This window comes from Platalea leucorodia (assembly GCF_965183815.1).
Source record: "Platalea leucorodia genome assembly, chromosome: 10".
In the NCBI taxonomy this organism is placed as follows: domain Eukaryota; kingdom Metazoa; phylum Chordata; class Aves; order Pelecaniformes; family Threskiornithidae; genus Platalea; species Platalea leucorodia.
Genome location: NC_138832.1, coordinates 20,229,014 through 20,350,909, shown reverse-complemented (window position 1 = coordinate 20,350,909; position 121,896 = coordinate 20,229,014). Strand labels below are relative to the sequence as shown.

At 41.2% G+C, this 121,896-nt stretch overlaps 1 protein-coding gene across 14 annotated transcripts; it reads left to right on the top strand.

Annotated features, from left to right (window-relative positions):
* Positions 1 to 871: 871 nt before the first annotated feature.
* On the top strand, positions 872 to 70,320 carry SMARCA1 (SNF2 related chromatin remodeling ATPase 1). Of its 14 annotated transcripts, XR_014229350.1 has the most exons (32): positions 1,227 to 2,307; positions 5,452 to 5,538; positions 9,224 to 9,390; positions 10,330 to 10,430; positions 10,552 to 10,652; positions 10,940 to 11,119; positions 13,349 to 13,504; positions 13,760 to 13,891; positions 14,660 to 14,728; positions 15,499 to 15,608; positions 16,297 to 16,523; positions 17,078 to 17,199; positions 17,597 to 17,749; positions 19,218 to 19,350; positions 20,330 to 20,478; positions 21,102 to 21,221; positions 22,438 to 22,548; positions 22,757 to 22,870; positions 25,351 to 25,473; positions 27,048 to 27,180; positions 28,162 to 28,280; positions 28,479 to 28,691; positions 33,959 to 34,069; positions 34,774 to 34,867; positions 43,827 to 44,014; positions 52,495 to 52,637; positions 53,998 to 54,303; positions 59,773 to 59,899; positions 62,643 to 62,791; positions 67,086 to 67,221; positions 68,109 to 68,312; positions 69,915 to 70,320. XR_014229350.1 is itself a non-coding variant. In XM_082323262.1 (26 exons), the coding sequence occupies exons 1-26, from the start codon at positions 4,028 to 4,030 to the stop codon at positions 34,843 to 34,845; spliced, it is 3,180 nt and encodes a 1,059-aa protein (XP_082179388.1). In that variant the 5' UTR covers positions 2,338 to 4,027; the 3' UTR covers positions 34,846 to 38,897. The 14 variants fall into 14 exon arrangements, 10 of the variants coding, with proteins under 10 accessions (XP_082179390.1, XP_082179389.1, XP_082179387.1 ...); XR_014229351.1 differs by lacking the exons at positions 43,827 to 44,014; positions 52,495 to 52,637 and having other exon boundaries at positions 69,915 to 70,317; XM_082323262.1 differs by lacking the exons at positions 1,227 to 2,307; positions 43,827 to 44,014; positions 52,495 to 52,637; ... (4 more) ...; positions 68,109 to 68,312; positions 69,915 to 70,320 and adding exons at positions 2,338 to 4,042; positions 4,175 to 4,230; positions 8,653 to 8,758 and having other exon boundaries at positions 34,774 to 38,897.
* The last annotated feature ends 51,576 nt before the right edge of the window (positions 70,321 to 121,896 follow it).

Genomic DNA, 121,896 nt, shown 5'->3' with positions numbered 1-121,896 from the left:
TGGCTTCATTACTGCAATTTTCAATATGCAATACACAAACACTGCTGAATTTGAAATGGCTTAAGGAAAAAAAAAAATTTTCCCATAAGCTACTCTTGCTTTGGGAGCTCCACTGATACCTCTTAGCCCTGCAGATGTTAAGAGACAATTTCCTCTCTCGAGTACAGCCTGGGGCATTTAGGAAAACACACTTGCTATTTGCAACAGGGTCTGGAACCAAGGAAAATGAACTGCAAGTTGAAAGTTTTCTGCCCCATACCATTCTGTTTTACTGTTTGGCTCCTGCAGCGCCTCATCCTTTTGTCAGCTCCCTGTCAGCAGCCACCCTTCCTTCTTCTACAACAGGTCTAGAGTCCATACGCTCTACGTGCCCATGCCGTGGCCGCAGGGACTCCTGTCTGGGCAGGCAGGGGAAGGAGAGCGCGTCCTGCCCCTTGCAGACGAGGCACAGGCTGGCCGCTCGCTGGAGATCACGAAGGCGGCCGGTGGGACACGGAACGAACCTCAGCAATGGCTGCACCAGTTCAGGCCCCTCCAAGCCAACGTTGCCTCCGCAATACAGCGGGTGCCTGGGAGGCCCTGAGAGAGCGCAGTACATCGTAACGCTGCCCTTGGGCACATCCAGAGCGATCGCTTATGTGTGTAGCGGCCCTGACCGCCTTCTCTTCTGTGAGGACTCTTGAGAGGACGGGAGGCAGCGAGGCCTCTGCCGGGCTCCCCAGAGGCCCCGCTGACCCCGCAAGGGGAGGCCGCGCACCCTCGCCCCGCCACCAACGCCCGTCGGCGCTCGGCGGGAAACGGGCGCGCCCGGCCCCGCCTCTCGCCCAAGTATCGCGAGATCGGGGCGGGGCGGGCCGGCGGCAGGGGCGGGGCCGCGCGGTGTTTGGGGCGGTGGGGCCGCCCCCCCCCCGGTGGCTCAGGCACCCGCCGCGCACAAAATGGACACCGGCCCCGGCCCCACCGGTACCGGCCCCGCCCGCGCGGATGCCGAGCTGCCTTCCACCTCCGCCGCGGCCGCCTCTGCGCAGGAGCCCGGCGCTGAGGAGGTACCGCTCCGGGGGCGGGCGGGGGGGGGGCTCCGGGGACAAGGGCGCCTGGTCCCGCCGCCCCCTCCTACAGCGGCCCTGAGGCGGCCGCCCGGCCCTGAGGCGGCCCGGGCCGCTGGCAGCACGCCGGCCCCTCTGCCGCGCTCCGTGAGGGCCCGGCCTGCGCGGCGGCCCTGCAGGCCGGCCCCCGCCCGGACGCCTCCCCCCCGCCGCGGCCCCGCCGTGCAGGCCGACCCCCGGGTCTGTCCTTCAGCATCGCCCTGGCCGCTGCCGCCATCCGTGCGGTCCGGCCGCCCCCGTGGCGCCTCCTTCCCAGCCGCGCAGCCCGGTGCTGGCCGTTCAGCCCCTGCTCCCGTGCTCTGCCCCGCATCGCCCCCCCGCAGCTTCCGCGCTCCTGCGGGGCCCCCGCCTCTGGCGCCCGCCGCCCTGGTGTTTCCCCTCCCCTGACCCCGGGTGAAGCGGTCCCGGGCGGGTGGGGGCAGCGGGCGTGGGGCTCGGGGGGCGCCGGGGGGGTCCGCAGGGCCGAGGGCCCGGGCCCGGGGTGGCGGCTCGGGGAGTGCGCTGCCGAAGCGGGCTGTCCCGGCCCCCGGGGCGTCAGCCTTCCCTCGGCCCAGCTACGGTGCAACCATGGTGTGGAGTAAACCCCTCAAAAGAGCACGTACGGCTGCCTGCCTCCTCCCTTCAGTTTTTTGGAAAAAAGACTGCAGGCTAAGACACAAGGAATGTAAAAAGTGACGTATTCGGGTATCCTTGGAAACTGAACAAGATTTAACCTGAAGAATGAATCTTATGAAAACTTAGCAGGAACGATGACCGTGTGTCATATTTTTATGGTATCGGAGAAAATGGAAGAAATATTGATATTAGTGCAACCAGAATTTTAATTCCAATTGATGAAAGTCCATTATTGCCTGAAAAGAACGCTTGATTATTTCATTACTTACATGTACAAACAGCTATGAGATATAGTACGGTGTAACTCTGAACATTACCTGATTGCTCAGGGGAGAAAGTTTCTGTATTGGATACAACTTACTCTGCAAAATTATATGCATGTCAACTGATAAAAAGTTGGCACTAAATGTTTAGAGAACGCCTGGAGAAATCATTTGAAAGCAGTGAATGGTTTCGAATGTTATCAGCATTGTGCTACTGTGCCAGACTGGTCAATATGTTTCTTAAAGGAAAAAAAAAAAAAGAAAGATTTTGCTCTTTGAGTTTTTATTCAGGCTGTGGAATTTCACTTCACGTCGGGCCACAGGTCTGTTACACAGCTATACAGTTAATTGCATGAACTGCATAATAATGGCATATAATACAACCTGTTGTGTTCTGGTCCCCTCTCACTGTTTTACTTCACTTGTAGCAGTACAAAACCAGTGTCTTAATGGCTATTTGGAATGTATTTCCACTTTGTATATGTGAGTTAAACACAAAAGGCCTCCTTCTAATTAATGCATCTGTTTAAAGTTCTCAATAGCACAGGTTACGAGAGTAAAGTCAACTAAAGCAGCAGCAGTCCTTATTTCCAGTCATTTATTTAGGTGTTTATGTGACCTACCCAATTTAGGACTAACTATGGCACTTAATAGATAGAAATCTCTCTCTCAGCTTGAAGTTATTTGCTCTCTTTAGGCTAGTTAGTAGAGTTTTCAAGGGGAAGTATTTTGGATCCTTGGAATACTCAGGGTCTCTTATTTTCGAAACTAGCTGCATGGTCATGTTTCTTGTAAAGTGTTTAAACGACACCAGTTTTCAGGGGACTCTCTTATGTAGGGTTTAATCTTTCATGGAAAACTTTTCTAGGTTAGAGGCAGATTGTTACCAGCTAGGTCCCGGAGTTAAAAATGAAAGTGGTTTTTTTTTTTTTTTTTACTGCTTAATCAGTTGTTTGCACTGAGGCTTCTGCTGGTCCTCCTGTTTTCTGTTAAGTCAGCTAAGTGATGAAGATGCATTGTGTAAAGTTTCTAGGGTAAAACTCTCACAGACGTGATGAGATACTTTGTGGTTCTGTGTCGTATTAGGTACATCATCCAGTTGGTAGTAAGAGAGAAGTATTCTTAGTCATATAAAAATTTAATAATTGACAAGGTCTAGATTTTTGTAACTCAGAACATTATGCAGAAGCAAGTTTGGATATGACGCTTGTCTCTACTACCCATCTAGCTCCAGCAGCACAGAATAGTATTTTTGTGAAACTACAGCATGTTCTTTTCCCTTGTAAGTTGTGCAGAAGAGAAAGGGTATTGGGATGCATGTGTCATGTTGTTTGTCTTTTGACAGTCTCCTGTTCATTATTTCTAATATTTTGGGGCTGTCAATGTTCGACAGAAACACTGCAGTGAGGAGTGGGGGGGAAACTGTGTTTTGTCTTGAAAGGTGGGGTGTAGGACGTGATTCTATGTGGCTGCAGTAATTTCACTTGTCCGTTTATTTACTTCTTTAACTCACAGTGTGTTATTCACAAATACTTATTTCTGAATAAGTTTGATTTGTATGCCGCCATAAGTTTTCTTCTTCTGGGGAGATCTGAGTAACAACAGAACTGGCATTAGAGCCATCTGCCTTGGGGCTTCGAAAGATAATATTGCATTACGGTTACTTGGAAAACTTGCAGTTAAAAGGGATTTCTATAATATTGAGTTGTTCTGCTTTGTCCAGGAGAAACTTCATACTTACCTGAGGTAGACAGACAACTTTTTTCCATATGCACATATGTATGTAATTTATTTCTAGGCGAAGTGAGGGAGACATCTGAAATGGCCTACTGTCAATTTTGTTTTCCTCTAAGCAGCATTTTGTCACTTTAATAACAAGGATTGGGCTTGATATTAGCACTGGCAGTCTCTCTTACTGGAGCGTATGTTATACAGTAACATAATGGAGGTGTGAATGTACACACATATATGACCTGCTCTTTGGCATGTTGGTGTTAACAGTCCTCTCCTAACATTGCTTTCTGAGATGACCGGAGTACCTATATGATTGAAGGAGCTGTAAGTAACATTTCTAATGCTACATATTTGCAACATAATGAGTTGGCCTTGCAAAGCCAAACTCATGCATTTATAAAATCATTAAATCGTCAAACAACTTCATGATACACTTAGTACTGTTCACCTTTGCAGAAAATTATGCCTTTGGACCAAAACTTGAGAAGGTCATCTCTGTGTTTAAAGTTAGAGTAAGTTGGCATATATATTTATCAGTAACAGTTCTGAAATTTAAGTGTAGTGTTGCGTGACAGACTTCTACATATTTAGTCCCATTTTGGTCCGATTTTGCTACTTGATCTTGAATAGTTTAGAGTAATTATTAATTCATTTTAATGTATTTATAGTAGGCTGATACTTAAAGCACTTGTCAGATTAAGACTCTGCTCTGTTACATTTTATACAGACATGCACTTTGGCGGTTCATTTCAGATTATTCAGTGCTTTTCAAAAACATTTTTATAATTTAATGCATCTCAAGAAATATTTAATATTTTTTTATTTGCAGGAGGTGTGTAAAAAGGCATACTTCAAAGACAGAATTAGGAAAAAAAAATCCACCAAACATTTGTCCCGCAATTCTCTTTTTAAAAAAGATATTTTGCCAATATCATGGTTTTTGCCAGCCTTTTTTGTCTTTTTTTTTAAATATGCCAATGTAGCAGTTGAAGTTGTAGAAACCTGCTTGAGCTTCCCAATTGACGTCACAAATGAATCTCATAAACTACAAAAGTCAGCCATTTTTGTTACAGTTTCTTAAATTTCTTCCATTTATAGTAAATAAGGTAGTTCTTTGTTAACTGTCTAAGAACATACCCTGCAGTGGTTGCTGCATGGACTGATTTAGTTGTTTAATTAAACAATTAAATGTGTCTCTTCCTAGGCATATGGCTAAGTGTAGTTAAACCTGTATTTCCAAATGAACTCTGGCTATTCATCTAGAAGTGAAAACAAACAAACAAAATCCAACCAAGATGCAAGTGCCAGAAATTTACAGTTAGGAACTTTACATTTAGAAATCACATTTAATATTTTAAAATATCTTTTAAAGATATTAAATTTAATTATGCATTTAAAGCAAGATCTCTGTGAAAGATTAAACTTTGTCCTCTTTCAGTACTTTCTTTCAATGCTTTCAGCTTGGATCCTATTTGTAGAGATAAACATGAGAATGAGACAAATCTTCAACTTACATTTTATCTGGTTATATCTGCTCTTTAGTTTCATCATGGATATCAGGTTCTGCTTTGGGTGAAATAATGTGATGTATGCAGTCACTTAATTTTGAAATAATTATTTTTAAAAAGTATTATGCTTATCTTGTAGTGTGTAGGTTTGTTCAGTTTGATATCTTTTTGCTTTAGTAAATAAGGAAGCTGATATTTATAAAGTGTTTAAAATTTGAATTCCAGAAAAATGATCCCCCGTTTCAACTCAGACTTCCTCCAAAGGCAGCTAGACCTGAAAAAGAAGTTGACCCAGAATATGAAGAGAAGATGGTAAGTGTTTTCATGACAAAACATACTGCTGCTTTTTATGACATTTGTTTGTTTGCTTGAACTAGATCAACAGAGTTACAAGGAGTTATTGCAGACTGGATGTGTCAGAAAAACAAATCATGATTCATTTAAATGTCTAGTCCAGTGTGGTGTTTCTCAGGGTGGCTAACAGTAGGTATTTAGTGAAGAATGTGAGAACAGAGGAAGCACATAGTGATAGTTCTGTTAAATACTGTCCCACTCTTCCAAGTGTTGTTGTCTGCATGATTTCTGGAGTTGGAGGTTGTGTTTATTATACTCAGTGGTGGTCAGTGGATTTTTGGGGTTCTTTTCCCCATGGATTTGTCTGCTTGCTTTTTTTCTCCTCTTGTAGGTTTAGTTATCCCCACCCTCCTGTGGTAAGGAGTTTCCATTCAGTTGCATTTTATATTTAAACTCTCCCCTTTTGGTTTTGAATCTGTCTCTGCTAGTTTTATTTGATGACCCCTTGAGTCATGTCAGGGGCATCCTTAAGTTGCTTCTTAAATGAGAGGAATACTGAAACTGCCAGTTTCTCATCATATAAAAACATAAAGGTTTTACATGTTGATATGCCCCATAATATATGTGCCATAACAACGCAAAAGAGGATCTGTCCATGACACAAATGAAGGGAGCTTGTAGTGCTAGAGAGGAGAGATAACAAGGTAACTTTTGTATTACAAAGAGGCAGAAACCAGGAGGACATCACAAGACTTGTTCTTGAATGATACATGTAGTAAGTTCTTGGTTGAAGCTGGTGTCTGTGTCTTGCCACATTTTTCTTAAAAGCTTTAATGTTAAATGATGCCTAATAATTACAGTAGAGTCTGAAAGGATTGGGTACCATAGAAGCCAGGGAAGAGTATCACTGTTAGACACAGAAAAATTGATACCTGCTTGTATGAGTACTTAGTTTTTAACCAAAGAGAAGACACACAAGTAAATCTGTTTGAGAATGAGTTGAGTAAATTACTAAACTTGGTTTCACAGTAATACATGGTGAATTTACATCTTTCCTAACTTAGAATGTTAGTTCATTTGTTCTAAGAGGCAAAGGGAATAGGTCTCAAATCTACCTTTCATCAGTTGTGCAGTTGTGAGCTAGACCTTTCCTCATGCTGCTTACACCCAGCCAATAATTTTGCAGGAAAAAAGTATATTGTGGCATTCAGTATGGAGCCTTACCAGTTGTGGTTAGCTTGCCAAAATCATCATGTATTATTAGTTTAATATAAATCCTCTGAATGGATTTGTTATCCTGTATGAACATAAACATCTATGTCTTTACTCCCCTTTTAGAATTTTTTTTTTCCTAAAAGTTTTACTCGATATTTACAGTTTATTCGGTTTTCAAGTTATTTACACAAATGGCCCAATAATGAATACAATGGAAAAATAATAGTAATTTTTTTCTGGGAGATGTTTATTTGCTGGTAAGGGGTGCACTATTAAAAGAAGTGTGTTGCCCTCATGTGGCAAGATCATGCATTGCATGTCAGGTTCATTTTTATTGCCTTTTTCTTTGGTTTGTGTTATTGCTGTTAGAGCACTTTTACTTGCATATAAGTTACCTGCAGAAAAGATTTGTTGTTTGTATATTTCTTAGAAAAGTTATGGTACAGAACTACAATTTCACTTTTGTAGTTTATATCGGGATATATAAAGGAGCTCACATGAAAATTGCTTTCAGTGGTACAGTGTTACACGATGCTTAGAAATGGCATAGAGAAACTGGTAACAACTGCATTCTGTCAGATAGCACTTGCATTTTATCATATTTTTCTTAAATTATGTAATGTTGTCTTTTAAATACAAAGAAGGACGTATGTTTTGCTGTGTTTATATAGTGAATGCATATGCCTTATTGATATGGCAAAACTGAAATGATTGAAATCGGACAGCGAAATTCACAAACTTCAGTGAAAGCAGTATTGAGCTGGTGCATGCATTACTTTAGTCGTACTTCTAAAAGCAGAGCTACCACATTGTTGTCTTGGATCAAATCCTGATAGCCTTGAAGCTGATGAAAGTTTTGCCACTGACTTGAGCAAAGTTAGGATTTCATCCCTTACTATATGTCAGAACCTTAGTTCTTTCTTTATCTTTTGTAGGCAGTCCTTTAAAGCATCCCTTCACCGTTGCTGGTGTGCCATGCAGACTTAAGCAATCTATACAAGTAAACTGTTTTGGGGTTGTTTCACTAATCTTTGAGTTTTGAATGGGGATGAGTTGCTGGGATGAGGTTATCAAGTCCTGCCATGTCTTCCAGATTGCTGTGGTACTCATGAAGGATCATTTGAGCTACCACACGTTATGATTGGGCGCTCTAGAGCAGTTCATGCTTAGCTGTAAGCTGAAGCAGCTCAAGAGGTATTTCATGATGCTTGTGGCCCTCCGAGTTGGCTAACAGTAGGCAGAGGGTCTTGTCAGTCTTTCCTAATCTAAGTTGTTATCAAGAGTGTCTGAATTCTGTTTCTTAATTGTGGTGGGTTGACCCTGGCTGGATGCCAAGTGCCCACCAAAGCTGCTCTATCACTCCCCCTCCTCAACTTGACAGAGGAAAGAAAATATAATGAAAGGCTCACGGGTAGAGATAAGGACAGGGAGAGATCACTCACCAATTACAGTCATGGGCAAAACAGACTCGACTTGAGGAAATTAGCTTAATTTATTACCAATCAAATCAGAGTAGGGTAATGAGAAATAAAACCAAATCTTAAAACACCTTCCCCCTGCCCCTGCCTTCTTCCTGGGCTCAACTTCACTCCCGATTTCTCTACCTCCTACCACCCCAAGCGGGACAGGGGGACGGGGAATGGGGATTGTGGTCAGTTCATCACACATTGTCTCTGCCGCTCCCTCCTCACACTCTTCTCCTGCTCCAGCATGGGATCCCTCCCAAGGCAGACAGTCTCCCACAAACTTCTCCAATGTGGGCCTTTCCCACAGGCTGCAGTTCTGCACAAACTGCTCCAGCGTGGGTCCCTTCCATGGGTGCAGTCCTTCAGGAGCAGACTGCTCCAACGTGGGTCCCCCACGGGGTCACAAGCCCTGCCAGCAAACCTGCTCCAGCCTGGGCTCCTCTCTCCACAGGGCCACAGGTCCTGCCAGGAGCCTGCTCCAGCACGGGCTTCCCATGGGGTCACAGCCTCCTTCAGGCATCCCCCTGCTCCGGCGTGGGGCCCTCCACGGGCTGCAGGTGGATCTCTGCTCCACCATGGACCTCCACGGGCTGCAGGGGCACAGCCTGCTTCCCCAGGGGCTGTAGGGGAATCTCTGCTCCAGCACCTGGAGCACTTCCTCCCCTCCTTCACTGACCTGGGTATCTGCAGGGCTGTTCCTCTCACATATTCTCACTCTTCTCTTCCTCTGCAATTGCGCAGGTTCCCCCCCCCCCCCGTAAATACGCTATCCCAGAGGCGCTACCACTGTTGCTGATGGGCTTGGGCTTGGGAAGCGGCGGGTCCGTCTTGGAGCTGGCTGGCGCTGGCTCCATCGGACGTAGGGGAAGCTTCTAGCAGCTTCTCACAGAAGCCACCCCTGTAGCCCCCCAGCTACCAAAATGTTGCCACGCAAACCCAATACGTTAACAAAAATATATTTTTTATGAAGAAAAGTTACTGATTTTTCTTTTTTTTAATTCTCTTCCCACTTTGGAAACTAGAAAGCAGATCGAGCAAAACGGTTTGAATTCCTCCTGAAGCAGACAGAACTTTTTGCGCATTTTATTCAGCCTGCAGCACAAAAATCACCAACATCTCCATTGAAAGTCAAGCTGGGACGGCCACGGATGAAGAAAGATGAAAAACAGAGTTTGATTTCTGCTGGGGAGTATGTTTTATTTCCAACCTCTTATGCTTTCAAAAAATTATATGTTTTAACATATCTAGTTAGTTAGTAGCATACAGATTGTGCCTTGAGTAAGTCCAGAACTTTTCCTATTAGTGGTGTATCATAATTTCTTTAAAAGCTGGTTGGTGTATGTGTGCCGATCCATCAATGTTGTGTGGCCTTAGATCAGGAATGCACTTTTAAAGTAAATTCCCTTATTCTTGCCACTTACCATGCTTTGGTCCATATTGTGGAGTGATTTTTGGAGCACATGAATTGAATTTCTTTTGCATAATGCTGAACTAGAAGATGCGCTCCAGAAACGCACCTGATGTGCTCCAGCTGCTAGTGGACATGTCAGTGAGACCAGAGTGGAGCCAGGCCAGGTTAAAACAAGACAACGTGCATGTCGTGTGGATGTTGGATCCTTAGAACCAATTGCCTCACCCCACCAGTCTGTCTATATTAGTCAGTAATGCAGGTATAGCCTGCATGTAGTATTTCTGAGGGGTCTTGTAGTAGCAAGTAACTAGTTCTTGGAACGTTTACAAAATGGCATTTTGTATTTTATAAATTTTTAATTTTTTTTAATCGAATATGTGAGTCTTCTGAACGGTATGGTTATCAAGTAATTGATTCTAAGGCCACCACTGGTGTGTCTTGTATTTCTGTGTTGCTCGTTAAAAAGTACCTTAGAGAACTCATGATACTTGTTGTCAGAGTATAGTTATGGCTCTGGAGGAGAGGGCTCATATCAGCCTTTCTAATTAAAGCTGGAATGAACCATAAGGAATAACTTATTAACAAGGTATGATTTTGGTCAGGGTACCAGAACACACACATTGGATCAATGATTTTCTGTTATCATTTGTCTCTCTTGATTTTATAGTCAGTGTTTTGAAATTTCATATAAACATGAATCTTGGATTCTTTCTTTAGTTATCGTCACAGGCGCACAGAACAAGAAGAAGATGAAGAGCTGTTGTCGGAGAGTCGAAAAACGTCTAATGTGTGTATTCGATTTGAGGAGTCTCCTTCATGTAAGTATTGTATTGACAGTTTTCTGATTGCTTTGATGTCATTAAAATCTGAGCAGATCGCAATTAAAATTTTCCACTTAGAATTAGTATTTTTCTACTTAGAGGAATCTTACATTTACAGATGTGAAAGGAGGAACACTAAGAGATTATCAGGTTAGAGGTTTGAACTGGATGATCTCATTGTATGAAAATGGTGTTAATGGCATTCTGGCAGATGAAATGGTAAGCAGTAATCTTTTGGAATTTTTGTGGTAATTATTGAGCAAAATTCAACATTAAAGTGCCTGTAGTATTTAATTTATATGCAGTAGTTTGCATCATTCTACAACAGATTTTTCACAACTGGAATTGTAATGCAATGAAAGAAATCGTATTGCAAACATTTGCCGTGTAGTTTGCTTTAAACAACTTAAGTGGCAGAATTATATAGTAGGCAAATTGTTTGAAACAATTCCTGTATGGTATTTCATTTCAGCAGGTTTCTTTCCCCCCTCTCTTTGTCAATGCAGGGTCTTGGTAAGACTCTGCAAACAATAGCATTATTAGGCTATCTGAAGCATTACCGAAACATTCCTGGGCCACACATGGTCCTGGTTCCAAAATCAACTTTGCACAATTGGATGAATGAATTCAAACGCTGGGTTCCATCGTTACGTGCTGTTTGCCTTATTGGAGATAAAGATGCCAGAGTAAGTGCTCTATGTTTCAAAGATGTATGCATTATTTGTCAAAAACTAGCATTTGGGTATGTGGAATTCTCCCTAAGCTACTTCTGTAATTACAGTATTTTTTAGTAATCTTTGACTATACTAGCATTGAAAATGCAAAATGCTTGTAACTGAGGAAAAAATACAAATCAATAGGTGAAATAATAGACTGGGATCAAAGTACAGCTGTCTGACTTACCTCTTTTTCTGTTGTCTTCCTCTTTGTTTTTTGCACCTATTTTTTTGATCTCTTCTGTGTTTGCATCGTGACAGTGTTTATTCATTTTCCTTTATTGCCCTTGCTTTGTTATCTCTTTCTTCACCTTTTTTTAGGTGACTTCTCCCACTCTTGTGTCTTATGTCCATGCCTTACCTTGTAACTGGGATTTTGTTGTAGAGCTTTTCATCTTTCATAGTGAAGGTCTTAAAATAGATATAGGGTGGTTTTCTAACTTGAAGACCAATGAGCTGGATATTCCTGTGATTTCTGTGGCTCCTCATATGGATTGCATGGCTGCCTGTTACTGCTTGAGGGTAGGAAGGCTCTACAGAGGGATCTGGCCAGGCTGGATCGATGGACTGAGGCCAACTGTATGAGGTTCAACAACGCTCAGTGCCGGGTCCTGCACTTCGGTTACAACAACCCCATGCAACGCTGCAGGCTTGGGGAAGAGTGGCTGGAGAGCTGCCTGGTGGAAAAGGACCTGGGGGTGTTGGTTGACAACTGGCTGAATATGAGCCATCAGTGTGCCCAGGTGGCCGAGAAGGCCAATGGCATCCTGGCTTGTACCAGGAATAGCGTGGCCAGCAGGACTAGGGCAGTGATCGTCACCCTGTACTTGGCACTGGTGAGGCCACACGATGAATCCTGTGTTCAGTTTTGGGCCCATCACTACAAGAAGGACATTGAGGTGCTGGAGTGTGTCCAGAGAAGGGCATCTTAGCTGGTGAAGGGTCTAGAGCACAAGTCTTATGAGGAGCGGCTGAGGGAACTGGGGTTTTCACAAGTAACAAGAGGAAATGGGCTCAAGTCATGCCAAGGGAGGTTTAGATTGGGTATGAGGAAAAACTTCTTCACCAAAAGGGCAGTCGGGCACTGGCACAGGCTGCCTAGGGAAGTGGTTGAGTCCCCATCCCTGGAGGTATTTAAAAGCCAGGTAGATGTGGTGCTTAGGGACATGGTTTAGTGGTGGACTTGGTAGTGTTGGGTTAACGGTTGGACTTGATGCTCTTAAGGGTCTTTTCCAACCTAAACGATTCTATGATTCTGTGAGAGGAACTACTGGTTTTGCCAGTGATTTGGAAAGTTCTTCCAATGCTATAGTCTTGGATTTGACTGTACCACTCTTTGTAGATTGTTTTAATTTGAAGTCTGATAATATTTGAACGACAGTGTGTTTGTTGCTAATTCCGTAGAATGAAATTGTGTTGAAGGGAGGCATGCGCCTTCACTTTATACTTTCTTTGCTTCAGAGTCTTACGTTTGTATTGTCATAACTTTTCATTTCCTTGTTTTCTACTTAATCTCTCTGGTCTGTGGTGGAAAGGCAGCTCTGAGCTTACATTTGCATTTGTAAGTCAGCGCGTGGTATTGCACAGAACACTTCTTTATTGGGTAGCTCTTCAAGGCTGTGGACTTGAACAGTTCTGTCAGTCCTACTAACTGGGGTGGTCAGCGTACCCTACTAAGCAAGTTCTTGGAGACCTGCATGTGTGGCTTTTCCATAGGGTGATATCCTTTCGTATGAAAGGATTTATATGCCTAGATATGCATCCCCATACAAAATAGAGATGGGACAGAGGAGGGAGATCTTTAGGAAAGAGAGAAGATGGGAGTGGGCTACATGAGTTGTTCTGAAACACTCTGTGGATTGTGTCTTTGGACTAGTTAGTTCGGAGAGTTTTTTCCCTACTGGTAGTACGTACTGTATCTAAATTACAGCAAAATTATGCTGAAGAGTAAATATTTAATTTTGAATAGGAGAAAATTGGTGTTTTGCTTAACCCCAGCTGATAATCTGTCTGTGCCTAAAGCACAAAAGATTGAAGGCTTTTGTTAGAGTAACTTTGAGTTACTGGAAAGATGTTTCAGAGTCGTCTTTTGTGTGCTCGCTTAGAGCATCAGTAATGTTGGTGGAGATAGGTTTCACCGAATTCCATATAAATTGTTCATATTCATAAATGTTTATTAATTTAATTATTCTGCTTTAGGCTGCTTTTATCCGCGATGTTATGATGCCTGGTGAATGGGATGTTTGTGTTACATCATATGAAATGGTAATTAAAGAGAAATCAGTCTTCAAAAAATTTAACTGGAGGTACCTGGTAATTGATGAAGCCCACAGAATAAAGAATGAGAAGTCTAAGGTAAACTCAAAATTATTTGATACTTTGAAGATAATTTAACACAAAAGATTCCATCTGATTTTTAGCAGATTTTAAGTGTTAGGTGTAGTGTTTTTTTTTAAAATACAAGCTGTAAGATATTGGGTGGTAAATATGAATTTCATAGGTAGCTCACTGTCTTTAAATTTAATTGACATTGTTTAAATTTCAGAAACTGATGAAAATTAATTATGCTTAAATGTACATGATGATGATAACTATTTGTTATATTTCTAGCTGTCAGAAATTGTACGTGAGTTCAAGACAACAAATCGATTGCTGCTTACGGGAACTCCTTTACAGAATAACCTCCACGAGCTGTGGGCTTTACTCAATTTTCTTTTACCTGATGTCTTCAATTCTGCAGATGTAAGTTGAGGTTTGGAAGTACAGTCTTGTTCTTTTTATTTTGATTCCCAGGCTGTTTTCTGTAGAAGAGAAGAACAACCAGCCTATTAAGAGATGTATGATATGGAAGACCAGAATTCAGTAGAAGCTCTGTGGCTTACCTAACTGTAGACTACTTTTTTTGCTCTACCTAGTTAAAACAGTGGATTCTGTTAGTGCAGATAAGGCCTCAGGCCAGTAATAGCAAATGTAATACTTTAAATGTTCAAGAATTATGCAAAGTGGAACAAAGTTTGGGAAAGCAATGCAGAATGAGGAATATAAAGCATCCAAATAGGCGTAAGCCTGTTTTTCATTTAGAATTTGAGTCATCTTTCTCCTCTTTTACTGTTAATGTTTCCTTGTACTTGTATTGCTTGCTTCCATTCTTTTTGCTCTGTTGTCCATCTCATTTACCTAAGGATTCTGGTTTCTTTTCATACCTTCTTGCCCTATCATTACGCAAGCACTAAGTGGAAGAACTTGGACACTGCAGTGATGAGTGTGGAAGGCTATTGCAAATTAAGCAGAGTAATAGTATTTTGTCTGTGGAGTTACTCAGTTGCCCTGAATGTTATAACATGCTGGGGAGCTGGCACAGAATTGCAGGCTGATTTTGGTTTCACTCATAGAAGTCACTTGTCTCAAGATTTATGCCACACTCAGCTGGAGTGAGAGAGAGTCAATATGTGTCTGTTAAAACTACAGATGATAAACTGTTCGTACCAATTGTGCTGTTTCTCACTGCAGGATTTTGACTCGTGGTTCGACACTAAAAATTGTCTTGGTGATCAGAAACTTGTAGAAAGACTTCATGCTGTAAGTAATTAAAGCTGTAATCATGTCATCGTTGGCATGCACAGTGTAAAAAAGAAAAACAGATTATTTGCCCCTTCATCTCAAAGTTGAGAAGATGAATGTGAAGGTATTTAGTTACAGAAATGCCCAGCAGAATTTTCATGAATTAAATATTGGAACTTACTATTATAGATACTGCTTTTTGTAACATTACTGTTTGAAGCAGACAAAATCTGTAAGTAAAATGTGAAAATAAAGAATTTTGAGATCTTTTTGAAACCATTTATTGTTGTGAATAGTACACTGATACACGTCGTGCTAGTCTGAATAAAGGCATGCCTTTACCTTTGTGTTACTGTGCATGAGGTAAAAGACATTTTTCATCATACAGTAACAAAAAAAAAAATCAGAAGGAAGTACAACATACATCGCTCATCTTTGAAATGTTGGTGTATTTTGTATACGCTGCTAGTGGAAATGAAACAGAGCTTATGTTAAAAGGTAATAAATAGATTTTATAAGCTTATGGGTTTGGCCCTTGCTTAGGATAACAACTGGTATGAATATGGCAATCTTTATGTAGCGTTACATATTTATGTGTGAACTTAGCCTATTAGTGGACAAAACTTCATGTTTCAGACTTTAGCAGAATTTTTCTGAAGGAGTCACCATGACAGCAATAGGTTTTGATTAGTTCTGAATAAATATCAGGTAATTGAATCTGTTAATTTTGTATTTGAGGCAATCAATTTTATAAATTTATCTGTGGAAAAACTCTTTAATTTGTGTAGGTTTTGAAGCCATTTTTATTACGTCGCATAAAAGCTGAAGTAGAAAAGAGTTTGCCTCCAAAGAAGGAAGTAAAAATCTATCTCGGGCTCAGCAAAATGCAGAGGGAATGGTGAGTTACTTACATCAAAGTAAGATTCTTTTCTGATAAGAACACTACAGCTCTTCACAGTGATTTTTTTTTTTTATTTTCCTTGTAGTTGCATATTAAGACAGTCAGGTGGAGAAGCCTATTTATAGCTGTCTTTGGGGCTTTATTTAAAGATGCATATGTTACAAAAAGCTCAGGAAGGGTAATGAAAAGGTTGGGAGGAAGAAAGCAGAAACTTCTTTTGCTTTCTTAATTTTATTTGAAAGAACATATGCCTACTAAGTTTCCTCCTTTGATGCAAGTATGTATGCACCAGTAAAAGTCTGAGCTGAAACTAAAATAAAACCTTGAGGAGCCACATACCCAGAAGAGATGTGAGCAAAGGAGCTAGGTCAGTTTAGCAGCTTCAGTCAAATAAATGATATCTTTAATCCACTTCGTAGTCCTAAAATGGAAGTGTGAGATAACCCAGTAAATGACAGATCATTGTAACTCACAGGCAAATTGCCTTTCATGTTTAGGTATGGATTTATAAATCCTTATTATCAGTCAGATGTTTTTGCCAAGTTTCATAATAATATAGCTCATTATTATGCAGACAAAGCAAATGCCCACATCCAGAAATAAGTGGGATATTGCAGGGTTTCATTCATGTTTTAAATATCAAATAAAAACTGAGAGTTGTTCAAAATTGCCTGTAAAACTTCAGGTATACAAGGATCCTGATGAAAGATATTGATATCCTGAATTCAGCTGGGAAAATGGATAAGATGCGTCTGCTGAATATTCTGATGCAGCTGCGGAAATGCTGTAACCATCCTTACCTATTTGATGGTGCTGAGCCGGGCCCTCCTTACACCACTGACACACATCTCATCACTAACAGTGGTAAAATGTTAGTTCTGGATAAACTGCTAGCAAAACTCAGAGAGCAAGGTGAGTACCATTTATGAACAGTAGCGATCTGAGTGCTCGTTGTAAGTTAAACTACCTTTCAAAAATTGCATAGATTCCTTCTGGTCTTTCCTCCAGTGAACGCATTCATTACTTTCGGTGAGGTTTTTGTTGAAAATAATTTTTCTGTAGATCTTAAAACATGGAGGGAAGGAAGTCTTACAGGAATGATAAGGAAGGCTAATAATATGGAGAAGCAGAAGGAAAGGGAAAGCAGATCTATTCTGTTGTCTTTAAGAAAATTTCTGATCAAAGGATTAGTTTGTGTGCATCAGTCATCAACTACTTATCTTACCATGGTTCCAGGTATTCTGTTTCTTTAGCTGTGTATTTCTTCTGTATGAATTATCAAATAACTTGTCTCAAGGAGAAGTTAAATCAATACCAGAAAAGTAACTTCAGAAGAAAGACTTACTCAAATAAGTTAGGCATATTACAGAATATTTCACATAAATTCTTACTCATGCCAGGTTCTGTGATAAGATTAACGTGAAAGCATGAAACCAATGACAAAACCATCTGTGGTGTTCTGTCAGGTTCCAGAGTTCTACTTTTTAGTCAGATGACTCGCTTACTGGATATTTTGGAAGACTATTGCATGTGGCGTGGATATGAGTACTGCCGACTTGATGGACAGACACCACATGAAGAAAGAGAGGTGAGAAAGTTGTATGTAAACAAGAAATGTCTTTGTTTTACATATTAGATTATTATGAAGTTGTTATTTACATATACATATATGCAAGTAGCTACATCATTGTTTAAAGGAAAAATACTACAGTTTAAAAAGGCTGCTAAGGGTGTATGTTTTTCCTAACCAAAGTCCACAGTAAAGTAGTTTTCCTTTGTTCCTCAACTAAATGAAAAATGTAATATTTTGTGGAACTCAGAATGGATTTTTCCATCTCTGCAAACCTACAGTTTCTTACTTCTATTAAAAACTGGTTTTGATATGAAAATTCTGTACATTTCAAAGAAACTTCATTGAAAAGCCACCAACGTATTGGAAGCTTGTTTGAAAACTCTGATACTTTAACGACACTTTTTTTCTTTAGGAAGCAATAGACACATTTAATGCTCCCAACAGCAGTAAATTCATTTTCATGCTAAGTACCAGAGCTGGAGGTCTTGGAATTAATTTGGCAACTGCTGATGTGGTTATTCTCTACGATTCAGACTGGAACCCTCAAGTAGATCTGCAAGCTATGGTGAGTTAACTCCCTAATGCACATTCATTTGTTAAAGTTGTCATTGTTCTATTTTGTATAAGTGTTTCCAGAACTTGCATTTTTGTTATTTTTCTTTCCTTTTTGTATTTAATACCAAGGAACTAAGGAATTGAATAAAGAGGGCATGACCAGAATTGTGGAAGAAACTAGATTTTTCTCTGTAAATATGTCTTAATTATTTTCATAATTGAATAAGATTACCTCTGTCAAAATACTGTATCAATATTATTTATCCATACAATTATTTTAATTCTGTCTTTCCAGAAGACAACAATAAATGAATAACAGAGGACTGTTTCCAAAATAATAGCAAAGTAGTAAAAACATGCAGCTTTATATTCCTCCCTTTTGGGAAGCTTACGCTTTTGCAACCTGCCCTGTTTCTGCATAAGTGTAAAATCATTCAGTGGTGATGCCAGGGGAATAAAACGCTTATCTTTGGGTTAAACATACTAAAATCTTCTCTTTGAGTGCTGAATATAAAAATAAAAAAATCAAGTCTATAATTTGTTTCATGTGGAATAGAAATCACATGATCCTTCTTGCATGATTGGAGGGGTGGGGTATTTGTTCTGTGGCTTGTGAGTTTGTTTTTTGTTTTTGTTTGTTTGTTTTTGTAATGCCCTTAAACACATCAAATATTGACTGTGAATAACTCATCCTTTGGATATGCATGCTGACTACAATAGTAGCCTGACTTCCTGGAAACTGATGAGTGTGATTTGTGAGCTTTAGTAGGATTTCCAGGAAGAAATGAATATTATGCAGTAGAGTAAAAGATTTAATGACTTACATTTAAAGGACAGTCAGAAAATCCTGGTACCAACAGCTTGAAGGCCAGTTGTTTAACTTTTTTTATTTAAGAGGACAAAATAATATTTTTATTCATGCTTTCCAGAGAGAATAAACACAAGTTTTGTTACAAATAGGTATAGTATGTGAGTCATACAACCTTATTTGCTGTGTATTGTACCTGTACTATGGGAGCTGCATGTTGATGCTTTAATGTCGCTAGCCTGGGACAACTACAGTATTGAAGCTGTGGCTGCATGGACTTTGCCCATGGAATTAATATGCTCAAGCCAGGGATGCCAAAGTTTCAATACCTGTGTCAAGTGAGAGAATTAGTTTGAAAGCAGTGCAGATGTGTGTATGTATATACTGCTGTATCTCCACTTCCCGATTGCAGTCTAGACAGACACTTGGTTTTCATTTACAAGGAGCTAGATGCATTTATTACCATAGAATGACCCAAACTTAAAAGGTGTAATAACCAGATATAAGTAAATATTGCCATACTGGTTTTATGTTTTTGTGTACTCTTGAATAAGCAAGGAACCAAGAAATATATGCTACTTTCAGTCTGCTGTTTCTGCTATTTAGCAAGCTAACTGTCTATTGCTTGTGAGTTTTTGTTGCTGAACACTTATTGATTTATGTTTGTTAGGATCGTGCGCATCGTATTGGTCAAAAGAAACCAGTACGGGTGTTTCGACTAATCACTGATAATACTGTTGAAGAGAGGATTGTAGAAAGAGCTGAAATAAAACTGAGACTGGACTCTATAGTTATACAACAAGGTATCAACTGCTATATATGTTTGTCTGCAACAGAATTGTTCAGTCCCTTAAAGTATGGGTTAAATAACTGTACAAATGTACAGTATGAGAGAAAGCAGGCCTTGTGTATAATAGCAGTATACTAAATCAACCTAAGAAACTGTAATGTATAAGTTATTCACTTGTTCGGCTGAAATTTTTGAAAAACATTTGTTTTCCTAAATAATGTGGGCATAGACTTAGACTCTAAATGAGGAAAGCAAACTACAGCTGAATAGAGGTTACTTGTTTTTTGTGATATGTTAAGGAAAAAAAAAGAAAAAAAAGATATGTGCCATGACAGATAAAAATAATTATATAGATGTGCTTCTTGCCACATATGAATTTACTGAACATGAAAACTGCTTTGTGTGTCTTTGTTTAGAAGCTCTTGGAAGAATAGTTTGTCAAAAACTAAGGTTCTTAAGCTAAGTTTTGAAGGTTGGTTGTATTTCCAAAAGGGTGGGCTACTGAAAGGATGCTGGTCAAAATTTTGATGGTCTGTGAAGAGATGAGATAGGATAAGTGAAGTTTTGGGACAGAAATTAGAATTTTGGGAAAAATATTCAGAGATTTGGGTTGAAATCAATGAAGTGAGTGTTAAGAATCTTAAGTACTTCTTAATGGTTATTGCAGAATACGTTGTCATTTTTCATCTTGAAATAGGATTTTGATCTTAAGTGCAGCTAACTTTGTAAGAATAAGATATTAAACATAAAATTTGGATTATCTGAATGTGAAACATTCTTTGTTACGGCTTGATCCAAAGTTGATATTTTTTTTATTTTCCCTGAAGTTCCCGATTTCTGTTTGCTTTCAGCTCAAGTGAAATGTAGTTTTTTTCTGTATGGCTCTTTTGTTTTTCCTTTCTTGTTTTGCCAGTGAACTAAAATCCACTGTTTGCATGGTCCTACTAGAACTTTTGTATTATAACATTCAACACGGTTTCTTCTAATTTTAGGAAGGCTCATAGACCAACAGTCTAACAAACTGGCAAAAGATGAAATGCTGCAGATGATCCGGCATGGAGCCACACATGTTTTTGCTTCCAAAGATAGTGAGCTGACAGAAGAAGATATAACCACTATTTTAGAAAGAGGTGAAAAGAAGGTTAGAGAACAGTTTCGTACAGAATTCAAAATGTGTCAAACATTAAATATATATGCACAAAATATACGTTAAATCTGATTATGTAAATCTATTTTGATGTCCAACTATTAGTTTACTATTTGTAAATATTTTAAAGCTTATGAAGGTTTTGAGGGAGTAGAATTAGTGAGTTACAATTATTTTCAAAGTCCAGACTGTGTGCACCGTATCTTAAGCACTGTTTATTTTGTGGGCTTTTAGAAAGATGTAAAGTTTATGCTAACAATTCTAATAGACACAAAATCTTTATGGAACTTTATTAGGGAACACGTAGCTCTGTGGAAAAATGGACTACCATTTCAGCTCTAAAGAGTTGGGTATAAATTTCATTTAAATTTAAAAGTGAAATCATACAGTTGTAGGGCTATATCCCAGCATAATAAATTTAGTTTAATGGAAAGTCTTGGAGTCAGATTGTTCAAAATTGGAAAGCGCTATGGGCATCTTTCCTTACAAGAAAAACGTAAGTAAAAGTTTAAAGCAGAAAAAGACATTGAGAATGTTTCAATAATGATGAAAGCTGTTTTTTTCAGAAAAGATAAAACAGCTTGAGTGAGCCTAAAAGTTTCTTTGTATATTTTTAGACAGCTGAAATGAATGAACGATTGCAGAAAATGGGGGAGAGCTCCTTACGAAATTTCACTATGGACACAGAGATGAGCTTATACAACTTTGAAGGTGAAGATTATAGAGAAAAACAAAAGGTAATTTTTCTTGTAGCCTTTTAAGAGTTTAGAGGTACAAGGATAAAGGCTAGAAATGTTACGGCTATAAAGGTTATTCTAGAGAAGTAAGAAGCTACTGAAAAATTCACTTAGCTCTGTAGAAGCATCACTATTCTGAATTTTTGTTAAATTAGCTTTCAGCTCCACTGTTTTTCTTCATGGTGAAATCTGATAATATTGCTCAAATTTTATCCTTTCTGCAGCAAAAATACTATGTTGCATCCTACTATACTGCTGCAGTCAGTGTTATTGTACTGCCACATAACTGAGAGGAAAAACTAAGCCTGATAATGGTTTTATATATGGAACTAGGACTTAAGTCTTTTTTGCAATGAAGGTTTTAGTCACAGCATTAATGCGGACTGTTTGTACAACAGTTCACCTAATTATAGAAGGATCATCCAAACAGAGAGGTCTTATTTGGGGTCCCACAATGTTACCTCTGCATCTCTGTTTTGTACAGAATGTACAGTCAAGATATCCTTAAGGTCTTACCTGGAATCAGATATGTGAACTCTTATTTGTTAACTACAGGATGCCCTTCTAACCCGGGTTTCTTATCAATTTTGAAGAAACATTTAGAAGAATAAAATATTTAATGAGAATAGAGTGGAGTGTGTGTGTATATACATAAGATTCTTTTTTCATGTTGATAATTTCATTACAAGAAGCCAGCTAAATACAGCATAGTCTTGAAATACGCTTTAGTAAGTTTAATTCAAGTAATGTAGTTAAAATTAATTTGCTGCTAATGGATTTTTTATTTTGCCAATGTTGTAGCCTCTGTAGAGGTTATTCATTGTGATATTTAGAGGAGAAGCAATTAATTCATATCACAAGATATTATAGAATTCAGAGCCCAAGTCCTCAGTCCTTCCATTGTGTTTTGGTAGATGGAATCATAACCTTACTCAGGTGTCTGAAGTAAGTAGAATACTGTAAAGGGATATGTCCATGCCACTGCACTGCCTCACTTGTGTATTATCTTTTATGTTTTTAAATACCTGTTATAATCGGCTATGATTTCTAGCTTATTTTTGAGCTCTGTTGCAGTATCCATATTGTTGAGCACAACCATTAGATTTGCCATGCAAAAATACGTTCCTGTTTTGCGGTGCCACGTTAGTCATTATTTTTCTGACTTTAGGAAAGCATACAGTTACTTTAATATCTTTTTATTCTATTCTGCATGTAGCTGAGCATGATGGAATGGATAGAGCCTCCAAAACGAGAACGCAAAGCTAATTACGCAGTTGATGCTTATTTCAGAGAAGCCCTACGTGTTAGCGAACCAAAAGTCCCAAAGGTAAGAAGTTGGAAAGTATGGAGGTGTTTTTGTGTTGTTCTTTTGCTCTTCTTCTCTCCCACGTTGCTTCCCCTGCTCTCACCCTATACTGGTAATAAAATGAACGTATTTGTAAAGTGATAGGTTGCCACTGCTGCTGAATTACAGCAGTCTTATTGCACAGAAATCAAGCTCACGTAATGTTAATGTACCCGTGTATTTTTTGAAGGCTCCACGACCTCCAAAACAACCAAATATTCAGGATTTCCAGTTTTTCCCACCACGGTTATTCGAACTTCTGGAAAAAGAAATTCTGTATTATCGTAAGACTATAGGATATAAGGTAATGCTTTTTTTTTAATCTTCAAATTAGTGAAATGTATTTGTATTCCTCTTTGCAGATTTACTGCAACCTTGACAATAGCTAAATGAATTAAATGAGACTGCAACTAAAAATATATCATTCTGGTCTTATTTTTTGCAAAGTGCTTCTCATTGTGAAGGAAATGGCTTAAAATCTCTATTCCCCTGTTACTATTCCACTACTGAAAACAAAAAGTAATCTGTAATTCCTTCCTTCATGAAAAATTTCATATCTGTGTAGCTTTGTGTTTTGTGGTGGGTTCCTAACAATAAAATAGAGTAGAAAAAAGAAAGAGTTCTGATGATTCATATACTTCTCCTCAAAAAAAAAAAAAGTGTGATATGTGGTCTAAGGTGAGAAAATTGTGGCTAATATAAGATCACCTTCCAGGGTATGATTTTTTTTTTTTTCAGTATAGCTTTTGTATATCTTGTGCAGAAAGTAACTTAAGGTAATGCTGAAGTTGACTTTGTGTTGAAATGAAGGTAAGTAAAGTGACATCAGTTTTCCCTCCATTTTGCTGGGATATAAAGTGTTTAAAGGTGTGGAGAAGTCTGAATGTACTACTACTACAAAAAGAAAACTAGAGAACAGACTTATCTTCCTTCCGCCCCACCCTCCACCCCCCACTATGCCTTAGCTGAATTTCTCCCTCTTCCCTGCTGACATTACTGGACAAGCAGTGAACACTGATTCTGTTTTGATGTTAATTTTCATTACTTGTGCCAGTATTGGCTGAGTAAATCAAATGGATCCCCTACTTCCAGACGTGTCACTTACTTTAAAAAGCCCCATGTTTCATGGCAGGTTGCAGCAAGAAGAAATCACATATAAAATGTGTTGCAGAACGTAAACTTGTCATACAAAGCAATGGATAGGCAATCGGTGTTGCAATAGAGTAGAATTAATATTAGCAAAATCTATTTTTAAGAAGAAGCAAAAGGTGTCTTAGAATCTAGTTTGAAGCAAAACGAATTTTATGTGGATGGCAGGATAGCATTAAGGTAAGAATTAAAGGAAGTGTAATTAGTTTAGGGAAATAAATTATTCAATTAATGCTCCAACAAATAAAGATGAAAGCATTGCTGATGTTGTCAACATGCATGTAAAAAGAGAGGTGTTTCTGGCCTGTTAATGAAATCTGTCAGATGGGATAGGTTGAACGTGTTATCTTAAAAACTCAGTATGACTGTTTACTTAGTATGACTGTGGTGAAAGTGGCAAATATGATTAGGTTCATTCTGTTTTGAAATGGAAGTATACCTTTCTATTTGAAGAGAGTTTATTATTAAAACTGAAAACTGCTATAAACAATGCCAAAAGGTATCAAATAGGTAGAAACCAAGCTTTATGTGTCAGTCTTAACTTAAACCACCAAAGCCAGGTAAATTTCTTAGCCAGATGTTAAGAACAGCTCTTAACTTCCTTTGCCTTTTGCTGCAGAAATATATAAGGTCTACAAAATCTGTACTGGATACTGGTTTCTGACTTGTTTGCTGTTGTGTGATATGGAATTGCAATACACAGTTCAAAGGTCTCTGATATTAAATGGGTGTCGATGCGGAGAGGGACAGATAAAATGTTGGTAGGCCTTGTTTACATAATGTTGTCTGTCTGGTCCTTACTTTGGCAGTGTGCACAGCTGTATAGTAAACCTGGCAGAACTTAGTATTTCGCTGTAGTAATAAAACATTATAAACCATTGGATGTAAGAGAGCAGATCCTTAGCTAATGAAAAGGACCACTGAAATCAGTCAGCTGTGACAGCTCACGCTAGGTGAGGCTCTGCCTCTCACAATACCCCTAAGTCATTGCGTGTAGAAGTGGTGGGTACAGGGCATAACAAAATGATAACATACATTTGACAAAATCTTGTCCTATTTTTGGGAGGCATGGTTTAGGCAATGAGATTTGAATCTAGGTAAAACGTGTGGTAACTGTTGTACAGATCAGTGCTTTAATATTTAATAGTTGGAAAAAATGTATTTTACCATTTACATGTATTCTACCATGTTTTTCACTGAAGTTTCTTGAAGAAAACTTGAATAGGACCCTTTCGTTACTATTAGGTGAAGATAAACTTTAAATTAAGAGCTTGTGAGACAAGGAACAAGCATAGATAAAAAACAGTATTTGATACATCACTTTGTCTTGGATAATATTTTCATTTTTGCAACAGTTCTGTAGATACTGATGAAAATACTCTGGTAGTTACTTTAAAATGTTTTTATTGTGGTTTGGTTTCTTCAGGGTAGCTAAGATGGGGAGTGGTGGGGTTTTTTTTGTTGTTTGGGTTTGGGTGTTTGTTCTGTGACAACAAATGCTTAGTGGGTATGGACTATATCAGTTCTGTGAGATCTAGCATGTGCTTATAAATTGTAAAGCAAGGTTGACAGAAAAGTGTACAGTCTCTTTAATAACATTGCTGCACTACTGCTTATTGATGCCCCTGATCTTAGGTCCCCAGGAATCCTGACCTCCCAAATGCAGCTCAGGCACAAAAAGAGGAACAAAAGAAGATAGATGAGTCTATGCCTCTGAATACTGAGGAAACTGAAGAGAAAGAAAAGCTGCTAACACAGGTAAGATAAAACACGCTGAAGTATTTAATCATATATTATTTTTTTACTAGTATGGAATATAAATACTAATAATGATAAATATGCACAGGAAGGCTACACTGATGGTACAGAAAGAAGAAAGCACACAACACATAATGATTTTTTGCTTGGTTTTGCTTTGAGGGACCTTTTCTGTCCTTGAACAAGTTCATTTCTTAGTCACCTACTATTTCCTTGAATGCCTGCAATGTTTCTGAGGCAAGGACTTGTATATACATGCACTACCCAGCAATACATGCAGACATCCAATCAGTGGGTTTCTCGTATATACATCTACAATGTTTTTTTATGAAAAAGAGTTTGAATCAGAGAGGACAAGCCTCTGTCAACACGTACAATATTTACACAGATGTATAAGACATGTCACATCCATTAATTTTGTCCCAGTTGGGTGGTTAGGCATGTTCCTTTTATACTGGGACTGAATCCCTGGCACTGGCTAGTTTTTTGGACTTTTTGGACTGTTATCCCACTGAGTAGGCTTATTAAAAGCTAATTGTTAAGCAGAAAGGTGTGTCTCAAAAAGCAACAGTTTTCTTTGATTCAGAAAATTTTCTGTGAAAGACTTGGCTGTAGTGTACCTTGAGAAGAAATTTGCAAGGTCACAATTTGGCTATTAATTTCACCTGTTTATAGCAGAGGAAATATTTAAGCTGGTGCTGATATGCATGTCAGTACCGTTGTTAATGATTAAAAAGAAATATTTGTATTTCGTATATTAGACTTCTTGTAAAGGTGCTAGCTAATTGTGGAGTGAGCTTATTCAGCTGGAGGACTGACGGAGTTCCTTATAAATGTATTTCTGTGATGAAAGAAACTCAATGCACTACAAATTGCTGTTCAGGCATGTGATTTTCTTGTTTGTTTGTTCTTCATGTTTTCTCCTTTCTCTGTCTTTAAATTGTAATGTCTCATTCTTGGATGATGTTTTTGTACATTGCATCTTAACTGTTGTTCAGTTTTGGATTAATTTCTTCGGTATATAACAAATTTTCTGTTTCACAGTGCTATAGAGTTTCCATTTGATTGCATCTGACTAGAGATCATTTCTTGACATACTTATGCTTGCATCCAACTGTTTGGTTCACGGTTTGTAAATGTCTGAAATAGGAGCTCTTGCTTTAGGTACTTCCACTACTCGAAGAACTTGTAATGACACTTGCATTGGTGCACCCTATACTCCCAAGACATTTGTTGCTTGTATCTGCTGAAGGGTGACTTAAAATTACAGTAACCTGTCATTGAGCTTGTTTCTTTGGAGAAATGCCACATAAAAAGTTTAAAAAGAAAGAAGAGTAAAAAGCTCTTACTAATGCATGTAGAGTCATGCACAAAAATAACTCTTTAGACTTTTAATGATTCAGTAATAAATTCTGGATAATGCAAGTTTATGGAAATCCTGAAAGACCATTAACCACTGTAATTAAGTGACATTGCAGAAGCATTGCCAATTGGAGCAAATGATACATAAGACAAAATTTTGCAAAATGTGTCCCTTCTACCTAGTAATGCCTTCTTTGTCTTGCTGCTTACAGGGTTTTACAAACTGGAATAAAAGAGATTTTAACCAGTTTATTAAAGCTAATGAGAAATATGGTCGTGACGATATAGACAATATTGCCCGTGAGGTGGAGGGAAAGTCACCTGAGGAGGTCATCGAATATTCAGGTTTGTGATATTTTGAAATGTGTTTCTTTATCATGCAGGATCACCATCACTTTTGCTACGTGTTCTTTTAAAATTACAAGATGTAGAATTTGGATGTGTGTAAGAATAATTTTTTTTAAAAGTACATGATGGTTCTTTTCAGAAGATGTAATTCTGTTAAAAAGGTTGAATTTGCAGCATATAAATATGCCTTCAGCTGCCTTTATCCCTCCTTAGTCAAAATTTAGAACTTGGCATAGTTAATTCACATTGACAACATGGTCTTGTGGAGTCATGAAGTTGCCTTATAGTGGCAACACGATTCTTTATGCTATGAGTATATATGCTATTTTAGCTCGTACGCTCTATCTTTGTCTTTTGTATTTACATAATGCTTTTTAATTTGTACAGAATTCTTCCTCTTTCATGCTTGGATTTAATTTTACTAAACTCCTTCATAAAAAATTAACTTTGCAATGTTCTTCCTATAGCTTAAGAAGGAAGAGCTCCACAAGAGTTCCCATCAAAGTGTTGAATTTATTTTGGATTGGCTAAAAGATGTCACTGGAGAAGCCACAAATTAATAGCTTTTGTAACAGATAGACTAAGTAGTCTATGAACTTCGAGATAGCTAATGAAAACGGAAATATGAATGTTTCACTAGCAGCTCTAACCTATTTCACCATTGTTACAAAGAGCTATTCTTAACAGTAATTTTTTTCAGAGTTTTACATGACTACAATTAATTATATTGAATGTAAACTTTGTTACAGTTGTTACTAAACCTTTGCTTATAGTTAACTTTTAAAGACACTGAATAAAGGATCTGTGCAAGTTTATTTCTTGGCTAGCACAGTAAAAGGGAGAGTATTATCAAATCTTTTAAGATTTGATGGAACCACAGACTGCATTCCTTTTTTTTTGCTGGAGTGCCTCAACTGAGTAAAATAGTAAGAGTAGAGGAAGAGATTTTAATTTACAAATTATGTTTTGCATTTCTAGCTGTTTTCTGGGAACGTTGCAATGAACTACAGGACATTGAGAGGATTATGGCTCAAATTGAACGAGGAGAGGCAAGAATTCAACGGAGGATCAGTATCAAGAAAGCCCTCGATGCCAAAGTAATCGTTACAGGTTTTTTGTTTCCTGCAGCTGACTTCTTCCAAGTCCCTTCGGAAGAGGAATAGTTGGGGATTGGAATTCTGTCTTTTTATATAGCATATATAGTATACAATGTATCAGTAATCTACACAAATATGCAATAAATCTTTGATGTAATATTGTATGTTTAATAGTCCTTATTTTTGTTTTGCATTCAGATTGCAAGGTATAAAGCACCTTTTCATCAGTTGCGTATTCAGTATGGAACAAACAAAGGGAAAAACTACACAGAAGAGGAAGACAGATTTTTGATATGTATGTTACACAAGATGGGCTTTGATAAAGAAAACGTGTACGAGGAACTAAGGCAGTGTGTGCGCAATGCTCCTCAGTTCAGATTTGACTGGTTTATCAAATCTAGAACTGCAATGGTAGGTATCAGGTACAGGGAACAAGTCATTATATGAAGTATCTTGTTCCTTTTTTTTAAGCATCATCACATAAAATTTGGATTTGTGCCAGAATACTGGAGTCTAGGAAACAAGTGCTGAAAGAATAACTTTGGTTTTTATTATAATTTCTAGTTTTTACTGAAATAACCTTTTCCCTTAGTACAGCAAACAACACAATACAGCTGAAACAAACAAATTAGACAACCTGTCAAGCTGAAGTACCATGTTACGCAAGGGGATTAATGCAGAGGTAGACTATCCTTACAAATATCCTTGTTACTCTTATTGCAAACTAAGTTTTACCAAACAATGTCTCTTAAAATATGACTGCTTTTCAGAATTATTGGACAATATTAAAGACTGAAAACATCTGAATTATATACTGAGAGAAAAGGACAGCTTCTCTAATATTGGTACTTAATTTCTAAAAGCATGAGGAAATTTAGTGATTCATGTAGGAATTAATCGTTGAAGCAATTGGTTTAAAATGCACTTTGTAATTGTGAATAAGGATTACCACATGCAAGTGCTTAAATTTTTTTAGTTATACTTTTCTGAAGATTTTGTTCATGCTTAGAGAATACAAGTTTGATAGCAAGTAGACTAGTATTCTGAATTTTAGCTACGTTTTTTTTTTCCTTTGTCTGTCTGAAGAGCAGAGCCATTCTTTAATTTAGTCATTAAGTGGGAAGTGATAACACTAACAGAAGCTTTGGTGAGTGCAAATAAGCAGCTATGTAGGTACCAGCCTCAGAGTATGGGACTCTTTTAATGATAAAAAGCTGTTAGCTCTGCCCTGGAATTTTTGCACAGATCTTCCCTGATTCAGTTCCTTTTTCTAACAAGTAAAAGTCATGAGTCTGTGTACCTTATGTAAGAAACACACGCATGCATTTTCATGTGAACGTATTTATATGGGAAAAATGTCCTTCCAAATTTTTTTTTATAATACCAGAAATAACTTCATCTTACTCACTTGTGGTGAGTGAGAGCTGGAACTTTTTTTTTGTCTGCTTGAATACAAAACCATATTGGTCATGGCTGATACAAAAGAGTGGAGCACATTGTCCCTTATACAGCTGTTATAAATTCTCCCCAGTGTCTTATAAGCAAATTTCTAATTAAATGCTATGCTGCAGTCATGTAAGTTAAATGTTGTTTTGTATACAAATCTGGATTTTTTAGTAGTTTAGTCTAGCAATTGCAGAACCACTGTGCACTATTGTTTACTGTCTTCATTTCCTGGCCTCAGGATTTGTTTTTAAAATGTCCTTTCAGAGTTCTTGGTACTGTACTAAGAATAAATAAAACATAAGAGAAAATATTTAAAATGTGTATTTGAACAGGTGGGAATATATGCTTTTCCCAGTGCTACTTATAATTATGCAATACAATTGCTACTCGATATTTCAGCAATTAAAGTGTTTCTGGATAGTGCAGCACTTAGCCCTTAATTAAAAAGAATTACAAGCTTTACTTGCTAAAATGCCTGTTTGAAGAACTACTGGATTTTAAAATTATGTCCATAAAGAGAAACCTCCAGTATTTAGTCTATTATGAAGTTTCTTTTAAGTTGTCTATGGAGGAATCCATTTAAGTAAATCATAGAAAGGGGTACTAAAAATTAAAAATGTAGCTCAACATTTAATATTAGTTGATGTATAGTAAAGTCAGGGGTAGAGTTAAATATTCGATTTAAATCTCTTGCAGATCCTTATGTTCAGTATAATTTTCTTTTTAAAGGGGATAGGAATCATTTACTAAAGAAATATGTTCTGTGGTGTCTAATGCTGAAATTGAGGCACTGAGAATATAGTGAATCTTCTGACGTATGTTTTCTCTTAAAATTCTGTCCATTAACAGTAATATTTTTAGTTTTTCTGCTATTATGCAGTTGAAAAAGAATAGTATGAAAATATAAAGCTGAAGTAATCTTTCACTTTCAACGTGCATTTAATTTTCTTAAATGTTTTAAATTGTCATGGTATGTATGATTTAGTAGTTTGTAACTGCCAATCACTGATACATTTTACGTATTCAAATATCCTGACATTTGTGGAAGTATTGATTTCTATGGGTCCATTTTGCACTAGTTTGGTGGCTTTTATGAAGAAATGTGCTGGAAAATCACTTGATGCCAAGAATAATGAACCAAGTATAAATACAAATCTTTATAAAGGGGTAAATAGTAAGTTCAGTGGAAGTGGATAAAACTTCTTAGAATACTGAAATTCACATGTGATCTCAAAATTACCCTGTATTACATTCAAACTGATATGAAACAAGATGGAAAGGGCAGCATAATTCTGAAAAGGACTTACCAGGCTCTTCGAGAAAACTGTGTTCTACTAACCACTAGATGTCTCTTGAATTCCATATAAATAGCTAATTTATCTTCCATCTTCTTCTTTCTGTTTCTTCTTCTGAAGATTTCTCTTTGGAAAACAAAAATTCTGCTTCATTTATTTATTCGAAAACCAGATGGTTTACCCAAAATGTAAGCTTTCAAAGAGATTGAGAGTGCCTAAAATTGTAATATTTTTTTTTTTAAACTGAGCACAGAGGTTTAAATTTTTAAGTTTAGTTGTTATTGTTGTTTTATTTCTGTCCATGCAGGAAGAATGCAAAATATCATGGCAGTAGTGAATCATGTATCTGTTTTGTGAAGTCATAAATTATGCATATTCTCTTTCACCTTTCTGCAAACCCTACCCAGTATAAGACAAATGACTCCTTTGTAAATACAGGAATATACGGGCCTGTTGACAGAGCGTAGGACTACTTTCACTCCCAAGTCAGCATCTCTGCCTTCAGTCATGCAGAAGGTGATGGTTCAGTGCTCCCATCTTATTTATTGCAATACTAGTCTTTATAGCTATGAAGGGGTGAGCAAAGTACATCTTATCTCTTTCCATCCTAAAGAGAAAAGTATCAGGGCACACTGAATAAAATCTCATCTCTAAAGGTACAAGGCATTTTAAAGTCTAAGTGTATTTTTATAGTAATAAAATGGAATGGATCAGTCCATATGGAAATTTCAGTAGCTCAATGCAGGATTTATCATGCAGATTCTTTCTGATGGTAGGTGTAGAAGAAACCTGTGTGCATGTCACATCTTACTGTCAACCGCTTCTGTGATTCTCCAGAGAAAATTGTTTTTGAGTCCATCCTCTGTCCACAGCATGTTGTTCTGGAGTAGTAGACCATCTGGAAAGTCTAACCATGAATGTGTACACTTCAATAAATGTATGTATTTATGCAAGCATTTTTCTCCAGGAAAGAGGAGGATTTTTCTTAATGCCTTAGGCAAATGGATCAAGGTTATTTCTTAGTCCTTTCTGATTAATTGCTTGTCTTGTATTTAACACAAACTGGTTTCTCATATACTAGAAAAGATCTAGCTGATTGTTATTATGGAGCAGCTTGTCATCAGTCTTTACCAACAGCTCCTAAGTCTTTTGAGTGCAATGTACACAAATTTAAATTATGTAAAATGCTTCTGACATATTGACAATCATCTTTCTACTTCCGTCTTTTACTTTTTATCATCTCTATTCATCTATAGAGTGTAGGTTTTTGGGACAGAGGTTCTCTTTTGTTCTATGTTTGGAGATGCAATGTATGTTAGGATGGCTTGCACTCAAGTTTTGTCAGACTCGTTGCCTTTTTATCTAAAAAAATGTTATGTGGGTGGAATTTGAGGGGTTTTATTAGTTGAAGTGAGAGTATTTTAGCTCCAACAGGACTGTCACATTCCAGGGCACAAGCATGGTGCCCTAATTTATGGTTGAACCTGTACTGGGGTTGTGGGGTTACTTGTACATGGATGTGGTAGAAATGACTCGTTATAATACTGTTTGCAGAACTACATGCATGAGACTGAATGTTTCCAGTAGGGAGTTGTAAAGAAAAATGTCCTGAAGAATTTTTTTTTTTTTGTGGTAGAAAAAATTCATGTGGTGGCAGGATTCTGTGTGTCTGTTCTGAATTACCCAGCTTTCACCCAAGGCCATGGAGCACCCTTCGTAGAGGAATCTGTGGAAACTATAGAAATTAAGGAATGTGGTTAAGCTTGAGGGTATTAACGTCTCACAGATGAGTCATATGCTGGACTGTTTCAGAACGTTCAGGATCAAGAAAGCGTGCAGGCTGCATCGTTTTCCATCATGTAACGTGATGGCTGTGGCAATATACAGGTTACAGAGGCTGCGAAGATAGAGACTAATTCCTGGGCAAAAAGGTCACCTGTTCACTTCATTGCAAATAGACCACTTGTAGGTTAAGATTTATGTTACTAGGTAATTCTAGAATAGCTTGTGGTTCAAAAATTGCTTCATTGAATTGAATAGAGATAAGACATATTTTTCCAGCTTTTTTTCCTCAAAATAAAGCTTTCTGCTTTGAGTTCAAAAGAAAAGCCCATGGAATCACTGTTCTCAATGTACATAGAACATACTGAATAATTATAATAAAAACAAGTACTATTATGTGTTTGGTAAGAGACTTTTTTTTGAGATGGGATACAAGAAACTGTCCCAGTCAAATGAGTTCTGTTAACCAAGTCAATTGTTACTAACTGCAATCCAGATACTTTTAGAGTTGTATTGGAAATATTTTTTTAATGTTGTATAAATGACCTTACGGCATTTAATCTTGATCACTTTCAGATAGCTTGGAAGTCTTGATGCTAAAAGCATTTAGGGCCTGCTACCTTTTGGGTGCTGTTTGACTAAAAATACAACAGTGGCCTCATGATTTAAGATTGGATAGATTTTTGCCAGTTTGGAGCTCTACAGTGTCTTATCACGAAAAACTAGTCTGTGTGCCACAGAAAAATATTGCTTAAGATAGCTTTGATTCCTTTTCTCTCTGCTTTAAAAGATATATTTGAAGACCTCTTTTCCTAGAATCTGACATAGGATGCTGGCAAGCTATAATTTGCTTCATCTAAACAAGGTGAAAGATCAGATCAGTCTTTTGGGGTGTCAGTTTGGAAGATACAGATAATCCTGAAAACTCCTTGTCAGGAAGTCGACTGTTTCAGTGAATTTCCCTGTGTTTATAAAGAAGGTTACACTAAGGTAAAGACAGATGAACAATAACTGAGCTAGTCTTATTAGTACATGAATATTGAATGTTTTTGGAAAAGTTAAGTATTTTGGAATTGAAGAATTTTGAACATATTTCTGTAAATGAGAGAATTTATATGATTTATTTAGAGAACTTCATGTTTTCTGTTTCCTTAGGAGTTTCAGAGACGCTGCAATACTCTCATATCATTAATAGAAAAAGAAAATATGGAAATTGAGGAAAAAGAGCGAGCTGAAAAGAAGAAAAGAGGAGCAAAAGTTACAGCAGTATGTTTAGCAGCACTTTACTTCTAGTGGGGCAGAATTCAATTCTATTTTGTTAGAAAATGAAAAAGATAATTGTGGCCACTGATTGTTTTAGTATAAACAAAAATAGTTGAGAGATTAAACTGAAATATTTGTCTATTCACAGCTCTCCTAGATTTTACATAGGTATTCCCAATTCATAGTATTTTGGGGCTTTTTTTTTTTTTTGAGAAGTCTTTTGTTTAAATAGCAGAGGAAGACTCTTTAAGAAAATGTATCGCTACCCTCTTTCTACCTATATGTTTACATCATATGTTTGCTTTAATTTAATCTCAGATTGTTATTCCTCCCCTGCATAATAGCTCCTGGAAGAAGAAATGATAAGAAGCGCTTCTTTTATTTTGAAGAGTTGTCATCTTTAGAATAGAATTGTGTATAAGTCAAGGTCCTGATCTCATCATCCAATTCATGATATGTGTAGTACCTGTACCACTGAGACCATGTAATGATTTCAAGAAGATAAAAAGGGTAGCAGAATTAAGTGTCTAAATCTGGGATTTTTTTGCCCTTCCATTATATCCTACAAAGCCAAATTGAAATATATAACCCATTAGGGTAATTTATCTTCTTTTTGAACGGTTAGTCATATACTTCAAATTTTTTTTTTTCATAGTGCCACCATTTTGTTGAATTTATAAATTTATTTTTTTTTTTTCCCTTTTTAGTCACAGAAGAGAAAAGCAGATTTGGCTACTGAGAACTCTGGAAAAAAAGATGCTAAGAAAGTGAAGTCGTGAACCTGAAAACTGAATGCTAAATGTAAAACTACCACTTTCTTCTCTCCATCTACAAGTATTAATTGCCAACTTCTTTGTATTCATAGTACTCTCCCCCAAATCCCATGGGTTAATTTTGCAAATTTTGTATACTTTACAATGTCTTTCTTTACCTAAAATGTGTAGCTTTATCTTATGCATTCCAGTATTTTTGTGTACTGTATTTTGTGAGTTTCATGTCTTCAGCAAAATTCACTCAGTCCTTGTTTTTTTGAAGCTTGTGCTGAGGTTTTAGCTTTTATATGTTTTATATGCTGCTGCTTTGAAAGAAAACCTAGATTCTATAGCTGTATTATTGTTGTTTCATATTTTAAATTTATATGGCTGTTGGAAAATAAACTGACTTAATTATTTGAAGAGAAATATACTTCACCTTTGTTTTCCCTACCCTCTCTCCCTTTTTTGCATAGCTACATTTAGAGTGAATGTTAAGGTTTGTATAATTGTGCCTTCATCATTGATCAGATTTTTTTCAGAGGAGTACTTAGATAGGATCAGGAGCATGACAGAACAAAAAAATCTAATTAGACTGACATCCTTGTTTGCTGTCAGCTTTAAATTGACATTTTTCTCTGAAATGTTTGGAAGGAAAGCCAGCAAATACTTACACATTTTTTTTTCTTCTTTATCACTGGTTTCTGCCGGGCTTCATACATGCTTAAACACAGGGTGAGGTGCTGCTCAGAATGACCTCTAGATGAAAACTTTTCTATGCCTAATAAACTGAAGTAGTCAACTAACAGTTTCTTTTTTAAGTAACAAACAAAATAATTAATCTTCTGGTTGGTAGGCTGCTCAGCTATGCTGCCTTGTGCTAAAAGGTCTTTGTTGCTCTAATTATCTCTGCTAACTTTCTGCTTTTACCTTTGATTCAACATGTCAGTCAGAAGCAATGGGGATATGTTATGGAGTGCTCCTTTTTAGTATTTCTATTTTAATGAAGGGATGAAAGTGTTGGATGTATGATTTTTTGACTTTGCAAGAATGGCCTTTATTAAGCAGCTTCATAGTTTCTGCTCACCTTGGAGTCTCTGCCTTTCCCGGATCAGTAGAACAGTGACTGTGACATCTAATGTTTTACTTTAATCTTCTGTCTCTGATCTGGTGTTTAGTATGGACCTTGCTACAGCGAGACATGCCCTCATAATGTCAAGTCTAGATTAATGCAGTGTGCTTTACATGGTACTTCCCTTGAAGACTACTTGTAAATTTTTTCTAGTGCAGTTTGCTTCCTTCTGTGGTTTGAGGTGTTTTGAGATGAAAAAACTCTTTAAACTCTGTGTTTCATGCTTTGCATTGGCTACCTTCTTCTGTATTTGGAAAATCCAGGACTTTATAAAAAGTTCTTGAGTCTTAGGACAGAGTTCTGCCCATATTCTTTTGTGTCATTTAAAATATATTGGAATGTCTTTGACGTTTTCTGGGATTAATCTCTGTAAGCTTGATGAGTAATTTCCAGCCTTTCTTGATAATCTGTGCTTTAGGTTTGGGGCAACATGGGTGTGATGACTTGGTTGAGCATTTTGAAAGATTAATAATTTGATTTTGTATTTTGGAATGGAGCTTTTGTTTGGGGGACCAAATTTTTAATCATTTCACTGGGCTTTTATTTGTAAGACTTGTAGTGTAAAAAAGGGCATGTTGAGATTCGTCTGATGAGTCGAGAGCTACATCTAATCATGATGGGGCACAACTTTCGGACAGAAGGCTAGTGGTGGCTGTCACTGCATGCTTTTAAAGGAGTATGCAACCTGGATGGGATAGGGCTGCTCGGAAAAGAAGGTTGTCTTTTCAAATAATATTTTTGGTATTGGAGTAGTTGACATCCTGCTTTATCCTTGGGAGAAGGACATCCCGTATAATTATGGGCTGGAAAAAGGCTGTGCAGCTACATGTACATATATAATCACAAATCCCTGGAGCATTGCTATTAATAGAGAGAGGAAGATGCCTTATTTACATTTGCTTTTGGCTCCTGTGTCACTCTGTAAGTTTATGGCCTGAAATTATAAAAATAAGTAAAAAGAGGAGGGAAATAAAGGCTGGAAGAGCCAACTGATTTTTTTATTGAATTACATGGCTAGGTCTAGACCTTATTCCATTGCTCCTATTTAGCATCGGGTGAATATTTTAATGTTTTAAGTCTTGAAATAAGTGTATTCTGGTTTTGTTTATTGTAGATCAGCTTTGTTTGACTTGCATGTTTTTGTATATCCAGTTTCTCTGTGTTGCAAAGTGTATGGAAAGTCTTAAAACGGTAAGATCTCAACTTGTTCTTTTATGCAGATTTCTTGGTTTGAGTTACCACTTGAGTTAATGTTCACTTTTCTCCTCCTTCAATGACGTGATATACTAGCTATATAGCAAAAGATCATGCAATCGTTCTTCCAGATATTATCCTCGTCATCAGACAGCTTCTCTGAAGAATGATAGATGCTCCCAGGAACTATCTGTTATCTCTTACAGTCTGTAGTTCCTAGTTAAACTGAATGTGCTGTTGAACAACAGTCCTTGAGAGCACTTGTACACTGTATACTAGTTCCTCAGCGTATTGAGTCTTCCCATCCATCACGTCCCACAGTGATAACTAAAGGAAATTGCTAACAGCTGCTGGTCAGGATTAAAGTAAAATGGATCTTTCTTTTCCTTTTTCTTTCTTCTAGTTGCAGATATACGCACAGTATGTGCTTAGCAGTATCTAAATGATATGCTGCTGTGACTCAAAATTAGATGGACTGAAATAAAGGAATCTTCCTACTTTTAACTATTTTCTTCGGTGAGGAATACTGCTTGTAAGAAATTTGTAAGCACTGAATGTAGTGTGATAAACTTCTGAAAAGTCGTGGGCCTTCAGGCAATTTGATAGTTGTCAAAAAAAAATTACATGATAGAAAATTTTGAAAAGAATTTTTTTTTTTCCTTTTGAGTAGACAACTAAAATTTGATCGTGTTAGCATTAGACTTGAAGAAAGAAAAAGTAGTCATCTAGCACCTTTCACACATCAGGTAGCGCACGTAACATCCTGGGAGAAGTCACAACAGTTGTTGTGTTCTTTTTCTTTTCATATATTCATCGCTTTCAAATTATCAGTCCTTTTATTTTTGAGTTATGTTAGTGATGACGGTAAAGTCACACAGCTGCCCATCTTCATTGTATTTGATTTCAATTTGTTATAATGACATAGGGAAGGAATGAAGCTTTCTCCCTGCTGGTAATATTAGACCATTTTTAGATACTGTTAGCACAAGTAGCATTACTATACTAAGATACTGAGTAAGAATTTTTTCTTGTACATGAGCATTACTTGTTTGATTTACTGCTAATCCTGGTTATGGTTTAAAAAAGATCCAGCTTTCACTCTTTGAGATCATAAGCAAGGGGTACAGTATATGGAAATGAATCAGAATCTTTCTAAAATGCCTGATGGAAGTCACTTCTGTTACGCAGCTCGTGCGGCGCCTGCTGCGCACTGCTGTAACACAGGCGCTCTCCGTGCGTGCCTCTTCCCCAGGTTCAGTGGAGGGATTAAGTACTTTCAGTGATCACAAATTAATGCCAAAGGTAAAAAATGTGGGCCTTACTGGTTGAAAAAGCATAGTGAATTTTGCAGTCAGCAGCGGTTTATGTGAATGTAAAATGACATGGTTGGTGCAGACATTGGCACTTGTGATGTTGGAAGGGATTGATCACTGACTGTAGTTCTGATCTGGCTAAGACAGCTTGACAGTTGTTACATTTTACTTACGTTTAACTGGTCCGTGTACTTAGCTTCAAGCATGTATGTAAATGCTTTGGTGGGTCACAGTTATAATGTTTGATATGTTCTTTTTCTGAAAGAGTTTAAGTTGAACTTGGTTTGCATATTTTTGAAATGTAATGCAGTCTTTAATTGCATTTGCATGGTATCCATCCTTTCATAAGAGCCTTAATAGGAGGAATATTTGCTGCCTCAAAGGTATGTCTACATTGTGTTGTTGAAAGATAACTTCTGAACTTTTTCAAATTGAGGTTTGTTTCTTAAGTTGTACATATATGAAAATAAAAATTAATACAAACCTGATGTCTTCTGGTAATTATATTTCTGGTACAGATGGGCCCATGTACTTGGATACTATTCAAAATAGTTTGATTTGTTTTCGTCGCTCTTGTACCTCTCATAACCTTCAGGCTATGGTAGCTGAATGTAAGGGAGGAGTGTGTGGCTGTTCCACATCTGCTTTCAAACTTTCTAATTTCCTGTAATCTAAAATAAAATACTAGTAGTGCCTGTATTTTTGTGACAGCCTTGCCTGTGTTGTCTCTTAGTACGGTATGATACAATGTATGTTGATCCTCTATTAAAGTATATTACTTTTTTTTCTGTTATGCCATACCTCTGATGTGTTACTAAAATAAAATACTTTGGAGCTAAGTCTAGGAGACATAGAATGATAGGGATCAGGAATTTTGTCATTGCAGCTGTTGATTACTATAAACATGCTAGATATTCTGCTTGGAGCAGTGCATGCTGTAAATGAATGCTCAGTTTTCCACTTTTTTTCTCAGGACGATTCCCTAGAAAAAAAGGAGAGACAGTAAGGAGCTCCGGAAGACCAGTTTATCCTGGCATTGGCTGGTAGCAATTCTGTCTGCTTCACAGTGACTTTTGATAGACCTCAGTCTTTTTCAGGTGAGGCACCTAGACCAGGAAGACGGAGCTGGGAATAGAGATGTGGATCACCTTAGCTTGTCCTCAGTAGCAGGCCAAAACAATTGTTGGGTTTGCTACAAGAACTATAGTTCTTCCAGATAGCTTTGCTTAGCACCAGGCTAAGCGTGATCCCATAGCTAGTTTCTGCTTCTTACGTACACTCTGTGGTGGTCTACCAGCACTAAAGTCTACTGTTTTCAAAGTTTTCTTGGAAGCAGTACCTGCTAACTCTTCTGGAGAAGATGCTCTGTTCAAACATCAGAACTTTTAATGGGAACAGTGATCCTGTCTGCAGAGCTACTCAGCTGTGGAGTTTGCAGTGGAGTTTGGTATTGCCACGTGGTGATCGTTCTCACTATATGCGTTTGGTGTTTTGGGAAGGTGAGGCTATAGACACCTTTTTCAGGGAGCAGACTTTTTTATTTCTACATGGCAGTTTCTTGCCATAAGAAAACAGGCTGAAAAGTCATCTTCATTTATCTTCTCATTTGTTAATTAGGTGGACACTGCTGAAGGCCACAAAATCTTAAATTCTACTCAGCAGTTTGGTAAATGGCATTCATTATGTGTCTTCTTTCTCTAGCTTAACAGGTGGATATTCCTCAGGAGACCACAATGAGAGTTTAGAGTCCAGTAAGGCTTTTGTTGTTTCTCTTTCCTTAAAGCTGTTGCTTTCACATTTTCTTAAGATGGCCGCCTGAATTTATAGATACCTTGATTCTCATGTCTTTATTCCTTCAGGTTTGTTGTGGGTTTTGGTTTGGGTTCTTTTGTTTGTTTTTTTGCATTTTTATTTTGCCATTTCTGCTTAGGAGAAGAAAAAAAAGTGTATTGACTACTGAGTATTTCAGATTATTAAAATAGTCCTAAGGGTGATAGTCCTTAGACTCATAAAACTGTAGTTGAGATTTTGTGAAGATAGTGCAAACTGTGTTGCACACTGGTGGTTTCTGAATTTTGTGGAACTTTTACTAAATTCCAAGGATATATCCATGCTGTCAGCAGTCAGTCCTCACTTCTAAATAAATAAAAGACAGCATTTTGTTCAAGTAGTAATTCATTGCAGTTTAGGGTTCTTGATGAAGTTGGCTGTTATAAATTTTTAATCGTCATTCACCTTGGGGAACTACCTATAAAATATTACTATCTTAGAGTAAAGTCAGCAATATATAGATAGCCATATTGGTAAACCATAAACTTTCTTTTCATATTTATCTGTGTCAGTAATTGTTTCCTTTATGTACATATGGATAAAATGTTGACAACTTTGCTAATTACTATATTTTTTTTTTTTTTTTCCTTTCTGGAATACATTTTCATTGACTAATGCTTTGTTAAATGAACTCATATTCCATGGTAGTAGGCATGATAACAGCATAGAAAAATAGAAGTTAATTTTCAGCTCTTCACTGATATTGAGTCTTAGCTTTGATTTAGTCAAAATATCTGAATAGATACTGAGTGAAATGCTCTAGTCCTCTTCTGAAAAGAATAGCTACTCATTAGAGATTTTGAGACACCTTTTGTAGACAAACACTTTCCTAGTTGAGTACTTTAGTATCAGCTAATTGAGGGCCTAACTCAACGCATTGGTAAATGTATTAATATCTTTGATTCAGCAGTATCAAACTAGAGCACTGCTTACCTGATTTAAGTGATGCCACTGAGCAGTTAGGTATTCCCAGCTACGTTTTCTGGGTGTTTGTGTTTGACTTAGAAGGCTGTTTCAGCTGGGTGTGGCGTAACCTGGGTGAAGGTGCTGGACGATGGCTACTTCAAGAGCCCCGATGCTGCAGGGACCTTTTAGCCTGGCTGTTGGTATGAGCACGCATGTGTTCCCCTGCCTACTCTGCACCATTTCCCCTCTCTTTCAGTCAACTCCTCTCAAAAAAAACTCAACCTGACATGCCTTGTGCCTGTCTAGTTTCTTCTCCGGGTGGCAGGAGAAGCCTTCTGGGCCAGTGGCTGCCCCCTCTGTCTTGAGGTGACACTTGTGCTTGGTCCTGGAGCTGAACAGGGCTCTTCATGGACTTGGAAACCTTGAGCGTCCCATAGGATTTTAAATATTAGTATTTTCATTCAGTACCCTGGCACAAAGGAGGCCGTTGCTTGTCTGGTCTTCCCTTCTGCCCTACAGCCCGTGTGAGGCCGCCATCGGTTGCGCACGTCTCTGGCTGGGGGTTACGAACCCTCGGAGGCACCCGTCGCTCTCCCCTCTGGGCTCTGCGTGACCTCCCTGGACACCGAGTCGGGCCAGTCCTGGAGCCTGACACCAAGCTGTGCCGCTGCATGCTGAACTGTGCTTACAAGGTGGAAAATGGAGAAGAGACAAGAAGTTGCAAGTTATTACTGTAACCTGCTTTAAATATTGGTTGGTATTTGGATAGAATAGTGGTCAAGTCCCTGTAAGAAGCAGGAAGATGCACAGGTATGTGTGATGCGCTTAATAAAAATGCAGCTCTCTGTTGAGAGGAAGCCTTTGCTTCTAGGCCTTATTTCAAGTCCTGCTGGGTCAGTTGACATCATTGATATTTTCATGAGGAGGCTCCTTGGAAACCTGTCCAAATTAACAGATTGGGTGGCTTGGCGCAACTCCCAGTTATTGTGCAAACGCTGCTCTCGCAGCAGGCTTCTCCTCTGACATTTGAAATGCAGAGGGAAAAAGTTGAATCTTGGAAACAATTGCCCATGCCAGGCTGGGGTGAGAGCAGGGCTGGGAAACTCTGTGTAATTAACTGGAGATTGATGGCTAAATCTATCTATTTTTATTGGTAGTAAACCGAAATTTAAAGTAAAGCCACTGTAATTTGCTGCCGAGTGAGTGGAGTTACCATCCAGTTACCATACTGGAGCTGTGCGTGTGCTCAGGACGGAGCGTAGCTTGTGGAGACAGCGTTAGGCTTTTCTCCTCTCTTGCCTTCCCTGTTTGCAGCGCTCTCGTGCTTTTACCTGTTTGGACCCCAGGGGCTGGTGGTGGATCTGAAAGGAGGAAATCTGAGGATGGAGCTGCTCCCTTTGCCTGTGGATGAGGCCGGTGGTGTGGCAATGCTGAGGTGCTCTCTGCAATTGCTTAGGTTTTGTCCAGCTGTCTCCTCAGAGTTTGCCATTCGTTACCAAACGTACTGCAAAGCTCTTGGCTGGCTGGCTAGTTACCACACAAGAGGTGATTTGGGTAGGTCTTCCTGTCCAAAAATTGTATTATGTTCAACTTAAAAGGCCTCCATCAAAGTTTAAACTAAGTTACTAGCTGATGTGGCACTCAGTGCAATACACTGAGCAGCTCTGAGCCAGCGTGCAAGAACTGTGCTGACTCTATATTCGTGTGCATTTGCTGCTTGAAGGCAGGCCCCTCCGCACCACAAAAAGCGAGATCGCTTTGTGCCACAGGATTTTGCATCAGTGACTTACTATTAAAATTATGTTGCTGGAACTTTAAATAAATAAATAAATACTGCCCTTTCAAAAAAAAAATGTTTCAGCATTACTTTATAGCTTCTGTAGGTATGTATCTCTGAAATAATTTTACTTATTTACGTTATAAAGTGATTTTACTACATGCTGAAATTCACCTTTCCATGATTCATGTTGCTTGAATGCACATGTGGAACAGGTAAGAGAAATTTCTTTTGCTTAAACATCAGCCCTGGAGACTCAACAATTTCTTTCCATATTCAAAAAGAAATTTAATTTTAGCTTTTTGTGATATTCATTGATAATTAATTGCTCCATGCACTGCATCTTATTATTTCACGGGCCTGAAGATTTTCTGTTGGAAACAAAAGGAAAATCGATTTTAACAAATTCAGTTGTTGCCTTCTTATTAGGTTATGGTACTCAATGTAAATGTTTTGAATTTGTCATCGATCAATAGGTGCAATTATTGATTTGGGATGTATGAGGTAAAAAGTGAATAAATAAGTTTTTGTCTTTGACATGTTTTCATGTTATAAAAACAAAGTTTATTGAGCTGCAAGTTACTTTGTAGTGAACCTGAGGCAGAATCAGAAACAAGAATAATGTTAGTCTATTTATTTCTTGGATGCTGATAGGATTTTCTTAAAATGCTGACTGACAGACGTCCTGTTTTAGAAGTTTATTTAGTAACTCGGGGTGTAAGGATTTGCTGTCTGATCACAGGTCCTGATGCCCATCTGATCATCTGTGGGACTGGTTGAACAGTGGGACGTTATCTTGCGTACAATCCTTTTAATTGTGGTTTTGTGCCTTTTGTGTAAATTTGCTCAATTACAGGTGCTGGTAGAGCCATGACCATGCTGTGCTGATTCAGTAGTTCAGGGCCAATTTCAGGCTTTCGCTCACCTTATGGACAATGATATCTCGACTTGATGTTGGCTGAAGGAGATGACTATTTCCACAATCCCTTAAAATGCCGTCGCTGTGAGACTGGCAAAGTCAAGTAGCAGTGGAGACTGTTGAAGGTAAGCTATCGACCTCACTCTGTAGTGCAGATACTCTGTAGTGCAGATACTCTGTAGTGCAGATACTCTGTAGTGCAGATACTCTGTAGTGCAGATACTCTGTAGTGCAGATACTCTGTAGTGCAGATACTCTGTAGTGCAGATACTCTGTAGTGCAGATACTCTGTAGTGCAGATACTCTGTAGTGCAGATACTCTGTAGTGCAGATACCTTTCTGCCACTGGTGATGGAGAGCAGCCAGCAGCCCATCAGAAGTACGAGGGTATCCTTGCCGCCACCTGCGGCTCCTACCAGGTGGAGGGAATGACCCTCATGTGCCAACAGGTGAGCATGGCGTATTTCTTTCCATGGATCCCTACAAATAGCAGCTTGATGGTTGAGTAAGAAATCGGCCAAAACCAACTAAAAACCAGAATATGGTTGCATGATCATTTTTTCTGATGTTAAAAGCAGCAAGTCCTGTACGCTGTGGCAGAGCTTGTTCTCTTCTGATAGTGTTTCGTTTAAATAATAGAGCTGATTTGAACTAGAAAGACAGGCATAATGGTTTTATGAGGAGACTGAAACTCTGGCAGGAGGTAGAACACAGACAGCAATTTGATTGCTGTAAGGTGGTTTATGGTATCCTGTGCATTGGTAATTTTTTTATTTTCCTACTGCAGAGCTACCTCCAACCCTAATGGTCTTTCTGTATTGACCAATTGCCACAGTTGCTTTGTGTTTAAAACTAACAATGTTGATTCTGCTTCTCTGATAATGTGTACTCAACGTGTCTACTAAGGACTCTCTAAAGTCAGATGTTACCTAAAGCAGGGTGTTGCCGACTCTATTTTTGTACTGATCCTTGTAGTTCTGCATCAGATGCTTTGCTGCATGTTGCCCACTGTTTCATTTTGACCATTTGCAGAGCCCCATGACCATTTGTGTGCTTTGTGTACAAAGTAAGGAGTGTTTGAGGCTTACCTTAATCTTAGGTGCAGAGGCAGAAAACAGGGATAACGGGCAATAATTCACTGTGAACAGGAGCACAATGCTACTGAGTTGTAGTAGGTGGAAAAAAAACGAGTTAGTAAATAGCATCTTATGCATGGCTATTTTCTGAGATACAAAACTCTTTGGAAAATTATGTATGGTGGTATTCAAGTGGCCTAAAATTCACCTGATCTACTTAATATTTACCTTTAGCTCACTCTGTAGATCTGCCTTTTGAATATTGTACATAGGCTGACTGCGTCACTCTTCAGAAATCGGCATCTTTTCTGCACAAAGGGCTCCATGCAGTGTTGAATGTAGTCTGTCTTGAAGTGGTCAGAAAGTCTTCATCAGTTGGAGGAAACTAAAAGTAATATGGAGCTAATAACACCTATTAGAAATTAGTCTTGTCTCTTTCCTGGATTGGAATTAAACCACCGCACTCTAAGTTATTCCAAGAGTTTTGAGTGGATGTGGTATTCCTTGCTCAAAACTAGATGTTCATGGTCCGGACGGAATGAAGCAATGTGAGTCACCTGCCATTCAGAGCCTGCCTGTGCGTGCCAAGGTGCAGGAGAGCTGAGGAGAGGGTCTGCTTTGTAATCAGTGCAGCAGGGTGAGTTTGTGTTGAAGCACAGCTGTGCTAAGACTGTGTTAGTGGATTATGTACCCATTTTTTCTGTGTTGTTTTTGGATGAAGGAAGGTGCTTATAACCTGAGATCAGCAGCATTGCCAGCTTGCCTACATACATAATTTATTTTTGATTTAAAGAGCTTTGAGACATTCATTTGAGGGTTGCTATAGAAATTATTGTTCTCATTGGGAATTAGCTATAGTAATAAAAGTTGAGAAAATACAATATTTTTACTGCTTTCATGGATTTGGGTCACTGCTTTTAAAAATAGAGGGGGGGGAAAAAACCCAAGGAGAAGAGTTGATTGAGGACATAGTACCCTTGATCAAACAGAGGCAGAGCCCGGCTGACAGGAAACCTATTAAAATAAAAGACAAAATAAGATAGTCAGTTTTGTCAGATGGGGACCACATTCCTGTTGGAGATCAGAGGATTCACATCAATCACAGCAGCAGTAACTCCAGGTTGTACGTAGTAGGGCCTGTGCAAAGACTAGAGTGTCTGTCTCTCTCTTGTATAGATAGAAACAGATACAGATATCTTGTCAAAGAGTCAGTGGTATCAGAAGAAAAAGTGTATGTCAACTGATCTATAAAAGCTTGGTAGATGTTTTACCTGTCGAAGCAAAGTTGAGGAGGTATCTCTAAGGTTTGCTGTATTTTCCAAATGGAAAAATGAAGACAACATCCTCTTCCAGTTTACTAGTCACCTAATGGTCCTCAAAAGAAAAAGACCACACTTAGCTTTTCTTGAATGTTGTGGGGTTTTTTTCCTGCAGTTAGACTGCAGCAAAACTATGACATTTATCTGTTCAGAGTTATTTGATGTTCTTGCCAAAGGGACTCTTGGCCTTCTCTAGAAGGCTTTTGGTATTACTTGGCCTCCTTCATCTCCTTTACTGTACTGTTTTGTGGCTGAGACCATCTTTTGCACCTTCTGTGCAGTGTCTACTGCCCTTGGCCAGGATCTGGACTGGTTCCTTGACTGTGTTTCAGACGGCCCCAAAAGCTAAACAATTCTTCTGTACTGCAAGCACTTCTCTTTTAATGGACATGTTCTGTCCATCATTTGTATTTGTTGAACACAGAATTTTGTACTCTGGGTACCACTCTACCTCAACATTTTTTTTGCTGTCAAAAGCAGAAATGTTGATAAAATTAAGCAGTTTGTCAAGGGGCTTCACAGGTGTTCCCAGGATGCCTTTGTTTTGCATATTCATACAACTCAGACTATGCAAAAAAGCTAATGTTTATGCCTGTGTAGCTCTTTGATATGCGTGTTTTGCAGAGTCTCCCCTGCCAACCCACAGAAACTGATTTACTGTAGCCCACAGCACAAAGTTGTGGCTTTCTAACTTCAAACAATAGCTGCTTGTGTTCCTAGTTATGGGGCAGTCAGATTTCTGCTTGAATTCTCTGTGCTACGCAAAAAGCAGGTATCTCCTCTGCTCCTCAGTAGTAATGGCTGGCAATCATTTCTCATTGATTTCGTCAGAGCGAAATAAAAATCAGTGGTTTGGAATTAAAGTGATTCTTAAAACCCAAGACTCCCTGGGGGAGTCCTTGGCCGCTGTGGCAGGTCTTTATTATCCTACCACTGCCAGTGGTGGTTGCACGCAGTCTCCTGCCACCGGAGATACTCTTAGTTGACTCAAGAGTGTTGAGCAGAACTCCACAGTGGACCCAAGACTTAATTTTACTTTTAAATATGATGACACAGTCCAGCTTACTTTGCCTGTGCTCACTGCTGATGGACTTGTACTTTCAGGTTGCCTGAAAGTGTGGATACAGACAGATACCAACAGTGGATTGGATTTTCTCTTCTTTCCAATAGTTCCTTTGATCAAATTCAGCAGAATTTCTCTGGTGGTGGCTGTAGAGAATTGAGCTTGTTGTGTCTGGATATTATCTCAAGATTGATGTGGAACTGATAGTTCCTTTTCCAAGTGTGAGGTCTCACGTACGCCTGAGTTGGGTAAAAACACATAGAAGTGACAGAGAAGAGCTGCGTTCACATGCGATAGACTTGTGCAGTCATGGCAATGGCAAGAAACTCCGTAAGACTGGAATCAGTGTAATTGCTACTTGTTGGAGTGCTTGCAAGGTCCCTGGTTGTGCCTGCAGGATTTGTACGGTGCTGAGGCAAGGCTGGAGAGCGGCAGCATGGTCCTTTGAACAGCAGTGCAGGGCTGCGAGCTGGGTCACTGCCATGCATTTCTAGCTCTCCTCTGTGACCGCAACAAGCTCCTTCCTTTGCAGACTCTCTGCTCTTTCTCTTCTCTGCTAAGGTCTCTTTATGCTGTGTATTTCCTTTAGGGTTAGGATGGATATTTATCTCTGTGTTACAGTAGCGCTGAGCAAGTGGGCTACGATCTTGGTGAGGGTCTCTAGCTTCTGCTGCAATAAGATTCAGTGTTTACAGTGCTTTCCAATTCATGTCTGTTCTGAGTAGTTCACAGTATCAGGGCCTTAGCTACATATAAAAATAAATAATTGATTTGCTTCCTATTGAATAAACGACATGCCGGTGGAATGATTAATGAATAAGAAATCACGAGCGTCACTGGCACACAAATGGGAATCGTCGTTCCCTTAAATTTTTTCTAGTTGGATTTAACTTTCCGTTGGGAATTACAGTTTCACTAATTTAACAAAACTGCCCCATAAATAACTCATCATTTTTTATAAATGTCAGTTAAAGAAATCTGTATTGAAGCACTGAGAAATGACACTTGTAGAAGAAACACTGCTGCAAATAATGGGAAAATTGCAGATGTATTTTATACCTCTTCTGAAAATCAAAGGTCTCATAAATACAGTCTGTAAAAGTGTCTGTGGAAGAGTTAACATAACTGTACAAGCAATAAGCCTGACCTTTCAGTGTAATTTATTTTAGATTTGCTCAATCCTTTTTTATTAAAACTAGCACATCTGAAGCAGAATTAAATCCTATTATACCGGCTCTGTGATTGTATCAATTTTTCTCTGCCATGGCACACTTTATTAAAAATTACTTTGTTTCATATTGGCTAACGCAATCAGGGGAGTAAATGAGGTTTTGTGGTCTTTGGTAAAGAAAGGAGCACGTGGTTTCTATCCTGGATAGCAGTGTAAATTACTGTGAGGCACAGCTGAGTTTCAGCCCTGCAACAGTCAGGTCAGGTATTTTCTCTGTGGTGGTAAGACCCAGGTCCCCATCCTGTCCCAGTGTCTGTACTGGTCCACAGACTGGGTTACACACAGGCAGCTGCATTACATGTTTGTGCCTTCTTGTTATCAAAAATCTTCCTATGAACTAGATACCAAATCCTCAGAGAAGCTATTTATATCAGATGAGGAGCTTTGAAATAAAAAATTTACTTCTCGGTTCCATGTGGCAGATAGATTGACCACACTTCTCAACCTCACAAAAACAAAGGTGTACTTAAGTCAGGCTAAAATTGCACAAATTATATCTCAGTTACACAGCTTGAGGTCATTCTCATTGGCTGGAACTTAAGCCTCTTCCTCAACTTAAAATCCGAGTAAACTAACTTTTCACTAGTTATGCAGAAGTTAAAAGCAGTGCATCCGTCTGTAAAGTCTTAGATTCTGTAGTGTCCCTATTAATATCAATCTGGGATTGATAAGAAGAGTTGGTTTTGGTCTGGCAACACAGGTACTTGCAACAGCATCGGTGCCCCAGGACCACTGTGGCAGCGCCAGCCGTGCACTGATACAGAACGGTGCGTAGTGGGGGAGCTCAGCCCATGCTGAACATCCCCAGCACAGGAGCTTTCCTGATCTACTGGGCTCGATTTGATGTGCTATCAAGGCTTCTGGACTCTCTTCACTATTACTTCTGTGATAGAAAAAGAATTGTTCTAAAGAAAGAAATTGTAAGGCAACGTAGCTTTTCTGTGACTGGAAAATACGTGCAGTTAATGAAGAGGGAAAGAGTCCAAGTGTACCTGCCCTTAAAAGAAGCCACTTAGACCTAAACGTAGGTCTGAAGCACTTGGCATAATGCAGGGCACATGTCCGTACATGACCTAATTGAAGATTCAATTAATCAAACACTCCGTTTTTTTGTGGGGCTTTGTGTGGCTGGTACGACTGTTTGAAGGTCCATCAGCTCCCAGAAATACAGAGCTGGCAGGCTGGCGTCCTTGTTAGCGCTGTGGATACGTATGGGAGGGATCAGCTGTGCTGTTTATGTTCATGGCAGGTTTGCAGTTCTGTTTTGCACCTATCCTGAGCACAATATCTCTGAGACACGAGCAATGTTCTTACTCCTTTTGGTAGCCAAAGAAATCAAGGTTTTATGGATTTATATCCATTCAAATGGGAAATGGGTGGTAGGACAAGGAGTGCAGAGTTTTGTAGTGCTGCATTGAGCCTCCTTCTGGCAGCCCAGAAGCTCTCTAAAAGCTCTTGCGCTTTTTCTGGCTCTTTACTCAGGATCATCTGGTGATATTTCTATATATGTTGGGCTTTCTTCCTCTTTTCCCACTATCTTGCTGGCTTGTCTTTGTTCCTGCCTCCTACATAGTCCTGTGTTCCAATGCAAAATCACCAGTTACCACCAGTGGAGCCTTCTGTTTAGTGTTTCTGCCCCCTGAACTGACTTGGATACGCCTTTGCTCTGAACAAGGATGTGCTCCTAGGTATCGCCTGCCTGTGTTTCATCCCTCTCTTGCCTTTTAGTGGAGCCTGTTTTTCATGCCGACTGTTGGTGTTTGCTCTGGAAGCCAGTAGTTATTGAAGTGCTAGTGTATTTGCTACCCTTGTGTGGATTTTACCTGGTTGTTTTTCCCCTCAATTTCTTGCAGTGCAGAGTTAGCTTGGATTGCAAGAAGGGGATTTAGATGGAGCCAAATATTTTTTCAGGTTTAAAGCCTGTCCGGTGCTTTTTAACTGACCAAGATCTACAGCGCTTTGGAGTATTTACTGCCTCTATTTAATGGGCTGTTTACAATTTCAGTACCAGCCTCAGTAGCCTTGCTGAGCATATTTCCATGCTTATGACATGTTTACAGTGAATAATAAGAACGGACACATTTTGTGTGTACAGGTTAATGCCCCCAAATCAGGTGCTATAAATTGTTATGGGTGGGTAGCTGGGGCAAGAACCTTTTCCCCATCTGCTGTTTGTTTTACATAGCATTACAGCAAGATCTGGCAAACATGTGAGGGTTTTTTTTTGCTTCCTCTACTCACTGCAGGCAAAATGCCTTTCTTTTCCCCTCTCCCATGTCATGTGCATAGACTAGGGGAAGAGGCATGGCTGGAGCTATCCTGAAAGGATGCACTTTGTAGGAGAAAATGATCAGAATAGCCTCAGAGCAGCTCTTGGTTCTTTGAAGATCATGCTGGTATCTGGTGCTTGGGTTTAGGAGGCCCCAAAGCTGCGAGCATGCAGCAGCCTCTCTGCCTTCCCTCTCCAGTGCCTTCCCTTCCCCGCGGTTCTCGGTGTCTGGCTGCAATGCTTTTATTGGTAAGGTCCAATTTTATTGCAATGCTTTGATATTGGTAAGGTCCTCAGAGCAGCCTTCACGAGAGCAGTAGTCTTCTCCCCAAGACTAAGTGTCTCAAGTTGGACTCGATGATCTCAGAGGTCCTTTCCAACCTTAACGATTCTATGATTCTCTAAGTTCTGTCCTTAAAAACAGTTTTCCAATTTGGAAAATCTCAAGTAGCCTTCTGCCTTTAAAATATAGTGTGTTATCTCACAGGAGTAAAAGTGACTTAATATGCATATCAGGTACAGAATGAGGCCTCTGGGCAGTGTTATTGGTGGTGTGGGACTACATGAAGGAAAAATGGCTTATTGCTTACTTCCATCTGCCCACAGCTGACCTTTCCAGGTGCAACGTGTTTCGTCTGGTGCATCTGGAAATGCTCCAAAACTGCAGTCTCCTAGGCTTTGGGACTGTACATTATTTCTTTAGAGAAACCCAAATATGTGCAAATAGGAAAAAAGGAGAAACTTTTAGAGGGGAATAGCCTATTCACCACTGAATCAGATCTTAGTTTCTAACAGGTGCTGTTGGGCTATAAATGCTGCCTGGAACACTCACTTAGAACAAATTTAATTCTGGTGACAAGTAATGATCTGATAAGCCCCCATGCCATTAAATCCTCTGTTTTGTTGCTGCACGACTGTATTACATCCAGCTCAAGAGCAGACTTTCCTTTATGGAGAGGAAACTCTCAGGAAGCGTGAGGGTTTGCTGCTCACTACGCTTGCCCAGTCCTTGGCCTCACCGCTAAGACACTCGGTAGTGTTACTTGGAGTGAAGGCACAACCACAAAACTCATTTCACATGGACCATTGAACAACCATTAGACATCAAAAATTTTCAGTCCCTACCCCCAGATGGAATTTGAACCAGTGACCTGGAGGTGAAATGCACTGCTGCAATCCTCTGGAGCCTGCAGTGTGTGTGTTCATCCTGCAGAGCACTTCTTCTGTATCAAAAAGCAAATTAATCTGTCACTGAGACTGATCCTGTTTGTCTCAGAAGTAAACATAATTTTCAAATGTAGAGGGGCTATTTGAGACTATTTTTACATTCTGAGTTTCAAGTATCAGAAAATTTTTTTGCATCTATTTGGTTATGATTTTCTCTATGAAAAGTCAAGCAGGTGCTTTTGACTTAGATGACTTTTATATTAGTAAAAAAGTGGAAAATAGTAATTCCCTCTGATAATGTAGGAGCCTTTTGCTTCTAATAGGCAACTTTTTCTTTCTAATTTAGAGGTGGAACAGACAGAAAACAGTTTTGCCCATAAATGCCATAGCCCCCTTTACATTTTTGAAGTTTCTGGTAGTTATGCCAACATGTGGACCCAACTGTCATCCCAATCACTGTGGGCTTTGCTTCTCTTTCAGAATCTAGGATCCTCTTTCCAGCCAGGGAAGACTTGGAGAGGCGAACAATTAGAGAGGCAGCTGCAAAACTGCAAAAGTCTTTCTACTATGCCAAAAAGCGTGACAGTTTCCAGCTTTCTTTGAACTGTTGGCACTCCAGTAAGGTAAATGTAGACACGCTGGTTTACTACATCGGTAGATTTGGTCTTATACTGGTAAGACTCCACAAATGATCTGCTTGGCCACCTTGTGTGGTACAGGGTCTGTGGCTGAGGAACCTGATCTTGTGAATGCAGCCCAGTTTCAATGCACTTTTCTGAGTGGAATATTAGACAGAGGCTCACTGTGAAGGGAGCCCATCTTCTGATGTCTCTGGGCAATATAGGATAAAGAAGCTGTTTGTATTCCTGTAGTTTATATCAAATGCCAATGATGACATGTGCATAAAAATAATTAGTTAAATAAATACTCAGGTGTTGATGATCTGGCAGGAGGATAGCCAAGGGAGTTATCTGTATGCAAACGGACAGTTTAAGTTGAGAGCTTCTACAGGGATGATCAATGCCATATCTACCATTACCATTGATTTAGGCGTAATTAGTTTGGATGAAGACAAAGACTGTAATCAGAAACAATAAATTGAAGCATAGCAGCTAATTCAACAGGCAGAAGCCTCCGTCAAAGATGTTTGAGGAAGGTGTTTTGATCCTCCTGCAGTGATGATGTGACTTGATGCATTGGCTCTGGCTGGTTTGCACTGCGGTTGGGCACAGACGCTGTGCTACAAGAAAACTATCCTGACTCTTCCAGGACAGCACTAACCAGCTTGTTTGTGGTGTTATATTTCGAGAGCTCTGCACTAGAACAACCTTTCTGACCTGTTACTGTGTTAGGGATTTCATGTGTTTCCTTTACAACTCATTTTAAGATTGGCTTTGGTTTTTGGATCTGCTACTAGTTTTTAAAGTCTCATATAGCTACTCCCTGTTCTGAGCTTTTGTGGCTGGATCAGAACCTCAATTTCTTGGTATTGCCCTTTTGTCGGTACCTAGTCTGAAACTCTTTCCCCTTACCCGATGGCTTTCTTTGAACTCTCTTCCCCACTTGCCCTGCTGCTTGTTTGTCATCTGTAAAGTGAAGCCCTGGGTAGTCATGTGGTACCCTAATTCCCTGGAGAATGCGTGGGGCAGGTCCAGGTTCACAGATGATGTGTGTTATAGACTCAGCTGCAGTGAATTCCCAGACTTTATTCTTTCTCATGCTGTAGCAGCTTATGTATTTAGTAACAGAGCTCTCCAGTTCATAACTTCTGCATTAGCCACAGTGCTGGTTATCCCACTAACGTTTTGCTTGTCTGTTAAGCACCCAGTGTGGTACCGCGCTGTAGCTGGCTCTCTAGGGTGCCAAGCAACCTTACAGCTGGTAAATCAGCACCTGCTCTCTTATTTTTGGCGGTAAAATCACCATAGATAAAGCGTAGGAGAGTTGACTGTTGACTGTGGACTGATGCCATTTCCTTATCAGGAGCTCCACTGCGGTGAGGAGGGCGCAGCCCCACGTACAACCTCTCTGAAGAGACAGCTGTGGTGAATTGATGCCACTTGCGCAGTGGCACATCATTCTCGTCTGCCTCCTGATGGACACTGCTGCAAACTGTGAGCAGTCCGGGGAAGCAACATGAAGCAACATTTTACACCTATGTACAATTTGTGGGCATGATGCGTGTTCGCAGGGGAGGAAGGAACTAACAATATGCTAGAAAATTGAGTGGGACTAAAAGGAATTTGAGAATTAGAGGGAAGAAGAAGTTGCAAACAAATCTGTTCCAAGGTGAGTGTGATCTTCCATGCTAACCATCTTCACTCTGCTTGGGGCTGTGGTTTTACTTGAATTTGCCAGCATTTTCCATATTTTTCCACAATGAGTTGCTGACCCTGCACTTGATAGCAAACATACTAAGCAAATGGCCCACTGCCTTCTGCTGAGCTGTATCAGCTTTTCCTGGTTGAAGACCTGCCCCTGTGCTCTGGTTTTGGTCGGTTCAGGGGACAGGCTGACTACCTGCCGGTTGGCTGACTTGGGAGGTTCAGGAACCCCCCTCTCGGGGTAGATCCAGCATTCAAGCAACAGCAGGGCAATATGTGGATGATCCACACTTTCACCATCAGCCAATAAATGTGTCAGATGAGTAACAAGTGTATTGAAAAAGTGTCCTTGAATACACTGGCAGGACGCCTTTCTGCTAGGGTCCTCTGGGAACAGCACACTGGGCTGCCAAAACCAACACAGGCGCTGTGGAAAATGGTAAACGAGGATGGAAAGTGGCCAGAGGCGTGAGAGCATTTGCCAACTGGACAGCCTTAGCTCCCCAGACAATCCAGCTCTGTGCATGAATGGAAGCAAGTAGTTTCCACTCTTTCTACTGAGGTTATTTCTTCACATAATAGAAGGTCACCAATTGATTTCTGGCTGATCAGCAGAACCGCTTCCAGGCTGCATAAATTTCATGTGGCCTTTTATTCTTTTGTGTGGCTACTTCTTCCAAGGGGCACCTCTTTATTGCTGGAGAATACCATGGAGACAGCACTGCTCCAAGCAAAGGGGAGGTGGAGTACATACGCAGATAATCTGCCTGGGATTTAGATAGCAAGAGACCAGAGAAGGTTGTTTAGAGTCTGGCCTGGTAAACGAATTTAATCTCTGTAAACTCTTGATCAGGAGCTGGTTCCTCAGATACCAAGTGTCAATGTAATTCACTGGTATCAGGATGGATTTATGCTGATAGAGGAGCTGGCTCATATGTATTTCCTTTTTAATTTCCATTTTGCTGTTTTCCATTTCTGGGAAATGAATTAAGCAGAACTAAGGCCACTTAGGGAAAGTGTCCGTATGAGGCTGGAGGAAAATCTAGCTGGGCAAATCTGCTCGTTCAAATGCATAGCTGTGCTGAATTTGAATTGGGTCTTTCAAATGTCTTTGTTTAAACAAGCTGTGGGGGTAGGCTGGAGGAGCGGGGCAGAGGGAAACTGGCTTTGCCCCCCTGCTGGCATCCCCTTTTGCACCGTGCATGTGGCCACAACCAGGCACTGGATGGTAGTGCCGCATTTACTGAGAAATCATCTGTCCCCTGACTGAAAGGGAAATAAGGGGTTAATGCTGTCCTCACACACGGGTCAAGGTTTTCAAAATCAGTATTAAAAGCCAACCAGTCGTGGTTGTGAGGGGAAGAGACAACACAGGAGCAGGAATTTGCTTCCCAAGGCCTGGAAGACATTTTGATTCCTATCGAGACCGAAGTGGTCTGAGGAAGGCTGTGCCCAGTGCTGCTGCTTTGCCTTTTCCCTATGTGTTGCAGCTGGCACCATGTTCCCATAAAGCCATTACTTCTGAGGGGAATGAAGAGTTAAAGATTTAAAAAGCAAAGATTCTAGGAAATGCAAACAATGTGGTTTATAATAAGAAAGTATAAATTAACTAAGGAGAAGAAAATAGCATGTTGAAAACAGATTAGTAAGGAGTGTGCCTGTGGATGCCTGGATAGCTTTACCAACTAGTCAATTAGAGCCAATTATCATCCTTAAACTCCTAGCACTGTGTTTAGTATGCTTGTAGTGCGTCCAATTTAGCTTGCACTGTTTCATAGGCTTACAATTTTCTCTCTCTGTCTGAAATGATCTAGCTGGAGACACCAGGAAAGTGCCAAGCATTAAGTATATAACAATTGTAATTCTTTTGACTGAAACCTGATTTGATTCAGTTGAAAATGACTTTAGTGTATTGGATTTACGGTTCATTTAACAAGTGCTGTAGATGTCAATACATTAGTGTAAACCTGATGCAGGTAGTAATTTGGTTTCTAATGAGGTTCCCCAGCAGTATCCAACTATGAAAAATGGGACATTCTTCAGTGGATCACAAAGTGCACCTGCCTGATGGCAGATATTGTCTGGGGCCCTGCCACTTAACTTCCTGGGAACGGTGTGGCGTTGTCTTGCAATGGGCTTTAAAAGTGCCTTGAACTGATAAAACGTGAGGAGCACAGATTGGGAAGAATAAAAGATTGCTTTTTAGAAGTTTTGTTTTAATTATAGATTTAAATTACAACTTTATCTCCTATAGTCTTAATTGTGCAGTTGTTGCAGATGCAAAATTTCAGCCAGATTTAATGGAGCTGCAGCAGCTGAGATCAAAAGAAACCTTTCATTTTTATCGGGCTGCATGATCAGACCACCTTTTTACCTCCCCACTGCCTGCAAAATGTTTCACTGAATGATCCTTCTGGTGAAGGATCAATTTTGTTGCGTACTCATGGGCTATGATGGAAAGAGGCGCAGTGCAGAGAGGCCAGGACAGAGAAGGCAGTGATGTCCCCCTGTCCCTTGACCCACCTCTTCTCTCTTGGACATGAGACAAGTTCCAGAAGAGCAGCTGTGGAAGATGTAGGCGAGGGCGAGATGTGACACTGGGTGGAGGACAATATGGTATGGAGGACAATATGGTATAGAGGACAAAGTACTCGTATGGGTGTTCGCTTCCCCTGAGAAGCGAGATGTGGTTTTGGAGAGGTGCTCGCCCATAAGGTGTGTGTTTTCCGAGGCTTTAGCTCTGGCCCTCGGGTGGCTGTGGCTGTGGGGTCCCTCCTCAGGCACCAACACTCGGCTTTGCTGCCATGCCCAGGAAGCTTCCAGAGTTGTGGGGCTCCACGCAGGCGCCCTTCCAAGTCATTGTCCCCTTCCAGGGCGATGTGTGCGGCCAAAAGTGTGTCAGGTCCCACAGTAGCTCTCGGAGGCCTTTTCCCTGTGGAAAAGACCCTCCCAGGCTGCTGGGCAGCTCACAGGGCCACTACCCTTCAGCGCAGCTTTTGTGCTCACAAAATATTTTTAAATTTTTATATGCCGCAGCCCAGCAGGTAGCTTTTGTTTCAGTGTTAAGCTGATTTCCACAGGTTGAGACATTACTGATCAATATGAGGGTATATGAGAGCCTGACCTCAGCAGACTGCGTTGGTGTGATTAAGGGTACAGAAGATATGTTCAGTCCTACATAAAGCAGCCTTGCGCCGTCTCTCGATTCACTTCACGTCTCAGCTGGAAATACAACTCCTTTCTCTCCTCTATACTTCTTAATTTCCTTCCTTTGCTGTTATTTAGCTGCTAAGTGCTACGTGCTGCAGTACATAATGGAAGAAGCTGTTCAGAATGAAATGGCGTGGCATTTTATGCCCTTTTGTAAACTATATAAAATAAAGATGAACTTCTCTGCTTGTTCCAGACAAGGCACACCTTGCTGCAGGGTGTCGGCTCTCTTATTTTCCGCTGGATCGTGGCTGACTCCAGACAGCAGCGAGCTGGGAGCACCGTTCACCACAGCCTGTACATAGAGATCAGCATCTGTGGGGCTGCTTGCCCACAGTCACCCTTAAAAGTGTCTCTGTGGGGCTTATCATCTCCAGAGGAACGAAAAACATAGTGAACTGAATTCACTTAGAGCAGAGAGGTGTCTCTGGGGTAATGTGAGTGCTCAGTACTGCAGCCTCTGTAAAGACACCACAGTCTGCAAATGCTGCTCTAGACGGGAGCCTTTAAGAACATTATTCCAAAGTAGCTTTTAAACCAAATGATCAAATTCTGGGTAGACTTGTTTCTTCAGAATTTAAGTGACTAAAATTTCGGTAAACTTAGTTTTCCCCTGGAAATTAATAAACCTCAATTGAATTAAGCGTACTTTAGTTCTGAGTGAGAGTATTCATAATAAGGACTTAATGCAGTTTAACCAAGCCTTTCAATTTGCATTTGTAGATCTCCTGAGCTTCCCTAAGGGTGCCCTGGTCTAGGCAAGTCCCCAGTTTTGCGTTCCTCTGTTTCAGAGAGAATTTCTTCTCTCCCCCGGCACCGCCTTGGAGGGAGGCAGACAATAGCTGCGCCGTATTTCTCTGCAATAGACTGTCACTTGAGCTCAACCTTTAGGTTTGCTGAGGGGAGGAAGATGCTGGACAACATGTTTTAAGCAATTGTTCAGTCTTAAATATAGAATACACAAAAGCACAGAACTGCTTTGACAGTGTATTAAATATTAAGTTTAACATATCAGAACTACTCAACACACTTAGCTGCTGTGAAATAGTGTATGTATTTATAGATCTCCCGAGTCAGCTGAAGCCAACAGTCTGTTTTCACTCTGGTGTCTCAGCTGAACAATTGCACTATCTTGATCTACTTCCAAACAAATCAATTAAAAGCTCCTGAAAAAGTCACTGGGAGACCATCAGCATTACAGGGAGGGGGATGCACCATATAATAATTCCTATGCAAATTTCTGTTCCTGTACCTAATGCCATTAACAGCTACTAGTGGCATTTAATGCCAGAATGTGATTCATTTCAGTTAAGAAAGAAGCTCTGTCTATGTCTGCGTTCATTTGGGATTTATTGTTCTAGCTGGTGGAAAAGACTGTAAACTGCTAGAAGGGACTTCTCACTCTGTTGTCTTTGTCTTGAGCCGGGAGGAGGTACGGGCCAGGTTCTGACTGGCAGCGTGCTGGTGTGGATGCAGGGCATCTCTTGGTCACGTTACTGCAGAAGACTAAAATTCAGCTGTTGGGGGGCAGGACTTTGCTAGTGAATTTTACAAATTCTTCAGTTTTCACTTTGGAATAACTTCTGTTCCTAACAAATGTTTTACTGCCTTTCCTTCAAAAGGTGACTTAAATTTCTGGGTTTTTTAATCCTCATAAATTTCTTTTTTTCTTTTTTTTTTTTTTTTTTTTTGCAATCTTTGGAAATGACAGACAAATTTTAACAACTGTACTTGATTGCTTTTCCTATGGCACCCTGATGCAATTGCAGAGAGGACTTGTGCAGTTCTGTGCATTCTCTTTTCTCCAGGAATAAATTCTTCCCAGAATTGACAGGCAGGTTGTGTATGTTAGGTTTATTATCTCATTTGGTATATTCATGTTTAATGAATCCACATGTGGCTAATAGTACAGGCATACCCAACTGCTAAACTAAAATGAGGAAAACTTACCTGTTGGAGGTTCAAAAGGTAGAGTTCACATCTTAGCACGTTTCTCCACTCACGACTCCTGCCTGGGATGGAAAGAGCCACAACCCTGCAGCAGAAGACTACTCTGCCTGCCTGAGTAATGGTTTCCTTCAGGATTTGCAGCAAACAGCACCTTCCTACCATCACTGTGTGGTATTGGTATGGCAACAGATGACAGTAACACCTGCACCATGTTTTGTAGCAGCCAGGACCTCTGCCTTAGGTGATTTTCTGTCCTTATCCCTTTTTTTTGTAGGTCTGAGCTTGCAGTACTGTGAAGATAAAGACGTGACAGAGCAGAAGTACCAGTGCGGTCATCCCCTAATGGCCCAAAATCAAGAGGGAGGTCAAACCAGTCACAGAATTACAATACAGAAATTCAGGTGAAGTTATTTTTCTTGCCGCCTTGTTGCTGCTTTTGTAATTCCTGTTTTCTAGGCTTTTAGGAAGCTACAAATGAGTTGAATTTTTTGGTCAGTCTGCTTTAATGACAGTGTGGGTCTGACACAACCTCAGGTTTCCAAGCACTGGAAATTTGGAATAAAGAACCTTGTTGTTCATATCTGAGAGCTGGCAATACTGCTTCTTCTCTCCTAGTCCCTTTTATCATGCAGCTTGACGGAAATATTTTGTTTGTTGTTTAAAAAAATGTATTTGTTAAAAGTTAATATTTTTCTCTTGTAAAGGCTCATCCATCCTGGTATTACATTAGCAATTCTGCTTTGTTCTTCTGTGAAACAAGTTTCAGTTTACAGGTACATCTGCTTTCCATTCCACGGCTAAAAGAAAGTCGTCAGGAAAATCTTAAAACCTACTTAATGAAGCCTTTTAAATGCTCATCCTGCACTTTTGAGTGAAGTGCAATTTATATTTCATAAAAGTAGAAGCTGAGCTGCAAGCTGTAAGTAATTATCATATAATTAAATGTCTACTATGAAAGAAATGAAAACTCAGGCTTCTTGGGAGGCTTCCGTGACTGGTTTATGCAATCACAAATTAAATTACATTTCTTTACCTTATAAATGTTCTGGAGGTACATTAACCCAGTTTGGAGATGCTCCTCTGAGACTGCTAAGCTGCTGTGAAAGGGGAGGAAGTTGATCAAACCAGTAAATTCCATGGGCCAAGAAGAAGAACACGTAAATATCTGTGATGGGTTCTGCAAACGTGACTATGCTTTTCTTGTCTGGAAACATTTGTAGTTAATAATGAAGAAAGCAACCCCTAGTGAGCAGTAGCTTAAGTGAACTGTCATGGTATTACTGACTGATGCATGGGTTACAGTGGACATGGTCTTTCTCTGCAGGAGAGAAATATTGTGAGTTTGTTGGGAGTGGGGTGGGGGATGTTCGATATCAGGAAATCTGGACAGAGGAGTACTCGTGTATTTAGATTTCCTGCATGTTTAGCTAGGAATCCCCTTCCACTGCCCAAGGAGGGCAGCGAATTCATGGGCTTCTGCATCCCTGGAGCTTGCAGGGAGGAACCTCAGCTCTGGATGTGAACACTTTCTTTCATTTCACAGGGGCCTAACTCCATTTCTGTTAATAATTATTCAAATGATGACATTCAATGAAGAAAATTTCATAGCAAGAAAGGAGGTGAAGTAGTAGCATATCAACATGTCCACTTTGTAGTCTTGCTACTCATGTTGCTGGCATTTTAGGGTGGGAGCGATGTACCTGGTACAGCTTTACCTGAATGTGGGAAAAGCTGAATTATTTAAAAACAGGAAGCCCTGACTTGGAGCTGTCCTTATTTAAGGAGCTGCTGCAATACCAGTCTGTTATGGCTTTATGCAAATGAGGAATGAAATGTTTTCACGCGCTGATGGAATTAAAGAGCAGTTTCTGAGACTTAGCTTAAAGAACAGGAAGAGTGGATGTTTCATTCCATCATATTTTTGCAGTGTATTGGGCTTTCATGAAACTCTCTACTACAAAAAGGACAGTTTTAGTCATGGCTTTCTGAGAAGCTCTGGTACTGTGCTGCTAAAGGGGCTTCTCTTAGGTCAAGTGTTTCTAGAACACAGGAGAATCATTTTCATCTCCTCAAATGAAGATGAAACTCCTGGTGCCTCCAGTGTACAGTACAGTGATAGTTAAAAATCTCAATTCACAACTCTAGACAGTGGGGTGATGACAATGTAATGGTATCCTTTATGGCATGTGAAGGAGACATGTAATTGATGTTGGCTTTTCTTTTCCCTCTCACTTTTTTCCTAAGGTTAACTACTTAATCTTGACTTCAGGCTGTATTTTTTTCTCATTACGTTTCTCCATTATGCATTATTTGGTTTGGTTACAGTCACTAGACTTCAACTGCTCTGACATTAATTTTTAAGGGCATATATGACTTCATTAAAATAATGTCCTTCAGATAAGTGCACTTGGCACTGTGGCTGGAAGTGGACAAAAAGAAATGTGAAGCATCAGCTCCTCTACATCAATAACATGTAACGGGAACAAAAACCAGTACCATATGTATTTAAAAAGCTTCTTAGTTAACTTTTAGAAGTTCAGTCTGCAGCCTACATCCTTGAATCGGTTATGTTCAATCATTTGTACAACTGTCAGGATTTTCTTTTGTAATGCACTTTTAGTCAAACTTTTGCTTTATGTTTGGAGTCTTCCTTCATTTATATGCAACACTGGTTTCTTAGTATCCCTGCTTATTCTGTGTTATTTCTTTGCAATAAATACCTGCTTGTTATGAATTTGAAACAAAGAGGAGCGCTGTCTGTTGGATCCTGATATGAAATGTTTATTGGAAGTATATTATAGTTAGAGTAGGTGACTGGGAACCACAGCTGCTCTCCTGTTCCCACTTCTGGACTCCTATCTTCTCTGTCTCTAGCACAAAGCAAGCCATGTTAAATATATTCTGCTAAGAGGTGGACGTAGTCTCTGCTGGTGTATTGTGCTAAGAGGAGTGGGGACGGCAGGTAGCTACTCCAAATCAAGCTTTATTCTTTCTGTAATGGTCCTGCTATACCCCTTGCCGAGAAGTGTATTGTAAATACTAATGCATCTCACAGCAAACCTTTGAAGATGTGTAGTAGTTACAGTGACTTGAAACTTCAGTCCAGATCTCTTAAGTTTTCCTTTCTGCTTTCCCTTCTGCCAGACCCGTCTCTTCCCCCCCCATGCTGTCCGTGAGTGCTCCCAGAGCCCCGAAGTCACCTCGCCTGCGGCTGGAGGGGGATCGTGTAAAGCTGCCTCATGGACTCCCTGCTCAGCTGAGACTCCTGTGGCATCTCATCAGCTTATTTCAAGGTGACCTGAATTGAACAAGTTATTTCAGATGTGTACTAGCGCAACTGAAAGCTTTCAGCTGAGTGATAATTTCTGTTTACCCTTCTTCAGGGCTGTTCTTAGCTCTTGGAAGGACTTTTAGCTTTCTTCATTAATCAGCAAGTTTGTATAAGTAAAAATGCTTTGAGGTAGTGCCTGGTCCAATGGGCCTATGGACATGCGTGTGCTGGAGAGCACATCCTAAAATCCAGGATTACCAAGCAGTATTTTTGCCTCGTGCTGGAGGCTGAGGAGGGCCTGAGCTGAAATTACAACCTATTTGCCCTGCCTTCCCCAAAGCCACACAGCATGTTCGATGAACACTTGCTTTGAGGTGATGAGGCCTCGGCCACTTCCTTTATTTCTTCACGAGTAGCACTGTAAAACGAGGTATATAAATGCTGGGCTGCTGCAGATTAAAAACATTTCCTAAAAAATAAAGTTAGAATTGAAGCTGACCCAAGTTAAAAAGCAATTTTCTGAGAATGTAAAGGCATAAAGGAAAGTGCCTGAACATGATTTTAAGTGGGCCTGTGACTGTGGAAGATAGGCGGCAGGAATAAAAGGACGCACGTGTCAGTGGGGTACTGCAGATGGAGAGAGCCCTAGAGTCACATGCTAGGAGCAAGTTTCAATTAAATGAGCATACTTCATGTAACTATTGAATTCTGTCTGGATAAATGGATTTTAGAAGAATATATGTATTTTTTGAAACCATGAAGTCACTTGATAAGGTAGTAATAAATCTGTCAGAATTTCTACTTTGACCAGAGCTGAGCTGTAATACGGGATTCATTTCAATACCTAAAGCCATTTTGGGGTGGGAAGAGACTTTCCCAGCTTTGGAATTAGATTTCTCTGCAATGGGTATTATGTTCTTGACCCCATATCATTGCCTTTGAGGAGCAGCAGTAGTTAAAATCCACTGTAATGCAATAAGCCTGAGCTCCAGCTAAGTGTGTGCTGTGCTGTTATAATGCAGCGCTGATGGTGGCTGTTGTTAAGGCATTGAACATAGGTGAGGTAAACATAGGGCTTTCTTCAGGACTCATTAATAATTTAATCTCTGAAGTAGAGGTTGCACTTCATTTATCCCAACTATTCTTTGATTTTTCTCTTCGGCCCATTTTAGCTGGCATCTCTCCCTTTCTCCCCTCCTCACCCACACAGGTTGCCTTTGTAATAAGCTCTTTCAGCAAAGACCAGCTTTATTTCTTTCAGATTGCACTAAGCTTTTATTTCTTGTAAAAAATAATTGCGACTTACTGTAAAAGACATTCAGTGATTGAACAGACCACCTTTAAGAAAATGGTATGATGAAGAGCTGCAGTCCCTGCTGTGGCTAGTGCGAAGTGGTACCCGCTTTGCTATAACCGTTGTTCCCAGGCCAGGCTGTGGAGACTTGGGCTAACGTGTCAGTATGTCTGCGTACGCGTGCGAAGCTGCAGAAAATCACAGTGAATTAATTTTGCTGTTTGCTTCTTGTGTTGGGTTTCCATGGCATGGTTATGTTAGTGGGGGGGCTACAGCGGTGGCTTCTATGAGAAGCTGCCAGAAGCTTCCCCCATGTCCGATAGAGCCAATGCCAGCCGGCTCAAAGATGAACCCATTGCTGGCCAAAGCTGAGCCCGTCAGCAATGGTGGTAGCGCCTCTGGGATAACATATTTAAGAAAGGGAAAAAGCTGCTGTGCAACAGCAATTGCAGTGGGAGAGAGGAGTCGAATGCATGAGAGGAACAGCCCTGCAGACACCCAGGTCAGTGAAGGAGGAGGGGGAGGAGGCACTCCAGGCACCAGAGCAGAGATTCCCCTGCAGCCCCTGGGGAAGACCATGGTGAGGCAGGCTGTGCCCCTGCAGCCCGTGGAGGTCCATGGTGGAGCAGAGATCCACCTGCAGCCCGTGGAGGGCCCCACGCCGGAGCAGGGGGATGCCCGAAGGAGGCTGTGACCCCGTGGGAAGCCCGTGCTGGAGCAGGCTCCTGGCAGGACCTGTGGCCCCGTGGGAGACTCACGCTGGAGCAGTCTGCTCAGGACTGCAGCCCATGGAAGAGACCCACGCTGGAGCAGTTCATGAAGAACTGCAGCCTGTGGGAAGGACCCACGCTGGAGCAGTTCGTGGAGGACTGTCTCCCGCGGGAGGGACCTCACGTTGGAGCAGGGGCAGAGTGTGAGGAGTCCTCCCTCTGAGGAGGAAGGAGCAGCAGAGACAGCGCGTGATGAACTGACCACAATCCCCATTCCCCCTCCCCCTGTGCCACTCGGGGTGGGAGGAGGTAGAGAAATCGGGAGTGAAGTTGAGCCCAGGAAGAAGGCAGGGGTGGGGGGAAGGTGTTTTAAGATTTGGTTTTATTTCTCATTACCTTACTCTGATTTGATTGGTAATAAATTAAGCTAATTTCCCCAAGTCGAGTCTGTTTTGCCTGTGATGGTAATTGCTGAGTGATCTCTCCCTGCCCTTATCTTGAGCCATGAGAATTTTGTTATATTTTCCCTCCCCTGTCCAGCTGAGGAGGGGAGTGAGAGAGTGGCTTTGGTGGGCACCTGGCATCCAGCCGGGGTCAGCCACCACACTTGTGCTCCCTGCTTTCAAGTCTGCCACAAAGCCTTGGACCTGGCTGACACTAGAAGATACTTGCCTGTACCCCCATGTGTGCTGTGGCAGTACACCAATCTAATGTCTTTATGCTGGGCAAAGTCTCTCTGGTGACATAGCTGGTCTAGATCTCCCCCAAACCAAGACAAACTAAATCAGCACTTGGGAATTTCTTAACTAAGTCTAAAATACAGCTTTCACTACTATAGCCAGTATTTTCAATAAACAACCATATTCATGAAGCCTTGTTTTCTGTGAATTTGTATTTTGTGCTTGAATTTCCCCCGTGTATATGTAATTTTGAAGTCTTTTTCCTGCAGTTTGGATATCTCTAACGTCTCCCTTGTATGAATTCTCTGGTGTCTGAGAGGCAAAGTCTGTGGTATTCCCTTTCCCTTGATGAAGCTATCAGTCTGTCTCTTCACAGCTACTTGGGTTCAAAGCCTTTGTGTTATTTAAGTGACACTGGGGCTTAAAATTGTTAGTGGAGGATAAACAGGAAGACATACAGAATGATTAAATAGGACTAATTGTTCAGAATATTCAACGATTATAAAATAAGCATGAAGAAATCTCATTCCGAACTACTGGAAAAGGGTATCTAGAAAGAAAATTGCTTCCTCCCTTCTGCACGTGTTCTTTAATAGGAGCAATCACAGACAATGGATCACTGGTTTTAGGTAGTCCTTTCTCTGGGTTTCCACTGCTTCTTGTTTTGTCAGTGGAGGATGGGGTTTATGAAAATCTCCTTATTACAAGTACAGCCCTGCTTTTTTACCAGGTCAACATTTTACTGCAGGAGAGGCAAGCTGGCTGATGGGCAATGAGTCCAAAATTGCAGCCACGGTCCTTGGGTCTCTGCTGTTCCATGTGCGAAACTGGGGTGGGGTTTGAAGATTTTTACGGCTAACAAAGGTTTGTAAAAATCAGGGGCCAAAAGCAGAAAATAACACGGCGCGTACTGCCTGGCAGTCTACTGCTGCCCTTTCTGATGTGAGCCGTTGGTCAAATATGGAGTTGCGTGGGTTGTTTCCATTAGCAGAATTTGATGAAAGGACTCATTTATTTTTGATGCACTTTTTTATTTAAAAAGAATGCATAAGGTTCCATTTTATTAAGCATGGCAGGAGTTGAACAGTGGGAGACAGACATTTTCTCTCTCGCCTTTGCATTTTTTAAGTCCTTTTTAGCAAAGCCGAAAAAGCCTCTAAGTAGCTGCTGGTGTTCATCCAGGATGCATTCAGGTTTCCTTGTGCTTTCTCCCCGCTACCCCGGTCTCTGCTGCCTCTCTTTCTTGGGCACGCAAGTCATTATAAAGCAGTAGCTAACAAAAACCTCTCCAACTTCGTGGGCTTTGCGTGTGACTTTTGATTTTTCTCTGGAGTGTTACTGTTGTTTCAGATGCCTAAATCTGTACATAATAATTTCCAAAGAATGACCCAGCACCCCAGAGTTAATAAACATTCCTTGTCACAAAATGAACAGTGTAATATATGCCCCAAACATGTTTTAATATATTTATTTCCAAACTAATATAATGCTAAAGGTTATTTAACTTTTTTTAGCATTTTCTGTAAAGTTTACTCATTAGTAACCAAGAAATCTGTTTTCAATGTTAAGTGTTGCTGACATTTAAAAGGGTTTGAGTGATGTTTTGCTGATGGCTTGTTGCATGTCCTGCAGCTGAGCTTTTACTGCAGCAGCATTGGAAAAAGAGGTCTCCTGGAAGGTCTGCGATTCCCCTGGAGTTTCTCTTCGGAGCCATTTGTGTTATACCTGGGGGGAAGGACTGGCTGGACGTATCTCATATGGACAAGAGGTTGTGATGACTCTTGGACTGAACAGCAGGGCTGAGCTGTGCCAGGGCTGGCTCAGCAGAGTCCTCGGCACGGTGGTGGTGACCCCCCTCAGCCTTTCCCCAGCCTGGCGTGAGGCTGTTGGTGCATACGTGGGGAAGCTCTTTCTCTAGACGATACACAGTTTAGGAGCTACGTGGGAGCCTCATTTCAGCTGTGGTGAATCAGAAGTTGCCAGAGAGCCGTAAGGCTGGGCAATGAACTGTTTTTTCCAAAGAGTTAGGGGGCAATTGCAGCCTGGGGGTTTGAGCTGGGCCCGGTGAAGGGGGAGTAGCTGCTGCGGACATGGATTGGGGTTCGGGGATGACAGACTTGGTACTGAGGTGTCCCGGTGACCTCTGGTGAGTCAGATCTCTTGGGGGTGCCTGAGTAAACTGAGGTTTTGGCACAGTTTTACTCTACTGGATAAACTGAGGGTAAATGCAGTAACACCGGTGGACTGCTGCAGGGTACGAGCCAGGAAAGGTATGGGAGCTGTAAGCTATCACACCATGAATTATAGGGGTTGTAGACCTCAGAACTGATATTTCTTAAAGTGGTGCTAGAACATTCCCCCTTCCCAGGCCCTTTTAGTTAGTTAGTGCTTTTAGTTAGTCCTAGCACAGGAGTGAGCGATTCTCCAGCAATTCTCTAGTTCAGGCCCCAGACATTGAAAGGTGCAGGAAAACAAAAAAGGATGGAAGCCTGGGAAGTAAACAGGAGATGCCGTATAGATCAGCAGGAGGGGAAGGAGAAGAAAGTGGAGATTTGCCGGAGTGCAATGGAAGGGGTAGCTGTGATGGTTAGAGAGGTGAAATGCAAGGAGAGGTTGGGTTGTTGTCGTCTTTACTGATCATTAATTCATCCACAGGGATGCCCATCAGCAGGGGCTGCTGGCTGTGCTGCTGCCGAGCTCTGCAGGCATGTCAGCCCCGCGGACCTCCCGCCTCCTCCAGCAGCATCTACCAAGAGAGTGAGCAGAGGTCCGTGCTGGATGCCCCTCGTCCTGCCTGGAGCACAGCTGGAGAGCATGCCGGGCGCTTCGACCTGGATTTTGTGCACCCAGGCGTTTGAGGTACGCCCAGCCCTGCGAGTGCAGCCTGCGCAAAGTGGATATCGCTGGGCTTGAATTTTGAGGCAAATTACGATAGTAATTCAGTGTAACGCTGGGGAGTCAAGGTAGGCAGATATGTCCCTAGTTTATTTTTATCCTGTAACACGCAAACAATTTAACGGTTCTAGCAGATTCTGATTTCAGAGCGACTGACAAGTATTTTCAATATATATTTTCAAAGTATTTTCTTCCCCAAATTTAGTTTGAGCTAACAATTCTTTAAGTGCTCCAAACTAAATTGGCTGTGACACTGTCAGGTTGGCTTTAAGTGTTGCCTTTCCCACTCCTCATAGCTGGAACAGTTGTAATTTTGTTTTACAATTAATATTTCGATGAAAACATGTAAGGTACTGTAGGCATAAATATTTAATATCTTCCCTCCATGTTTCTTTATCGCTGAGCTTGGTGATAAGTTAGTAATTCAGACTGAAATGCAGATAAAACAGTAATGTGAACAGTTTAAATCTGCATTTTTGCAAAGCTCCTGTGGTCAAGATGACTGCGTTCTAGCAAGAGTATTGCTATTTAAAATTGTTTACCTCTACACTTCAGCTGAACGCTGCTGTACGTGATAAATGAGGTAACTAAAGGTGCCTTTCGGGTCCCAATACCTGCACAAGAAACCTAATCATTCTCACTAATGTAAAATAACTTAACAAATATAACAGTGCCATAGCAGCCTAATAAGACATTTCTGAATATTGCACTTCATATGGCCAAAGTCTCTTCAGGAATACTTCAGGCTTTTTTTTTTCCTTCCCCATTTATGGTAGTTTTGTTTCATGTTTAATGTGGAATAAAACTTTGCATGCAGCATCCCACATTTTCAGAGTTTATTGAACTTTTGATCTGGACATGAAACTTTATTATTTACGTTTTTTCCATGATAACTGGTACCGCTTTGCCTTATGGCTAAAAAATGTTGGAATTCATGGCACTGTTCCTCAGGAAAAGGCAGACTTAAGCCATTAGGGTCAGATTTTCATCTCGTTGGAGACACAACTATGTCACTTAAGCCAAATAGAACAATGTCTTTAAAGGCAGATGTTAAAGCCTCTGTCCCACTCTCTCTTCCTCCTTCTTTCTCTGGCTCCCCCAGAAGAAAGTAATTTCTGAGCAGATGGAGATATTACTATTTAATAAGAGTAATCTTTGCACAGCACTGATGGGCTTTTGCTAGCCAAGACAGCGTCTTTTGAATTTGTATTTTTAAATGCTGTTATTCTTAACAGCATTACCATTTGAAGAAAAAGAAGCTAATCCACTGCTCTGTTAACATAATCTGGGTTATCTCACGTGGAGATGTGCTTGCGAGACTTTGGTCTGAAAGAATTTGTCTGGAATTTAACTACCTCTACTGCTTGCTTAAGCAGGATAAAAATCTTGGGTTTCTGTCTAGAGTACACACTGGCAGAGAGCACCAAACAGAGATTTAATGAAATTTCAAATTCCTCTCCAAAGCACAGTTTAGTTGCAGGTTTTGTGTATTTATCTGAAGAGTCAACTTGTGCCCTAATCCTACACTTTGATCCACTTTGTAAGCCTTTCTGTCTTGTCTTGCAGATGCCAAGGTACCTCATGTAGCAATGCAAATAACAACAGAGCTGAGGGGAAATGCAACTTTATTAGAGCCTTGGGATCCCGAAGAAACGTTTATCCCAAAGTCTGCTGGTTAAAACAAACATAAGAACCCTCTGTGAGCGTGTGTCTCAATTCCAGCTGTTTGAATTCAACCATTACTTGAAATCTATGGATGCTAAAATCTCCTTGGCCTCATTACATCTTAATTGTACAAGAGGCTGGATGTTGCGGGTGCGTTTTGCACACCCTTCTCCAGCAAGCTCCTGGCAGGCGTGGCGATGAGCGGTCCCCGGCGGAGGGGTGGCAGTCGGATACGCCGTCACCTCGTGCTACTCCAGCTTCCCGCGAGCGTCTCTGCCGTCGCAGCTGCAACTGCTGGGTTCAGCTCCCTGGCTGCAAGTGCGTTTAAAATCGCTTTTGCGCCTTGAAAAAAAACAAGAGCTGTGTTTCATTAACACATCATGGTGGAAGCACAGATGGTGCATTTTAAAAACAGACCAGGAAACACTTTAAAATAAATGAGGAGCTGTTATTCTCTCCTTTGGTGCCTATTGTAACCAAATGTTAATGGGGTTCGGCAGAGGCTCTGTACAGGCTAGATATTTCTGTCTTTGGTGTGATGGCAGCACATGAAGACAAAGTGGGAATTAATGTAACTGTATCTATCCATCCCCAGCACAAATACTCCCATCTTTGCAGAGGAGGAGTCTGAGCTTTCCTGACGAGCAGCTCTGGCAGGGGGGCAGAGCGGGGCAGCGGCTGGAAATCCTGACCGTGAGCGATGCCAATGAACGGACCATGCTGCTGAAAAAGGAGGGCTGGGAGTCCCCGGGGGGTTAGGCACTGCAGAGGTGTTTGGAGAAGGCCAAATTTAGGAATATCCTGTCATTAGGGGGCCCCACAGTTCAGAATGGAGCTGATGGGTACCTTTTAAGCTGACATTTTTCTGTCAAAGCCAAGCCTGTTTATAGGAAAATGGTTAGTTTCAGAGAATTTCCCATTTTGAAAAGGTTTTTTCAAATGTATTTTTCAGTTCAAAGTGCATTTATAACTTGACATTTAAGTTATAATACAAAACGCCTTCAGATTTTACTGAAAACAAAAAGGCCACAGTTACTCTAAGGTGGTTTTAAAACCATTGAAGCAAATTCTTTCAATAAGACGATTTATTTTTTTCCTTAGTTTTTTTTTCATTCAGTAGCATTTTTTACACTTTGGACTTCTTATCTAATTGATGAGTATTGATTTTTATTTACTCTTTAATTCTCAAAATTTCTTTGAGAATGGCAGAGCAGTTTCTTTGAGCACAGCTGCTCTCGTCCTGGCGGGGTCCAGTCCCCTGGCGCTGCGGGGTCCCTGCCTTCAGGTGGCGGCTGCAGGACACTGCTGCTGGTGTGAATTCTGGAGCCGTGACACCGCGGAGGAGGAGGACAGCACTGAAATCTTGCCTGGCCACTTTTCTCTTAAAAATAGCTTCAGGATAGGCACATTTCCTCTTCAGAGTGATGACAGGTGAGCTTTCCTAAACTGAAAACACCCATCCATTTGTTGAGATCCTATTGCAACTACCTCACAGAAAGCCTGTTGTTTTTTAGCTGGGCAGTTTATAGCAAAAATAACAAGCCTATCTGTCTCAAGTTTTGGGTTTGTATTTTTTTGTTTGCAATTCCCCGATAAAATGCTGTTTGGCAGTAGCATGAGCCTGAGCCTGGCTCTGTGTGCGGCCGTAATCCTGTGGCTCCCAATGAGATTGCTGCTGATTTCTGTCCGTGCAAATTAAGCGTGGGTCGAGGCTGGTTTGCCTAAGGGCTCACTCTGCAAATGCAGCCTGGTGAGTGGGCATCCAGGATGAACTTTGTGCCCTTCAGGAGACTTGGGGAACAAGCCTGGGCTCTGCATCGAGGTGTCAGTGGAAGGGAGAAGCGGGGGAGCTTGGTTTGGGTGGTGGTCCGAGAGCTGTTAGCACTAATTGTATGAAAACATGCCTTCCTCATTAGTGTCAGTGTCTGAGTATCCCAACAAATGTGGGAGCATGCCTGTTAACATGAAGTCATTCTGATGGTTACTTTTGTTGTTGTGCTGTTTTTCCTGCCCTTCTACACAAGATCTTGACTTAAAGGTATTTGCTTTTCATGTGGATCTCTTGCTGTTCAGCAGTGCGTTGTTGTCCTGCCTTCTGTGTGCTCCTTTCCCCAAGAAGTCCCATCTAATCCAGTAAAGTTAAACTGATGGGATTTCCCCCAGACTGTAAACAGGTTTGGGTTTTTTGTGTGTTGTTGTTGTGTTTTTTTTTTTTTTTTTTTTTTTTTACTTCTATTAGTTTGTTTGGAAATTTGAAAAGCTGGAGTAATCAAAAATAATCATTGGTGTCAAAACTATTATGAATTGAAAGGAACACAGCAATGGGAGCTACAGATAATTCCTCATTCTGAAAACGAGCACGTCTTATGTTATTGCTGCAGTAATTACCTAAAAATACCTAATACTTAATTACTTCCAAGGTGTCAATCTTCATAACAGTTTATTAGAAAATTCTAATGGATGGAGCAGCTGCTTCCACAAGCAAATCTATTTGTGGCTGAACCTGACATTCTGCTCTAAATATTATTCCACCTTGATCAACATTATTTCTCCATGTATATCTTGTTACAGCTGCAACAGATTGGGAAGGGAGGGTTTATCCAGCTGCAGTGGGAATTGCTCTGCTCTCTCATGACTTCCAACTTCACACTGCTAGAGCAAGTGAAATGTCTGCAACCAATTTATAACGAGGAAGAAGTTGGAATGGTTGGTTCATGACCCTGGTCCTGGCTTCTTGGTATTTCAGCTGTACAAATGCCTGGTTGAGAATTCAAAGGCTCCTCTTTTGGGAATTGTCAGCTGTATGAGACTGTTAGCGTGAGGGGACAATATTGACCTGTCTCTGACGCAGAGAGAGGGGTGAGCCTTTGGGAAAGGGGTAGGGACAGGGTGGCAGGGCTGTTCCCTAGGGGTTCTGGGCAGGAGGATGCAAGTTAGAAGTACATAATGTCTTTTAGTGACAAATGCAGAGTCCTTGTTTGTACACTATTAGTGGTGTTGATGGCCAAAAGCATACTTGGCATTTTGAACAGACAGCTTCAGTCTGGAGCGCTCACAAGTTTAGCCTGTGTGCAGCTCAGTGGAAATAGGGAGTGAAGTTGGACAGAATATAGTCCGAAAGTCTAAAATCAATTTCTTGGTTTGTACAGAAAATGTTTAAAAAGCCCCAAATTAATAAATACACCAACAGAAGCAACTTGAAAGCAATAGTCTCTAATTCAAGCTCTACCTTAACTTGATTAATATTGTATTCTATGAAGCCATGACTTCAAATCCTGTTGTGCTTCTGCATTGCTGTTTTCTGTGCTTTTCTGTCTTTTGAAAAATTTGCTGGATCAGGTATCACTAAGAACTCCAGGACTGTCCCTTTTTCATTTCAGCAGCAGGAGTTTCATGCCTTTGAAGCACAAGGGTTTGAGTTTTATCCTCCTACTTCTGCAATTTCTTTGGAGACCCAAGACCGTGTTACAATTTACTTCGTTAGACCTTGCGCTGTCCTACTTAGTGTCACATCAGTGACCGAGCCACTTAATGTCCTTTATCCTCTTCTGAGCTGTCCTTCAAACATCCCCACGCCTTGGGCGAGTTAAGATTGGATCCAGGTTTTGCTGTACTGCCCGGCTTTCTCCCCCTGTCTGAATTTGGGACAGCAACAGTCTTAGCACAGCCAGAGTGGTCTGCTTTGCCGATGGTGCAAAACAGTAATAAATTAAAAACAACCTAATGAAAATGCCTATTCTTATTTCTGGTAGTTTTCCATTAATTCTGAAAGTAAATAACAGGTGTCTTGAGACATAAGGTTTGTATTTTGAACACCTGTATTTTTTCATTTAACACCATGGATGCTTATCTGTAGAGTCGTACTAAATCTTCAGGGCTGCTACACTGTATTATGCATGTGTTGCATTGTAGTTAGCAGATAATAATTTAACCAAGTGTTCTTCTAAAAAATGCATTGCAAATCTTGTTATAGCAGGTGCCTTGCAAGAACAAAATCTGAGTGGTGTCAGCAAACTGAGCTGACTTTGCGCAAGGTTTGCTGTGTTAGCTAGCCCTTGTACTTGCAGAATATAACTAAACCAGCACAGTAGTATCTCGTTGGAGGGAAGCTGAGGTTTTTTTTGTTAAATATGTATATAAAGTTCAAACTGGGTCACCCTGAGAAAGAAGCTGATATCCAGTGGTGGTAAACAGTCAGCTTCAATTCAGTGATAGTGGGTGCGCATTAGTAGTCCCACCGACCTTCATGAGATGAGTTGTATCAGTCATACATGCAAATACTCAGGGTATGGATATATGCATAAGGAACGAGGTCTCAGGCATTAATTTCCATCTTTTTAAGAGAAATCACATATTTCTGTGGATTACCTACGATACCTGTTGGGAAGATATCACAGGAGACAAAGCTTATGTATGACTGTAAAGTGAACACAGCCCACAGATTGGTATCAGACCATGCACTTGTGATGGCTGCGTTAAAAATAATTTTGTTGTTGTGATGAATTCTGTCATGAGGGACTCAGACCTTTGGGCTTTTTATCCTGACTGAAAACTTATAACTAGCAACCAGCAAGCGTTCATAGAACGGCTGCTTACTAATAAGCAATCCTTCTGGCTCTTTGAGCGGAGGAAGCGTACGGAGCGGGGAGGTTGGTGGCAGCTGTCCTAGCCCCGCGAGCCGGGTCCTGCAGCTTCGCCTCGGGGGACGCCCCTGGGACCCAGCACCCCTCGGCACCCCGCCACGACTGCCGCCTCGGCAAGACCTGGCTATTCTCCACGTCGCCGAGGGGTCGTTCGCTTGTCTGCTTGCCAAAAATGAGGCCTCGATTGCCCATTTTGACAGCTCCTTGTCGATAGTTGCTAATACTTATTTTCTGGCGGTTTCTTCCTCAAGCCTCATCGTGGCTCTGACACCAGCACCCCCCTCGGCGACTGTCAGGCGACTAACGTGGCCACGTTCCCAGTGCTGCCCCGTACCGCCCTGCTTCCCTTCACCTCTTTTATTTGCTTGTGTACTGCTCTTAAATGCTTAATTCTTAGTCCTTTGTAATTTTTATAAACACCTATTGCTATGGTACAAATGAAAATAAGAAGAGTCATCAACATTGATGTCCGTGAAATTAGTAACCCAAAGGCACGGGTGCAGCTGAAGTTCTCTCTGGGTATTGACCACTAAGTTGTGGTTTGGTGTTTTTTTTGTTTGTTTTTTGTTTTTTCTTCCTCCTGCAAAGCTGAATTAGGCTTTAAGATTGGTGTCAGAATTACATTCGTGACCTTCTCATGGATTTTTCAGCAGTTCAGATGTTATACAGGCTGTGACTGCTCTTGAGAGCAGTCCAGGCAGGAGGAAAAATATCTCACCAGGAAATGCTTCCTCCTAGTCTGTAAAAAATGATTAAAAAATGGAGATATGCCTTTTTAAATTGGTTCCTGTTCTAAAGGATAAATCTGCAACTGAATTACCTCCTAGCATCCTGATCTGCACAAAAAAGGTTTGGCTTTGTTTTTTTTTTTTTTTTTTTAATTTGGAAAATATTAAAATAAGGAAGAAAACGAATTCAAAGGAAAGGGATATAAACAGAGAAACTTACAGCTTAGTTACAGCTTCCTAAAAGTTAAATAAAGAAAACGTATTGTGATGGTTCATTGGTTTGTATCTTATCTTGCAAAGGGTAGCTACCACGAGCAAGGTAGTATACTCTGCAGAAGATCCCGTTTATTCTCTCTGTTACCCTGGATAATGAATATTCTTCAGAATAGAATGCAAATGTTTTTTCTTATATCCTGTCTCTAAAATTGGGACAGAGAGTTTGTTTAAAAGGTAACAAAAGGATTATAAAATGGGATGGAAAGCCTGCAATTATCTGTGATAAACAATGCATTATGTTTCGGTTTGCGGGCTGCGAGTCTGTCACTGAAATGTTCCTCATCTCATGTAATATTTTGTGCTACTGCATTGCTTTTCAATTATACAGCTCAAAGGAAAGCTTCCACTGACAAAAGCAGTGAAAGCGCATTGCTTTTAGTATTGGGTTTTTTTCTTTCTTTTATAGGTCTCAAGTGTCTCTTCAAATATAAGTCCAAATGACAGGAGTCCAGGAGTTTGAAAGTTATTAGAGAGATATGGATATATGCAGCTAATGAAATATGCTCGCTTACAATATATCAAGACATGCAGAACATTGAGGAAAACTCAGCAATTTCAATATTTAATATAAGCTGGAGTTAAAGTATTATATTTTTTTTGCAAATGCAGCATATGTTAATCTATTGCTGAGCATTCGTCTAGCAGATTCAATTTCCACTCATAATTTTTCATTTATTAGTTTCTCTTTCCCATAAACACAGCTGTGTATTCTGATCTACGCTGTTGAGATCTGACGCGGTGCAGTACATGGGGAGCCCAAGTGATTTATTGCGGAGAGCCGGGGAGTAGATTGAGCGGGCTGCAGAACAATCTCAGAGTAAACATTGGTTCTGATTTACATTCAGATTTGCAAAGTTTTTGCCCCAAACTTTCCACCAGTTGCTCATATTGAAGGTGGACCAATAAGTGTTGGATAGAGGGACGGTTTGAGCCATGTTGCAGCTCAGGAATGGCTAGCAGTTTCTGCTGTATTTGGTCCCAAATATCTATGGTATACAAATTCATTCGCAGTGCTGCTGTATTGATGAGGATCATATGATGCTGATAACAATCCAGCTGCTGCTCTTCTCTGGCTGGCAGCAACATACCTCTTAATTTGAGGTTTTCTGAGATGGGGGGATTGTAATCAAGAAGCTTATAATTTTGAAGGCACAACGAGAAACAAATAATTGTTTTATTTAAAATGTAATACTGAGTCTGCCACTTGACACGTGGCAGCTTGTTTTGGAGTGGTGGGTCTTGTAAAATTGTTTAAAAAGCAAAACAAAACAAAAAACCCAAACAACAAAACAAGGCTCTCCATCATCTCCAGTGGTTTCCTTGCTGTAATATATGTCTGGAAATCAGTATGTATTTTATTTAGGATTTCACACTAGGCTACTTTCTTCAGGTACAACAGCTGATTGGCAAGTGGCTGTGCACAGCTGAGTAGGAAGGGCTTTTGGAGTTTACGCCAAAACCTGTCTGAAGTTATTGAATAATTTTTCTTTGCCTTGAGTGCACTGCGGTTTGACCCCCTGCGAACGGCTGTGTCTGTGCTATCAGGGATGTGCTGCGCAGAAGAAAAATATCTGTTGTAGGTGTGAGGGAAATGAGGTCGGCCTTATCCCCTTGGGTTTTTTACCCATCTCCCTACAGAGTACCTGTGCTCAGTTCTCATCTCGCCAATGATTCCACCGACTGTCTTCACTCCTCTCTTTCCACTCTTGTCTGAAGCATGGGAAGACACGCAGACCCATTTAACAGATTGCACTACGACTTGACCCCTCCTCTTCCCGCCAAGGGAGTATTTTTCCCATTGCTGGTAAATGCGCTTTCATTCCTGGGTCTTGCTCGACACGTGAGCCCCATCCTCTCTCTGGCCGCTGGAGGTGGGGAGCAGGGGCGATGGCCTTCCAGGCGGCCCTTAGCCGGCCTGCTCCCTCCTGTTCTCGCTCCCTGCGCTGCTCAGGGAAGGACGGTCTCTGGGGAGAGATGATACGGTTTAACAGAAGCGCTGATAGAACTGTGAAGAGGACTTGTGTCCTGATAAGCTTGTCTTTTCTTTATTTTTAATCTCTGTTGGTTGGTTTAATGAAATTCAATGCTTATCTGCAAGCCTTCTCTTGATTGCATCCTTTGGCTGTCATGGCCAAATGCTGCAGTGACAGTATTTTTTAAAGCTATGGAAAATCATTAGAGTATGGTATATTTATTACCTGGCTATTGTGAAAGCTGTCTCACTTGTGAGCCCTTTTTTCCAGCAAACTATCCACACTCAGCACTTGGCTAATGGGGTGTTCCAGCCCTGTGCTGTTTTGAGATCACGCAGTGATGCCGAGGGAAGGATTGTATCTCAAATACGTAAAGAAATACTGCTACGTGCAGTCCTTGCCTGTATCCTCCGGCCTTTGGCCTTCGAGGCGCAGGCAGTGATGTTCTGCAGAGCAAAAGGGGAGTTTGTGGGGGCTGCTGCTCGGGTGCGCAGCCGTGGCAGGACCCCCGTGGTGAGGGCTGAGCCCTGGGTACCGTCCCGCAGGAGTCACAGCTTGTGCAGATTTAACGGCCCGTTCTGGGGACAGATCCAGTTTGGCTTATCGCGTGTCTGGAAGGTGCATCTGGCTCGGGAAATTCCTGAGCTGCGAGTTGTTGGGGGCTGGAAGAGTACTCAGGGAAAGCATTGCTTGATGCCTGCCTTGCTCTTGTGTACCTATTTCTAGGCGTTTGCTGCTGACAATTATTGGAAATGGGACAGTGGGTTAGCTAAATCTTTGGGCCGATCCAGTACGTCACTTCTGTGTTCATAAATAATTGCCATGCTAAACACTGCTGTTAACTGCACTGGAACTTGCAATGATTAGTTCTAATTAGTATTCATTATTTTTGTAGCGTGTCAAATATACTAGAAACAATATCTAGTAGGTACTAAGCATTAAGATACGGTTACAGAAAAGATCACTACTGATTTTTTTGTCTCTTCTGTGCAGTGGTGGGTATTTTAGCCTATGTGTGTTGGGATTTTTGCCTGTGCAACATGATGCAGAGTTTACTGGATGCTGATATGAGGTCCTCAACTGCTTGTAAATCACTGTATTTTCTGACTGGTGGAGCTTCACTGGTTTAATCTCAATTTAAATCTGACCACTGGGTTTTGGATGGCTGCTCCCAGCACTGTTATTACCAGGTTTGGTGACAAGTCGCCTTTGCTTTGGAGCGGCAGGCTAAGAGGTAGGGATTCCCCCCGCGCAGAGATGGCTGGTAGCAGGAGGGAGTTCTCCCAGTTGCCTCAGTAGATCCGAGGTGTGCGTTTGGATAAACGGACAGACCACGCTTCATTCTTTTTCACTTCTCATGCAGTCATTTGCTTGGGAAACACAGGTGTCGGCTTCAAAACGGGAATTCTGCATTGAGATGCTTGGTGAATTTTACCTATTACAGTTACACTTAGTTCACCTTTTTTATAACTGAGAGGGCTGGGAAGATGAGGTGTGGGTTTTTGAACAAGCAATGGCAGGGAAAGCATAGCTGTATCAGCTGCGTTACAGTAAACATGGGGTAAATGACTGCGTCGGTGCTTTAAGTTACTTTCAGTTTACTCCAGGATTAGCATAGGCATGGCAACTCCTGCGGAGAAGCTGATGTGCTGGAAGTACGTGCTTTGCAGTAGCTAACAATAACTTACTTGTGTACCTATTCTTGATTATTTTCATTTTTAAAGATCATTTTTAATGAGTCTCTGACGACCCACGTAGGGACTCCTGACTTACTCCCAAGATGAGCGTGAGTTGGAGCTGGAAGCTTCCTGGGGCATCGCAGGCGGTTTCTGGGGCAGCGCCTGCGCTTCGCTGCGCGCTGACGCGCCGAGGACGGCGCTTTGCGGCAGAGAGCGAACAGGAGAGGCAGCTGATGAGGCAGATACAACTTTCAGGCAGCTTATTTTAGCTGATAATTTTAAGACCTTTAACAGGCAATCCATAAGCAAAATTTTTAGTCTTCACGGAGGTGTTTTATTTCTCTTTTTAGTTCCTCTGGCAATCTTGTCTGAATTAATATATAGCTGAAGAGCTACTGACTGTGGCCACGTAGACATTGCTTACAATATAATACCTGGCCTTTGGGCAGACCTGCAGCAATTTTTAAACATTAGTTTGGCGATGGGGTAGTGATACACATAGTTACAACTCTTCATTTACAGAGAACATCTGATTTAAGCAGAATTAAAAGGGTGGATGGGGTAAGGAATGTTTTCCAATCCAGTCTCGCTGAACAGACAATTAGCAAGATCATTAAACTGCCTCATTAGTACCGTGATAATTACAGGATTAACACACTTCACTTCAATATCTCTAATTTGTTTTGTAATATAAGCAAGATGGGGAGATGATTCCGCTATATTTGAGACTTCTGGACAGCTCACATCAGAAATAAGGGCTTCTTGGTAGTTAAAGAGCAATGGAGGTGAGATGGCTGGAGGAGGGGGGTGCGTGGGGCAGCCGGTGCTGCCAGCCCCCAAGGAAGGCCACAGGCAGTCCTTAAGTTTTGGATTAAATCTAGTTGGTGTGCTTGGTGCTGTTTTGGGTCTGGGAGGAGACGTCAGATGAGTTCCCTGTGGGCAAGTCACTGCATCAAGGGAAAACATCACCCTACGTCGCACGTTTTGATAGCTCCAGTGGCAAAGTTGAGGAAATGCATGGCCTGGAGTAACTTTGTAAAACTTTGTCTAAGTCAGGTCACTGAATGCACCAGAAAATCAGTAGCTGCAGCTCTTCCAGTGTCTGTGGGAACAGGTACCTTCTCCTGCGACCCACCTGCTGAAGCTGGAGCTGATTGCTGCGGTGGGGTGGGGGTGCCTGCAAAGGCACATTGCAAATACTTGAGCTGTGCATGCCCTGCAGAGGGACGGGGGCTGCAGGCTGTAGGGCTGGCGCCTTTTGAGACTGCTCATTAAATAAACAAGGCCTATTTCCACCTTCCCTTACATCTGCAGCAAAAATAATGGGAGAAGGACAACAGCACTTCTCTTTTATACCCTGCACAATAGTTGAAGTCTGTTTATAAAGTGCAGCGGGATGCACAGTAGCGTGTCAGGATGAGTTCAGGCGCCCAAGTGAGGGAAGAAAGCTGTTATACCCGGGGCTAGTGGCACCTGCTAGAAATGCTGACACCGGTGTGTCGGGGTTTTCATTGCAGAACTCGCTGCTTGTGCTCAGTCAGAAACACGCTGCAGGCTGGTGTAGGCACGTCCCAGCAGCCGATCGGTCGAGCGTTTGCAGCTGGTGCGGTGCGTGCTTCAGGCTACCACGCTGTTGCATTCAGTCGATACGGCAGAGGTGGTGGGGCCAGAGAGGTGTAATTTCAAACCACAAGGAAGTTAATGTGGCTCACAGGGATAAAAATCTCAAAGGTAGGAGGCACACCATTACCAGCGAGCGGCAAACCTTTCAGGAGCCTGGTATTTCTTATGCTGCCCAGGAGACGTGAGCTGGGGAAATAACACAGGGATCTGTGTTTAGGAGTGGGTTGTGCATCACCATAACCATGTTGGTATCTACCGGGAACCTCATTTTTGAGAGAGAAGGTGGCTTGAGGCTCATGAGAGAAAGGTATCCAAATATAAGAGCTTGCTGTGGTGTGTGGATGTTCTGCCAATGAGTTTTAAAGGAAAACTTTCATGTTTTGTATGTTTGTTAATTTATCCGTCAGAAGGGAAAAAGGAAAATAGCCAGTCTGTGTAACTGGCTAGCAGGAGTCACCTCATGCTCTCATAGACTGTTGAGCTCCCCAGAGCTACTGCTGTCGCTCTGTACAGCGCAGAACAGTACCGTCCTTGAGGCCAACCTAGTAGAAATTTGCCTGAGAATCCCCTTGGATATCAAAGTAGGCCGAGGAATAGGTAGGTGTGTATCCATATACAACTAAACAGAATCATAAATATCAAATAGATATAAAAAAAGCTACATATGCTAATACATGATGTGTATGTGAGCTCCAAAGATCATTGACTTTGATAAAGTAGTAGGTGCCGAGTTTGATCAGGATATCAAAGGTACTCTAGGACCTGCCAAGTGTGACTCCTCCATGTTATTCTGAAAATTTTAACATGAAAAGACAAGGCAGAAACGGGTCTGACATTATTAACAATGACAAGATCCTTCCCCAGCACTCCTTGCTTATTTTCCCTTAATGAGCTTTGCTGGGACGGATTCTCTGATGAGGTGCTGTCGCTGCTGCAGCTCGTTGTGATGCCGAGAAGTGAGGCTGGTCCCTGCCTGCTCAATAAACCCACAGGCTCGTTAGTGGTGGGACACAACTTGGGCAGCTGTTTGCCGCGGGCACGGAAACCCAAGTGCAAGCTCCAGTTTGCCAGCAAGCAAACATAACGCAAGCGCATCGGCTGTCAGAACGGAAAGAAATTGAAGCCTATTAATGCGAGTTCAAACAGGCTGGCAGAATTGGAAACGTTGGGAGAAAGACTGCAGGGAAGCAGATGAACGTTAAAAAGGTTTCTCTTTAAACGAAACTATATACAACAGTAATTGCATGGCAGGACAATAACCCTATCGGGACATAACGCCGACTTTATTTGGGCAAAAATGAAGCCCTGTGAAGGTCAATGTTCTGTGCCATGTGCTGATTTCTATATTGCGGCTCTCACGCATTTCAGCCATATGGTCAAAGCTGGATTGCAGCACGAGGAGGTTGGAAACCTCCCACAAGAGACTGTGTCAAAACATAGCGCGATGAGTACGGCCTGTTGCGGGCTGAGTGTGGCAGAAAAAGCCTGGTATGGTCTCAGCTCGATGAAGAAAAATACTGTTTTCAATCAGCTGTGAATGTGAAGGTTGATATATTGGATCTGTAGAATAAAAAGGAGACTGGTCAGAAAGGGACGGGTGTTTCTCAGGGCAGTTTTCTAGGATCATTGCTCATTGGGAAATATCTCTTGCAAAAAACATTATCCCCCTCGCTAGGCAGAGCAGGTTGTGACTGCGCCTTTCTGGCAGCCTCCCTCTCTGATGCTGTTTGGTTTGACTGCGGGCTGTACTAGCTGTACTGCTATCATTATAACTCAAACTTGACAGCAGTGACAGCAACTAATGTGTCATTTGACCGGGAGAAGGGGCATCTCACTTGGGTTTTTTTTAGACAAGGCAGGACTAGAAGTTCATTGCTTGATGGCACAGTGGAGTGCTTTTGTCCTGAGAGAGCCATGCAGTACGAAGCTGCAGTGCATTTACTGAGCACTGAATAAAACATTTTTCCCTCCCCTTCCTGTGTTGCCCGCTAAGAAATGCAAAGCTATCAAAATCAGCAATTAGTAGTGAGAGAGACTAGTAGCAAACCCATGGTTTTTCCCTTCCTGATTATTCTGACGTAGTTTTAGTTATGTATTCATTATTTTCTAAATCATTATGCCACTTTGACAGTACTGCCAAATGAAGGAGGAGGCAAAGCCTTGCTGCATCAACTTCCATCTTCTATTGTGCGTTGTAACTTTGGTGTTTTGCTGTTTTATTGTTCCCTTTGTGCTTACGGCTAAGTATTCCTGCATTATTATTTAGCTGGAGCTGCAATTGCAAAGTTTATCTGCAAATGGAACAAAGCAGTCAATCATACCCATTTGTTTCTGCACAGCTGCTAGATCTTTTACCTCTATAGTTTATAAATCTGGAGCTTGACTTGAATCCCCATTTTCTTCTCTTGCTATTATTTATTACAGTGATTTATTGTCTGGTATCCATTTATATCTAGTTTCATACAAGAGCTCTGTTATTTTTAGCCTGGTTAGAGGAGAATTGTTGGGTGCCTGGGTCCGGTTTTGTGGAGATATGCCCACTGATTTCCGTGGAAGATGGATCAGGCCAGCGATGCATGAGGCTGTGACTAAATTTTTACAGCCTTTCATGCAGGAGAGGCATATGTGCACAGAAATGTGGCTAAAATTCATCTGTGTTGTATGTTCCTGTTAACAGAGGAAAGTGGTAAATGTACAGAGCTGCTTCTTCGTCTGCAGACCAAAGCGACATCTCCGAGGTTTTCTTCAGGAAGAATAAAGCTGGTTTGCACAAAGCACTGTGAACTGAAAGTCCAGGAGTCAGGGGGTGCTGTGGCCACCTTCTGGAAAGGAAAAGGTGAGTCTCTCCTGTCCTGACCTGCTCCCTGTTTCATTTCCCGAATCAAGAAAGAAAATAAGTATGTCCAAACTGGAGGGGAAAAGAAAAAAAATCCCTGTAAAATGTAATAGAATCAAAGATGTTGTGGAAAACTGGGAGATGGTAAAAGGAAATATTCACAGGTTTCCAAGTAAATTTTTAACTTGCTGAACTGACCTCAAATATTCCACTCTACCTAAACTGCATTTTCATTAGATGGCCTGGTGCTGCATGATTTGGATGCCTGAAATCTTCACTCTTTTTCACGGGCTGAGCCCCTGTGAGACTGCTGTGCAAACCCGTGGGTGCCGTGTGTCTGTCCGGGGGACGTCCCGCTGGGCCACGGATGGTGTCACTGGGCACCAGTGGGAGCCTGGGACTGGTCCTGAACTGACCCGGGGCAAAGTGCTGTTGGCTGTTTCAGCAAGCAGGTGTATTTCTCTTTGGGTTGAACAAATGTGAAACAAAATATATCAGTCAGCCTGCCTGACAGAGAATGAAAAAATATTAGCAAGAGATCAGTATTGTGGTAAACAATGTGAGACACGGCTCTGAGCAGCAGCTCTTGGCCCAGTCCGTTGCCCCTTTTGCTGGAAGCTCGCTTCCCTGCTCCCAGCAGTGAGTCCCTCCTGCCTCTGTCGCCACCTTAAATCTAAAAAAGGCAGACTTCTGAGGATGGTTCGCTCCTCTCTTGCTGCTGTACGGACTGGTGTCTTACTAATTTTAACGCAGGACTGAGTTTTGCAGGACAGGGCAAGGGATAAACAGTTTAGCAAATGCCAGGAGGTCCCGTTCCCCATGACAGAAGCCATCCCAGCACAGGCGCTGATGCGGGGGGACGTCATCCCTATGATCCCAGCAGGGCAGGCTCGGGGGTTTGTGAAACCTTTGGTTGTGCCAAGCGTTATCTCGCGTTTGTGGGGTGCTTGTTGGCTGCTGACTGCTGCAGAGGTAACAGGAGTTGGGTCTGGGCTGCTCCTGAAGTGAAGCTACACCTTGAATAGCTGAAATCCTCTGCAAAGCATGTTGCTTTTATTTCAGATTGGTAATGCAAGTGAACTCTGCAGTAGCAGCGTACCCTAGATCGCTTTTTTGCTTTAGCCCAGGAACTCTGGCTTTTTTCGTGTTTAATATTTGAGCAGCAGATGGAGCAAAGGACCAGATAAATACTTGCTGGATCAATGTGCTTAAAGGAGGCGGAAGGACAGGAGGGAAAGAGGAAAGTAAAACTGCTGCTGCATAGTCCCTCGTAGCAAAGGGGACAGGGGAAGCAAGAGCCGGTGCCACGGCGGGGGGATGAGGGGTGCTGCCGGGCGCGCGGGGGCCGCTTCCCGGGGGCACTTTCCTTGGCCTGCTCCAGCAAAGTCCAGCCGACCGCTGTGCCCAGGGCAGCATTTGCACGAGTTTTGGGCACTGGGAGGTTAAAGGGCAATGGACTATTATTCCCTCCATTCTGTTTGTGAGAAATTAAATAAATAGTGCCAACGCTTGGAAGGAATATATATTTTTTTTGCTTCCCAAGTTCCAGCAGCTAGACTCAGATGATTATGAAAAGCTATCAATTTCCTTTAAAAAAATAAATCATATTTCAGGAAGGCTGGGAAATAGAAACTTTCAGGGTTCAAAAACTAAGCTGGAAAGTGAAAGAACTCAAGAATATTTTTTTTTATTTATTTTTTTTTAATTTAAAAGCTGGTGATTTTAGAGCCTGACACAAGACTTCTAAGTGTTTCAATTTGGCAAGCTGAGGTGGAGTTGCCGGCACAGAATTGGAATAGGTTACCTAAGCAGGGAGTCTACATGCTGAAGGATTTTTTAGGGTAATAATTTAGGCAGAGGTGAGTCAGGAATGATTACGTTCTTGTTGGTTCTGGGTTAAGGATAGGGGCTTAGACATGACTGATTTCTTGTGTGTTCTTCCAGCCTTACTGCCTCTTGTGTCCCTCCTGATTTGAAGCAACTTCTCTGTGCCAAGATCTTCTGCAGAAGAAAAAAAGTATTGCTTTGATTTTTCAGGTATGTTTCTAATGATTTACATAATTCAGATGTAAACGTTAACTCAAAATGAGAGAGAAAACAATTGCTGGTGTATTGAAGGGCCAATCTGGCCTTTTATTTTATATGCACACTCTTGCTCATTAGGTAACTAGGCAGCATGAAAGTTTATGATTTATTTAGGATAAGGAGTCTGAACTAAATGTGAAATTTCTCTGAACCTTCACAAAATACTGGCTGTTAGGTGTATTGAAAAAAAAAAAAAAAATCCATGACATACTTCCAAACAACTGCAAAGGTATATATTTTTAAATTATTTCCTAAACAGAGATGACTTTGTTGACTTATTGGTTCGTATCACACTTATAGTATTATCACAATAAGTAATTTTTTCTAAGCACCTCGATGTTTCAGTTGTAGACCTGATTGCAATTCTGTTTCGACCCATTTATATTCCTATTAAGTTTGGCTGAAAGGTGTCACATTTTTTGCTTTGCTTGGGTTCAGTGCTGACAGTTGTACCAATGAATTGAAGCAGCCATTCCATCTGCAGTCAGACACCCATGATATCATTCCCTGCTAGTCAATAAATTAAAAATGCTAAATCTCTGCTTTTCTTTTGCCTGATGCTCGTACTTTGGAGATGTTTGTTGCAATCTGCTACCTGAAGACTGCATGGTGGTTTGCATTTGATAATTCTCCTAATGCAGGAAAGGTAGATAAGTAATTGTCTCCTTAATATTGCAGATGTAGAACCAGATGAAAGAGACAGACGTTAATAGAAATGTGGGTATGGAGGGTCCTTACAGATCTTGTCTTCTCAGTAAGCTAGTGTGTCACATTCATGTCTGTGGCGAGTCCTTGTCTTCAGGGCCCGATACATTGATTAAAAGGCCAGCCTAACCCTTACTCTATACATCTCCTAATGCTCATCTTTCTTTTATATGTGACAATTTTCTCTTAAATCTTATGCTGAATTGTAAGACAATTATTAAGCAGCCCTTAACCTTTTCGTGCCTGTTTTAATCATGTCAGGGCTCCCATTTATGGGTTTGATTTGATGTGGCCATCAAATGATCAAGTTAATAATGAAAAGTGGAAGAGTTCTCAACATTCATTCTTTTGCCAGATCTTCTGCTTCAACAGTGACTTCATCCATTTTTAATGTGGCCAATTTGCTTGTTGAGTGTCATCAAGTGCTATCAGACCAACTCATAACATTCTGTGAATTTAGCCCTTTTCATTTTCATTAGTTATAGCCTCTCTACAAATCATTTATTAGTTGATGAGATTATTTGTGGAAACCTAGTTATGGCTGTGAGTTGATGAACAAAGGATTTCCTTAGACCACTCAAAACACGTTAGTACTGGTACTGAGGTACTGCTAGCAGACCATTAGCCTGCTCTGCCTGGTGTCACGGGATTCACTTCTTCAGCAAGGCTGGCGTTTAAAAAAAAGGAAACGATTTTCTTAAGAAAAAAAAAAAAAAGGTGATTTTTTTTTAATGTCTGTGCCATGATGCTTATGAAACTGTGCCATGATGCTTATGAAACAGCACTTCCTCTATGGCAGCTGTCTGTCGCTATGGATATAATGGTTGCATTTAGGTCGTGCCCCTCTTTGATCTGCTCCAGCCCCTCCTCGTGTCTCACCATGCGGCGCAGAGCGCACGGTGCCCGGCGCGGGTACCCTCGCTGTCGTGGCTGTGTAGCCCTGGCACTGCAGCACCCTTGTCCCGATGGAGTAGCTGTATCTGTGTGTCTGTCTGTCTGCAGTTTCCTACTTAGTGACAATAGGTACTGATGAGCTGCAGAGTCTCTGATCCGTGCATAATATTGCCTTGTTTTCATTCAAATGTGTCTGAAGAACAACTATTCCCCAGATATCTATGTGCATACAAATCTGCTTGTGGAAATGTTTGCAGGTTGCAGATAAAACAGGGAGATAAGACGGTCAGGCCGAACAGTCTGACTTCAAATGAACGTGAAGAGATTTTAGGGTCTTGCTCTCTGTCCGGTCATCTTTCCACCGCTCTCTGTGGGAAGAGATGGACTTTAAAAGAAGCTGCCCAGCTGGTGTTAAGCTCTAGTAAAATGTGAGACCTGTTCAGGAGAGTAACTGTGTCTTTGAAGAAAGCCTGCTTAAGAAGCAGCCTTTTATTTTTATTTCCCGAAGAGAGAACTTGGTGTCCCACCCAGACTGGCCCGCAGGGACAGATTGTTAAAAGATTTAGAGCCCTAGCGGAGCAGGCAGGAACTTAGTGGATTAGAAGCCAGTAAGAGTTAATTTCCAGTTCCTATCTTTTGGTACCAAATCCCTGTTATCATTTGCCCATGGATTGTAAATTAGTACCTGCACCTGCCACAAGATGAAAAGCTATTCCTGCCCACACACTGCTTTGAAAAGGAAATGGCCCTGGAGAGTAAATATGACCCAGCTGAAGGACAACAACCTTTCTGGTGGGCAGATTTCATTAACTTTCCAAAGTATATCATGGATGCTCCTATCTGAAGCTACCGATCGTATTAAGAGAATTCGTGCACTGGTCAAAAAATACCCTATGTAGCCATTGTGTAGTAGGAGTGTGGGCAAATGCTGGGGGAAAGGATGAATGAGGGTTGGCATTTTGTTCCTGTTCCGGGCCAGCCGGACCCTTCATACACCTCCAGGCTGACAGATATTTTGGGGTGAGAGTTCCTTGAAAAGGGGGCTTTGTTTCTGTTACCTTCTCCAAGTCCCTCGTGCAAGCCACGCTGGGACTGGCTTTCCAGCAGCATGGGCTGATAAGCTTCTTGGAAGTTCAGGAGCTCCCTCGGTTGCTTAGACAAGGACACTGGAAAGAGAGTAAAATCTACCTAAGATGCCCTCGTCCCTCATAGGCGTTTATACGAGTATTATTCCCACCATGTCATTGCATGCGCTGGATTGATTACTTCAGATGTCTGGATGCTGTAATACAAATGTGCAGCATTTAATTCTGTTGCTTGGCACGTTTTCTTTAAAGAAGACTCAGAGTTAATTTCCCAGTGTCATTGGGGGCCATAAATGATATGAAATGTGTCAGAAATAATTAAGAGAAATGATGGTGAATACTAGAACCTCTGAAATAGACATTATTTGCAAATAACTTTTGGCTACATTCATGAGTATCTCCATCAGCAATGAGAATTTGTTGTAAGTAGATGAGCTGTCGTTTAGTTTTCTTAGCAGTGCTTGCTATTGCCTTGTCTTTAGTGTTGTGTGGAATCAAGAGCAATTTCACATGATCCTTTTGAAAGAACAGGAGGAATCTTTGGAAATTTTATCTTCCAAAACGATTTACTGCACTTACCCAGCTAATAATTGCCAAACCTCAGCATGTGGCCAGAACACTACAGAATATTGAGTTTTGTTTGTACTCTGGAAAAGCAATTTTTCTTACCTAAATTACAAGATATTTTTATTGTTTTTGTGCAAAGTTGAATCTGAAGCCCTAATGGCAGCGCGGGTGGGACTAAGAAGTGCTGCCGCCTCGGCGGGGGAGCGGTTTGGTCTGCTCCGCTCTTCTCCGCCAGCCTCAGAACTGAACATCGCGGTGGTTTTAACGGTGTGCCGTAGGGTCAGCACAGCCGGGGCGAGACTGGGGGCTGCTGCGTCTCATCCTCAGTTTGGCACCATGGGCCTTGCAACTTCATCAGCTCAGGCTGCTTACGGCCATTTGAATTTCGTGCTGCTTTTACCTTAGAGGTGAAGTATATCGTTTGTAGCACAGGTGTCAAGGATGAAAGATAAATAAAGCAAACCCTGTTCCCCAGTTTTGTGCACTGGTAAATCCAGGCTCCCCGTGTGCAGACGCGGCTATTGCTAGCCTTGCCACAGGCACAGGGAGGGCACTGTCTGCTTGCTAAAGCCTGCAGCCCGTGCTCGGGGCTCCCGAGATCACTTTCCAGCGCTGCCGCTGACACACAGAGTGAAGGTTGGCAAGTAATTTGCTGCTGGTGCTTTCCAATCACAATCCTTACATTTATGCTTCTAAATAAGAATAGCATTAGCTATGTTTTCACTGTCAGAAGAGGTGTTTGTGTGGCTTGTGCTCGCTGTCAGTGCGGCGCAAGCACAGCTCTCTCGTGGCTTCCTCGCCATAGGCACTGTGTTTTGCAGCGGCGATAAAGTAGGAGCCTTATAGGAACAGGGTGCTATGGGGGGATTGGGTTTTTGCAGGGTTTGGGTAGGGAGTCTCTCCTCCCTTCTTCCCGCATTGGGGCTCCCCTTTCTTCCCCCGTCTCATTCTGGGACTTGCAGAAATCTGGACTTGCTTTGCGTTCCCCTACCTCCAGCTCTCCATCTCCGGCAGAAGTAGCTTTCTTCCCTATTCCCCTCTTGTGTTTCCAGCTTGCTGGGGAAGGGACCACAGCTTCGAAAGAAAGGAGGAGGAGGGGAGGAAAGCAAGTGGTGTCGGGCTGGCACAGAAAAGTGGAGTCAGGCCCTAGCGAGAAGGGTCCCGAGGGCTGGGGGTAGGATGCAGTGGCTGCAGCAGGGCAGAGCTGTCCCCTGTGCAGGCCCTGTACGTGTCTCCCTCTTTTCTCAGAGCAGTAGGCTGTACAGGTTTGAAATAGTCCGTCTCAGTCTCTTTGGACAAATGCAAAGCAAGCAGGCTGTCCTTTCCTACAGGCAGCATCCTGGCAGCTGCCTCCTTCACCTGTGCCCTGCACAAGCTCTGTGTGCATCAGCTGTTCTGCTGTAAAATCCTAATGGTGACACGGTGTGGCTGGTTTTCGCTGGGAGAGGTCAGTGCTGTATTTGCCTCCCTGCAGTTTTCCTCATGATAAAATGACAGTGCCGGGTCTCCACCAGAGTTATACTGCATTGAAGCAGCGCCGGGTTTTGGCGGTGAAGGTAAAACCCCAATTGGCACAGGGACCTGCAGCTCTCAGTGACTTTGCAGAGAGCACATAGTGCAAGACAGAGCATCTGCTGCTGTCTAGGAAATGTGTGATGGAAAGTCTTTTATCACTGGGAAAAAATAAAAGCTGTAGATATAACGGATGACACTACGGAAACTTGAGGTGGCGAGGTAGGGCGATTAAAGCAAAACAGCAAGCTGGTGTCAGGACTACACAGTCTTGGTCCTTCTAGGTAGTTGCATTCCAAAATTATAGGCTACATAAATTTTTTTTTTTCTGCCTTGATTTAGAGCAGCTATTAGTACACAAACTGCCCAAACTATGTAACTCATTACAGAGGCCGGACAGCATATAGTGCATAAGAGGAGAAGCACAGAAATAATCATGGTCAATGTTGACAAGTTGCCTTATTCCCTTGCCTGAACTCAAAATCAAGTGGATCTTTTCAGAAATGTTGTGTGTGGTGATGTAATCAGAGGCACACTGACGTAGCTGGACTATATGGATGTTTTCAGCTGGACATTTCTGCATCTGAGAGCTGCACCCAGCAGGTTTATGGCTTTTTAATTGTGGTTGTCTGCACAGGACTTCCTGAGGATCTGGAGAGCTGCTTTTATTTTTAGCATTGATTGCTGAATGATAGGACAGGTGTGCAGAACAATAAAGCTAAACAAGAGAAGCAGAGTTTGTTGAATAAGTAAGAATTTGATCTAAAATTATTAAAAAATTTCCTATAGTCTCTTCCCTGAAATTCATTGTTTTTCATTGAGATATAAAGGGTCAGGAAATACTCACTAGCAGGTAGCAAAACAGTCTTGCAGAGGAAGGGTTTGCTGGCTTTGTTCTCTTATAGGAGTGTGGGAGACTTGGCACAAGGCAGTTCTGGGTTAGGTAGAAGATAAAAAAGGGGTTATCAACAGGATTAGATTCTTTTTCATATTTGTTTGCTGAAAATCAGACATTCAGAAATGCCTGGAAATTCTTCACCGTGGAAATAAAGAGGAGATTTCTCTCAGTCGGAGGAATGGGATGCAACTTTTTTCCTTTTCTCCCAAATCTTGTCTTTCTTGCTCAGCCCTCTTGGCAGTTACAGGCTCTCTTATTCACCTGTTAGCAGAAAAACATCTTATCTGTCCATTCTTAGGTTTCCTGACCCAATTTTTCTGGCATGACCGACGTGATGGTATAACTCAGTGGTGTATGCGGTGAGTTCTTGCTCGTAGGAGTCTCGCTAATGGGACTCTGCAGTGACTGGAAGTCAGAGGGACCCAGATTTCATTCAGTGTTCCCCCCAAAATAGAGAGTCTAGCCTCTGGATTTAAATAGGTATCCAGAAATCTTGTCCCAGTTTTTATTCCAGCGTTGTAGAACTTTGGGGATTGATCCAAAGCCTCTCCTATAGGTTTCCACTGTGTATTTGGTATGACGGGAATGAGTTGCGAAATATTGGTAGGAGATTAGGACTGAGAAGCTCCACTTGATTTCATGGTTCAGAATTTGTCCACTGAATAGCTGAAATGTGTTACAACTAGGACTTTTAAGAAGCAGACATTTAAACTAGATGTTAAAGTGTTAAGAGGTATTGAAATATCATGTATTCATTGCTTTTTGGTAGAGTGGCTGTGAGTCATTTAAACATTGAGGTTCTTTATTTGATGTGTTTTTCTGATGGATTACAGAGGGCTTTTAAACAAGAGGGCATAGTAATGCTAGGAACAAACTAACTTTCCGTGGTGTCTTGTTGAAGTTTCTCAAAGCTGCTGAAAGGTGCTGTATTTACACTGGCCCAAATACACATTCAGCAGGGAGAGGGAAATGAAAAGCATTTATTTTATAGTAGTTTATCAAAGGTCAAGTATATAAAACAAATTCCTTTTTATTTCAAGTAGACAGAAATAATCCAGGTAGTAGTCTGACTTTTCTTGTAGCAAAAGACACTTTTTCTTCATATAAAAGAAATAAAAATGTCAACTGGAGGCAGATGAAGAGGTTTTTTTTCCTAGAAAAAACCTCCGTACATCAGCCTAGTATCTAAACAAGTTTAATTGTTAACTTTGTAGAGCTTTTCTTTAATATAATCTTATTTACTTCTGTCTTGCTCTGCTAGACCAAGGCAAAGAACAAAGTGTGCTGCTCCTGTATTAATGCTCCAGTGAAACATTTCATTGACACATAACTGTTGCACTACGTTTCCATTCCCTCTTGGCAATTCAGAACAAGAGTGAATACCTTCCTTTGGAAGACAAAATTAAACATTAACCGTAGGAAGAACCACTAGCTAATGGTAAAACAGATCTCCCAGACTTGTTTTGGCCATGTTGGTCTGTGTGTCCTGGGACCAGCTAAAGAATTGCTTGTGCCTTGGGCTCCATCCCGTGCAGCATGCGGAGGGTGGTCTGCTACGTCGGCTTAGCAAAAAGCGAACGCTGATCATGGCTTGAGATCCTAAATCTGTGAAAGCGCAAACTCTTCTCTTCATTGGCACCTACACGCAAATGTTACCAGTCCGGAATAATAATAGAATTTCTTTTTAAAGGCTGGCTAATCTTATGATAGTATTGTTGGTAACAACATGTGCTCAAGCTATGAGGACTCAAATCTAATGTTTTAAAGAGAAAACTAGTCACATATAGCCAAGTAAGATTATTCAGCCCGAAGTGTGGCATTGTAGCGTTGTGTTATTATGTCGGAACATAGACAAAGGCAATAGAACTCCAAATTCTCCCACAAATCCACTGAAAATGCGTTATGATGATGAAAGGTTTATTTGACATTTGTTCATGTGCACGTCGATGATGTGCGCAGCCCATGAGCAGGTTACCCAGTACATACGTGTGAAAAGATGGCGTCACTCCCCGTGCTCTGATGTGAGAGTGGGTTCCTCCAGGCACCTGATGACTGCACCCCCCAGCTCTGCAATCCTTCATCGTGCACGAAGAGCACCCAGATGTATATGTATGTTGATTTATTTTCCTTCAGCCCTTAAGACTGTGCAGGTAAGCAAAAATATTAACAGCACAAACCTATCCAAACTTTCAGCCTGACATTCTCTCTCTTATGGTAGGGGAAAGCTTGGGATTTTGTGGGCATGTGAAACAGCTTTCATGGCTGAAAGTCTCTAAAAAAATATAAAAGGCACATGTTTGGATGTGAGAGGCTTTCTTGCCATATCAGATTGTTGCCTGGTTTTGGGCCGGGTGAAGTTTTTAAATTTATTCTCTTGCTTCCACCTCCTTTGCTGGCGTAGGTTTCTTTTCCCATTATATGTATGATGTTCAGTGCCACCTAGTGAAAACCTCAAAAGATGGAAGTTGGCCAGGGAAACTAGGGAGCTTAAATGAAAAAACAATCCCCAGGACTTTTCACGGGTAATAGTTTGAAGGGAAGAAGTGCATGTTGGTTATTGAAGCTGACCTGACTTTCTGTTCCCTGATTATTTTTCTTCTTGGTTTACATGTGTTAGAGCCGCTTAGGGTCAGTATTCTCTGTGCGGCTTGGATCAGTCTTCCAGCTTGGAAAGCAATTACTCCTTTCATTTTGTTTGGGATCTCACTGCTGCTGGCAGGGACTGAAGTTCAGACTGGTTTTGTCGAATGACTTGAAGGTCCAGTCTTCAGCTGAAATCTCTTTACTAGTACTGGACCGAGGGAATTAGCAGTAGGGGATGGCATCTTGTTGCTGATGCTGAGCTGAGGTGCCCCACCCGTGCCGGGTGCCTGCCCTGAACTGCAGGGTGGGCGAAGGCAGCCGCTCGCCGGTAGGCACTAGCCCGTGCATCTTCACAGAAACAGCTTTTAAAATGGTCTCTGGAATGTGAAAGTGTGTTTTGCAGCTCCATGTTTGCCGCAAGAAATGCGGGTGAATAGTTCTTCACGTATGAAGTTTTAATGCTGACTTGATGCACTGCAAGGGAATACGCAAAAGCCCAGCATGGGTGGATTGACAGCTATTTATTCCAGGAGCTAAAATATGAATCTCGAATGTTTGTCAGATGTTTTGCCCCATTCTTGGTGAAGATGTACCGTTTAATCAATAAAAATGAATAATTTAAATTCAATATCTTCCTGTCACTATCAATAATACTTTTGTGAGTGATGTATTACTATCATAATTCAATTTGTCAGACACCACCAGTTTTACATGACAGTTTGTTAAAATTTTAAACTTAATTTACTATAGGCAGTTGACTCAGGCTGTTTGAATTACATTGATGTTTTATCTTAAAAACATTGATTTTTCCTTAAAATATCTTTTCTGCCTTTGTGTTTATTGCATTAACACCCAGTGAGAGGAAAACTTAGTGGGAAGGTGTGGGCAGAGCTGGAGTCTCATCTCCCACAACCCAGCTTGGTTTCGTTAAAGCAAGCAGAGTTTTATAAATGCCCAGGAGGCGATGGTGCTCACCAGGCTGTGATGAGCGTGCCGGTTCTCTGCCCGCTGGCGCGCTCCTTCGCGTGGCTTGCGCTTACCTTTGCACTCGTGTCCAGACCACACAGGGACCGCCCTGGGTCATAGCCTCAGTCTTTCCAGCTGTAAAATGGTTGTGCGGAGCGAAGTAAAATGGCCTGGCGTAACTGGAGCCCCATGGCACAGGATGCATTTGCATCCACCAGTGCTGTATCACTGGCAATTTTATGGCTACAGAAACTACACCTTACTTTAAGAAACAAAGACACAGTTCATCTCATAGGCATGTGATTGCTTTTTTGCTTTGTTAATTCACAGGCGTAATTACTGCACACAGAGATGTTTGGACCTATGGCTTTTCCCTATTTCTTCTCTCTCCATTTGCAGTACTTTACCTTTTTCTGGTGGCTGGCTTTCAGCCGCTGCTCTCCTCTCCCCTCCACCTTTGCTGTTCGTATATTACTGGATTTGAGGAGACTACGCTTGCTCAGTAAATCAGGTTCATTGTATATGGATCCCTCATATTTTACAGAGCTGCTTGGATGAATACAGCCCACCACGTGTATAAAAAAAAATCAAATGGGTGAACACCAGAAGATGAAAGAGCTCTCAACTTGTGTTCAGGCATTTGGGGAAAACAGATTCTGTTTAAAGCCATTATGAATAATAACATATTTCATGGAAATAGCCACCTTTTGAAAGCTAAACTTAACTTCCTAAAACATTTCGTTAAAATGATTGATGTTTTTGTCCACTGCATAGAAAGGAGTAATCAAACGATTATAGTAATCCTGAGAAGAAGGTGGGAGGGACAGAAAACATGGTAGTCGGCAGCTAGCTCCTCCTCAGAAAGGAAAAGACACAGCGTGACTGACAAGGGCGTCTTTTGAGGATTTACAGCATGCGGCAGCTCCTGTTGACTTTTTTCCCCCCACTTTGTTCTGAAGCCACAATGCAATCTGAGTAATTGCATCCTGGAAAAGGAAAGTAGAGAATAGCAATTTGATGGCTGCAGTGATGCTCTGGGGCAGGCACTTTGATAGCAACACGCTTTGTATCTTTGCGTGGGAATGGGCACGCTGGGAGAAATTCAGCCCCTGCTGAGGGCCGGTGCAAGGTCTGCGCACCATTTACATTGCTCTGGGCTAATTTTTTCCCGCACGTAGGTGGTTCTTGCTCCCTCTATGCTGGGGTAAATTTCCTCGGCCGCATTCTTGCAGAAATAACATTCTCCCTGGGAAGTTGAATGCTCCAGCTCTATGCTAGAAACATTTTTGTGTATTAGTTTTACACAAGGAAAAATGACTGGACTGAGTCCCATAGATCTTATTTCACCATAAACATAATTTCATTGTTTGGCTTCATGTTTAGGGATTAAAGGCCAGCAAAAACAGTGGGAGATGAGTGAAATGAGCATATGCCTGTGCTTTTCACATTTCACCCCTACTTATTATTTATGTGCACTGTTTCTGGTGCCAGAGCAAGCTGGAGCGTTATTCATGCACCAAAGGCCCAGTGGACAAAAAGATGGTGACTGCCCAAAAGAAGACACCGTCCAGGGCAGGAAACAACTGATGGATACAGTCCTAACAGCACAGGGGAAACACAGGGCAATATCAGCCAGTAGTAGTGACTTGCTTGTTGTGAGGCTCTTAGTTGTCATTGCGGAATTAAAAAAGGGGCTGGGATGAGCGAACGAGGCTCTGGGACGGTTTTAGAGGTGGTGCCTTCAGAGGGCGAGGGTCAGCATGGGAGAAGGGTGTTCGCACAGGTACCAGGTGGCCCATGGCACAGAGGGGAAAGGGGCGAGAGGCCAGAATCAGCCACTTCTGCAGCATAAAAAGCAACGCGTTAGAGAAATGCTCTCTGCACCAGTCTCCCAAATGGATTTGAGCAGAGCAGGGATGCTGGAGAAAAGGTGTTGCGTTGGTTGTCTCTCACACCCGTGATGGTGCCTGCTTGTGCCTGACTCAGGAGTGGCATCTCCAGAGACTCTGGCGATCTGTGCCGTCCCTGGGAGTGCAGCACCGGGGAGAAGGGGCAGAGGTTCTCTTACTCCGGGTTGCGCTGCACGCCTGCAGAAATTCCAGCCTGACTTACAGCCGCGAGCGCTGACAGTCGAACTGCCACTGAGGGTGGCACGATTTTAGATGTTGGCAGCTGCCCATTTGGTTTCTGCGTTGATTACCGGGGCAACGCTGGCACCCAGCCTTCCTCCTGAGAACTCAGCAGCAGCTACATTTTTTTCTCTTTGCCGATACCACAGTCATTTTCACAGCATCCCGCTATAGCTACACAAAGAGAGGATTATGAGTTCAAGTGCAGAGAAAAAAAAAAATAGCAGCAGCAGGAGTGGATGAACTTTTTGAAGAAGGAAGATGCTATTTTTCATGCAAATGTTGTTAGTAATGAAGAGCGAGGGGAAAGGAAAAACAGAACATACATCACGCAGAGGCAAAATTGTTTCAAAATAGGACATTTTTCATAGGTTGCCGGGAGGTGTCGGCTGCTCTTTAAAAGTGGCTTGGTGATGTACTGGGAGTACATCTTGCACTGAGCGCAAGCACGGGATTGAGCAATATCGTTGTCTAACACAGGATATCTAATTGCTGCATCCCAGTTTCTGAGGAGGATGCATAACTACTGCCAGGTGACCAACATGAAAAACAATGGAATAATAAAATCTACCCCATGTATAATGAAAGCTTGAGTTTAATTTCAGTGTATCAGTGTGGCAGATGCTTTACTCTGAAACAGGATGAAAACTGTTCACTATCTGTAGGAAGAGTATATTAAGACAAGGATGACTAAAGGCTTGACTTGCCCGGTAAGTCAGGGATAATAATGAGTATTTCACTATTGTCTTGTCAGGTTTTATAGGAGTGAGTTCATTTTCTTGTTTGTTGTTTCAGCACTCTCCTGGTTTTGGCTGGGGTAAAGTTAATTTTCTTCCTAGTGGCTGGTATAGTGCTGTGTTTTGGATTTAGTATGAGAATAATGTTGATAACACACTGATGGTTTGGTTGTTGCTGAGCAGTGCTTACACCAGTCAAGCACTTTTCAGCTTCCCATGCTCTGCCCGGTGCACAAGAAGTTGGGAGGGGGCACAGCCAGGACGGCTGACCCAGGCTGGCCAAAGGGCTATTCCATACCGTGTGGCGTCATGCCCAGTATGGCAACTGGGGGAGTTGGCTGGGGGGCAGTGATCGCTGCTCGGGGGCGGGCTGGGCATCGGTCAGTGGGTGGTGAGCAATTGCATTGTGCCTCACTTGTTTTGTATATTCTTTTATCATCATTATTATTATTCTTTTCTCTTCCTCTGCTGTCCTATTAAACTGTATTGATCTCAACGCACAGGTTTTACTTTTTTTTTCCCCGATTCTCTCCCCATCCTACTGGGGTGGAGGGGAGGGTGAGCAGGTGGCTGTGTGGTTCTTAGTTGTCAACTGGGGTTAAACCATGACAAGCACTAATGAAAGATTCTGGAAGATTTTGAGGGACTGAGATTTTCTATTTGCAAGGCACAGTGGAAGTATGAGGTCTGGCACCACTCAGGCCGTTGAACAGTATGTGTACAGTAGCACTAAGGGCTACACCTGGTTTTTCCTTTTGTCGTTTGTTGGATTGACCCGGGATGGAGGTGGGACTGAGAGATGAAAAATCAAGTTGCCAACAAGCAGTTTAAATAGTACTGTTCGGTGCTCTATGACAACTTAATTAGATGAAGGTGCCCATTTTGGTGGGTTTTTGTAGAGTGGACTTCAAGTGTATGATTGTTTCACTAACAGGTATCGGTGGAATTAGGGATCTATCCAAGCAAGGAACTTTTATAAAGCCTTAGGAAGAGCGTGCTGCACATTTATGTGTCTAAATACCTTTGTATGTCTGGCCCTGCTGGAAAAAAGCGGGGCAGCAGGGCTTCATGTTAGGAGTAGTTGAAAAAACACTACAGAGGCTACTTTGGATGCACTTGTAATCAGAATTTTTTCTGATGTTATTAGTGAATTTGAAATGTAAATACCATACCAGTTTTAATTACTTTGCAATTTAATATGGGCAGGATTTATTGCTGTGTTTTGTGACCTGTGATTTATTTGGTTTATTGCAGCATGCCTAATAGAAGATCTCATGGTGTAGTGCAAGAAAGAGCACATGTTGCTATAGTAATTATATGCCCAAATCTCTAAATCTCCCTATCTTATTCATTAACTTCTAAGGTTTCTACTACAGGTCTTATTGGTACATACATGAAAGGCACCGAGTCAAATTCACTGCAAAATTAAAGCTGCTGAAGCCCCAAGGCATTCTCATCTCTACAGAGTTCTGATAAGGTGCCAGCAATGCCGGCATCTGAGAGATTTCTTGCTAAGGGCTCATGCTAGTATTTGGAATAGGCCCTTCAAGCACCTCTTTAGATCAACAAACCTCTCTGGCAAATGTTGCGTCTCAAAAGAGTCTTAACAGCACTTTAGCTTCTGCCCAAGGAGAACAAGATTTGGTCTTTACATATGACTGCAGCCAAGCCCCATACCAACAGCAGTATTACTGTCCAAAGCTGCTTCCTTGCAAGCTCTGTAACTAGCATTTGGTTTCTCCATTGCTCTTCTGTGCACCACGGTGAATGCGCTGGAGTACCACCGCCGCAGTGAACGATGCTGCAATGTTCCAGCAGCGAAGCTGGGTGCTGGCTGTCAGGCGTCTCCTTCCAGCAGCTGATGGCCACCTTGCGTTCCTGAGCCCTCCTCTCTGCTTTCATTCCCCAAATCACAGTAGCTGTGTTGAGACCGGAGTGATATGAGCTCTGAACTGTTATTAGGATTTCTTTTGGGAGTGAGTGATTATAATTTAGGTGAGAAGCAGCCTATTGACCCTCTGCACTCTGCGAGTTTATAATCATTGGCTGTGATTACCTGTTTATGGAAACAGCTGTTAAGTGTGTATTAATCTTGGTTTTAAATAACACTGGGAGAATCCTAGTATAAAGTGAGGATGAGGATGTTTTAAAGACACTTTTGGTGGACCATTTGAGTTCTGCAATGGTCAGGCACCAAAAAAGCTGATTTTATTGATCTTGAGATCAAAAAGGAAAGGGCTTGCTATCTTGGAGTCACGAACAAATCCTCCTGAATTCATGAACTGGAGCCCTGTGGTTCAAATTGCTGATTTTAGGTTCTTTCTGTAAAAATGAAAATTATTCCAGAAAATGTCTGTTCGAGTGATGGCTGAATATCTGCAAGTACTCGGTCTCCATGTGGTAGCAGGCCTTGTGTTTTCTTCTAGTTCTTTACGATAAGAATACAGACAGATTGCCTCTTTCCTCTCTCCTCTTTCCCCCAGGTACCTTCTGAATGCAAGGAATTCTCCTCCCCGCTAATGATATCTTTCAAAAAGACAAAGCAGTAAATGTGGGGCGCACTAACCTGTAGTGCGCGTTATCACACGGTAGTATCCAGGGAGTAAACAGGATCCAAACTCTTCTTGGAGAACCAGTACCAGCACTGGGTGTTTCATGTTGTTCTGGCTATTCTCGAAAATTTTCAATCTTATGAGCAGAAAAAAGAAAACAAGACCCATAAGTATTTCCATGAGCAAGCATCGTTTTGCACTGTTGTAGTTTTCTTTTTAAAGCCATTTTTGGTGGCCCATGATTTTGCCCCTTTCCTTTTTTGCATTTTTCTTTCTCCGTTTAGAAAAGGCAAGAGAACGCCCCTGTTGCGTTACCCACCTCCTGCAGCCCGAGCCACGGTGCTTACAAGCTACTTGCACAGATGCTTCTCTGGTGTAGCCGTGCCAAGGGCATTATAATGCCATGTGGGAGAGGAAGGACTGGTAGCGATGCAACCTAAAATATGCTTCTGTACCCTTACCTCTAGGGCTGCCTTGGTGCGCCCTCCCCAACTCGCAGGAGGTCCCAGCATTACACAGTCGGAGCCTGGGCTGCCAAGAAGGCCAAGATATGGGCACATGAACTCTATTTCATAATTCCCTTTTCAGATGCAGAAAACACCAGATCTAACACCAAATCAAGGACACAGATTTCGTTTTGACTTCTTTCATTGTGCATAGCACGTGTAGCAGAGAGTCCTTCACCGTTATAAAGGTCTCCTGTGCTGAAATGAATGCTTTTCAAGTGCGTTACCTTTGCTTCAGCAACTGTGGAGTGAGAATAAATACACTGATCTACCTGTCTCCCCCGACGTGTACGAACAATGCTTTGCAGAGGAGATAAGGCAGAAAGCCTTTAAGAGCCACATAAACCTAAAACTGGCTTCTGCTTTATTGTGCTCCTTGTACTTTTATGTAGCCAATTTTAAAAATTTTACAACCTGTGTGTTTGAAGTGATACAGTAAAAGAGTGTTTTGGGGAATCCAGATGGAAGTTTATTTGTCAGGCTGCAAAGGCCAAAGAGAATTAGGAATTAGATGCACCATCATTTTTCCCCCTTACTGGAATTTTTACAGGATGTTAAACCAAAAGGTGCTTTCAGTGTGTGAGAGCGATGCGAGGAAAAGCTTTCTCTGACACCTTTTCCTTAACTCCCATCATGCCCCTCTCTTTATTTGGAAGGAACAATGCCAACTGATAATGAACTACTTTCTATTCAAGGCTGCAAGTCAAATATTCGTTTCTCATTAATAATTCAATGTGACAAATTTATTACCTTGAAGGTGCTGTGAGGCAATTAGACAATGGGAAATTGTGTCTTCCTTTCAGCCCACTTAATTGGCTTTCAAGTGTGACATTCATCACAGCCTTGACTTTTCGTGTAAACTTCCCATTATGCAAGGTGTGGTTCTGACACGGGAACTATGAGCATTCGGCAAAATTCACTGGGGGGGTCACTTTGCTTTTTTTTTCTTTTTTTTTTTTTTTTTTTTAATAACAAAGAGAGCGGGAAGGAGAGTGTGTGAGAGAGTCTCCAAGAAGCTTAATTAAAGTCAGTGGAGAAATTATCATCACTTGGTACTTTTCACATGATAAAATGGCCTGTGGTTACAATGTAATTTTGGAGTTATGGCTGTTTGCTCTTTCTCAAGGAGTGTTACAAAATTGTCAGTAAAATTAACATCTTTATCTTGTTCTTTCCAGGTTTTTATGTATTGTTTGGGATGGAATAGAATGAATTGGTTTTAAATATCATCTTTTGTACTCCAGGTATTTTAAAGCACTTCACAAAGTAATGATATGTTATTAAACAGTGATAGAAAAGAGATTACCTTTCTAATAAGGACCCCTGGGCAAAGAAATCATTTGAACGCTGGATTTCATATTCTTGGACTTCTTTTCCAATGTGACTGACTTCAGTCTTGACCTTTAAAAGACTGCCATATGAGCTCTTGAGTCTGAGGAGTGGCTTTGACTATAGTAATTTATTTTGCAGCCGTTGCATCTATGTTTTCAATTGCTGACATTCACCCTGAGTTTTTTGTTATTTACGTGGCTTTCTTTTGTATCCTGTAACTTATTTGTATATGGCTGCAGTCTTTCAAGGACACCCTTAAAAATGAAATCGTTAGTTTCAAAGGTCTGATTTGTCCTTGTAAACTTAAACACAATTGAAAATAGCACAACAAGTAGCTTTAAGGATGTGCAAGGTTCAACAATTTTTTGATTCCTTTACTTGATGATAAAGAATTTGGTTTATTGAAAACGCTTGTCACTAGCATCTTCTGCTGCCTACAACGTGCTTTTAAAAATAAGCTGAAGAGCTTTCATTTGTTGTCTTGTATATTCTTTCTCTGTTAGCGTACGCTCATCCTTTCACGTTCTGTGCTTTCTCTCCTGAAAATACTAAGGCACTACAATGTACTTTTCCAAGTATGAGTTGAATGTTGTTCTTGCATGCACTCTCCTAGCATTTTCCATGCAGTGGCATGGTGTAATGTTGCGGCAAACAGCGGATACAAGGGGGTCACATTAAAATACGCTTATGCATGATACGCAGCCAAATTTATGAACACAGACAGTGGAAATATTAGAGTTTATGCACACGCTGAGGTCTTCTGTTGACCTAGTAAGTTCATTGCCTTTACTGAGATTTATTGATTTATACAAATTGGTGCTTGGTCTAATTTTATATAGTATTTTCCATGCTATGAAGTTTCATCCTTCATTGTTAAATCCAAGAAATACTTCATATATGAGTATAGCTGTAGTGAGTGAGTTTGATCTTGGGTGAACTCAGAAACTAAGCAGATCAGGTCCACCAGCCAGATGATATGAAAATCCCAATTACTGTGGACTTGCCTGAAAGGATTGTGGCTAAATGGCTGATCACCATTTGGCCAGAGAAGATGAGTGGGTTAGAAGAGGAGGGAGAACTGGACTCGCCAACAGCGGCCATGTCATGTTGCTATTGCCATGGGCTTTGCCTTGTTGAAGTCAGTAGTCCTTCTCACCCTCCACATTTTCATAAAAAAATTTGGTTTTTGAATATTTCTTGTTTGGCAGGTTAAAACAGAGAATGCAGTTGTGTATGCGTGTTCGAATGCTCCCAGTTAGGCTCGCTGGCCTGCAAGGTGCTAACAGCCTGGATGAAGAACCAGTTAAATGAAGTTCCATTTTATCTCGGGACAGTGGAAAACTCTTTGTCTCAGACAAAGCAGAGAAGGAAAGGAACCGAGAACATCTCTGAGGTTTGATCCAACATCCAGTAGCATAAATGAGCCCCTGCTCTTGCCTAACAGTCATGGAAAACAAAGTAGATGCTGCCAATGATAAAGATGATCCTGTCATACGAACACATTCCCTGGAGAAGTTAAGGGCACTGAAACGTCCTGTTTACAACCTCGGTCTTGCAATTACTTGCTGTGAATAGAGTTTCATTAAAATGAGGTGCGTTTCCTTTTATAGATTTACAGATCATGTAAGTTTTACAGCCTTTGCATTCTTTCTGCATGTAAGCTGTCCAAAGTCAGTATAACCTGTTATTGTTTAGCCTTCTTGATCTTTACACAGACCTCACCACATGTCCAAATTGTTTTGTGATCATCACAAGTCATGAAAATAAGCAGTCCTAGAACACATTTGTGCTTACCATGCATACATAATGTTATTCATACAAGGAAAATTATTAGTCTCAGGAACATCTGGATAGAATGGAGATAATAAGAGTTGATAATTGAAAGACACAAGACTTGCTCATTTTTTAGGGCATTTTTCTTTTGGATCATAAGTAGGTGATGAGTAGAAGAGAGATTGTGTTGTGCTAAAATTATGATTTAATTAAAAAAATACAACTGCCTGAAACAAACATAGTGGTCCATAAGGACAGTGTTGACTTGGGTGTAGCTTGACATTTAAGACATATGTTATTCTACTTGGAAATCTAATTTAGGCTCCATTCCAGAGCAGTTAAGCTTGTCTTCAGCTTTCACTACGTCTATGGTGATACTGAATATTTGGTGGATCAGAACCTTACTGAGATAATGGCCTAATTTAATTTGTATTCTAAGAGAATACAAAAATAAACTTTAGCATATGGAGCTAGTACGCTTCTGTATCTGGCAGGTGTATAGTAACACGTGAATTACTGGACCCCTGAGTACTTGCTGGTATTATATTCCATTGGAGTGGAAATGAAGTAGTACATTCCCAAGAAAAAAGCTGAATATTTATTACTAGGTTTACAGAGCATTTTATTGATACGGAGTCAATTTTTTTTTCTTAGTGATGCCAGTGAAAATCTGGAGTAACTGCATTGTCTTCAATAAAGGTACTACGTGTCCAGAGACATTAAACAATCACCATAACAGAGAAGAAGATAAAAATATTGACACATTCAGTGGTAACTGCCCCAGCCCAGCATGGCTGGTAGGTTACTATGCAGTGTTTTGCTGTTTGGAAGGTGGATGGAGCCAGTAACATTAATATTGTGAGAGCAACTTTCTGACCTGGCAAAACTGAAGTTGCTTAAAGCACTGTTTCAAAAGTCAGCATGTGCTTATTGAGAAGTGCTGAACAGAAACTTTTAGATAATGCGAGTACTTTGGCAAGTCGATTGAGGAGAGCAGTTGCTTGAAGTGCATGTTTATATGTTCTGCAGAAAAGTTGTGGGGATTGGTGACTGATATTCATGCCTCCTGGTGAACCTTGATAATCAACCTCATGTCTCTTACAGCAAAAGTAGGTAAAAAGTTCCACCTAAATACCTGTTGGCTTAGCATCTGGCTGGATCTAACCCTATATGATTTGTTACCAAGGATTTGTGCTATATACTTTAGGTAGTGCTGCCAAGGAAGAATTCCACTATCTAAAAAGTTATCTCAATAATACCGTGTCTTTCCGTTGCATTTTTCACCTGGTGACTTCAAAACATTCCTTGATTAGGCAGGTGTTATTTACCTTACTTTAACACTCAGCCTCAGAGAGGTAAGACAGCATCTATTATTGACTCCAGATGTTACGAACTTATAATGTTAGTTAATATTTGTGCCCTTGATGAGGTCTTGTGCTGCTTTGGAACGAGGCTTAAGGCATCCCTGGATTGGACTGGACTGGAGCTAGGTCTTTGACTTGGTTGTGTTTCCCTGGGAGCCCGAGTCATTTGCCCACAATAATATAAAAAGTCTCCACAAGACACAGGATCTCTGTCTCCCACAGTCTGTTTCAGACTCTCCTTTCCTGCATTTGTTAGAGCTTTTCCATTTATTCTTATTGCTTAGCAAACCCATTATGGAGTTGATGAAGACGAATTCAGGCGGTCAGAACATTTGTGAATAAAAAATAAATATAACTCAGTTTTTAAATAGGAGCATGAAATTTGGCCTGATAGAGAATGAAAATGACAAGAAAAATATTTATAATAATTCTCGTACTTACAACAGCTTATTTTTCTTTTGTTAAAAACCATGTCTTACTAAACACTCATTTTCTAATGCTTTTGTTGCATTAAACCATCATTAACATGTCAAAATCAATCTTCTTCCTTTTTTCCTTTCAAGTCAATCAAAATTGTTCTATTGTCAACAAGAGCAGGGGGAAAAATGAAGGTCAACATTGCATCAGTCTTTCCAAAAAGCTCTGCATTGTAAATTATTTAGGTGCACAAATCAATCCATTTTTTCTTTTCAGTGGTTGGACAATAAAAGCAAGATTTACTGCAGCAAGTGAATAATAAAAAGAGAATTAACAGAAAACAAACAAAAAGCTGCTCGCTTGGCAACCTTCTACGTTAATCAGAACCTGAAGACTAGACTGAAAGATCAATATTTGGCTTCAAGATGAAACATAGCAAAGCTTCCATTAAAAAAAAAATTCTGAATAAAAAGGAACATAGGCTGTGTTAATCGAAAAGAGGCAAATACAAAAATCCATATAGTCTTTTGGTTATCTGTGATAAAATGGCCCCATTGGAGCTTGACAAATTACAGTATTTTTATGCACATATCAAAGTTCAACTTGATTGTCTCATATGGGGGAAAAGACCATCTGTCTGTATTCTAGAAATAATCTGCATAATTGACTTTCAAACAAGCCTCAAAGAAACAGGCATTTATCACCTTAATTGTGACAGGCAGAATGTGTGTCCCTGCTATTTTATCAAGATAATAGTAATAGCACTGTGGATACCTGGTACCTTGTCTTGCCCTAAATTTTTTTCAATTTGTGTGGGTGGGAACTGGATCCATTGAGTTACAACTACTTTGACAAATTACATAGGAGGCAGAATCACCTCGGACAAAAATAGCAGCGTGAGACACCACCAAAGGTTGGGCTTGCTGTGCGGGGCTTAACATGGTGACTGCTGGAATTTGGTGAGAGGAGCACAGGCTGCTGCAGGAAATTTGGAAGCGGGCAGCTCCAGCGCTAACTGCAGATGCAAAATGTGCATATAATTCCACTTATTAAGGAATCTGCTCAGGTTTTAAACCCAGAGACTTCTGAAATTGCTGTTTAGCAAGTGAAGCGGTTGGGGTCGTTCCTTGGGATGCGTGGTTCAGTGGGTGTGCAGGACAAGGCAGACGAGCAGTGCCGCACTCTGCAAGCATCGTTACTCCCCAGCAGTCACTGCGGGCTTGCACCTTCTCCCTGTGAGGCAGAGGTCGTGGGCCTGTTCAGCAATTCAACAGGGAAGGATTTTCAAAAAGCTAAATATTACAAGATATGTAAGTGGGGCAGCCAATTTCTAACCAAAGTTGAAGCATGCTTAGGTGGGGTTCTGCAGTGCAGGGAGTGAATGGGAAGAAAAATCATGGATTAAACTAAAATTACATTATACTTCTCAGACAAAATAGGAGTTTAACTCTTTGCAATAACTTATTGCATTTGTTTAACTTTTCTTGGTAGTGAAATGAGTTTAGGTAAACCTATATGGGCCTTCTCATTTTAAATTATATTCCAGTGGTTTAAGCTACACTGAAAAAAGTGGTCTTAACCTGAAATAAGTACCAATTCACAAGTGCTTATACAAATTTAGTTAGGATTAATTTGTTGTTGCCTTGACATTTTGGTAACTTAACAATGAGGTCTACCCGTATATTTTGAACTGCTATATTTTGTTGTTCCTTCAGATTTTCATTTTAAGAGTAGATTACGGTCTTTATAATCTGACCTTTTACACATTGCACAGTCTGTAAAGGTTTCTTTGTCATTCTACTCTAATTTCTACCCTCATTTCTCCAAAACAGGGGTGCAAAGTCGAATTCAGTGCTACCGCATGCCAACGGTGAGCTTTGGCCTCCGAGCTGAAATATCCTGGTGAGTCTTTTTTGGATCTTTCTGTGGCTGGAGAATTTTGCTTTTATAAACCAGCAGCAGATGTAACTCTAGAATTTGAAACCAGTGGGTTGAGAGTAGCTGAAAATATTTAAAATTGACCAGTAGGTAGAAATCTTGACACCAACACCTGAAAACATGAGGGCATAGTGGACTGTTTATATAGCCCTCTCCTGCATGAGTATCTAAGCGCCTCACTCTATAAAATTTTGTAATAACAACCCCTTTATGACTTACACCTGGTTATAACATAAAGGATTGATTAGGTCTTGAATCTTACAAGGAGGGTAGACAGCATTTAAAATATATAGCCTGACAATATATTTTTCACAAGATGAGCCAACACATTCTCCCGTAAAGTCAAGCTGGCAAACATGGCTGGGACGCAAGGCAGTAAATAAGGGGACCCTGGCCGTGGTTGTGCATGTTCCTGTCCTCCAGGCCATGTGTCTCCTCTTTGGAGCCAGGGGTGAATTGCAAGAACGAATAGTAACTCTTCCCACCGTGCTTGATTTTTATTTATTCTTTTGGTCTTCTGTTGAAGGATCACAAAGAAAATAGCCCGCTCTCCCCCCTGCCCTCCATTTGGCAAGTTTATGTTAATGTGGCCTGGTATTTACAAGTGGGGCATAAACAACTGACAGTTTTATGTTGCTAATAAACAAGTTTTTTTTTGTAAGCAAAATGTTCTTGCATTATATTCAGAAATCCAATTCAGAGAAATACACTTGCATGTAGGAAATAGCAGAAGTGTTGTGTAAATCTGAGCTGAAATACTGGTTACCGTGTGCACACACAACATTAAAGAAATTACTGAGAGAAATAAAATCAGCGTGCATAAGCGTGGCTGCAGGTGATGTTTCCAGTAGTGTGGACTAGTCAATGCAGGCTGCTGGGGAGAGGATCATAACGAGGTGGACAAAAGTGTGATGATATTGTAAAAATCGGTTACAAGACCTGAAAGCTGGTCATCTCCGTATCAATAAGCTTAGCCTGAGGGGATTTTTTTCCTACACTAAATGCTGAGTTTAATTGTGTACATCATCTTTATTTGGAAAGATTTAATGTTTTAATTATTTTTTATGTATTGCACTTCTGTGAATGTAAATTATTTCTTTGTGCATTCTGTTTTAATACTAAGGTAGTAGGAAAAATAGGTACATGGGACGAGCTCCTCTGCTGGCATGTCTGCGGAGCAGGACATTGAGGGAACCACGCTGATTTACAGCGTTGGCCTGAGGAGTTTGTGTTACACCCGGGGCTGCCCAGCTCAAGGGGAAAATCAAAACTCACTTTGCCTCCTGTAGCTGTAGACCCAAGTGAAAATCGAGATGGTGGCTGCCACTGATGGAAGGAGTCTTTTAGTAAAGTAATTTTATACGTATAAAAATTGCTGAGAGAGGGAGACTTCAATCTGAGCACTTCGGAGTCACCACAATTGGAAGAGGAGGGATCCCAACAGAGGTGTTAGTCTTTCCCATTTACCTGCCAAATGTACGTGCACATTTTGGGCTGATGGTCCAAGTTTAGCAATTGTACATGCTGCTATTTAGGTGAACACTTCCACATTTCCTTAACTGTGGAAGTGAGCTTTGTTGCGAATGAATTCTTCATAGGTCTGCTTGTATTTTTGCCCTTAGCATTCGAAAAGGCTGCATAAAATAACCTGAGGCAAATTCCTTCCTTGGTGTCGTTTCATTCAGCTCTAGCAGAGCCAGTGAAAGGGAGAAGTGAGATTTCTGAATCATACTAAGAATACTCCATAACAAACGTCTGGGAAAGAAAAAAGTTTTTGACATGGGAACGTAACATTAGGTTCCTGTATTTAGCTGTTTTGTGGACGTTTCTATGAACTATGATGCTCCATTAAATGCTGTCACTATATCTGTGCCCATTCTCTTTCTCATCAAATAAAAACCATTAACTGCCATTGCTCTATGCTATTAAGTTTATTTTCTAGTTTGTTTGGTCTTGTAAATTTGATGATTAGAATATCTTATGTCATCTAGAAGACACTGTCAGGGATTGCGGTTGGAAAATATTGAAAAAAATGGATGCATAACAGAAGAGGAACGTTTTAGTGTGTTATTTTTGGTTTTAGGTATTTATGCATGTGTGTGCAACTTTATACTATATATATGTGTCACACAGATCTAGAAAGGTATGCCGTGTCTGTAATTTCACCAAACTTTCTCCTTAGCAGTCCATGTCCCTTGTTTCTTACAGTAAAACTGCAACACTTCTGTCCATTCTGGTTTTCCTTCACTTCTTCCTATGCCCTGGGGCATTGGAAATTAGTTTTTGTCTATTTGGAAGGTCATCAGATATTTCCCATGAGATGGAGATTTTGGCTTTTTGCATCTTTTTTTAACTTAGTTCTTTTTTTTTTTTTTTTTTAAAAGAGTTTATGATTCATCAGGACTTTGTTATCTGTTTGCAAAACAGACAGGCAAGAAGACTGGCTTTATTGTGTCAGGCTCACTCAGCGAAGTCTTACCTGATATTTGAGCAGTTAAGTGCCCTTGCACATACTTTTCTCATTTCGACAGATGGCACCTGCAGAGGTCTCTAGCCCCCCAAACCCACTGCTGTCATCTGGTCCCTCTGCATCTAAGAGGCACCGTGCCCTGCTGTCATCCCCTTGAGCTCAAGGGCTGGTTAGGGGGGGCGCCAGGCGCGGGGGGCTCCCCCCTTGGGGTCGGTCCCACTGGGCTTGTGATGAGGAGCAGTCTCAAAGTTTGTTTAGAAACTCCCTGAAAGCATGAGCCCAGGGCCAAGGACAGGGGAGGCAGGTCTCGTTCGCAGGTATGAGCCAGCCAATACCCTGAGAAAAACCCAGGCAGGATTTGACACTTTTTGTAGCAGTAACTGACATGTGGTTAATGAAATACTCTGTGTTATTTTAATGATAGGGGATCATCTGAGACTTGCCTTCTCTGTGAAACTCTGGCTCGCTCCACGTGAGCTTCTCTGAAATATATAGTGCACTGTTGGCACCCAACAAATGAGATCTGAGGCTTCTTTTGTTTTATGGGGCTTCTTTTTGTTTTATGTTTGCTTGGTAGAGTTAGAAATATTCCTGTTTGTAGCTTCAGCTGTGTTAGTGGAGGAACCCATCTGAACCCAGACTGCTGCTTGCTCTGTAATAAAATGAAAAAAATTTAAATTAGCCTTCCACTTCATAGCCAAAAACTTTGAAACATGTTTTTTGTTGTGACATTTTTCCTCACTGCAGAAACTTAAAAGTTATTATCCATTGATTCTCCTACTTCAGATTGTATGTTTTTAAGGGAAGGGATCTGTCAGGTTTTTATTTGTTTTTAGACCACTGTGTACACCTTAAGTCTAGTTTAAATAATGCTAATAATAAACAGAAATATGCCATTTGACCCAGATGACTTTTCTTTATTACTATTGCTACCTAAAGGGCTGTGTATCCATTTCGCACATTGAGCATATGGGAAATGATGTTATTTTTTCTCATTGTTGTGGTTTAATGTTGTTTTTGTTTTGCAATAAATCTGTAGAGCCCCAGTAGGCTTTTTTCAGATTGCTTTAAAATAATTTCCAAGTACGTAGTCATTTGTTACAGAATAATGTTTGCTTAATTTGTAAATGTGGGTGCCTGAGGAGTCCCATTTCTGCATATTGGTGGAAAAGTGAGACTGAGGCACAAATATCCACTTCAGCACCACTTGAGTGTTCACAAGGGGACAGCATATAATAATTTATGTACTCACGTTTGGAAGACAACTTGCACGGGGCTAAATCTGTCCTAACTCTTGTCTGGCAACACCACTGTAATGGATGGCATGGTGAGTAATGTAGGTCAAGATGATGTTTTATTTCCTTTGTATGATATAACTCTTATATAAGGGCCTGGATCCATAGCTCCACACTGTGCTTTCAGACTTCCATTTGTTTTCCTAGCCCATTTCAATCTGTTCAGTGGATGTCACTGCATTAGTGATGCAGTATTTTGCTTCTGTCTCTCTTGATTTTGCTTTACCTTCCCAGCCCAGCTGGAGTTATCTCCCTTGCTTCTTCAGGAAACGTACATCCTCAGCTGGCCTCTAAATTATAATGTATGCAGGTAAGACGCATATTGATTCTCCTCTGTAGGGAATTATATTTAATGACGTTTGTGGTTAAGATTCAGCAAGGCATATGAACAACAGGTAACATGCAACTGCAGTGCTAAGTGCTACGGGTCTTTTAGAAGTGCTATTTCAATGCTCACTTTGTCGAGTTGTCCTAATCCTGCCAAATGCTGAGTGGTTTTTGAAGCTTCCATATATCTCATTGATACTAATGAGAGATGGTGGCACACTGTGTGGTGAAAAACTGGTTCATAATGCCCAGAGACACTGTGAATCAACTACAATGAAATTAGAACAAAAATATATGTGGTAACTAAGAACAAACATCTCTATTAAGCACCACATTGTCTTCAGAGATCTTTTCAAAGCGTCTGAAACACAGAAAATATAATTTTTTACAACCTGAGTAAGACTTCAGTTTCATTAAGGCAACCTTTTTTTTAGCAGTGCTTTGAATCAAGTTGATCCTTGCGAGTAAATGCCGGTGTCCCTAATGACAGGCAGTCTGCTCCACTTTGTTTTCATCTGCTATAGATTCTTCACCTGGTCTCTGCGCAGTTCACCCACTGACATTATGGTAATTTAATACTGAGTCCAGAATACGCTATTGAGACCTGCAGGATGTAGGTTAGAGAGAATGCGCTTATATGATTCCATGTGTCAAGTTATACGATAGGATCATATAATTAGAAATATTAGCATTGTCTGAATTCAGTGTTGCTCTCATTTTTTTTCCAGGACCAAAAACGTAGAGAATAGGATTAAAATGTTTCTGTGGCCCCAGTAGCGTTTCTTATGCACATGGCTCTGGAAACCTGCACACCGCAAGGTTGCTTCTTCCATTGGTGGAAGCCCTCTTGCTGCCATCTAGCCCAAGTTTCTTTTCCCAGCTATTTACTTATCACGCCACTCTTACAAGTCCTGTTCCCACCATTGTTCATTGCTGGCAACAGAATTAACCATATTAGCTTCCCTGTCTCTATTACAAGAATTACTTTCCCTTGTTTCCCTAACTTTGCTAGCAGATGCCACTCTGCTTTGGATGGCTGTCCTAGTTAACACTGAACATTTTTGATCTCTAAAGCTTTTCAATTCTGTAGTAATTCTGCAATTTAAATGGCAGGCAATGAGAGTTCAGAGCCCTATTATTTCAAGTTTATATGCCATAGTACATGCTTTTAATGTTTGAAAAGCTGTAGGATCTTGGATGTGAAATGAACAAAATAATTCACAATGCTTGGTTGGGGGTGTTCACAAAATGTCAAAGCCACCTTACAAATCCATCCCAAGCCGCAGGAAGCACGCTTTCAAAGGTACAGGCTTGGAGACGTGTGTAGGTTCTTCCTTAACCTGCATTTTCAAAAACCAAGTTGTTTTCCAATTTCTTTGCTGTGACAGGTCAATTGTGTTGCGTTCTTATACTTCAGTAACATAAAACAAAGCAATGCGACTCTGGGAACAAGATGTAATGCTTCAGCATTGTGAGGTGCCAGCATGGGTATTTAGAGACCAGCAAGTCCTGACAAGCACTGTTATTGCCCCTGCAGTTAAAAATTGCTAAACTTTATGCTTATAAAACAAGGTTTTATAAACTATTGCAGAAAATAGAACTTGGACTGAATTATTAAGTTGTGAGTACAGCGTATCAAAGTCCATGAATTTGGATGAAGTTAGTCACTGCACTCTTTTCAGAAATTTCCATGAGATGTTTCACCTACCACAGTGGGAGCTGGATATTGAAATCCATGGGGTCAAATTTTAGGTTAGTTCTGTTTCTCCTTAACAATGTGTCAGTGATTAATTAAAAATGCAATAAAACCAGAATGCAGGTCTCGATGTAAAACAGTAATGGCTACTTGTCAGCTGGCTTCGTAAGACTGGTATTATACTTTCAAATGCAGTAAGACTTTCCCTCTATTGACTAAATACTATGTGGCGTAATAAAAAGCTATAAAAGGGTTACCTGTAAAAGTGGGGGAGAGCTACAGGGCAAATTTCTTGGATGGTTATACTCGGGTCATAAAGGCAGATGGAGCTAGTTATGGCGTTGATCAAATATCTGTGGTGCTGCTCTTCTCCCAAGCTCAGAATCTCAAAGGTGCTCAAAGGTGCAGCTGGATTTCTTAGCGGTTTGGTTCTATATAGTGGCTATGCCCTGATACCAGCTAGAGCAGAGTGTCAAATTATAGCCCTGCATATGTCTTCAGTCGCAATATTCACTCAAACTGCTGTTATTCTCCGTAGGAGTTTTCTACTGAGTGCAGGCCACAGACTGTGTTACATGGCTGTGTTCACACCAAGTATTTTGGAGAGAGGGCAGTTCTTCCCACTGGCAGCTGTACGTTACTGCGGGAAGGCAGCAACGAGAAAGCTGATGGCCAGAAGTTTTTGCTGCAGGTCCTTGGTGGATCCCTCCTCATGTTTATGTGATAGTTCATTTGATGGACTGCCATCAGCTGCATTCATCATGAATTTAATTTTATGGGACAAATCGTGACTGAATTTAGGCAGGGCTTAGCGAGAGAATCTTCCCTGCCTGTTCTTTGCATAATACCCAGGCAAGGAAAGTGGAGCCCTGAGCTGCCCATGTGCTGTTTCACCTTGGTGGCCAGAGGGAAACGTGTTGTTTTACCAGTTCTACCTACACGTCCTTTTCCCAAGACACATGTATAGCACATTTGTGCCATGCTAACCCAACTCCAGCTCAAGTGAGGGAGAACTAAAATGGCTCTGCAATGCTGAAGGTCAACCTCATTACTAAGTCACCATCCTTCGGCAAAAATTGAGCCCAAGTTGGAGGTGGAACTGGTGGATGCCTAGGTAAATATCCCCCCAGTTGCAGGTGAAGATATACAATGACCTTTTGAAAACATGAAGTAGCATGAGCAGTGTCCTGCAGTTGACTTTATGCTGTCAAGTCTGGTATGTTCTACTTGGTCATTATTGCTGTTGACAGTTTATGGTATTGCAAATAAAATGTAGATACTGCAGCCTTACGATCTGGCAGTAGAATAGTTTTTCCTTGGGTTCTCAGCAAGTCTTAATGACATAGGTAAGGATAATTAACATTTTCTCAATGAAAAATATATTTCATCTGATTCCATATACTTCCTGTACCCATTGATATAAAGTTTATAGGGAGACTTTTCAGAATGGAGGTAATTGCAGAACAGGTTTTTTTTGGTCCAGCTGACAAGCAATTTGTGAAAACGATAAATTATTGCATGATGCTTAGAAGGCATAAGCACAGATCAAGCATTTCAAAGAGTTCTCTTGTTTAAACAGCTTATTAAATTGTTAATGACTCTGGAAGTTTTGCATATTATTATTTAAAAAGAAAAATCTGTATGTGTACAGTGTATTTAATGATTAATTAAAACTTTACATCACTTACTGCATGCAACTGCTATAATATGGCTTGGGATTATGTGAACATATTTGTTTTGTCCTAGATTGAAACTCAGATAAAATTGTTAAACACATTATGTTAGCTACATACCATAAATTTTGCACACGCTGAGCAAGTGGTATATTTTCCTTTGTCTGTTCACATCAGTTAAGTAAATATGATCCCTGTTAGCTGAGGAGAATTACTCAATTCATGAGCCTATTTGCGTGACACATGGGATGGGAGAACTGTATTTTGTGGAATACCAAAGGCATTTGATCTTGAAGAAGTCTTGCCTATGGCTTTTGAATATAGATGTATTTAAAAAATGAATCCAAGACTGGATTAATTCCAGGGGCTTCAGTGTCTGAATCTGCAGAAGATACCAAAAAGGCGAGGGCAAAAGTATGTGCCCTGATTTCAGGTAAGTACATGGGTATATGCAGAGTTCCCATTGCTGTCAACATGTGTCAGCATATGCTTAAATTTAAGCATGCACTTCAACGTCTGCTGAAAAGGAGTGCTTGAAGTCAGGGGAATGCTTCAGCACAGGCTTGGCGCTGGCTGTGCAGCTGCCCAGCACTGCGGGGACCTTGCTGTGCCAGGAATTCTTCTCTGCCTCATTAGGACAGCCACGGAGACGGCCAAGGATCAAGCTTGACAAATACATTCAAGTTCATTTTGTGAAGCACTTGGGATGTGGAAAAGGTCCTAACGTAGTGAATAATTACTTGGTCAAAGGTAATTTTACCAACTAGAGTAAAAATAATGTCTTTCAACTCACAACAGAATGCCTCTTATTTTCATTTACATCATCGTTAAATGGATTTCTTAATTTCAAGTAGATTATTTTGCAGTCATTAGAGTAAGCTACCTGGCACTCTCCTGCTGTCACTCCACCCACACGTAAGAGGTATGTGCACACCAAATGTAGGCTGAATGGCAATGAGGGGTATTTTAGAGCCTTGGTATTAATATTTGAAATGTTTTTGTTCCGTTGTCTTACTTAATATTTTATTATCAGATTTCTACTCATTATGCGTATGGCCCTATTCCCTATGTGGATTGATGAAGTTATGTTGCAGTAAATTGAAAAAGAGAACTATACATACAGGATGATTTATTGTTAATGTGAAATTCAGCATAAACCTGCAAATGCACTAGCAGAAATCCCTAGCTATTTCAAAATTCATATTATGAGACAGACAATCAGATGCCCAACAAACAGAACATCTTGTACTCTATTAATCCTGCAGTGACAGATCCCTTGCATGCATTTAGCTTTCCAAATAATACAAACATATGTCACCATTTTGTTTTTATTGATTTTGGACTTTCAAAGTACAGCTACAGCACAAGGCATTATGAAGACATTTATTGCAGAGTTTGCTTTGATTTGTTGTAGTCAATTGAAATTGTGTCAAAGTAAAGTCTTTAATATTAAATATGATGAATTCCCTCAGGCCTTAATCCTGCAGCATCATCCAGCTCAAGGTGACTCCTGGCACTGGAGCACAGGAGTGCTGGGCTGGGGAGGGCTTCCCAGGGCATTGTCCAGCAGCCTACCAGTGCGGTAAGTTATAATTCCGTTCATGTCATATGAAATATTCCCATTCACAAACATATTAAACTCAGACTACTTCCTTTTCTGCTGTTTCCATTATTTGAAGACTGTTCCAGAATCTTTTTCTTTGGTACTTCCCCCCCCCCCCCCAGTTTTTGTCTTTAAGCGGTTTTTGGTCAATATATACCCATTCATTTTGGGGGCAAAAATAACATTTAGCTTCAAGAGATTAATGACAAATTTAAAGACAACAACCACTGCCATTCTCAGCCTTGAATTTTCTCCTGTGCTTGGAGAGTTGCATTAGTACATTCAGGTCCCTGCTGCAGCTGGCTGGCTGATGCATACTAGCACTGTGTTTGCCGTTTCCGTAGCCACGCACCCAAGTCTTTCTTTTCCTCAATCCTCTCTAGAGTTTCCACTTCACAGCAAAATCCTTGTTGTTCTTAAATGCTTGATGTTCAGCTTTGATCTTGTAGTTCTTCTTGTGTGATACTCCATTCCTCCTTTGCGTATTGATCAGGTCTCCTAACCTGATATCATCAGCTAATGATTTTTCATTAGCACACTCTTACTGGTAGCCTGACTCATGAATAAATATCTTAGAAAAAAAAACTCTCAGGGCTATTCTTGCAAAATTTTTCTAGTTCCTTCTCTTCACCTTAACTGTCCTATCCTCTTTTCCCTACATTAGTTTCTCACTCTTAGCTAGTATTTTCCATAAGCATCAAGTTGACAGAGGTGCAAACTGCATTCTCCTCTACTAGCGGAGTGTCCTGCTCCCTAGGGGAAGACAGAATTTATATTCTTCTTTTTTGGAGATTTCTGTAAGAGAGGTGGCTTTATCTGCATTGTCTGCCAAGATGGAGGGGTGCTGCTCTTTCTTAATTCTGCTCTACATCTTGGGATGAGGGAACTATTTTCACAAGGCAAGTATTTGAGGCAACTAATTTCGAAATATAATTGGTTGCTTCAGTTTTCAGCTTGTCATTCAGCCTGGCAAGTGAAACCAGATAAATCAGTTTTGGGTTGGTTCCCAGTGGTCTCATGTACTAGCCCAACTGTTCGGTCACAAATGTTAAAGCAGAATATTGTAATCTTTAAAATATTCTTTTTTACCTTAGAAGAAAGTTTTCCTGTAAAACTGCTCATGTAAAAGTATATTATTGGGTCTAGAAAGTCTGGTGGTGTTTCTTTAGACGAGGGTAATCTTACTGTTTGGAAACCGTGGGATGGATGCAAGTTTGGGGGCATTTCTTGCAATGCTGTTGTGCAAAGTCATGGTAGTGCAGCAGCAGTGACTTGTGGGGCTGCTTGTGTGGAACAGGCCGTGTGGAGCTGTCCCTGCAGACTGCCAGTTTATCAACAGACAATAAAGAAAACTTTTCAATAAAGGAAATATTCTACTGCCTAGCTTTGATTTTATGTAGCCTATAGTGCAGATAGGGAGTAGCAAGGGAAAAAAGGAATTGGAGATCTTGGCAAGGGAATAATAGACAATAAAATGAGTTCAAATAACATTTTATCAGCAGAAAATTAATGGAGTTTATCCCTTTAGCTCAGAAAACCCAGCCAATGCCAAGCTAAATTTCTCTGTAGCTTGTGTTGGTGAATAAGGAGGTATAAAATGTAGGTTTCCACTTTTAGAAATCACTCTGAGAGCTATGTTAAATAACAGAATCATTTATCTATTGACCTGGGCTGTGGCAATATTCATTAAAGTGTATTTGTGTCTTCTCAGTGACTACAGTGAGAGCAAACCTCTGCTGTTGCCCGTAAACATGTATTTAAGTGGGGTGAAGTGAGAATGACAGAGGCTGTTGATACCGATCCCATTCTCCTTGCCCTGGCAGCCTGGCGGCAGATTTCAATGGGAATGTGCTTGGAGTGAGGAATGCGCCACTGAACCCTTCATTTCTGGCTAACAAAAGCCAGTTTGATCCATACAGTGCCAACACAGTTCTATATAACCTTACTGCTCATTGTCATCGGGCTATGCTGAACCTGAGCGCTCTTTGGGAAGGTGAGGGAGGAAGCGGACCGCTCCTTGTGCCTGCGTTGAGGAAAAGGACAGCAGGGCATCTTGTGCTTCAGGCTTACGATGATTTTGCAGATGTGGTCTTGCTGCTAACCCCTGCAGGAAGCCACCTGCAGAGGGGAACAGGCTGCCTTCCTCTCTCGAGGCAGTGGGTGATTCCTGTCATTTCCCTGTGTTTCTCTTCAGCTGCTGCATCACCTTTCCCAGCATCATGCTGCAGAGCTGTTCCCCCGGGGAAAGGCCTCATGGACACCCAGCGGGTCAGCTCGTCCCCTTTTCTCTCTGCAGCATTGGGCAGGACGCATGCCCCCTGCTTTGGCATGCCGAGACAGGAAGCAATTTATTTTGAAGTACGGAGTGACAAGGGATATTGTCTGTCCTGGTGCCCTCACTATTTCACTTTCATGGAGGGCGGGAGTAGGAAGTAGAGACCTGGTCTAGCAGCCGGTCTGCTTTCATGTCTGTTCATGTCTATGGATGTCAGCCTGGGCAAAGTGCAGGTCTGCTTTTTGAAATTTTTTGTCCAAGCTGCCCCTGATTCCTGACATGTGTGCACTAATGAATTTCAGCATGTTCAGAGTTGGATTCCTACATGTGTTGACAGAGGTGAAGGTCATTGGAGCTGTCCCGAACAGCAGAAGTCTGTTAATCAAGATAAAAACATTACTTTTTTTTTTTTTTGAGATGTCTAGTGGCACTTCCAAGCAATATGCACAAGTGGAATTTTGATGATTGCATGGTGGTTTGAGGAATTTCCTGGTATCTCGAAGGGAGATTGTTCCTGATGGAGAACCTTCATTCCCTCTTCCACAAACACACTCTCTCATACCTTTTATAGTTAGTGAATCATGCCTTGATCAGATGAAATAGCCACCTGTTGCTGGGTACACCAATTCTGATTTCATCCATCTGAAAATGAGAGACCTTTTTGGGCAGCACACAGTGGCTTTTCCAAGAGTTCTCCATGCTTCTATCAAATCACTGGGTAAAAGACACAAAAATTGGAGGAAAAAAAAAACCATTATCAGTTATCTCTTAAACGTATTTCCAGATGGAAAAATATGATTTTTGTAATTCCTAATCTCTTTTTCCATCCTTTTCAGAAATTCATGAGGGAGATTACTGAAAGGAGTGTTCCTCAATGTTACCCAAGCTGCTTAGGTTAATAACAACTGTGTGAGCTTTTTTTATGACAGATTTCAGGGTGGAGTAAAGTAACTGAAAAAGCATCGTTATTCACCTGGGACAACTAATTTCTTTTATCTCAGTGTTTGTTGGTTTGCCACTTAATCTAGTCGTCCCCCATTTTGCCACAGCTCCAAAGAAAAAGAATCCTAACCTCCCCCCTAATACTGCATAATATGGAAGATATTTAGAAAATCCTGCTGTCAGTTATTGTTCACTTTGACAGAAGAATAAGGATGTTGTTATTTTCCAATTACAAATTACCTTTCCAACATAAACAATGGTTGTAAGTAAGTTAATCCATTTTTATTGCACTGAGATCCTACAGTGTAAATATTAATGGAAGGTCTTTCTGAATTGTCCTGTTGGGATGCTGAAACTGTCATAATTTGAAGACTTGTTTTGAAAGATGTCAGTAAAAAGCTGGATTTCTTATTTTGATTATTGGAAACAACATCAAAGTAGAAATCAAAGGCACACCAATAGAAAGTAAACTGAAAATAGAAATGAAAATTTGTGATGGATCACTTGAAAAGGCCAACAATATTTTCACCTCCCCAGCTGGAGGGACAGGACTGTAAGATGCTCAGTGGGTATAAAACATCCAGGTTGGTTTAGTGTGAGTGTCAGAAATATTTCTGCTGTCTAAAGTGTCAGCAATCACAGAGAAAATCAGCTGGCAATTCAGGACTGGCTGATGTGTAAAGAGGATAGTAGTGGATTTTTTAAAAATCCATCTTCTAATTTATTAACAGTGGTGAGAGCAGTAAAGGGAGTGAATCTGTTCAAGTACAGCCAGAGGAATATCAATTAAATTAAGTTATCAGACAGGCTAAGGCTTTTGTGGGGTGGCGAGTAACAGCAATTGTAACACAAGAGCAGTAAACACCGAGTTTTGCAGGGTGTGTGTTATGGAGCAGTGGGTTGAACTTGTCCGGCTGCTCGCTCACTCCCCCTCCTCAACAGGACAGGGGGAGGAAATAAGATGATAAAGGCATTACCCATTACTATCATGGGCAAAACAGACTTGACTTGGGGCACGTTAATTTATTGCCAATTAAAAATAGATTTGGATAGTGAGAAATGCAGGTGAAAACTAGAGCAGCTTCCTCACACACCCCATGCTTCTGCCCAGGCTCGACTTCACTCCTTCACTCCCAACGCCTCTACCTCCCCCGGCCCCGGGCGGCGCAGGGGTTGGGAGGCTGTGGTCGGTCCATGATGGTTCCTCCCTGCCGCCTCTTCCTCCTCACGCATTCCCCTGCTCCAGCGTGGGCCCTCCATGGCCGCAGTTCCTGTCGGGAAAGCCAGCTCCCCTGGGGTCTCTCCACAGCTGCAGGGGAGTCTCTGCTCGGGCGGGAGCGCCTCCTCCCTCCTCCTGCCCGGCCCTCGCTGCGTGGGGCTGTTTCTCACACTTTTTCCCCCTCACCCCTCGCTGCCCGCCAGCATTTTGCCCTTTCTCAAATACGCTTTCCCCGAGGCGCCGCCAGCCTCGCTGAGGGGCTCAGCTGTGCCCTGTGGTGGGGCCGCCGGAACCGGCCGGAACCGGCCAGAACCGGCCGTGCCCGGCACGGGGCAGCCCCTCAGCGCTCCTCAGAGGGGGCCCTGCCCGCGCCTGGGCGCGGGCACCCGGTGCAGGTAGGTAGGTACACCCTGATTTACTTGAAAAATCAAGTGTAATGGTTGTTACACAAGCCGACTGTGATGTTCCCAGATGGTACCTCACAGGCACCTCCCTAGAGCTTTCCATTTTCAAGCACCATGTCCCGTAATTGTAATCAGTTTGGCTAGAGCCTGTAGTTGCAAGCTTTGTGTGTTCAGCTCC

Bases quoted from the DNA above. Each gene is read 5' to 3' on its own strand.
- SMARCA1 (XM_082323261.1), top strand. From the start codon at position 2,128: ATGTTTAGAGAACGCCTGGAGAAATCATTTGAAAGCAGTGAATGGTTT. The intron at 13,505-13,759 runs GTAAACTCAAAA...TTATATTTCTAG, and splicing joins TAAAGAATGAGAAGTCTAAG to CTGTCAGAAATTGTACGTGA. The intron at 21,222-22,437 runs GTAATTTTTCTT...TTCTGCATGTAG, and splicing joins ATTATAGAGAAAAACAAAAG to CTGAGCATGATGGAATGGAT.